Source organism: Diaphorina citri, unplaced genomic scaffold, assembly GCF_000475195.1.
Source record: "Diaphorina citri unplaced genomic scaffold, Diaci psyllid genome assembly version 1.1 scaffold174, whole genome shotgun sequence".
In the NCBI taxonomy this organism is placed as follows: domain Eukaryota; kingdom Metazoa; phylum Arthropoda; class Insecta; order Hemiptera; family Psyllidae; genus Diaphorina; species Diaphorina citri.
Window position 1 is genome coordinate 145,523 of NW_007377611.1, and position 144,179 is coordinate 289,701.

At 36.3% G+C, this 144,179-nt stretch overlaps 1 long non-coding RNA gene across 1 annotated transcript; it reads right to left on the minus strand.

Annotated features, from left to right (window-relative positions):
• Positions 1-16,402: 16,402 nt before the first annotated feature.
• On the minus strand, positions 16,403-86,616 carry LOC103505439. Its single transcript, XR_003390445.1, has 3 exons — positions 86,226-86,616; positions 54,468-54,528; positions 16,403-16,455 (listed from the first exon to the last, which is right to left on the minus strand). It is a non-coding gene; the product is annotated as an uncharacterized LOC103505439 (long non-coding RNA).
• Positions 86,617-144,179: the final 57,563 nt, after the last annotated feature.

Here is a 144,179-nt window from a genome sequence, read left to right on the forward strand (position 1 = left end):
TTATTATGAAATAAATATAATTATTTCTTGTTCGTAATTGAAGATGAGTGCACCAGATCTTTCCAGTAGTCCGTATTCTCAAAGTTGCTAAAAAAATTATTGTTCTGCTTCCTATGAACTCTTCCTCTAGGTTGTGAAATGTGAACACATAGCAGACATAGCACACTGACATGATTGGTCAATTAAATTATTTCAAACATAAGAAAATGCAAGCTCTGAGAAAGAGAGTTGTCTTTCCATGTGCAAGACCTTGCTTTTAAACATAACATAGAAAACATGGATCAAAAAAATTGTTCTGCTTCATATGAACTCTTCCTCTAGGTTGTGAAATGTGAACACATAGCAGACATAGCACGCTGACATGATTGGTCAATTAAATTATTTCAAACATCAGAAAATGCAAGCTCTGAGAAAGAGAGTTGTCTTTCCATGTGCAAGACCTTGCTTTTAAACATAACATAGAAAACATGGATCAAAAAATCAACAAGAACAAGTACAAAATTTCACCCATGTTGTGAGTTGCAATCCAGAGATAACGTTAAATAGGTAGGCATGTACTCTGATAAATCAATCACTCTTGATACGTTGTACATACTACATACATGTCGTGATTGAAAAACAGCCAACCACTGATTGAAATTCAAACGAACCAGACATTCCAGATCATGTAGATTTATTTATTAAAATTATTGTTCTGCTTCCTATGAACTCTTCCTCTAGGTTGTGAACACATAGCAGACATAGCACGCTGACATGATTGGTCAATTAAATTATTTCAAACATCAGAAAATGCAAGCTCTGAGAAAGAGAGTTGTCTTTCCATGTGCAAGACCTTGCTTTTAAACATAACATAGAAAACATGGATCAAAAAATCAACAAGAACAAGTACAAAATTTCACCCATGTTGTGAGTTGCAATCCAGAGATAACGTTAAATAGGTAGGCATGTACTCTGATAAATCAATCACTCTTGATACGTTGTACACACTACATAGGTACATGTCGTGATTGAAAAACAGCCAACCACTGATTGAAATTCAAACGAACCAGACATTCCAGATCATGTAGATTTATTTATTAAAATTCTCATGACTGAATTAGGTCACCTCAATGTGTGTCTCCAATTAGGAAGGCTTAATATTCTTTTCAATAGGATATATCGTTAGAATTTAATTAACACTGACAAAACCGACGGCAGTAGCCAACACGGTTATTGAATTTGCTAGTCTGCATAAGAATAGAAAGAGAAAAACTATTAGGAGCATTAGGACACCTACATGAAATAATACCTGCTTGCGACCATTTGGAAATAATTATCATAGTAGAAACTATCACAGATCACACAGAAGATGCGACACTTTGTGCGTCACACATCAGTGTCGTAATAACTACACGAGAAATCATAATAAGGATAAATACGATCACAGATAGGAGTAAAATCTTGCAAGGATAGAACTTCAAGTTTAAATAGATAAATGAAGAGCCAAATTTGAAACTGGGAAAATATCTCCTGAAGAAAACCATTTTGGTTTGAAATGTATACTTGGATTCTTGAAAGATCCGAAAATAGAAACCACGTTTGATCTTCTCAAAAGAAAGTTTATTATAGGAAAGATGATATTTTTTGGGGAAATCTGTCCTCAAAACTCAAAAGATGCTAAAATTTAAAAACTACTGCAAGTTTGTAAGATGATTCTGATAAATCAAATAGTAAGAGTCACACCACTGGTTTTTCGACCAAGTTTATTCAAATATCTCAATAATAATTATGATGATAGGATTTTCATAGGTCAGTCGCTCATTGTCTATTGTTAGGTCGTGATATCTGGGGCGTATAATGCTGTCGGATTTATGATGATATGAACGTTAATATAAACCACCGTCATGTTTACATCATGGGTCAGCACATCGGTTGATTATGACCAAAAGTTTTTCAAACATGACCAACTTATTCACAATGCTGTTGGAATAGAATAGAACGTTGTTTATCCTGGCAGAATGAAACTGAAAAGTCCCTTTACTCCTGCATTATAAAAAAAGTCATATCTGAACAAATAATAAACCTAATGATATCAGGGATAGACTTTGGTTGTAAAGAAATAAGAAATGGAATTCTGAAGATACCCAAGTTGGTGTTACAAAGATGCATTCCTCAGATTCATTAGCCTATGGCCAACATTACTGGCTTTGCTAACACACTTGTGTTATGTCCTCGATCCTACGACCTTTGGAGACCAAGTACAAGGATTCTTCTTTATTGTGAGATACTGAAACATTGTTTACATGCTTCTACCAGACAGATCTATGCCAATATTGTCAAGTATCATTTCATAGGGCACCATTGGTGCATGCAGAAAATATGTGCATGCTATATCGAATACGGTGCTTTAATAAATGCTTCATCATGATACGTGTTCATGGATGAAAAAAAAAGTTGATATTATAATGAAATTGCATATAATCCACGGAGACTTCTTCAGGTATGATCTTAATATATCCCGGAGAGACATAAAGGTGGTGTGTATGAATGATTGGCGGCTATATCCTAGTCATGATTGACGGTATCGTGTATCTGATGTTTTGATGGAATCAATATTCACATTCGCCGATAATATTGCTTCCGAGTTCTCAATCAATTAGAATATGTGTTTGCTGATGCCCTTTTAGGCTTGTTCGCCGAATTTAAAATTTTCCATTCGAGTTGTTATTTGGAGTTGAATTTGATTCTCTTTTTCGTGCTGCCTATATTTGATAATACTGTTGTATTTACGAAAATTTACGTCTTGGTCTGCCATGGTAGTGGAAGAATCATTGTACCTAACCATTTTTATGTTGTTTTGCATCCTAATGTGTTGGAGTATTTATGTGTACAACGAATCGAAATATCAATATTACACCATGAACTGTTGATATTATAGTTCTAAAAGTTAAAGACCCCTCTTTATATCCAAAGAAGCAATACAAAATGTCTTGTTATTGCTCGAGAAGCGTTTGATCGAAAGAAAACACCGATAAGAGAAGTTTTTAGTTGGGAAATTATTAGTACGGGGATTTACTACACCGCAATAAATTAATCTTACAGACCACTAAGAAAGCCATAAAATTTAATGGCAAACTAATGAACAAATAAAATTACCTGCTAATCTGTGTTCATTCTAAAGTTATTCGCTAGATCGATCTTGCAAGTCCAATAAAATTGTGACCTAGTTTGTCTGTAATGGAGTATAAGATTTTTAATGTTGATTATGAGAAGCTGGTCTTGTTTACTTGATAACAAATTAATGCACGCACGCTAAGTGTGAATATATCAATCATTAGTGCTCTGGGTTACTTCCTGCAATAGGAAGTAGGTACTAGAGAATATCTACAGGTGTATAGTAAACGTGCTTTGGCCAATGTTAAGGCATCTAAAATGAAATAACGGGTATGTGCACGAGAAAATGCTTCATGGGTTTCGTCACCAAAACAGTGCGATCTGGCGGCGAAGTTATTTAATTTACGATTTTAAACAAGTAGACGTGGATATTCTGAAAAATGTCGTGTCCCTTCGCCCTAACGTTTTTGTGACTTTTATCCTCAATTCGTTACCAATGAAAATGAACAACCAAAAGGATTTATGTGGCCAGTAACTTTAAGACAAAAGAGTTTTTGTTTCTAGTAAGTTTACAAGATTGCCAGACAAAGATGTAACCCACTTCCTGTGCATACCTGCAGTTTTAATCGGAACACATTTCCCTAAGAATATTATCTTACCTAGAACATCCTGAACGCCTGAGTTATTCTAACGGAGTAGTGCATCAGACTTGAACTAAAAATGTGAACAGAAAATATCCATCAATATCAAAGAAATTTTAAAAATTCTCAAACTTGGACATTTACGAGTGAAATTGTTCGAAGTTTACCGAGATTTCTCAATTTGTTCTCAAAAAAAGTCCGGCATTTTTCCGCAAAAAAAAAGAAAGTAAGAAACTGTGGTGCAATTAGACTTGGAATTTAACCAACTTAAATAACTCTAATTTCTAAGTAAATGCATCAGGTGAAATAACGGGTATGTGCACGAGAAAATGCTTCATGGGTTTCGTCACCAAAACAGTGCGATCTGGCGGCGAAGTTATTTAATTTACGATTTTAAACAAGTAGACGTGGATATTCTGAAAAATGTCGTGTCCCTTCGCCCTAACGTTTTTGTGACTTTTATCCTCATTCGTTACCAATGAAAATGAACAACCAAAAGGATTTATGTGGCCAGTAACTTTAAGACAAAAGAGTTTTTGTTTCTAGTAAGTTTACAAGATTGCCAGACAAAGATGTAACCCACTTCCTGTGCATACCTGCAGTTTTAATCGGAACACATTTCCCTAAGAATATTATCTTACCTAGAACATCCTGAACGCCTGAGTTATTCTAACGGAGTAGGGAGTAGTGCATCAGACTTGAACTAAAAATGTGAACAGAAAATATCCATCAATATCAAAGAAATTTTAAAAATTCTCAAACTTGGACATGCATCAGACTTGAACTAAAAATGTGAACAGAAAATATCCATCAATATCAAAGAAATTTTAAAAATTCTCAAACTTGGACATTTACGAGTGAAATTGTTCGAAGTTTACCGAGATTTCTCAATTTGTTCTCAAAAAAAGTCCGGCATTTTTCCGCAAAAAAAGAAAGTAAGAAACTGTGGTGCAATTAGACTTGGAATTTAACCAACTTAAATAACTCTAATTTCTAAGTAAATGCATCAGGTCCCAAAACGATTTTATCACATGGATTAAATGTTTTCTACTCTGAAAATTTCTGACGTTTCATTGCTCACAGTGGCTGCATTCTTCCTGTCAGTGGAAACAAATGATGGGTACACCTGTGCTGTCTATCATGTTGAATACATCATCTGAATAATTCGTGGTATCTTAGGGGGTTGATGATCCAATTTTTATAATCCTAGTAACCTCTTGACCTTGATCAAGTCGACTGGCTAGGTGGCTAGGGATCAAGATTTGGTCTTGGATTATGTTAGTACGTAGAAGGTAGAAATAATTTGATTACATGAGTCAGGGCAAGATACAATAGTTCTTTCTCAATGCCCACAATATTTTGACCACATAAATGGATACTTTCTGCGTTTACTCAATCCTCTATGGGAGAGAAAAACTATTGAAAACATCATGTGGAACGTTAAGTTCTCATCAAGCTAGGAATAGTGAAGGAGAAGGCAGGAAATGCGTGACCCAATGTGAGCCAGCAAATGACCTGAAACTTCGTTTTAATTACCCACTTGGTATGATTATACCTCGGTTCTCAAGTTTCAGGTCATTTGCTGGCTCACATTGGGTCACGCATTTCCTGCCTTCTCCTTCACTATTCCTAGCTTGATGAGAACTTAACGTTACACATGATGTTTTCAATAGTTTTTCTCTCCCACAGAGGATTGAGTAAACGCAGAAAGTATCCATTTATGTGGTCCAAATATTGTGGTGTCGTCGTTGTTGTAATTTCGTGATTCAACTCTTTAGAACTATGCCATTGCCAGAGTCACTGGGGTCACTCGAGATGAAAGTTCAATAGGATTTGCTTAATCTGAGAGAATTGTAAGAGCAAATCAAATGAATAGTGGTAGAATTGCAGTTTCAGGTTGTGGCAACTACATTGTCTGCAATCCCTAGTAAACTCGTAAGAATTAGTAGATATTTAATTTTATTTATTGGGGGAATTATGAGATACTACAAAATAAGAATCATTTGAATAGTGTCTTCATTTATAGCTTTAAAATCCGCTACAAAACTTCATGGTGGTAGAGTAAACCACATTATTTAATCAATAAATGATATTGGTACTCTATCAGATCTTAAAGCGTCAAGATTGCTATTCTGAGTAATTCTGACACATTATTATCAATCACGCTCTGATCTTATCTCCTCTCTAATGTTATCAATAAGCTCTAAACAGATGCACAGTGCATCTTTTCGTAGTTAAATTTTATGGTCCATGAAAACACCGGAGCTCTGGCGGTCCTAGGTCGGCGGCATTCACAATGCGGTGATAACAGGAATATAAATAACACATTGAGAGGAACGCTTTTAATTGAAATAGATTTTTAATAAAAATATGATGAACCCATGCATGAAAAGAAATGGTTCCAGAACCTATGCACTGGTTCTCGTAGTAGATCTTGGATTCAATAATGAAATTATAAATTGTGTTACGTGCTTTATATTTTCTTTACTGTCCGCTGTTCTTTGCTGGAGTAGTTCGGTGTGAGCATTGACTATGATGCTGATGTCTTTAACATGATGCATTCTGTATGTGCTCTAATCACGAATGATCCAAGATTTCTTCGTCATGTCAATCACCTCTATATTTGTACCGAGATTTTTTTTTATTATTTTATGATAATTCAGTTATGTTTTTTATTACATTTTTCATCGCCGACTTCCACTGCAATCGAATTTCAGTTTGAATATTCACGTTAGACTTGTGTTTTAGATTTTTAGGTTAATGAAAAGTGCCTTATCGATCCAAATAATGTAATGTACAGTAAACATAACAATAGTTTTGGAAGTTTGGACTTACCTATCTGATGTGCTATCTAAACTGCTTGATCTTGTAACGTTTCATATGTATCCTGAAATCAAATCAAATCATAAACAGTTTTATTAAAAATTGATAAAAACAAGAGATTGAAATGTTAAATTTTACCCTTTACAAGTGAGCTTGGAAATTCGAATATAATTTAATGGACCCTAATTAGGCCTGACAAGTAATTTTAGACTCATCTGAAATCTCTATTAAAATGAAGTTATTATGGGTTGGGTAAATTCTATGACCGGTCAAAAACCTTGATCCAAACGCGCACGTACCGGATCAGGGTTGTAATGAAGCAATCTGGTGCATTGTTCAACATCCCTTCGTTACAATCATTACACGGTTTTGTTTCAATCCCACTTCTACCTTGGGCAAATGGGTCTCGGTTTACTATCCACTACAACTTGGTTGTAGTCTACAACGTGGTATGTCTTTTATCATACGAGGATTCTGGTTCTGAATTGTGTTCTTGTTAGTTTTTTTAGGACCTTTTTCTTCTATCATTGCAGAATCCACTTCTTCTTATGTTTGAGGATCCTAACCTATCACCCTATGAGCTCTTCGATTCTTTCACCTTCCACCTAACCATCACTGATTGTCCAAGTAGAAGTCCATGATTGTTATTTAATTGTAACTAATGACTCCGTTTTGATTATTAATAATAATGTTTGAAAGCCAGCCTAGTTAGCTTAGTTGGTAGTGCGTCTGCCTTGTGAGCGCTAGGCCGCGGGTTCGATTCCCGCTCGGGGCGGATTTTATCCTGATGGGATTATGTTCTTTCTCGGAACGGCTGGCTTTCTCCTATCCTGTCTTCCTTCTCTCTTGGATTTCAGGACGATAAGACCTTGGCAGTTACAGTTCCTTCTATCAAACCTCAAAAAAAAAAAAAAAAAAAAAAAACCTATAATTTTTTTTTAATAAAATTAATTTTGTTTTGGGGGAAAAAACCCCAAAAGGTTTACTATTTGATTTATCAGAATCATCTTACAAACTTGCAGTAGTTTTTAAATTTTAGCATCTTTTGAGGACAAATTTCCCCAAAAAATATGATCTTTCCTATAATAAACTTTCTTTTGAGAAGATCAAACGTGGTTTCTATTTTCGGATCTTTCAAGAATCCACGTATACATTTCAAACCAAAATGGTTTTCTTCAGGAGATGTTTTCCCAGTTTCAAATTTGGCTCTTCATTTATCTATTTAAACTTGAAGTTCTATCCTTGCAAGATTTTACTCCTATCTGTGATCGTATTTATCCTTATTATGATTTCTCGTGTAGTTATTATACGGCACTGATGTGTGACGCACAAAGTGTCGCATCTTCTGTGTGATCTGTGATAGTTTCTACTATGATAATTTCTACTATGGTTGCAAGCAGGTATTATTTCATGTAGGTGTCCTAATGCTCCTAATAGTTTTTCTCTTTCTATTCTTATGCAGACTAGCAAATTCAATAACGAAGATAAATCTCAATCACTTGGTCAACGATTGACCCAAGTCCAATGCTAATCCCAGTTGGATAAGCAGGTGGCTGATTGTGATGTAACAGGACTTGACCAGCTGGTGGATTAAGGTCCATGTGCCAGAGATAACTGCAGATCCAGATATAACGAGCCAGGTGAATAAATTTATCACGGAGTGGATTAATGAGACGGTTGCGTTGAATATTGAATCAATCAGATTTACTGTCTTACCTGTTTTCTACACAGTATTTCTGCGTAAACATACTACGCTCGTATGGGTACGTCAAATTTAATCTGACTGTGTAGTTAGTAAGTAGGCACTGTCAAATCAAAATATTTAAAATCAAGACAGTTGGAGTGGATTCAAAGACTTTACAGTGTTGGACAGACTTGGAATTAGTAATTGATTTGAAATTTCGATGGGTGTATTTTGGTTTTTGGACGATGAAATTTACATCACATTGATTTCTTCAGGTATTCTTCATTAGCTTCTTTTAGTACTCTGATGTCTAGGAAGCCTAGTAGGCCTAGTTGTCCTAATAGTGACCGCATAGACCCATCTCCTGAAGAAAACCATTTTGGTTTGAAATGTATACGTGGATTCTTGAAAGATCCGAAAATAGAAACCACGTTTGATCTTCTCAAAAGAAAGTTTATTATAGGAAAGATCATATTTTTTGGGGAAATTTGTCCTCAAAAGATGCTAAAATTTAAAAACTACTGCAAGTTTGTAAGATGATTCTGATAAATCAAATAGTAAGAGTCACACCACTGGTTTTTCATAGTAATGATGATATCAATGTCAACATTATGGAATATGGAACCTTAGTCCATAATATATTAGAAGACGACAACAGTTCTCCTATATCTAACCTCAATAAGATAGATACTATACGAGATATCTCATGTACCAACAGGTATAATATGCTATTCATTTTCACTCGTGCAATCATTTGACACACATTTCAGCAATTTTACTTTCCTTTGAGAACATTGTATGCACAAGAGCATTATTTATACAAACTATTGGTGCTCTATAGTTTCCGCTCAAAGTCAGAAAGAACCTTCGCTCTTAAGCACGGTTATTCGAAGAGTTATTTTTTGTTGAAAAATTACCTTATTCTTGGCAGGTATCTAACAAATATTTCAATAGCCTCTCCATGTTGTCATCATTGGCAATTTGTGTTTTCCCTTCCGAGATCAGTGGAATCATTATTACTTGATTCACCGTAGATTTTACCCGGTACATGTCGTAAACTCCTGCATCCTCAAGGATCACAGAGGCTTTCTTCAATAATATCCTACGACATGTATGCCATATATTCAAGGCAATTTGTGTTTTCCCTTCCGAGATCTGTGGAATCCAGACTTCCGAGATCAGTGGAATCATTATTACTTGATTCACCGTACATTTCACCCGGTACATGTCGTAAACTCCTGCATCCTCAAGGATCACAGAGGCTTTCTTCAATAATATCCTACGACATGTATGCCATATATTCAAGTATGCACGTTTTGTAATTCAAAAATTAGTTATGAGCTCATGAATGAGAATATTAGAAAATTATAAAAAAAGAAAGCAATGGGAATTAAATTCTCGAGCTTCCTTGTTATCAGGAGATTAGCTATTGGCTGGTTGGGTTTATCTCCCAAGTTAAATCAGAGTGATCGTGATCAGCAAGTATTGTCGTCGTTGTTGTAATTTCGTGATTCAACTCTTTAGAACTATGCCATTGCCAGAGTCACTGGGGTCACTCGAGATGAAAGTTCAATAGGATTTGCTTAATCTGAGAGAATTGTAAGAGCAAATCAAATGAATAGTGGTAGAATTGCAGTTTCAGGTTGTGGCAACTACATTGTCTGCAATCCCTAGTAAACTCGTAAGAATTAGTAGACACTTCATTTTATTTATTGGGGGAATTATGAGATACTACAAAATAAGAAGCATTTGAATAGTATGGCTTCAGTTATAGCTTTAAAATCAAAACTTCACGGTGGTAGAGTAAACCACATTATTTAATCAATAAATGAAATTGGTACTCTATCTACTCTATCAGATCTTAAAGGGTCAAGATTGCTATTCTGAGTAATTCTGACACATTATTATCAATCACGCTCTGATCTTATCTCCTCTCTAATGTTATCAATAAGCTCTAAACAGATGCACAGTGCATCTTTTCGTAGTTAAATTTTATGGTCCATGAAAACACCGGAGCTCTGGCGGTCCTAGGTCGGCGGCATTCACAATGCGGTGATAACAGGAATATAAATAACACATTGAGAGGAACGCTTTTAATTGAAATAGATTTTTAATAAAAATATGATGAACCCATGCATGAAAAGAAATGGTTCCAGAACCTATGCACTGGTTCTCGTAGTAAGATCTTGGATTCAATAATGAAATTATAAATTGTGTTACGTGCTTTATATTTTCTTTACTGTCCGCTGTTCCTTGCTGGAGTAGTTCGGTGTGAGCACTGACTATGATGCTGATGTCTTTAACATGATGCATTCTGTATGTGCTCTAATCACGAATGATCCAAGATTTCTTCGTCATGTCAATCACCTCTATATTTGTACCGAGATTTTTTTTATTATTTTATGATAATTCAGTTATGTTTTTTATTACATTTTTCATCGCCGACTTCCACTGCAATCGAATTTCAGTTTGAATATTCACGTTAGACTTGTGTTTTAGATTTTTAGGTTAATGAAAAGTGCCTTATCGATCCAAATAATGTAATGTACAGTAAACATAACAATAGTTTTGGAAGTTTGGACTTACCTATCTGATGTGCTATCTAAACTGCTTGATCTTGTAACGTTTCATATGTATCCTGAAATCAAATCAAATCATAAACAGTTTTATTAAAAATTGATAAAAACAAGAGATTGAAATGTTAAATTTTACCCTTTACAAGTGAGCTTGGAAATTGTGATGTTTAGGATACTGTTGTACAAGATGTTCCATAAGGTCGGGGCAACCACTGATCCCTGACACACGCCCCCTGTCATCCACTTGTTAAATTCCTCTCCCACTATTTTTCTGTCGCTCAGATATGATTCAATGGATCTGACAAGCTGTTTGTCTAAGCCCATGTTCTTCATTTCTTCGCTTATTTCCCTCCAGTTGGCTGTGTTGAACGCATTTTTTATGTCGCATGTGATTAGTATGCACAGTTTCCTTTTCCAGTTTGTTTTAGCCATTTCATCCTTGGCAATCCTGGTGACATGTTTGACTGCATCTACTGTTGAAAGGCCCGCTCTAAACCCATACTGTCTCGAAGACAACAAGTTTTTCTCTTGTAATTCTTTCTTTAATCTTTCATTAAGTAGGGTTTCATAAGTCTTCCCTAGAGAGTTCAATAGGCATATCGGTCTATAGGTTGAAATGTCGTTTAAATTTTTTTTGGGTTTTTCTATCAGAACCACTCTCGCTTCTTTCCAGATACGTGGGAACTGTCCTTCTTGCCAAAGGTTATTTAAAATTCTTTGAAAGATCCGAGGGTTTTCCAGAATCATCTCCTTGATAATGGTTGCAGGTATACAGTCCGGACCAGGAGCCTTATTGGGTTTGATTCGCAGTGCGGCCTCAGCTGTTTAAAACGTCTCAAAGTTGATCTTCAATGTAAATATTTGCAATTGTGCGGATTTTCTTCCACAATTATCTTCAGTGGTAATAACTCATTAACCCATATTGGATGCTTAGTGTCCATAATTATTCACAACGCCAGGCTATAAAAATGTAGCACAGAGTATTGGTCCAAGGTAAATACTTGGTACATCGCAGTACCCACATAAAATAGTGACTGGATGGAGTACAGGGCCAAAGTTTCACCGAAGAGCTATCTACCTTGTTTGTTGGAATGAGGACAGAGTAATTGGAATTTTTGATTCAAATTACCTTTTTTGTAGATACAAATACTTTTCATTACACATTTTATAATTGCTTTATTTGTCCTACATAGTGAGCTTGGAAATTCGAATATAATTTAATGGACCCTAATTAGGCCTGACAAGTAATTTTAGACTCATCTGAAATCTCTATTAAAATGAAGTTATTATGGGTTGGGTAAATTCTATGACCGGTCAAAAACCTTGATCCAAACGCGCACGTACCGGATCAGGGTTGTAATGAAGCAATCTGGTGCATTGTTCAACATCCCTTCGTTACAATCATTACACGGTTTTGTTTCAATCCCACTTCTACCTTGGGCAAATGGGTCTCGGTTTACTATCCACTACAACTTGGTTGTAGTCTACAACGTGGTATGTCTTTTATCATACGAGGATTCTGGTTCTGAATTGTGTTCTTGTTAGTTTTTTTAGGACCTTTTTCTTCTATCATTGCAGAATCCACTTCTTCTTATGTTTGAGGATCCTAACCTATCACCCTATGAGCTCTTCGATTCTTTCACCTTCCACCTAACCATCACTGATTGTCCAAGTAGAAGTCCATGATTGTTATTTAATTGTAACTAATGACTCCGTTTTGATTATTAATAATAATGTTTGAAAGCCAGCCTAGTTAGCTTAGTTGGTAGTGCGTCTGCCTTGTGAGCGCTAGGCCGCGGGTTCGATTCCCGCTCGGGGCGGATTTTATCCTGATGGGATTATGTTCTTTCTCGGAACGGCTGGCTTTCTCCTATCCTGTCTTCCTTCTCTCTTCGATTTCGGGACGATAAGACCATAGCAGTTACAGTTCCCTCTGTCAAACCTCTTCAAAAAAAAAAAAAAAAGAAGAAGAAGTTGAAGAAGAAAGGGTTAGGTTAGGCCTATGTCCACGTTTATGCACTTCAACAAGCTCTTCAACATTTTTTACAAATTTGAATATTTGCATCCGGCACTTCACTTCATTTTGCTTTGCTCACTTTATTGCATCTTTACAAAACATTTGGTTTCAAAATGGCGACTCCTATTTCGCTCTCAAAATGGCGGCTTCTATTTCTCTGTTTTCCTAGAAGGATCTGAAATCCTTGGGGTTTTGCCACTTCAATAAACAAAACGGGACCCGTGAAGCAGTAAATTCTTCTTTTTCTTCTTCTTCTTCTTCTTCTTCTTCTTCTCCTCTTTCTTCTTCTTCTTCTCCTTCTTCTTCTTCTCCTTCTTCTTCTTCTCCTTCTTCTTCTTCTCCTTCTTCTTCTTCTCCTTCTTCTTCTTCTCCTTCTTCTTCTTCTCCTTCTTCTTCTTCTCCTTCTTCTTCTTCTCCTTCTTCTTCTTCTCCTTCTTCTTCTTCTCCTTCTTCTTCTTCTCCTTCTTCTTCTTCTCCTTCTTCTTCTTCTCCTTCTTCTTCTTCTCCTTCTTCTTCTAAGTTGATCTTCAATGTAAATATTTGCAATTGTGCGGATTTTCTTCCACAATTATCTTCAGTGGTAATAACTCATTAACCCATATTGGATGCTTAGTGTCCATAATTATTCACAACGCCAGGCTATAAAAATGTAGCACAGAGTATTGGTCCAAGGTAAATACTTGGTACATCGCAGTACCCACATAAAATAGTGACTGGATGGAGTACAGGGCCAAAGTTTCACCGAAGAGCTATCTGCCTTGTTTGCAGACAGGTCACTAAAGGTAATTTGTAAATTTTCATTTCTTTATTGGTTGAATTGAAAGCCATTGAATGTTTAAAAATCTGGTGGGGTATATTTACAACTGATGAAAATATGCTGCTGTAACACTTGAGAAAATCTCCAGGACATTACCTCAAAAGGTAAGAGATTCCAATATTGACTCAGAACATACTCTTGAACCCTGTAGAAAAAATGGTTCAAACGAAGAACTTTTTGCATAGACCCAGGGGGAATAACAGTTGATGAACATTGCTAGCCTTTTTATAGCACTTTCGTGATTTTATTTGTTTTGTCTGGAATATTTTCGTCGTCATTGAAGACAGGTTCTGTAATTTGGAGCATTTGTAGTATATGAAGTAGATCTAATACAAACATTGTCAAATTACCAATGAACAGCTACAGAGCAATAGACAAATATGCCATAAGAAAAGCAGCACTTCTAAACGGTCTTTAAAAACTCGAAAACCCCCCTGATAAAGTACAATTTGAAGAGAACATTTTGAAAAGAACATGGACATCCTCAATATTACAAGAAAAGTGGATGTGACAAAAATGCCCTAAGAAAAGCATCTCAAATCTTGATCGGTCTTCAAAAACACTGATATAAACGGAAAACCCCAGTAAGCTAGAATTTCATAACAGATTTGAAAAGATCATGGACATCCTCAATATTACAAGAACCTTGTTTGCAGACAGGTCACTAAAGGTATTTTGTAAATTTTCATTTCTTTATTGGTTGAATTGAAAACCATTGAATGTTTAAAAATCTGGTGGGGTAAATTTACAACTGATGAAAATATGCTGCTGTAACACTTGAGGAAATCTCCAGGACATTACCTCAAAAGGTAAGAGATTCCAATTGACTCAGAACATACTCTTGAACCCTGTAGAAAAAAATGGTTCAAACGAAGAACTTTTTGCATAGACCCAGGGGGAATAACAGTTGATGAACATTGCTAGCCTTTTTATAGCACTTTCGTGATTTTATTTGTTTTGTCTGGAATATTTTCGTCGTCATTGAAGACAGGTTCTGTAATTTGGAGCATTTGTAGTATATGAAGTAGATCTAAAAGAAAAAAAAAAAGAAAAAAAGAGGAAACAGTTCAACTATTTCTCAATTGTCTAATACAAACATTGTCAAGTTACCAATGGACAGCTACAGAGGAATAGACAAATATGCCATAAGAAAAGCAGCACTTCTAAACGGTCTTTAAAAACTCGAAAATGAACGGAAAACCCCCTGATAAAGTACAACTTGAAGACAACATTTTAAAAAGAACATGGACATCCTCAATATTACAAGAAAAATGAATGTGTCAATTATGCCTCAAATCTTAGGCAACTCAAATCTTGATCGGTCTACAAAACACTGATGTAAACGGAGACCCCTCGATAAAGTACAGACAACTTGATAACAGATTTGAAAAGATCATGGACATCCCCAATATTACAAGAAAAGTGGATGTGACAAAAATGCCCTAAGAAAAGCATCTCAAATCTTGATCGGTCTTTAAAAACACTGATATAAACGGAAAACCCCAGTAAGCTAGAATTTCATAACAGATTTGAAAAGATCATGGACATCATCAATATTACAAGACAAAATGGATGTGATGGATATGGAATCTTCTGCTTCATGAGAACAATAAAGGAAAGAATGTGCTCCTCAACGATTATTGCTCGATTAAATTGTAACTACATTGTTTAGCCGTCAGTTCATACTTCACTGGAAGAATGTCGAGAGATGTGTGCGATAGAAGCAAACCGCCAGGTTAAAGCATCAAGTGAAAATGAAACAATATTTCCCATTTCGAAGATGGTTGATCTTTCAGAGAGTAGATTACTTGACTGCTTTGGACCTGGAAATTTCGGAAAAATCTGTCTCAGGAAATTGGAAGCCTGTCTCAGAAAAGGGTCAAGTATTGGAAGGATTGTGGGTTTATATCCCCAATCCTTCCATCACACTGGGACCATTATGTCACTGACACGGAATCAAAATGAAACAAAAGCAAATTATCAGTCTGTTCTTTCCTTGGTTGGAATCCCAGAATTCCAACACTGAATATAGTTTGGCATCCTCCCGCTTCAAACCTCAGACAGTCCTCAGTCAGAGAATTCAGAGATCTTCCTAGGCAGATCTTGGATTCAATAATGAAATTATAAATTGTGTTACGTGCTTTATATTTTCTTTACTGTCCGCTGTTCCTTGCTGGAGTAGTTCGGTGTGAGCACTGACTATGATGCTGATGTCTTTAACATGATGCATTCTGTATGTGCTCTAATCACGAATGATCCAAGATTTCTTCGTCATGTCAATCACCTCTATATTTGTACCGAGATTTTTTTTATTATTTTATGATAATTCAGTTATGTTTTTTATTACATTTTTCATCGCCGACTTCCACTGCAATCGAATTTCAGTTTGAATATTCACGTTAGACTTGTGTTTTAGATTTTTAGGTTAATGAAAAGTGCCTTATCGATCCAAATAATGTAATGTACAGTAAACATAACAATAGTTTTGGAAGTTTGGACTTACCTATCTGATGTGCTATCTAAACTGCTTGATCTTGTAACGTTTCATATGTATCCTGAAATCAAATCAAATCATAAACAGTTTTATTAAAAATTGATAAAAACAAGAGATTGAAATGTTAAATTTTACCCTTTACAAGTGAGCTTGATTAGACGTGTGTTTTAGATTTTTAGGTTAATGAAAAGTGCCTTATCGATCCAAATAATGTAATGTACAGTAAACAGAACAATAGTTTTGGAAGTTTGGACTTACCTATCTGATGTGCTATCTAAACTGCTTGATCTTGTAACGTTTCATATGTATCCTGAAATCAAATCAAATCATAAACAGTTTTATTAAAAATTGATAAAAACAAGAGATTGAAATGTTAAATTTTACCCTTTACACGTGAGCTTGGAAATTCGAATATAATTTATTGGACCCTAATTAGGCCTGACAAGTAATTTTAGACTCATCTGAAATCTCTATTAAAATGAAGTTATTATGGGTCGGGTAAATTCTATGACCGGTCAAAAACCTTGATCCAAACGCGCACGTACCCAATCAGGGTTGTAATGAAGCAATTTGGTGCATTGTTCAACATCCCTTCGTTACAATCATTACGTTTTGTTTCAATCCCACTTCTACCTTGGGCAAATGGGTCTCGATTTACTATCCACTACAACTTGGTTGTAGTCTACAACGTGGTATGTCTTTTATCATACGAGGATTCTGGTTCTGAATCTTCTAAATTGTGTTCTTGTTAGTTTTTTTAGGACCTTTTTCTTCTATCATTGCAGAATCCACTTCTTCTTATGTTTGAGGATTCTAGCCTATTACCCTATGAGCTCTTCGATTCTTTCACCTTCCACCTAACCATCACTGACTGTCCTAGTAGAAGTCCATGATTGTTATTTAATTGTAACTAATGACTCCGTTTTGATTATTAATAATAATGTTTGAAAGCCAGCCTAGTTAGCTTTCTTTTCTAATCTGCGTTGTGTCCAATGTGGATTGTGGAGTAAAAACTCACTCGATTCTTCCACGCAAGCAATTAAAGGAAGAAGAAACAACTCTAGCTATACAGATACAAATATAGGTAAGGTAAAGGTAAGTAATAGAACTGTCCGATGCAATATCGTCCTGATCCTCCTGCATGGTGATTGCGATGAATGTGTAAGTTTTTAATAATCGCATTGAATGAATCTACGCGCAGATTTTGCTTTGATGTTACGCCGCTCACAAGACTTGTGATATAATATTAGCTTTATAATGATAGCTGAAACACACGAGATCCAAGTCAAGTCTTATGTAAAGATCTCTCTACAGTGCACATCCAGTTTTTCTCCTAGGAAACAAGTATTGGCGAATGCTTGCAGGCTTCGGATCCTGTGATTATTTCACGATTAAATTCAATAGAAAGGGGTGTTACCCCACTTTGCAGCATTACACTTGGGCGATAATGTGTTTTCTCGTTCTGGCTTTCTTTTTGGAAGCCTTGCCTATACACTGTAAGCTGCCTACAAAGACGGAATTCCACCTGTATCCACATATTTACGTAGAATTTAGATCATTGTCTAACAAGAAATTTGATTTTCGTGTGTAGTTTTCTTCCTAACACATGTGTGTTGAACAGTAGGTTAGGTATTGGTTACACATGATGACTACCTATATTAAGTGATGTTGCAGATCTACATTTACAAGATCCTTGGATATTGACTCAAAGAATATGTGTCCACCAGCCCACCATTTTGTCAACAAAGTATGTCAACAATACTTCGCGTTCAACGCCCCCCAGGAATCCTGTACCTTACACAACCAGACAACCAATGTATCTGGTGACAGTTCGAGATAAGTGAAAACAAATAATCTCAACAAGTATCCCGAAATAAGTAACCATCCTTTCTTTTTTATCGCTTAAGAATTAAGAACGCACCAGTATTGAAGTTCAATCGTGTTCATCTTGTTATGTGTCACATTCCTGATATTCTCCAAGTCAATGCTGATTCCGTCGTTTTGTAATTTTGTGAAAGAAGTCAAGAGGGCGAAAACTTAAGACGTACCTGAGATATCACTTTATCAGTCTGATCTTTCCTTGGTTGGAATCCTAGAATTCCAACACTGAATATAGTTTGGCATCCTCCCGCTTCAAACCTCAGACAGTCCTCAGTCAGAGAATTCAGAGATCTTCCTAGGCCAAGAAGATATTTGTTTTCCTCTCTAAATATTGACATAGACAATACTCTCGGCACGCCACACAAAGCTAGTCAATAAATTATTTATTGCATTTACACGCCTATACAGGGTGGCCGTCAAGGTGGCCAAATGGAACCTCCCACAAGCTCATCTTTATTATTGTTTACCCCTACGAATAATTATTTATGCAATCTCAATGTAAGGACACTGATGAATGTAAGAACACTCAGAAATGTCATGTTTTAATCAAGTCATGTTCAGTCAATCGAGCTAAGTTTTAATAACTTTTGATTGCTTCTACTGTACTAACTTTTGATTGCTGAAATGGTGAGTTGGTTGTTCCGAAACATTATTGTCAGATCACCCTGTATAAATCACCATAATATTCTCGATCTATTACATCGGAGAGATCATAAAGTTTGTTCAACTCACATAAGTCCCCAGTCAGATCTTAAGGAGAACTCACAACTGTCATAATGTATTTAATTTTAAACCATCCTGAGTTATTTATTGTTCTCGTTGAGAAATGTTTAGAGTTCTCTAGGATTTCAAATCTCTTTTCGTTTCTGATGTGGTTGAAAGGGGTGTCTTAAATCATCCTATAACTAGCTGTTCTTATTCTCCATAAAGAAGTACCTGCAGTCCTGTATCTCCCTTGGATTTTAATATGAGTTTCGAGTTTGATGACTTCAAGAATGGCATTATTCAACGTGCTTTTCTCGTTTATTTCCAGTAATAGCCTTTCAGCTCGAGTAGCAAACACCGACTCAAATGCCTCTTTTCTAATCTGTGTTGTGTCCAATGTGGATTGTGGAGTAAAAACTCACTCGATTCTTCCACGCAAGCAATTAAAGGAAAATCAAGAGAAGTCACATTTTTCAACTTTCATCGCCTAAGTTGTTGACTGCTCATTTTACCCTGCTACCCTGTACCATACCTGGTCTGAAACCATAAAATAATACCAATACAGCTCTCCTAACAACCACCCATAATTCCAACCCCTTAACTAGTTGGTCCCCTAAGAAGTTCAACAACCTTTTCAAAACCAACTATTGACTATAGATCAAGAGAAGTTCAATTTTTCAACTTCCTTCGCCTAAGTTGTTGACTGCTCGTTTTACCCTGCACCATACCTGGTCTGAAACCATAAAATAATACCTATACAGCTCTCCTAACATCCTAACAACCACCCATAATTCCAACCCCTTAACTAGTTGGTCCCCTAAGAAGTTCAACAACCTTTTCAAAACCAACTATTGACTATATGGGTGAATCAAGAGAAGTTCAATTTTTCAACTTTCATCGCCTAAGTTGTTGACTGCCCATTTTACCCTGCTATCCTGTACCATACCTGGTCTGAAACCATAAAATAATACCAATACAGCTCTCCTAACAACCACCCATAATTCTAAACCCCTTAACTAGTTGGTCCCCTAAGAAGTTCAACAACCTTTTCAAAACCAACTATTGACTATAATTACACCCCTGTCAAAATTTATCTTGGTATCTTTATTAAGACAATTCCCGCGGTTCATGGCTTGAAAGACCTAGTGGTCTATTTTCTTTAGTTCTGAGTCTCGGGTCTTTTTTCTTCAACGAAGATTCTCTGCAAGAGAGTATCTTGGCTCTATATCAAGATTTTTATATTTGGTCTCTTTATCCCCCGGTGTTTTATGTTCTCAGCATACTCGTATATCTTTGAATATTATGTAAGACCATTTTACTTTTTACCTCAAGGAATGGGGGGTCCAGAAAATGAAATTTCCATTTATGTAAGATAGTGGCGTTGATAATGTTGATATTCGTCGGGCTAAGTAAATACTTTTCAGTGCTCTCCTAGGAAACAAGTATTGGCGAATGCTTGCAGGCTTCGGATGCTGTGATTATTTCACGATTAAATTCAATAGAAAGGGGTGTTACCCCACTTTGCAGCATAACACTTGGGCGATAATGTGTTTTCTCCCCCGGGCTTTCTTTTTGGAAGCCTTGCCAGTACACTGTAAGCTGCCTACAAAGACGGAATTTCACCTGTATCCACATATTTACGTAGAATTTAGATCATTGTCTAACAAGAAATTTGATTTTCCTGTGTAGTTTTCCTCCCAACACATGTGTATTGAACAGTAGGTTAGGTACACATGATGACTATATTAAGTGATGTTGCAGATCTACATCTACAAGATTCTTGGATATTGACTCCACGAATATGTGTCCACCAGCCCACCATTTTGTCAACAAAGTATGTCAACAATACTTCGCGTTCAACGCCCCCTAGGAATCCTGCACCTTACACAACCAGACAACCGTGTATCTGGTGACAGTTCGAGATAATTGAAAACAAATAATCTCAACAAGTATCCCGAAATAAGTGACCATCCTTTCTTTTTTATCGCTTAAGAACGCACACCGGTATTGAAGTTCAATCGTGTTCATCTTGTTATGTGTCACATTCCTGATGTTCTCCAAGTCAATGCTGATTCCGTCGTTTTGTAATTTTGTGAAAGAAGTCAAGAGGGCGAAAACTTAAGACGTACCTGAGATATCACCCTAGATGTTTGTACCGGTACGGAACAAATAGCATTACAACTATTGCGATACAGAAAAAAGCTCCCAATTTCCAAGAAATATACGGACATAAATATTATGTTTCTTCTTCGCAATACAATAAAAAAAACTCTTCAATTTGCTATAATCTCTCTGAAAATATGTTGAGATTCTACATGATCAAAGGAAAGATATATAAATTAACACTAATGTTCATCATTTCTTAGTTATGTTCATTTTATTACAAGCGCCAAACCGGTCAAACATTTAACCAACAATATCGGACTACAAAAATATGAAATATTGTGTGGAAAATGACGCTATTCCATTGATGTATGCAGCAGTCTGGTTCTGGTAGATTACATTCTGGTATTCCGTTCATCCGTTCATAGGACAGTCTGTGTTCTGTGCCATTTCAATGTGCACAGTGCATAGTTTGTAACGTAGAATCCAGTGGTACCGTTTGGTGGAGCATGCTTGAAGCCTAGCGAGGTGAAAAACATATGCAAATCGATTTGCCGATGATTTCCAACTGAACTGCTACATCTACTATGATATTCAACATGCATTCTAGTACAAAGTAGGTATATTTATGTGTATCTCTGATGAAGTGACTATCAGACCGATTGCTTCTATTTGATCGCTGATTGTGCTCACATTTACAACTTAACATCAGACATTGTACCTTGTTATTAAGGACCATAAAAGGTTAGCAAGGAAATTTGCATCTTCCAATATATATAATTTACGTGTCTAAGTGTAGAGTGTCAGTGGACGACAAACTTTACTAAGGTGCTGTGTTAAATTGGTATTACAAGTGTTACTAAAATATGATTGTAGGTTGTAGGAGTATTGAAGAGCTCATGACTTTGTACGTTTTTTCCCAAGTGGTACAATTTGGTATTCAAGGTTCAGTAAGTAATTGACGGTATCAGATTGAGTTAGTACATTGTTGCCTCTTGAAAAATAGAAATTGTTTTTCTTAATCTCTCTTTGTAAGTCCAGACGAAAATCTCTATCAATATTACTACTATGTATGTAGTGTATTATTTTACAATGGTAGACCTAATTATCATTCAAATCTTTTAATTCATCTTATTCGATATGCTTCGTTTTCAATAACGAAAACATTCAGGCTGATTTGTGGGGTATTGATACACATAATAGTATGCATATTCAATTACTCCTAATATTTGTTTAGTCTGCTATATTTTAATTTTACTTTCTATTTTTGTAGGCAATGGAAATCTGTATTGAAAAGAGATTTCGCTTTTGATTGGATAGGATTGGTTTGACGTTTTTTTACACCTTTCAAATTCAAGCTCAGTTATCTAACGTTGTAGATGTTATTTCTCTTGATATCCTTTGAACAACTGTGATTTTCCTTTTGTACCTAACACTTCTAGTCTTTGGATGTTTCGTATTTTCTTGCCTTATAATCCTTTATACAGACAAATTTTTTTTTCAGTGATCTATCCGCTGATCCGCTCCCAATAATGATCGCTGTCCAAGATCCCATCATATTGTATTCGATACCTCATTAAATTCGAGAACAAAAGCTCTTTTGACGTTGCAGTCAAGTTCAGTAGCTGCCTGCGATGTCTGACGAATGAAAATCTAATTAGAAATCAAATTGAACCATTACGCCCAGTCAGATCTGAACCTGTACAGCAGAAGGCTAAGGCTCTCATACGAGAAACACTGACAGATATCTCATTAATCATATCCAGGGCGATCTGGTTTAACGATCCTAATTCTGCACACACTTCTGTTCTTCTTCTGCTCATAAATCACTTTTCTTTCCTCTGGCTTTCTTTTTGGAAGCCTTGCCTATACACTGTAAGCTGCCTACAAAGACGGAATTTCACCTGTACCCACATATTTACGTAGAATTTAGATCATTGTCTAACAAGAAATTTGATTTTCCTGTGTAGTTTTCTTCCTAACACATGTGTGTTGAACAGTAGGTTAGGTATTGGTTACACATGATGCCTATATCAAGTGATGTTGCAGATCTACATTTACAAGATTCTTGGATATTGACTCAACCAATATGTGTCCACCAGCCCACCATTTTGTCAACAATGTATGTCAACAATACTTCGCGTTCAACGCCCCCTAGGAATCCTGTACCTTACACAACCAGACAACCGTGTATCTGGTGACAGTTCGAGATAAGTGAAAACAAATAATCTCAACAAGTATCCCGAAATAAGTGACCATCCTTTCTTTTTTATCGCTTAAGAACGCACCAGTATTGAAGTTCAATCGTGTTCATCTTGTTATGTGTCACATTCCTGGTATTCTCCAAGTCAATGCTGATTCCGTCGTTTTGTAATTTTGTGAAAGAAGTCAAGAGGGCGAAAACTTAAGACGTACTTGAGATATCACTTGAAAAATATATTAAATATACCGATATAAGGTGTAAGAATCAACAGACAAGGAAATATCATGATAACGCCAAACCGGTCAAACATTTAACCAACAATATCGGACTACAAAAATATGAAATATTGTGTGGAAAATGACGCTATTCCATTGATGTATGCAGCAGTCTGGTTCTGGTAGATTACATTCTGGTATTCCGTTCATAGGACAGTCTGTGTTCTGTGCCATTCCAATGTGCACAGTGCATAGTTTGTAACGTAGAATCCAGTGGTACCGTTTGGTGGAGCATGCTTGAAGCCTAGCGAGGTGAAAAACATATGCAAATCGATTTGCCGATGATTTCCAACTGAACTGCTACATCTACTATGATATTCAACATGCATTCTAGTACAAAGTAGGTATATTTATGTGTATCTCTGATGAAGTGACTATCAGACCGATTGCTTCTATTTGATCGCTGATTGTGCTCACATTTACAACTTAACATCAGACATTGTACCTTGTTATTAAGGACCATAAAAGGTTAGCAAGGAAATTTGCATCTTCCAATATATATAATTTACGTGTCTAAGTGTAGAGTGTCAGTGGACGACAAACTTTACTAAGGTGCTGTGTTAAATTGGTATTACAAGTGTTACTAAAATATGATTGTAGGTTGTAGGAGTATTGAAGAGCTCATGACTTTGTACGTTTTTTCCCAAGTGGTACAATTTGGTATTCAAGGTTCAGTAAGTAATTGACGGTATCAGATTGAGTTAGTACATTGTTGCCTCTTGAAAAATAGAAATTGTTTTTCTTAATCTCTCTTTGTAAGTCCAGACGAAAATCTCTATCAATAATACTACCTATGTATGTAGTGTATCATTTTACAATGGTAGACCTAATTATCATTCAAATCTTTTAATTCATCTTATTCGATATGCTTCGTTTTCAATAAGGAAAACATTCAGGCTGATTTGTGGGCTATTGATACACATAATAGTATGCATATTCAATTACTCCTAATATTTGTTTAGTCTGCTATGTTTTAATTTTACTTTCTATTTTCGTAGGCAATGGAAATCTGTATTGAAAAGAGATTTCGCTTTTGATTGGATAGGATTGTTTTGACGTTTTTTTTTTTTTTTTTTTTTTTTTTTTTTTTTTTTTTTTTTTTTATGTTTGTGTTTTTTTACAGATTGATAAATATCTTTGTATCACTCTTTCACGGTGTTCTTCATAGTATATGTCTTATGTAAACTTTGAATGTCCTAAATATGCCGGAAAAAAATGTCGCAAATGTTGATTCTTGTCTCCAAAATTACCACCAAGTAAGAAATGCATTTTTTAGTCTGAGCTATTTCAACCCAGACTATGTAGATACCCGTGCGATTTACAGTTTGACACCCATGTCCCGTTTCATGCATTACATCATTCGCCTGTTCACATGTGTTTACGTGTATCCGAGATCCTTAGCATGTTCACGTCCTAATAAGTAGAACAAATTCGAACCTCTAACCGTCTGTCTAACAAAATCGAAGCGTAAAATTCGATTGGGTCATCTCCATATGTTAGGTTTATACGGAAGTTTCTAAATATACACCAAGTTCATTACAAGCTTAATGTTGGGTTTGGATCAAGACTCTAGGAGTATCATCATCGGCTAATGTGAGTCATTGATTTAAAGCGTAAAATTCGATTGGGTCATCTCCATATGTTAGGTTTATACGGAAGTTTCTAAATACATATACACCAAGTTCATTACAAGCTTAATGTTGGGTTTGGATCAAGACTCTAGGAGTATCATCATCGGCTAATGTGAGTCATTGATTTATTTAGAAAAATCAAACGGGTTTTGCACCAAGATGAATCTTTCTAATCCGAATTGTTGCTAAGTTCAAGATGAAGCCGAACTTATAATTCACACATGACTCCAGGGAAATGAAGCGCCAACTCATTTCTTACAAGATGATGTGAGCATCCTATAACTACCAGAGTAATAAATTATATCTGTTACATTAATATGGGTACGCACATTCACAACAGTTATGCTGGAGAATTATTAATAGAAATATTTCATCTTATCATTACCGGTTTAATGAATATACAGCACCAAGTTTTGAACCGGTCCTGAGCAGCAAGTGTATGTTGCTCTTGAACCATTCCGGTTGTTGACATATTCGGTGCTCCGGTTATTTATCAAAAGCGGTGACATTGATTTAACAGTTAGAAAAGCAGGAGCTAGAAGTCCTTTGTTCCTACGTATTTTCGTCCTCCCGTTTTCAGTGAGAGCATCTGAGGCAATCGTACCTAGTCTTTATCTTTTATACTTGTAGCTAAACCCAGTAGGAATTCTGTCAATTGAGTGACCTAATCAGAGAGCCCATCGGTTCCACTGTTTACATTTGACTTTATTTTCAAAGTCCCCGAGTCCTATTCTACTCGGTTGTTGATTTATTTGCTGTGATTAATCAACAGCCGGAGTACTTGGTCTGATTAACTTTGAATCGTTTTCTTTATTGCTGAGTCATTCGGGTTACTTGGTCCCATCTCTCGGTAGTTCTGACGCGCAGCAGGATTTGTTTGCTTGTTTTATTAACCCCTTTTGAGCGGTCTCATGAATAACTTCAATTGTTCGCTTTAGCCCTTTCATGAAACAGTTCTTGAGACTAATGAGAAGAATCCCGTATACAGGGTGGTTCGTGATTTACGAACCACGCTTATATCTCAGAAACGGCTGGGAATTAAGGAATGAAATAAACGGCATCATGTAGATGAAATTTTGATGATTAGAATGGCTTTTTTTAAATTTGCAATTTTTTTGCAAAACAGCCCATTTTTTGCCAAATATAGGTCACTTTTATGGGAACCCCCATTTTTTATTTAATTTTTGGAATCAGCATAAAATTTTAATTGAAAAAATGTATTCACTCGAAAAAATTTGCTCTACAAAAATTCTGTACACTGTGAGAAAGAAAAACAATTTCTTAATTATTTCTTTAGTTTTTGTATTATTCACTTAACTATTTCAACAACAATCAACAACAACAAACAAATTTATAAAAGCTGTTCAAAATGAGATCCATTTCTTTGTACACAGTAACGCATTGTTCGCTCTAACTCAGGACCAACTGCGTTGTTCATCAAATCTGGGGTCACTGACGCACACAAAATCGCGATTTGTGCAAATTTTTGTAGAGCAAATTTTTTCGAGTGAAAAATTTTTCAATTAAAATTTTATGCTGATTCCAAAAATTAAATAAAAAATAGGGGTTCCCATAAGAGTGACCTATATTTGGCAAAAAATGGGCCATTTTGCAAAAAAAATTGCAAATTTAAAAAAAGCCATTTTAATCATCAAAATTTCATCTACACGATGCCTTTTATTTCATTCCTTAATTCCCAGCCGTTTCTGAGATATAAGCGTGGTTCGCAAATCACGAACCACCCTGTACATATATATAGAAATGTGTCACTGCACTGAAGCCCTTCTCAAACAGGTATGTTGTTGGAAAGGCAAGTAATAACCACTTGGCCTTATTCCATAGGTCTCGACAAGTTTCTTTTCCTTGAGGCCAGAACTTTTCATACTCATACGAATTGAACAGAGCTTCTTTTCAACATCATACTTGATGTCCATCAATGATTTTTGAATAGATTCAGGGACCAAGGATTGTCCGCTGTGGATGGATTCAAAACCCACTTCTAATGTTGTTCGGTCTTGACCAGTTCTCTTTTCGCCCCCAGAAATCGGAAATCGCCCCCGTTCAGAATCGCTACTCTAAATGGTTACTAAAGGATACATGATGTGTGTTTCATTCTGTCTAATTGAGCTTCAATGAATTCCAGAGCGCTCAAATATGACTCCAATCTTGTTTGTGTAACCTCTTCGCCACATTTTCTGCACTTTATAATATCCAATTGAACTAGAACATAAAATAGATACATTTATCTTGCTATTACACTAGTCTTTTAGTCTTTTCAAGATAGCTGAATCCGAATATAATGACCGTTTTTCTGGGTCAATTCGAAATTGACGTTTTTCAAAACGTTTTTGCGTTTTTTGAAAATAGCTTTACACTTCAATTTATTTTATAATATTACCATCTACTATATGGCTCGAAAATTAACTATATCTATGGAAAATGTTGTGTCTTAGATTTCAACTAAACGTAACCAAACGTGCACAATATTTGAAAATCCGTTAAAAGAATAATCAAAAACGAGTTTTTTTTTCTTCTTCTTTAGGGTGAATTGATCGAAGAAATGTCTTAACGGATGTCCTACATTCTTTTGCCAAAAGTCAGATCCGAATTTTGCAAGTTGCTTCTGATTGTTTCCTCAAAATACAATACATGGTAACTTTCAAATTTATTATTTGAGTTGTCAGACGGAATTCCAAAATAATAAATATCATAACAAAATAAATAATCTTTGTTGAAACTGATACGTTCAGAATAAAACAAGTTGAAATTCATGGAATTTATTATAAGATCTTGTTTATTAATCAAAAATAATATTAGTCGAAAAAGAATTCCCACAAAGTCTATCAATCAACAAGAATGACAATACATATTACATATACTTTTTGGACAAAGTATGAAACAAGTTCATCAGATAGAAGATGGGTAAGCAATATGATGACACGAGTTATAAGATGATTCGTTGACTTTCTTGAAGAAACCATTCGGATGATACTTGTCCATTGAGTTTATTTTACACCGACATCGACATGTAGGCAAGGGTAATCAAATAAATGCAAGTTAAATGAAAAGTGACACACTAGCAAAACATGTAAACAACAATCTAGATGTGTGTATCGGTACTGAACAAATAGCATTACAACTATTGCGATACAGAAAAAAGCTCCCAATTTCCAAGAAATATACGGACATAAATATTATGTTTCTTCTTCCACTAGGGTTTTGAACTGCCTCCACGGTTCCTTGTTTTTATCAAAACTGGTTACCCGTTCTATGACATAACTTGGTATAATTATCTCAACAACCATTGGGTCTATTGGGATGATTAAAGATTTTGAAGAATGCATTAGTAAAACTTGGGTACCAGGCTTCTATTGACTGATACCCAGGATTCCTGTATTGACTGAAGATCTGTTCCCATGGAGGAGGTCTTTGCCCTCTCGAATTTTTCGTTGGGCTTCGGTGATCCTGATATTTTTTCAAGAGCTGAAATTTTGAACGGTATCAGTTGTTAGTGTCACGAGTGTTTGACCTTGTTCATTTTGTTTTTATATTTTTTTAGTCAATTTTAGACGAAGGGAGAAGGCATTGGACAACTTTGAAGGGTTCCTTCCTCTTTATGCCGATTTTGAGGGAAGTACAAAAAATTCCGAGCGAGTCAAGCATAGGAGAAAAACCGTTTTACCACAGCTTTATGATTTATTTTGTTCCTTTAAATATGCTTTTGGGCATTAGGATATTTTGATTAATAACCTGCAAACATGTAATTTGCCTTTTTCCTCTATGATGAGAACCTAAAGTACCAGAATCTTATTCTGATATCAGCAAAATCAATATCGTATGAAATTCACAAGAAACATTTTGCTGGGTTGTAATCTATCAATTTTGTCTACAAGCCGATCTTGAAACCGCTAAGAGCACAAGTTCAAAATTTGAACCTGAAACCTCAACATATTATTTTCAGTTGATCTTTTCATGTGCCTAAAATGTATTCTCAGTGGATTTCAATTTCAAACAAAATCGATGAAACCATTTGTATTTCGATTTATTGTCATCAAATCTCTTTCTCTGACAGTTCATTGAGTGAGACCAGAGTACCAGAAGAGTTGGGAATAAGGAATGATGTTGGTATGTGTGTGGTTGAATAGTAACGGGAGCAATTGAACCAAGTTCATGTCTAATACAGCCTTGATCCTCATCAGATTTTCAAGTGATTTTGTTAATTTGTTCCAGCGACTGTCCTATATTGTACCCAATGCTTTCTTCTTTTACTTTTTCGCTCGATTTCAAGACTTGTTCCTTGTAGTTGAAAAAAAGAACACGCAATGGTAAACATACTTTTGTAGATAAACAAGCTGGGTCCGTCCCTCCGGGAATTTTTTAGCCCGTAGTTTATTCGATCGTGATTAGAGAAAATCAGTACCTATGTACCTATGTTGGGCTTCGGTGATCCTGATATTTTTTCAAGAGCTGAAATTTTGAACGGTATCGGTTGATAGTGTCATGAGTGTTTGACCTTGGTCATTTTATTTTTATATTTTTTTAGTCAATTTTAGACGAAGGGAGAAGGCATTGGACAGCTTTGAAGGGGTCCTTCCTCTTTATGCCGATTTTGAGGGAAGTACAAATAATTCCGAGCGAGTCAAGTATAGGAGAAAAACCGTTTTACCACAGCTTTATGATTTATTTTGTTCCTTTAAAGATGCTTTTGGGCATTAGGATATTTTGATTAATAACCTGCAAACATGTTATTTCCCTTTTTCCTCTATGATGAGAACCTAAAGTACCAGAATCTTATTCTGATATCAGCAAAATCAATATCGTATGAAATTCACAAGAAACAGAGATATCACTTGAAAAATATATTAAATATACCGATATAAGGTGTAAGAATCAACAGACAAGGAAATATCATGATAACGCCAAACCGGTCAAACATTTAACCAACAATATCGAACTACAAAAATATGAAATATTGTGTGGAAAATGACGCTATTCCATTGATGTATGCAGCAGTCTGGTTCTGGTAGATTACATTCTGGTATTCCGTTCATAGGACAGTCTGTGTTCTGTGCCATTCCAATGTGCACAGTGCATAGTTTGTAACGTAGAATCCAGTGGTACCGTTTGGTGGAGCATGCTTGAAGCCTAGCGAGGTGAAAAACATAGAAACTGATACGTTCAGAATAAAACAAGTTGAAATTCATGGAATTTATTATAAGATCTTGTTTATTAATCAAAAATAATATTAGTCGAAAAAGAATTCCCACAAAGTCTATCAATCAACAAGAATGACAATACATATTACATATACTTTTTGGACAAAGTATGAAACAAGTTCATCAGATAGAAGATGGGTAAGCAATATGATGACACGAGTTATAAGATGATTCGTTGACTTTCTTGAAGAAACCATTCGGATGATACTTGTCCATTGAGTTTATTTTACACCGACATCGACATGTAGGCAAGGGTAATCAAATAAATGCAAGTTAAATGAAAAGTGACACACTAGCAAAACATGTAAACAACAATCTAGATGTGTGTATCGGTACTGAACAAATAGCATTACAACTATTGCGATACAGAAAAAAGCTCCCAATTTCCAAGAAATATACGGACATAAATATTATGTTTCTTCTTCGCAATACAATAAAAAAACTCTTCAATTTGCTATAATCTCTCTGAAACTATGTTGAGATTCTACATGATCAAAGGAAAGATATATAAATTAACACTAATGTTCATCATTTCTTAGTTATGTTCATTTTATTACAAGTGTACTTTAGATTTATATGCTGTGAATACTAATGACATTTCCATTTTCATAGCATCATCAACATCACCATTATGTTTGTTTTATTTTACAGATTGATAAATATCTTTGTATCACTCTTTCACGGTGTTCTTCATAGTATATGTCTTATGTAAGCTTTGAATGTCCTAACAAGATTCTCTGCAAGAGAGTATCTTGGTTCGAGATCAAGATTTTTATATTTGGTCTCTTAATCCCCCGGTGTTTTATGTTCTCAGCATACTCGTATATCTTTGAATATTATGTAAGACCATTTCACTTTTTACCTCAAGGAATGTGGGGTCCAGAAAATGAAATTTCCATTTATGTAAGATAGTGGCGTTGATAATGTTGATATTCGTCGGGCTAAGTAAATACTTTTCAGTGAGACACGTGGTTTTTTTTTTTTGTAAATTCCATAAAATCCTTCGGTCATATTTACAGCAATGTTAGTGGTTCTTTCCTGTATGCCACAAAACCACTTTTTCATTTAATTATCCAATAAAAGCTAATGGCATCCAGAAGTACATATCCAATTATCCATGAATACTCCAGTGTATAATTATTTCACCAGTAATATGTACTGATGCATACACATTTGCAGAAATCACTATATCGTCTTCTTTTCCCCGGGAGTTTTTCGTTCTGCTTGCCTGACCAGGAATCGTTTAGATAAAAGCTAATGGCATCCAGAAGTACATGTCCATGAATACTTCAGTGTATAATTATTTCACCAGTAATATGTAATGATGCATACACATTTGCAGAAATCACTATATCGTCTTCTTTTCCCCGGGAGTTTTTCGTTCTGCTTGCCTGACCAGGAATCGTTTAGAACTCCTTAAAATCTTCTAAGCCGTCTGGCGCCGGGCCTGTACGCGTATATTACCCTTGGGGGCAGCTACAAAATCTAGTCTTAACTGCCGCATTACAAGAAGGTCTGAATTCTTGCTCGTTGCAAGATTTAAAACGTCTCAAAGTTGACCTCCAATGTAAATATTTGCAATTGTGCGGATTTTCTTCCACAATTATCTTCAGTGGTAATAACTCATTAACCCATATTGGATGCTTAGTGTAGATGTTTCGTATTTTCTTGCTTTATAATCCTTTATACAGACAAATTTTGTTTCAGTGATCTATCCGCTGATCCGCTCCCAATAATGATCGCTGTCTAAGATCCCATCATATTATATTGTATTCGATACCTCATTAAATTCTAGAACAAAAGCTCTTTTGACGTTGCAGTCAAGTCAAGTAGCTGCCTGCGATGTCTGACGAATGAAAATCTAATTAGAAATCAAATTGAACCATTACGCCCAGTCAGAGAGCTCTGAACCTGGCTAAGGCTCTCATAAGAGAAACACTGACAGATATCGCATTAATCATATCCAGGGCGATCTGGTTTAACGATCCTAATTCTGCACACACTTCTGTTCTTCTTCTGCTCATAAATCACTTTTCTTTTCAAGTTCACAACATGTTTTGGGAGGAAGTGTTTAGCAAAGTGAAAAGTCATTTTGAGGAGCCCCATTGTATGGGAGTATTTTGTAGCAACAGAGACGTTTTGTATATTGGTGTTATGAAACAAGGTGCTATTTAGCTATTATGTTGTAACTCGAGCACATTAGACATTGGTAGGTACATGGTACATGAGGAGTGTTAATTGAAAAATATATCTTTGCTCACTCCATGTCCAAAGTTTGATTGAAAACATTGCTAATTGCATCTTGGTGCCCTTTGTACGTAAAACACTGCTTGGGCGAATTTGCTGTAAGCAGCAGATACCTTCGTAGGAATAGGTACAATATACATAAGTAAAGTTCCTTCTTAACTCACTGAACAATTATAATTGAATTTGTAGTTTGTAACTTTGTAGCCTACTTGAAGCATTGCCCGTGGGCTTTGCTAAGAAATAGAGAGGATATTATTTCTAATAGTCGTTCTTTTGAAAAAATAAGAAGCACATAATGTGGACGTAAAATATTTCTGCTATATCGTTGAAGTTTTAAAAATTAACTGTACATTGTTGAGCCATACACACTCATAACTCATTTTTTGCTAACAGTTCCACTTTTCATTAAATTTATCACCTTGTCGAGTACTCCATCTTGATACACTCTTGATAACCTCTGGCAAGATGGGAATTGCTTTTGGAATGCGTGTGAGCAATTTATGAATCATCTTCTATAAAAGGGGCTCCTGATTGATTCATCAAATTGGTAGAGTAGGCCGGTGGTCTAGGTTAGAATGCTCATTATAACGGAGCCCGCCAATATGTATACCTCATACTTTCCTAACAGGGCATTTTTTACTTCTATTTTGTCTGGAAATGAACTGCACGAAGGAGACATCTCATAGCTGTCAACGATGTGGGTGAACTATCAACCAGAAGCCTGGTAACAACTGGACTTGCTAGTCCATAATCTATGTCGTCTTGGCTTAACTAGATTCAGTAGCTCTGTCTGCAGAACAAGTTGCCTTGTTTGATTCCTCGTTCCTCGCTAATTAAATAAAAGTGTATACCTCATACTTTCCTAACAGGGCATTTTACTTCTATTTTGTCTGGAAATGAACTGCACGAAGGAGACATCTCATAGCTGTCAACGATGTGGGTGAACTATCAACCAGAAGCCTCGTAACAACTGGACTTGCTAGTCCATAATCTGTGTCGTCTTGGCTTAACTAGATTCAGTAGCTCTGTCTGCAGAACAAGTTGCCTTGTTTGATTCCTCGTTCCTCGCTAATTAAATAAAAATAATACTCGGATGCTATTTCTCATTTTCCAGCTTCCTAATGTTCTGTCTTGTGTTAACAAGAAGATAAGACCTTAGCAGTAGCAGTCGCGTACACGTCCATAATTAAACCTCTTCGGGTTCAATTAGAATTTCTCAGGTGAAATGATGCATAGATCGACCCACTCTCTCACTTTCCATATCCTGATATATCGAAGATTCAGAAAAAATACGAACGAGAACTGGGTGCAAAATACCGTCAAGGTCGCTCAGGATACCAGAATATCTTATCCATCTTGTGACGGTTGAGATATATTTTCAGTTGATCTTTTCATGTGCCTAAAATGTATTCTCAGTGGATTTCAATTTCAAACAAAATCGATGAAACTATTTGTATTTCGATTTATTGTCATCAAATCTCTTTCTGTGACAGTTCATTGAGTGAGACCAGAGTACCAGAAGAGTTGGGAATAAGGAATGATGTTGGTATGTGTGTGGTTGAATAATAACGGGAGCAATTGAACCAAGTTCATGTCTAATACAGCCTTGATCCTCATCAGATTTTCAAGTGATTTTGTTAATTTGTTCCAGCGAGGTTCTTGAGACTAATGAGAAGAATCCCGTATATGCTTTTCCTGACGTTAAGAAGGTTCTTCTTTGTTTCCTATTGTTATTTTTTTTACTTATTTTTTCTTCCTGATTATTATTATTATTTTTATACTAAATCGGTTAATTTTAGGTTCCTAGCCTTCCGTGATATGTACCACATTGATGTCATCATTATTATGCATAGAAAAAAGACCTTCAAATCTTTAACTTTGTTGACAACTTTGGGTAACTCATTAGAGGTCGGGTTAACCAGGCAGTGCCTGTGCACAAGCTACCTACCCAATAGCAGCACACTGGATGACAATGGAGGAATGTGTGAGATGCGTCGTCCTAGACACGAAATTAATTGTTTCCATCATGTTGAATGTGTATTCTAGAACACAATGGCCTCTCGGAAGCCGTTATTACACATCATTCTTCACTTCTGCCTTCTCTAATCAACATCAAACCAAACAGACTAGACTCTTCGCGACTCCGATATAGCATGGGGTTCCCTGACGGTTTGAGGAATCAGTAGATCAGTGCTACACTGCTGTCCATGTCCATGAGATAGAGGAGCCCCATTGTATGGGAGTGTTTTGTAGCAACAGAGACGTTTTGTATATTGGTGTTATGAAACAAGCTGGTATTATGCTGTAACTCGAGCACATTAGACATTGGTACATGAGAAGTGTTAATTGAAAAATGTATCTTTGCTCACTACATGTGAGAGACATTTGAGATCATCAGTTTTGATTGAAAACATTGCTAATTGCTAGGATGACTGTGGTGAAGTGTAGTTTTACTTCTTCCTGGGGGGTGCAGCGGGAGTTTTCGCTCTTCAGAATTACTCGCATTTGTTTAGATTTTTTCTTTGAAAATTTTCTTGGCGCCCTTTGTACGTAAAACATTTTTGGGCGATTTTGCTGTAAGCAGCAGATAACTTCGCAGTTGCAATAGGTACAATATACATAAGTAAAGTTCCTTCTTAACTCACTGAACAATTATAATTGAATTTGTAGTTTGTAACTTTGTAGCCTACTCCATGAGATATGCCATAAGGGCATGATGCCATATCTATCTCACGGTGTTGGAAGCATTGGGGTTTAAAACCTTTTGGACCCCCAGAAATATCTGGGCTTCTTCCATGGTCCTTCACGATTACAGAAGACGTACCTACAAGAGTCCTTGGATTGTTCACCATTCAGCGAATTCAAAGCATAGTAAGGTATGGAGAGCAGTGTCTTCATTACCAAGGCATCCTTTGATGTCTGGCGATATTTTGATGAACAGAAATCAATGTCGATCCGAACTATTATTCAGTGCCCAGAAATCGCTTAGAAATGTTTCACCTTCGCCATGAAAGCAATTCCTTATTTTGTTAATTTGTTCAAATGACGCCTTCAAGACAAGTATCATCCATTTTCCAATCTTCTCCGGCTCTCTTTCCACCTTTTCTCTTCCTTCTCCTTTATTATTTTTTTTTTATTTTTTTTTTTTCTCGGACAATATTTTCTTCTTCAAGATGGAGGAACGGAAGAGTGTATTCTTTTTCATCATACTTCACTTTCTATTTATATTCAGTGCCCAGAAATCGCTTCGAAATGTTTCACCTTCGCCATGAAAGCAATTCCTTATTTTGTTAATTTGTTCAAATGACGCCTTCAAGTATCATCCATTTTCCAATCTTCTCCGGGTCTCTTTCCACTTTTTCTCTCCTTCTCCTTTATTTTTTTTTTTCTCGGACAATATTTTCTTCTTCAAGATGGAGGAACGGAAGAGTGTATTCTTTTTCATCATACTTCACTTTCTATTTATTTTTCCGAACCAAAATAACGAAGGAAATAGCCACAGTGTAGTACAGTCAGTAGTGCCAATCGATATATCGAGTGCTCTACTTAGATTTCTCAATGCCTCCATAAGTCAATACTGTCAATAGTCCATACATCATCCTAGTAACTCATCTATTTGGGTTTATAAAGATGGGTACTGTAGTACAGTCAGTAGTGCCAATCGATATATCGAGTGCTCTACTTGGATTTCTCAATGCCTCCATAAGTCAATACTGTCAATAGTCCATACATCATCCTAGTAACTCATCTATTTGGGTTTATAAAGATGGGTACTTAATGATTGCCAACACAATTAGGACATTATTATCTGGTAAGTTTCTGATCTCGTATCTGGTAAGGTAACTGTTAACTTTAGGCCTATGTCTCAAAATGATCAAAATTCAATCAGCATTCTGACCTTATGTGAAAGAATCAAGGGGGATTCCAACTTGAAAGTCAAGCATATATGTACTATACAAAAAACGAAATCATCATTAAATTATGGCCAAGCTATAAATAGTGCTTAACTACCTACTCATATACGAAATCCAAGTCATTATGCAGTCTAATATTATGTATGGAGAGAATGTTTAATTCATCTATGTATGATGGCTAAGGTTAAGTTCACTAGGGTTTTGAACTGCCTCCACGGTTCCTTGTTTTTATCAAAACTGGTTACCCGTTCTATGACATAACTTGGTATAATTATCTCAACAACCATTGGGTCTATTGGGATGATTAAAGATTTTGAAGAATGCATTAGTAAAACTTGGGTACCAGGCTTCTATTGACTGATACCCAGGATTCCTGTATTGACTGAAGATCTGTTCCCATGGAGGAGGTCTTTGCCCTCTCGAATTTTTCGTTGGGCTTCGGTGATCCTGATATTTTTTCAAGAGCTGAAATTTTGAAACCTCAACATAACCTAGAAGACGTATAGGAAGAATTTTTTTACCTGTCTCGCATTTTAACAAAACCTTATGCCTAAACATATATGACCTCAACATAACCTAGAAGACGTATAGGAAGAATTTTTTTACCTGTCTCGCATTTTAACAAAACCTTATGCCTAAACATATATGAAGGGAAAAAAGCACACATAAACAATAGCAAAACGGAGAACACATTTCGAGAGAATGACTGGGAGGCAAAATGTGTTTAAGAAGTTATTTTTACGAGGTATAATCTGACATAAATATGGCCTCTACAGCACTCCTACATCTACAGCGTCTCCTACATACAAAGTTTAATGGGATTCTCAATTTCCCGTTCAAAGAGCTGCAAACCTTGACCCAAAGACTTGATCTTGGTGTCCGAGTTATAGCCAACACTATTCAACAGGTTAGATGACCCCGGGTCCTGGGTATCCAAGCATCTTGCTATTGTTGTGCACTTTTTATTTCCTTGTGTCGTTTTGTCTTTTAGTATTCTTCTACACGGGCTAGGCTGTGTTGTACGCGTGTTTTTGTCACGGCCGAGTTGATATTGTTTTTGATAGCAGGTGATTGCGAGTTCTTACTTGGTCAGGATATGCTAGCGGGCAAGGAATATTTCTGGATTTTGTGTCGTTGCTGACATCTGACAACAACATGTTAAGAATATAACAACTGTCTTGTCCATTTTTGTACTACAAGTTACAATGCCTTTGAAAGCCATGCACTATATCCCTTTTCTTTATAAATACATAGATCACTAACAATGTAGGTTGCATAAAGCGCAATATCGAAAACTCTTAGTTCAAGGTCCACAGTCAGTTGAAGAAATAAGAATGTCGACCGACAACGCCTGCTCTACTCCCAGACACGAGTAGTAGCAACCCAAACATTATTTTGACCTCACAGAGAGGTAATTTCGCTTTATCTGTCATCTAAACACACACACACCTAAGTGGTTGTTACACATTTTACAGTTTATGATGATTGGGACTCGGATTATAAAATGGCGAGGCTTTTAAATACAGTGCATGAACCATTCCAGCAGCCTTAGTCTAGGAAAGTGTGATAGCATTTTAGTTCAAAGTGTACATAGGATTTTTTTATTTATGTCAAGAGATCACCAGATCAGCCACACACTTCCCCAGGTTTGTTTCTCACAATAGAAATCCGATATGAATCGCATGAATAAAATACACCAGTAAGTAGACTGACGGTACAACAAGCAATGCTGGAATGGCCTCAGGTGTCTGAATCACACAGGTAGGTACTGTTAGACTTGAGGAACTTCACATTCAAGTTTACATTAGGAATTAGGATCCTTTTTTGGAATGCAAAATGTATTTAACATTCTTCTGTAATACTCCAAAAATTACTTTCTTGCCTTACCGAGTTACTAGTGCCTAATAGTAGTCCATAAAAGTTTCTAGCTATGTATACCTTCATATTATATTGCCACATTGTGGATGGTCTAATAATACAGCTCGTCGTAATGTTTTTCTTTAAATTGTATACCTTCATATTATATTGCCACATTGTGGATGGTCTAATAATACAGCTCGTCGTAATGTTTTTCTTTAATCTGGTACGTTAAGACCTTGCGGTCTCTTGCACTTAGGCAAATCATGAAGACTTTTATTGCCGACCTTAAGTAATTATGGGGTAATATGGGAGCAAGTATAAACCAAGACCATCCTAGTTTTCAACAATGTAAAAGTGAGTTGAACTGTTTATTATACGAATACTAAAGTACTCGAATGCAAATAGATGATCACAGATGTATATAGGCAAATCATGAAGACTTTTATTGCCGACCTTAAGTAATTATGGGGTAATATGGGAGCAAGTATAAACGAAGACCATTCTAGTTTTCAACAATGTAAAAGTGAGTTGAACTGTTTATTATACGAATACTAAAGTACTCGAATGCAAATAGATGATCACAGATGTATGAAAAGTGACACACGACTGAAATTCTCGGATGTCATAATAACTGTCTGATAATGCAATATACACTGACCGGCAAAATTACCCGGCCGCTCGTATTTTTGGTTTTTCTCAAACTGCTGTTCAGTGTTCAATTTTTTTTCGGGAAAACCATCATTAATGTTATTTGTTGTAAGGTTTAAAACTTATTCCACAAGACCGCATTCCTACATAATCTGCGAGTAAAAAAAGAAAAATCAAAAACAAGGATCAGTGTTTTGCTGAAAATGCATGTTTCTGGAGATAAATGTTAACGTAACTTTTTTTCTCCTCAATATTTTTACACCATTTTTGAACCAGGTGCTTTAGAAAAGAACACAGAACAATGATTTACTACTGGTAAAAATTAGAAAAACTCTCTAGGCCCCAACCGGAACTTTTTAAAGATCGTTCCTTTTTTACCATACCATAGGGCAAACAAGGACTTCTTTGAAAAAGTTCCGGTTGGGGCTCAGGGAATTTTTCTAATTTTTACCAGTAATAAATTAATGTTCTGTGTTCTTTTCTAAAGCACCTGGTTCAAAAATGGTGTAAAAATATTGAGGAGAAAAAAAGTTACGTTAACATTTATCTCCAGAAACATGCATTTTCAGCAAAAAAACTGATCCTTGTTTTTGATTTTTCTTTTTTTACTCGCAGATTATGTAGGTATGCGGTCTTGCAGAATAAGTTTTAAACCTTACAACAAATAACATTAATGATGGTTTTCCCAAAAAAAATTGAACACTGAACAGCAGTTTGAGAAAAACCAAAAAATACGAGCGGCCGGGTAATTTTGCCGGTCAGTGTATTATGACCGGACTTTATGTTATCCCGTCGAGATGGACTTACTGGGAAGACGCGTCGGTTTACAATGTGCGTAAATATCATTTAATATCATAAATTATGACTAACTTGCTCGTAAAATATGGAACCTGTTTAAAAAGTTTATGACCGGACTTTATGTCATCCCGTCGAGATGGACTTACTGGGAAGTCGCGTCGGTTTACAATGTGCGTAAATATCATTTAATATCATAAATTATGACTAACTTGCTCGTAAAATATGGAACCTGTTTAAAAAGTTTGAATTTTTTGCGAAGGTGGTCAAGAGAATTTCAGGATTAACGGTACCTCAAATTCATTACTTGACTTTTTACTTGAACTTTTCCAGTGTTTGATTTGATTTTGGACATGATTAGGCGGATCATTTCTTTACTCGATGGCTTAAGTAATTTATTTTCAAAGGTTTTCTGGTCTATAACTTCACAGGCATGAAATTCAATGTTTAACGACCAAAATGGTCTGTGAAAAAGGTCAGCAAGAATTTAATAAGAACTTCAGTTTCTCACGAATGCTTTTGATAATGTGAGATGTGGGACCAATTATTTTTGGTTTACTTTTTCCACCTGAAGTGATCATTTCTTTACTCGATGGCTTGAGCAATTTATTTTCAAAGGCTTTTCTGGTCTATAACTTCACACGTATGAAATTCAATGTTTAACGACCAAAATGGTCTGTGAAAAAGGTCAGCAAGACTTTAATAAGAACTTCAGTTTCTCACGAATGCTTTTGATAATGTGAGATGTGGGACCAATTATTTTTGGTTTACTTTTTCCACCTGAAGCATCTTTGAAGTGCACAAAGTTATTTACATATACCTACGGATAAGCCAATTGAAATGTTGTTTATTGACGATCTCCACTTGTAACTTTAGAAAGAAAATCAGTTATCTCTTCTCTACTTTGTTCCATAAATTTGAGCCTATGGGTGTTAAGTGTTTCTTCAAAGTTGTGATAGTTTATCTCTATCTAGGAGCTGATATGAGACACGTTTTCCATGTTTTTTGCTATAGTTCCCAGTCCATAAAGTGCTCTCTATATTTTGTTCCAGATTTTCACTTTAATGTGTCAATATTTTACTATTTTACTTTCCTTATCCATTTTAGCACCTCTAGAAAGTTGGGCTTGCTATAGTTCCTAGTCCATAAAGTGCTTATATTTTGTTCCAGATTTTCACTTTAATGTGTCAATATTTTACTATTTTACTTTCCTTATCCATTTTAGCACCTCTAGAAAGGTGGGAATGCTTTTATATCAATATTTACTAGTTCAATTTGATATGGGGATACATGAGTATTTTGAAAAACATCCTTAGTGTTTTTTCAAAATATTTTCCTATCAGGTCATTTTCTGAGGTTTATGAGCGCGAATCTTAGGCACATTACAGTCACCCTGTATACTACATTTGGTTGCGCGGTTTGTCTGTTTCCAAAAATGTGAATATCTTTTTTATGGTATCAAACTTGAAGCATTTATTTTAATATTAATGATCTAACTGTGCTCAGATTTGTCTGGTTAGTTGGCTTCTTATTTTGAACCAGTGATGTAGGTACTCGTGTAGAGTTTTAAAATTGATTCGTTTTTAATTGGTCGTTTATCATCAATTTCATGTATTTATACACTGACTAATCGGTGCATCTCATCAAAAACTTCTCAAAAACAACTTATTTTTGAGTTTATTCAATTTGATATTTTTATTTTATTCCCCGAATTGTTTATAGCAAGTTCAATTGTTAAAGTGAGCCGAAAGTAGTTTAATTAGAAATTGTTTTGCAAAAGATCTTGCTGAATTTGATGGTATTAACATCGGAGCTTGTTTAATGAGTAGCTTTCTGAACAAATTTGATTCCAGATTTCGTCCACAAAAACTTGCCACACACATCTCCTGAAAACTTCAACGGTTCTTGAAGAAAATTTTAGGGTTCATTTTCATTCAGTTTGATTCTATGATAGAGGGGATGATCAAAGGCTTTGATGTACGAAGTACCTATTTTGTTCGTCATTCTACTGATTTTTTCAAGGATTCATTTAGCGTTTGTTTAGTAATATTGTTCGAAAAAACTTCTGTTTTGACGCTATGTTCTCTCTATTGCGAAGAGTTATTCTCTTTAATAAACACCAACAAGACTGCATGTTTTTTTTGTTCTCGATAGTGCCTACCTATATTTCGTTATCATCTTTCTTTCAAATCATAGACGACCAGTAATTGCAGTTGATGTTAATGGGTTTCCACTCTCCTATTTCACATGCATATGTATCTGCCGAGATGGCAGACTGATACGCTATAGATAGTTAAATGATAGGATGCCTTGTGTACAGTTAAAATCACTTGTGTGTATAAAAAACCCAATGAGAACTCATAAATCGCAGATTAATTAGACCCCAAGAGCACTTTAAAAAGAGGAGAAAAAACCATCTCGTTACACATCTCCATGTTAAGGAACAAATCTCATTTTAAGCGCATTGAGAAAATTGTAAAAAAAGACAACAGAAAAAAATAATCATTCTGAAAAACCAAAGAGTTATGATTGCTGAGAACAGTAATAGACCGAGGCCATGACTCTGCTATTGATCTGTAATTACTATCCGTTGTTTATTGTTGAACAAGGAGGAATTAATACAACATAACCGATAACTAACGTTGATCAGTAGGACAACGACATCAGTAGAAATGATGCCATAAGCTAAATACGTTTTTTTTTACAAGAGTTTCCATTAGAGTATTTAAGATGACCAAGGAGACTTTCCTATGTAACTTTTCACGAGAAATCAATCGGTGTACATGTAAGGGTTCTAGGAATGATGGTTCACGAAATAGGCGCTTATAACAAGCCAATATCAAAAAATTTCGAATGTTATATCTACTTTTTTTTACACCAATAATTTGCGAGATACAGCCTGATTTCCTCGAATTTGCCATCAAAAATTTTGTAAAAGAAAACAGAAAAAAAGACAAGATAAAAGGATACGTCAGCCGATGTATTTAATGAGGAATCTGGAAATAATTTCAATTGTATTGAACCAACTAATGACCTGATTATGACAGTTGCAAAGGAGGTCAACACAAATGCCCATAACAAACATACGACTAAAGTACAAATATAAATATAGCCAAAGATGTTCATTGTTTACTTGAAAGTTAGGTAGAAACTTTCTTTCCTCAAAAATTCAAGTGACTGATATGATTGTAGATGCTTGTAAAAATTCAATATTGTATTTAATGCGTTTCTACTTCCTACAAATAATGCTGCTAATGCATCATGAGTAATTCAGTAGGTATTTAAGCTATGACCGATTTTAAGGATAGAAACCGATAAACTAAGTCTTATTCTCCGTCAAAGACGTCTTTGACAGTCTCATCTTTGTATGAGACTCAAGCCTATTGACTATGTAATTCACATGTAAAAATCTCTACATGTTAGTCAACCTAACCCATTATAAAATATTACTTTTATTTACATAAAGTAATTATGCACATTAAGTTGTTCCTGTAATTATGTTGCTTTTATTTTATTTACATGTGCAATAAATTTTATACTCCGTCCCATGAGATGAAAGTTAGGTAGAAACTTTCTTTCCTCAAAAATTCAAGTGACTGATATGATTGTAGATGCTCATAAAAATTCAATGGTATTTAATGCGTTCCTACTTCTTACAAATAATGCTGCTAATGAATGCATCATGAGTAATTCAGTAGGTATCTAAGCTATGACCGATTTTAAGGATACAGACCGATAAACTAAGTCTTATTCTCCGTCAAAGACGTCTTTGACAGTCCCATCTTTGTATGAGACTCAAGCCTATCGTCTATGTAATTCACATGTAAAAATCTCTACATGTAGTTAACCTAACCCATAATAAAATATTACTTTTATTTACATAGAGTAATTATGCACATTAAGTTGTTCCTGTAATTATGTTGCTTTTATTTTATTTACATGTGCAATAAATTTTATACTCCGTCCCATGAGAGGAAGATTTTCAGAGATAACATTTTGCAGGAATTGCAACAGGTCTATCGTCTCAATGAAGTAGGGCAGCATTTCTCAACCATTATTTATTTTGATTGTCAATGTCCAGTATCATCATCTGGCAGAGCACGCCTTCCAATGTGGCATTGGCATACTTTGGACTAACACTTGACGTTCTAGAACGCAAAATAACTTGAAGGGACTATGCTGGAAACTTTCTGTTAGCTATGGGCATTTTAGGTAAGGACCGATTGATTTCGCACCTGCAAATTTCAGTCCAGTTTAACTGTCAAAACGGAAACGTCTTTACTGCAACCCTCCCAACGTCCCCTGCTTGGGAACCACTCCATCTCGAGACAAACAGTTACAATGTGCAGACACTCCGGGGGTTCGAGCCCAGGACCTTGTTTCTATCGGATCATAGACATTGACCACAGGTCGGTCACACTTTTAGACCTCGGCTCGGTTTCCTGGTCATTAGATCAGAAATTTTATCAATTACTCTGATATGATTCTGTTGATTGAGATCTGATCATGATCACGATTACAGGTTTATCGTCTCAATGAAGTAGGGCAGCATTTCTCAACCATTATTATTTATTTTGATTGTCAATGTCCAGTATTATCATCTGGCAGATCACGCCTTCCAATGTGGCATTGGCATACTTTGGACTAACACTTGACGTTCTAGAACGCATAATAACTTCAAGGGACTATGCTGGAAACTTTCTGTTAGCTATGGGCTTTTTAGGTAAGGACCGATTGATTTCGCACCTGCAAATTTCAGTCCAGTTTAACTGTCAAAACGGAAACGTCTTTATTGCAACCCTCCCAACGTCCCCTGCTTGGGAACCACTCCATCTCGAGACAAACAGTTACAATGTGCAGACACTCCGGGGGTTCGAGCCCGGGACCTTGTTTCTATCGGATCATAGACATTGACCACAGGTCGGTCACACTTTTATACCTCGGCTCGGTTTCCTGGTCATTAGATCAGAAATTTTATCAATTACTCTGATATGATTCTGTTGATTGAGATCTGATCATGATCACATTGAAGGAACTCGTGGAATGGCGATTGGGGACTCACTTTTATCGAGTAATTTGTCTGGTATGCCTGGAAACAAAGTATCTTCTTGATCCAGAGTAGAAGAAAGATGCTTAGTCCAATGATGATAGAGCTCTAAGAGGAATCAGTGGTAGAAAATGCGTCTACCGTCCCTTTTGTTACTGTCCGTCCCTTTGTCACCCAAATGGCGAAGGTTGCGGTTATAAGTTACAACTATAAAGCAGTTCCTCCAGAGATTATCAAAAATATAGTTGACAACCAAGAGGTAAAGGTGTTTATCATTTTTCAAATACCTCTACAAAACACAATAGAATGAACATGGCCTACTGGGTCTACGCCATTTTCTATTATTACTGTCCGTCCCTTTGTCACCGAAATGGCGAAGGTTGCGGTTATAAGTTACAACTATTCCTCCAGAGACAGTTCCTCCAGAGATTATCAAAAATATAGTTGACAACCAAGAGGTAAAGGTGTTTATCATTTTTCAAATAACTCTACAAAACACAATAGAAATTAGGACACAGTTTGCGTGTCGACAAAATTTGAGCCCAACAAAGTTTAACAGTGTTGCGTGCAACATTGTTTATTTCCACCTGTAGTGTTTCCGTAAACTTTAAACCGGGCGAGATTTACATTTCCTGCCTTGCAGTTAAAGTGTAGTTTCCCACTGAAAATCAACCTGTTAGCAGAGTACTTTGGCACATCTATAACTATTGAGACCTATTGATGGAGGTTCAAAATAGCCTGATCATAATTGGCAGAAATAAGTAGAATGTTTCCCACTGTAAAGTCTAATTTGTTTCTATTTTGCAGATTTTTTGGCAACATCCACTGACAAATTGTTGGAATTTATCATGATAGATGGTCCAGAACTTATCATCCATTCATCATGGAAATATTTAACACATCAAGATCATATAAAATATCTATATAGTGTCCATGTACGCCATCTATGTATAGTTCATCGATACCATCTACTTTCTATTCCAGGAGAAAAAATCTTAACCCTTTGATAGGAAGTGAACTTGACATACTGATGGTTGAAACACATGTCAAGCGTTTGAAAGCGTTTCTCTGAGGAGGACGTGTGTTAAGCTGATCTACAACTTGGATGGTACCGAATACAAATAAATTTCTGTGGAAAAGATACTTTTTGATGAACAAATCAGTTAAGAGCATGTACCATTCTTCCCATACCACTTTGTGAATTTGCCTGCCAGATTTTCCTCATTTTTTCCATGAAATACAAAAGAATTTCTGGTTTCTTTCTATCTGGAACACAAAAAGTCCATCTGCTCAGTTCAAACACTTCCCAGCTTCCCACTAGTTTAAAGAAATTGGTTGTAACACAGCATCACCCAAGGACCATCTTAAAGGGTTAGCCTCAGCATAGAACATTATGTCACTCATATATTCATTCTGCTTCAGTCTATTTCGTGTGTTTATTCTACGCCAGTAAGGTCCTCGTAAGCCTCACTACTTGTCTGCTTTCATGTGACATGGAAATTTCACTCTCAACGCAAGAATGTGACTCGTAAGTGTGAAGTATATTGGAGAGTAACAAATATTTGTACTAAACCATCAGAGGCAGTGACACTGCGTAGGAAATTGGGAAATCCGTACATGCTTCATCTAGTGGAGTACCAGGTATTTGTGTTAAACCATTTAACACTGTTTGATGCTGCCTATAGGGAATTGGAAAATCCGTAACCGAGCTAACTGAAAACCAGCTCTTTATTTAGTTGACGGAGATCTTTTAAGATCCTGTTCTTACAGAACTTGATAAACATAGCTTTAACCTTCGTCCGGTACCCATGAACTAATGATTATTTTATATAAATCATCCACAAAATTAGTGGATGTGTTTCATTTACCACTCAAAACACATTTTCCTTGACTCGCTTTCAATTTAAGTCTGCAAAACCTGTGTTCGCAATATTGACCGTTTTGATCGCCTATTTTCCAACTTTTTGAAGAATTTTGAAGAAATTATTTTAGCACATATTCAGTATTAAGACATATCTTCTTCCTTACTAAACTAAATGTAATGTCAAAGTTTTTAGATAAATGAGGAGGAGTACCCAATTCCTTGCCAATACAACATGTTTATTACTTCACTAAATTCCTTATTTTTCTCTGATCGAAGAAGTCAGAAATGTCTTTCAATAAAGGAGACAGGCGTTTATTAGTGGAAACATAAGAGAATAGCCAATAGCCGGACACCAAATCGGCAAACTAGAAAGGGGCGTTGTGGAATCTATTTTGCTCATTCAAGTGTGCTGTCTGGTATTCACATGAACGATAATGTTTGTCAACAATATGTGGCTTTTATTGATTTCCAAAGATGGTCAAAAATATAATCCGTTTTATATGTAACATAATTATTCGAAAACAGTCCAGTTATTCTAATATCCTCAATAAACTCCAAATCCATTTGCAACCTCACATTATTTTTGGGAGTTGAGACCACAATTAGTATTATCTCTATCTGGTGCGTTTTTCTCATTAGAGTTCCAAATATTTCTTGGTCCGAACTATTAAAATGAGTTTTAAATCGTTTTCAAACACATTCGTTGGTGGTACGTGTTCCAATAGATAACCCGTTTGATTCTGTTCGAATGAATGAAAAATCTACGTAAAGCAAAAACATTGTTCTGTTATGAAAGAGCAATAATAGTTTTTGGTTGCTCATTGTATCTTCTTCATATCTGACTGACTTGGTTTGGGAATCGGTCAATCAGTTTGCTAGAGGCCAAGAAGCACATATCTAGAATCTACTAATTCTAAATTTTAGAGGTTCAGATGATCTAACATGTATCCTATATTGGTGGTTAGTAATGGATACCACCTAGATTCACCTATATGCACTTTGTAGCCTTTAAATTTAACATTTTCATCTTGGAGAATTTATTACAAACAGAATAATGACCACAAAATCATTAATTATTTTATAGGACAAATCCAATCCTGACCAACTTTATGTTTGCTGATCTCAGACTTGTTTAGTCTTCTAATAACCAGATCTACATAATTATTTAATGTTAATGTAAAATACTCAAAAGTAAATTTCATAAAACATCCTTTTTCTTTTACAAACATTTTCAGATTCTCAAGTCTGAAACATTTCCTGTTGCTCTGAAGAAGACACTGCATCGTCTACCTACCAGGTACCAGGAGTACACATAACAATGACAGACAACCAGAAATATTACTGTAATCTTGCTTGGTTTGGGAATCGGTCAATCAGTTTGCTAGAGGCCAAGAAGCACATATCTAGAATCTACTAATTGTAAATTTAGAGGTTCAGATGATCTAACATGTATCCTATATTGGTGGTTAGTAATGTATACCACCTAGATTTACTTATATGCACTTCGTAGCCTTTCAATTTAACATTTTCATCTTGGAGATTACAAACATCTTCAGATTCTCAAGTCTGAAACATTTCCTGTTCCTCTGAAGAAGACACTGCATCGTCTACCTACCAGGTACCAGGAGTACACATAACAATGACAGACAACCAGAAATATTACTGTAATCTTTTTCCCATGGAAATGGAAATTTCAAATTCAGTATGATGAAGAATTGAATTGGAATCCTCTTGGATATCAATTACGGTCCTGATCCCACTAGGAATAATAGATTAATATGAGTTATGCTATTGCTATCGTGTGGATTGCTTTATTTCGGCCATTGTCGTGATGAATATGTAGCTGGTAGCTGTGGATGTATTGGAAATTATTTTGAATGTGGATGGAATTACCATTGCGGTAGCTCCTGTGTTGCGTACTGTGATGGATGGGGAAGCTCTTATAATTGAATCTGAACTTGCCTAATATAGCTACGTATGTATAACTTTTTTTATAATTTTGGTAGGAAGTATACATACCTAACTTTCTTGAAGATTATAATATATGCTTGAATCATTTGTCTAAATCCTGAAACTTAACGAACAGGTAGGTATATGTATGATGAAAATCGCAATCATGCAATTTAATTCTTAAAAATTCAATGCAACATGCAATAAAGGCAATGTTAGGATGGATGACTAATATCGTGTTAAATTGTAAAAAGATTTCGATTCAACATACCAAATAATCAGGAAAACGAGGGATCCGCTGGTAAAATTTGTATTCTTCTAAAAGCTTTCACCTGAAATAAAACAGACAAAAGCAAGATCAGCAAACAATCACACAAGTTCTATTCAAGTTCACATCAATCCCCGTAAAATTCCAATACAATTTATACTTTGCAGTCGTACACATAGCCGCCGGATTGGAATGCAAATTTTAGCACATCTACTAATTTAGTAATTTCTTCTACAAAGCATTACTGAGTTAACCTAAAACCTACATAGTTCAAATCTATTCTATGATTAAATCTAACAGTTCCTTAGCTTATTTACCGGAACAGTGTTGTTTAGCAATAGATGGTATCATAGCATTACCCATATCCCATATGCAGCTATAATATTCATTAGTAGGTGTAGGATAATGGGCAAGTTATCTGCATTATTCCGATCGTGAACTCGGTGTAAACCACAAAATCCGTAAATATTGATTTGAAAATAACAGGGTGTCTACCAGACTGGAAAACCGGGAATTGTCAGGGAATTTCACGGAGAATGGAAAAGTCAGGGAATTGTCAGGGAATTTCTCAAAAAATTGACAAAATCCAAAAAAGTCAGGGTGTAAAAAAAGTGGATATAACTTTCGAAATTTTTTGATATTGGCTTGTTACAAGCGCATATTTCGTGAACCATCATTCCTAGAACCCTTACATGTACACCGATTGATTTCTCGTGAAAAGTTACATAGGAAAGACTCCTTGGTCATCTTAAATACTCTAATGGAAACTCTTGTAAAAAAAAAAAAAAATCATGTTGAAATATTTGGAGATATCACAGAGAGGAGAGAGGGAGCAGAGAGAACCTTCCAGTCTGAAAGCAGAAAAGAGAATGAGCTCTGACAAAAATCTAGGTCTGAAGAAACCTCCCCTTGACCCCCTACTACCAAAAACCATGTAAGGGGTCAGGGGAAATGTAGGGGGTTGAGGGGAAGATTCTCCTACATTTTGACCATAGGTTTGAAGTTCGGAATTAATTTACTCATTTCCCCTTCATTTTCATAAGTAGAAGGTCCTCATCGATTCTTCTGTGATAAGTCACCTATTCGCGGTTTGCTCGCGGTATCCGCGGTTTGTTCGCGGTATCCGCGGTTTGTTCGCGGTATTCGCGGTTTGTTCGCGGTATTCGCGGTTTGTTCGCGGTATTCGCGAGAGAACGAACAAATTCAAGGATTTTTTTGTCCGATTATTGTTCCATACATAATTTCAGAATATTTACTTCTCAAATCATGTGAGAATCTATTCTTTGTCATGAAAATTCAAAAATGGGGGCATAAAAAAGAAGGGAAACTGTTAAACTCTCTCAAAAAATCTAAATGTGCAAATGGAGGACTTAAGCCCTTACCCTAGTGGGATGAAAAAAGATTGGAGAATTAATGTTGAACAGGCTTGGGAAAATTACTTGAAGAAAAAAAAATCTGTTGCGACGCAGTGGGAATAGGGTGGGAAATCTTGAAAAAGTAGACTGGAAATTTGGAAAAAAAATGGACTGGAAAACCGAGAAAAGTCAGGGAATTTTATTTTTCCATTTTGGTAGACACCCTGAATAATGAAAATGGACTTTACTTCTCGTCTATGTCTGAACTTGTATTTTATGTCTATTGCCGACACATTACCGTCTGTACTATGCTTCTATACTGGTATAAAATATACACTGGATGTAGGTTCGTTCATTTTACTATCCACGAACGCATACTTCTTTTTAATTTCCTGATCCTATATCAAGGAAAGTAATGTATTTCCATATCGTGATATGCGTACCTCTTTGGACATTATCTGAATAGTTCAATCACAAAACCTTAATCTCAACAAACTTTCAATACAATGTTGTCATTTTTATCGATCAGACAGAAAGGTTGGGAGTCTAATTATTTAAAATCAAATTAAAATCGAATCCTTCACGAATCAGCTGTGCCCAAAGCGAAAGTTTCATCAGCTTTTATAAAAACTGCCAATGATGAGGGAATTTGAAGTGGAATAGATTGTGTGCTTTTGAACTAGACTGTATAGTTAAGTACTGCAGTCTTTGTACTGTGCAATACTGTACTAAAAATGTACTCCATAAGTAATGTTAATCATAAATATGTTTAAATTTGAATCCGTGTACCTCTTTGGACATTATCTGAATAGTTCAATCACAAAACCTTAATCTCAACAATCTTTCAATACAATGTTGTCATTTTTATCGATCAGACAGAAAGGTTGGGAGTCTAATTATTTAAAATCAAATTAAATTCGAATCCTTCACGAATGAGCTGTGCCCAAATCGAAAGTTTCATCAGCTTTTATAAAAACTACCAATGATGAGGGAATTTGAAGTGGAATAGATTGTGTGCTTTTGAACTAGACTGTATAGTTGTGTACTGCAGTCTTTGTACTGTGCAATACTGTACTAAAAATGTACTCCATAAGTAATGTTAATCATAAATATGTTTAAATTTGAATCCGATAAACTTTCTACGTATTCTATGGTGTGGGAAAAAAAGAGGTAGCGAATGACAAGTAGGAGGGCTAATTTAAATTCAATCAATGCATGCGCGTGTCATGCACTTTGGAATTCAAACACACGTGACTACTGACAAGTGGGTCTAATGCTATTCTTCGATTTGGGATTTAGCCCACTTCTATCAAAACTATGATGATTTGTAGATAGAATCTTCGTTTTTTTATTGCTTTCTGGGTTGCTTTTGCTTTCTGTCCATTTTGGGACTTACAACACGTGCAAAGAAGTTTATTTTATGTGTTCAGAATTGGGACTAAACGTGCACAATGATGAATTAAAATGGACATTAAAATGGACACTGAATACAAGCTCTTTATTTAGTTGACGGAGAGCTTTTAAGATCCTGCTCTTACAGAACTTTATAAACATAGCTTTAACCTTCGTCCGGTACCCATGAACTAATGATTATTTTATAAATCATCCACAAAATTAGTGGATGTGTTTCATTTACCACACAGCAAAATTTCCCTTGACTCGCTTTCAATATAAGTGTGCAACCTGCAACACTTGTGCTCGCAATATTGACCGTTTTGATCGCCTCATTTCCAACTTTTTGAAGAATTTAAAACGAGCTCCTATAGCAATTATGCAGTATTAAGACATATCTTCTGTCTCAATACATGTTTATTACTTCACTAAATTCCTTATTTTTCTCTGATCGAAGAATGAAATGTTCAGAAACGTCTTTCAATAAAGGAGACAGCCGTTTATTAGTGGAAAAGAGAATATCGAAGAGCCGGACACCAAATCGGCAAACTAGAAAGGGGCGTTGTGGAATCTATTTTGCTCATTCAAGTGTGCTGTCTGGTATTCACATGAACGACCGAGCTAAGCTGAGCTGTGGATATTTGTTGGTTTGGACAATGGGACGATAAAATCTAGGTTATTTGTTAACAGTACTTTGGAGCTTCTGTAAAATGGAGACCAAGCCAACATGTTGTCCGTTGCGTTATTATCAAAATATTAATCTTTGTCAACAATATGTGGCTTTTATTGATTTCCAAAGATGGTGAAAAATATAATCCGTTTTATATGTAACATAATTATTCGAAAACAGTCCAGTTATTCTAATATCCTCAATAAACTCCAAATCCATTTGCAACCTCGCATTATTTTTGGCAGTTGAGACCACAATTAGTATTATCTCTATCTGGTGCGCTTTTCTCATTAGAGTTCCAAATATTTCTTGGTCCGAACTATTAAAATGAGTTTTAAATCGTTTTCAAACACATTCGTTGGTGGTACGTCACATGAACGCGAGCACCTCGTGCAAAGGTGTTCATTATTTCAAGATGCTGCACATTGAATTATTACCCAATGAAGAAGAAGAAAAAGAAGACCAAGTGAGGAAAAAAATCTGCCGTGAACAAGTGAACATCACACGACTTTCCTTGTTCAAAATCGATTTCTTCGATTTTTGCTTGAAACTTCTCTGCTTATAAAAATTTACTAAGATTTGAGCTATGGAAGATAGCTTTAAATTTGGGATTTAGAAGCCCAGTTAGCTGGTGACACAAAAATAAGCTGAAGATGGACACATCTTCCGCGCAGTCGATTTTTCGAGACTTGTCCAAAAAAACACTTGGCAAGTTCACAATTAATTTTATAACTTCCACACGATCCATCAAAAACTCAAAATTGAAAAATGAATATGAAAATATTTTGAAAATGTCTTAGGTAGGTACCCGCTTATGAGGGTAAGGAAAGTAAAAAAACCTGGAAGTTTTCGCAGCCAAAGTTGTTGTGGCCAGTGCTGAATATTAATGATCTAACTGTGCTCAGATTTGTCTGGTTAGTTGGCTTCTTATTTTGAACCTGTGATGTAGGTACTCGTGTAAAGTTTTAAAATTGATTCCTTTTTAATTGGTCGTTTATCATCAATTTCATGTATTTATACGCTGACTAATCGGTGCATCTCATCAAAAACTTCTCAAAAACAACTTATTTTTGAGTTTATTCAATTTGATATTTTTATTTTATTCCCCAAATCGTTTATAGGAAGTTCAATTGTTAAAGTGAGCCGAAAGTAGTTTAATTAGAAATTGTTTTGCGAAAGATCTTGCTGAACTTAATGGTATTAACATCGGAGCTTGTTTAATAAGTAGTTTTCTGAACAAATTTGATTCCAGATTTCGTCCACAAAAACTTGCCACGCGCATCTCCTGAAAAGTTCAACGGTTCTTGAAGAAAATTTTAGGGTTCATTTTCATTCAGTTTGATTCTATGATAGAGGGGATGATCAAAGGCTTTGATGTAAGAAGTACCTATTTTGTTCGTCATTCTACTGATTTTTTCAAGGATTCATTTAGCGTTTGTTTAGTAATGTTCGTTTTTATAATGTTGTTATAAGAAAACACTTCTGTTTTGACGCTATGTTCTCTCTATTGCGAAGAGTTATTCTCTTTAATAAACACCAACAAGAGTGCATGTTTTTTTTTTTTGTTCCCGATAGTGCCTACCTATATTTCGTTATCATCTTTCTTTCAAATCATAGACGACCAGTAATTGCAGTTGATGTTAATGGGTTTCCACTCTCCTATTTCACATGCATGTGTTTCTGCCGAGATGGCAGACTGATACGCTATAGATAGTTAAATGATAGGATGCCTTGTGTACAGTTAAAATCACTTGTTGTGTGTATAAAAAACCCAATGAGAACTCATAAATCGCAGATTAATTAGACCCCAAGAGCACTTTAAAAAGAGGAGAAAAAACCATCTCGTTACACATCTCCATGTTAAGGAACAACTCTCATTTTAAGCGCATTGAGAAAATTGTAAAAAAAAAGACAACAGAAAAAAAATAATCATTCTGAAAAACCAAAGAGTTATGATTGCTGAGAACAGTAATAGACCGAGGCCATGACTCTGCTATTGATCTGTAATTACTATCCGTTGTTTATTGTTGAACAAGGAGGAATTAATACAACATAACCGATAACTAACGTTGATCAGTAGGACAACGACATCAGTAGAAATGATGCCATAAGCTAAATACTTCCCTGTATGGAAAAAGAGATATAATTTGCTCTCATCAAGAAAAAAAGACAAGATAAAAGGATACGTCAGCCGATGTATTTAATGAGGAATCTGGAAATAATTTCAATTGTATTGAACCAACTAGATGGACGACTAATATCGTGTTAAATTGTAAAAAAGATTTCGATTCAACTTACCAAATAATCAGGAAAACGAGGGATCCGCTGGTAAAATTTGAATTCTTCTAAATGCTTTCACCTGAAATAAAACAGACAAAATCAAGATCAGCAAACAATCACACAAGTTCTATTCAAGTTCACATCAACCCTCGTAAAATTCCAATACAATTTATATACTTTGCAGTCGTACACATAGCCGCAGGATTGGAATGCAAATTTAGCACATCCACTAATTTAGTAATTTCTTCTACAAAGCATTACTGAGTTAACCTAAAACCTACATAGTTCAAATCTATTCTATGATTAAATCTAACAGAACTCAAAATTGAAAAATGAATTGAAAATATTTTGAAAATGTTTTAGGTAGGTCTTAGGTGTCTTGTCTTGCTCTTAGGTAGGTCTTAGATGTCTTAGGTAGGTACCCGCTTATGAGGGTAAGGAAAGTAAAAAAACCTGGAAGTTTTCGCAGCCAAAGTTGTTGTGGCCAGTGCTGTCTGGCTGTGTGGATGTTAATTAAGTCAAGTCTGGTGTGATGCTATAGGACCCATAGGTGGTAATAACAATAATCGAGACTCACATGTACGGATGAGGTGAAATTGAACCGTCATAATGCCCAGGTATATTACCACATCAGTTCAAAACTTTGATAGCATACGTTACCAGTGCCGTTCCTTCTGTAAGTGGAACCTCTAGCATAAAAACCATCGATTAGATTTATTAGAATGTATCGCTAGAAGACCTTTATCTTAGTCCCTTCGTTATGTAGTCCTTTGCTTATGCATACTGATCGAATAGGACTAAGGAGTCTGTCCCTTTACACCAGCAGTAGGCTACTTCTTGTTGTCAAATAATATTGAGGACAAAATTCCATATCTCGGCTGGGATTGAACACACGCCCTCTTGGTTACCAGCAGAGCGTCTTGACCAATACACCACCAAGGCAGGTTGCATTCACCAATGGAAGGCAATCCATTGAGGATATTACTTCCATAAACATATAAGTGTGTTTGGGAGTCGAAATCTCCATAATTGTGGTTAAATTCCACAAATAAGAGGACTTTTTCCGCCGGATAGGAGTCATTGACCTTAAGATTACCTTGGGGATTCACTTGCAGCAATAGACAAACTAGACCACTCGATAATAGACCAATAGCTAATCGTTTGAATAGAGGTGTACGCTCCACGTCTGGGATATGAATAATTGCATTGACATGGACTCCTAGCACATCTGCATGAGGGCACTATCACCTCACGAGCTACTATAAACACCTGTTGAACTTGCTATATCTTCTCATTGCTTGATCGAATTATCCCAGGCGATTCGTGAAATGAAGTAAACACAAAAGATCAAAGGCGAGAAAAAGAGGAATATTCAGTGCATCTTCATTTCAGACACTTTCAATATTCTCCAATTCGAAATTCCTTCATTTAATATTCTTCTTTTAATAACACCCGTGTAGAGATGTATGGGCAATATGGTGGAGAACTTGTCTTGTATGTCTAGCGTAATCATTTACTGTAGACTGAAATAGAATTCCTGCATGTCTGAATTGCCTAGTAATAGAATTTTATGTTTGGAAGGTTAAAGGTCTTCCTGTTTTGCCCTTTTAGAAGCTATTAGGACATTAGGTAATGTGTTGCCAAATCATCTTTGAAATGAAATTGAAACTCATGCGCACGACTATGCATTCGACCAAAAAAATAAAAATAATAATAATAAAAAAATAATAAAGAAATGGGTACTAAAGATTCTCCAAGACCTCAAGAAATGGAAACTCATGCGAACGACTATATGCATTCGACCAAAAAAATAAAAATAATAATAATAAAAAAATAATAAAGAAATGGGTACTAAAGATTCTCCAAGACCTCAAGAAATCCTTGGAAGTAAATTTCCTGGAGTGAGGCGCTAAAAATGAACGAAAAGCCTTAAAGAAATACAAATACAAATCATTCTTCATAGAAACAAACACAAACATTAATGGCGGTTTGTCTCAGACAGTCAACTGGACAGACCTCTCAATATTCTCAATAGAGACGTGGGATTCTAATGGCTTTTACAATTTTAAAGTCACTTGTATCGGCTGACGCATAGCGGTACAATGCATGACTTATACCTGGAGATGCTCATGCGATTATACCCAGTGACTAGCTATTACAAAGAAACACTCATAACTAGGCGCTAAAAATGAACGAAAAGCCTTAAAGAAATACAAATCATTCTTCAAAGAAACAAACACAAACATTCATGGAGGGTTGTCTCAGACAGTCAACTGGACAGACCTCTCAATATTCTCAATAGAGACGTGGGATTCTAATGGCTTTTACAATTTCAAAGTCACTTGTATCGGCTGGCGCATAGCGGTACAATGCATGACTTATACCTGGAGATGCTCATGCGATTATACCCAGTGACTAGCTATTACAAAGAAACACTCATAACTTGAGTATTAATTACTGGTTGGTAATGTCAACCCACTATCAATGGTCCGCATAGTCGCTCCGTCTGAAGACTCTGAGGGCCTGGCTGCATTTTCATACCAAGCGGATAATGCAGCATATTAATCATTACGTTTGATGTGAGATTTCAGATAGCGAAGGAGATTCAAGACAGCACACCCAACTTAAACATACAATGGCAAGGTGGGAACTTTATCAAATACGTGCTGGTAGAATGAGCACAGGGGACGCGACTGACATTGTAAGCTAATTTTGGAGAACTTGTGTCACATGTACGAAGAAATTTGAGTATTTTTAAACTCACATATTATCATCTTTTGATATATCTTGGTGTCTGAACCGTATTTATCATTTCTTGAAATTTTGGTCTTGAACAAATAATGTCCTCATGTGTTTTGAAGACTTTTTTGAGTTCTGACCTAGTTTTTTTCGAAATATCTTGGAATTGACCAAAAAAAAAAAAAAAAAAACAATTTGACCAATACTTTGAAAAGAGAGAAAAAAAAAAAGACTATGAGTAGAGATAAGTTGATGGTTATCAACAGAAATTAATAATGGTGTTTCGAATTTAAATTCCAAATTAATGCTTTCGAAGAAGGGGAAAAGTGATTTTAAAAAAAAAAAAAAACAATGTGACCAATACTTTGAAAAGAGAGAAAAAAAAAAAGACTATGAGTAGAGATAAGTTGATGGTTATCAACAGAAATTAATAATGGTGTTTCGAATTTAAATTCCAAATGCTTTCGAAGAAGGGGAAAAGTGATTTTAAATCTTGTCCTCAAACAGAATGTTGAACTTATTCTAATCGAATTTCAACATGCAGTTCATGCACTTTGTGGAATTTAGATCTGACAAACAATCAAATTTATTCCGTCTAACATATCCAATCATTTGGATATTCTGGATTTCTTTTTCAACAAATTGTAAAAATGCCAGATAAATCGACATTCTTTGCTGGCTGCTGATGACAGATGATGAACAAAACCAAAAGTAACCGAGAAGAAACAGAAGTATGTCATGGCGGACGGAATGATTAATGACATTGCTGTGGTCATCTCAGAGGTATCTCCTGATTTAGCTGAAGTACAGGGTTTAGCAAAAGTCTGTGTCGCCGAGCTTCATAATAGAATGCCTTCCACGGGATGCACGAGTATTTTGTCTTGGGAAGACATCTGTGTCGTGAATAGCAAGAGGTTCTTACGATTTATGTGCCATCACTTGTTGATTTATTTGCGGATCTTGTGAGATTATATTTGCATATTCATGCGGTTGGTCATCTGTTATAAACGCAAGTTATTGTTTGATTTCTTGACAAAGAACAATTCTCAAAGTTGTACCGGAGAAAGAATGGAATACTGCAATATTTCCAAAATTTATAAAATGTCGGTTCAAAACGTTGACGAAAAATCAACAAAGTTGGCAACAATTTGTCAGCAAACTAGTTTTCGGAGATTGTTTTTTCTTCAACACAGTTGATAGATTCGGTTGTCAGTACACATGCATGTTTCAAAATCAACTCAATCCCTACAATTTTACTCTGTAATCCTACAGATTTTCGAAAACATTGAATTTGCATTTCAAAATGGATAATAAATTTTAAATTGACAAAATGTAGTTGGTGTAAATTTACATTTCCATTGATTAATTTTTTTCTTCAATGATAACATATGTAAATTATTAACACTTCGTTCCTGTACATTGAACTAGGTACGGCAAAGATTTATCTTCGACCAAAGGCGGTAACTCCAAGATCTGAGAAATCTAGAACGCTATAGTCTTTTTTTTCTAACAATGACACTTTTTCATCACCCTGTTTGTAAGATATCAGTGAGGTGTATCTGCCAGTCTTCCGCTATCATAGGATTAGGTCAGTGTGACTATAATGGTTTCATTATCTGATTATTTTATTTATATGGACAGTCTCATTCTATTGAAAGTTATAACCTTAACTCTCAAATCATGTTTATTTTATTCTCTGGTGTAGATTTGTTTTATTGGTTTGATTGTGCTGATAGGTACTCCAGAATAGCTGTGGGTTTTTGTACTAATTTCATCTTGATCTGGAATGGTCTTAGCTTTTTTTGCTCTTCATTTTTAGTCAAGCAAAGACAATTTGCACTACAAATCGTCAGTGATTATCACAAAAGATTCCCTAAAGCAAAAAAAGCTTACTTGATGGAAAAATATTAAATTTATTGTTCCCAATAAAACTATAAATTATGTTCTAATAGTCTGGCTGGGGGACGTTAACATGCTTCATCTAGTGGAGTACCAGGTATTTGTGTTAAACCATTTAACACTGTTTGATGCTGCCTATAGGGAATTGGAAAATCCGTAACCGAGCGTCCTGGTCTTGTGGCAGCATTGCACTTGCAAGTGTTGTAATGAAATCACTAGAGCAAAGCAAACAATGAATTTGCTCTCGCCTTACAGAAGGCAAAAGCAAAAGTGTTTCATGGACGTAGGGACTCAAGGAAGATCTTTCAGTAGGTCCGAGTTGGCAAGGATATACTTTTTACTTTCCTTATTTCTTCTGCTCACCAGATGTTTAGCAGGATAAATATTATCTCGTGCATGGAAACCTCAATGTATCTAACATTCTAACAGTACCTACAGCCCGGTTATACCTTTGATATGCGGGTCTACTGCACACATGTGAAATTCCTATGAAACTGGGTACCTCCGAGGAGTGATTTTCCTTAAAGATCTCTGAAGGGATCATTCTTGCTTAGGGGTCATCACTTTAAGAAATCAGAAGTTTTCTTTGGGTTCTTGAGTCTGACTAGGGCTAGGGCACACTAGCTTTAACTTGGAAGAAGGTTTGCATAGATGTCCAATCAATCCAATAGAGTCACACATTCAGGACTTATAACCAATGTCTCAACGTCTTTGGAAACTTCCACAGATTTACTTGTGCCTTCAAGAGGAACAGTATCCCGAACAAAAGTTTTATTCAAGCTACAATTTTTTTCTACAACAGGCCCAGGAATAATTACTACCTCTTATCAACTACATAAGTTGTAGTTCTAACTGTTTCTGAATCTTTTGATAAACCTATAGCACTGTTAGATCATAGTGACAAAGTTATATCACAAGTAGCGGCAAAGACCATTTAGACATGAAGGTTAATGTCACCACGGTGCAGACAATTATGACAAGAGAATAGGAGACAACGCATGTCTCCTGAAGATCTCAGATTGTAAACTTCGCAAACTATCGCTTTTATCTTTTGATTAATTCGCAGGAAGATTTACAGACATCCTTTCCATATACCATAGAAGTTGCTTTAATATCACAATTAATTCGTACTTTACTGGGTTCAAAGTGTGCTTTGGTTGAAAACTCACATTCATGGTGGATTTCACCAATGACTTAATGAGAGATTTTACTAATGGCAGAATTTTTATCATCCAAAGAGGAAGTTTTAATAATCCAAAAAGGATTTTTTAATGATCAAAAAAGGATTTTTTTAGTGACCCAAAAAGGAGGAGTACTTAAAAACTCCTGATCCACCAGGAGACACAAATTTTGTTATATTTCCTACACTATTATCGCCAAGGTTTTCTTTCTCTCAAAACGCTAGCGAGTAGAAATGTCTGCACTAAGTTCAGTGTGTGGTCTGGCAGATTTCCTGTGAGATCCTCTCATACCAGACCGTGATTGTTCAAGTAACTTGTTTTTGAAATGAAATGTGAGACCTTATTCAGGGATTTAAAAAGATTTAAATGTAAGAAAATAAGTGAGACCGACACTAAAAAGAACAATAGGAATAACTAGGTAACTACACTAAAATTCTACCAAAACTAGGAATTGAATCCAACGAGCCCTCTACTTTGAAATTGAAACAATTCAAACGAAGAAGGTGTACTTTGAAACAATTCCAACTTGGTGGAACAATTTAGCAGAAAAATATCCAGCAAAAGTTGAACTTAACAAGATTTAATTACGTGAGACCACATGTAGTAATTTACTGGATATAAAGCATGTTGGAGGAAAGATTTTTCTGAGCTTCTGTTTCCAAGATTACCAGATGTGAGAGTCGATGGTGGTAGAAAGTTTAGATATTCCCCTGTACGATGGACAAGTCTTTCTGGGATCGCAGCTCCCTCAATGTCTTACGTGAGAAGTCTTGCAGCATGCAAATTCCTGGAGGATGTTCAGTGATAAATGTGCATGAATGTGGGTATAGGTCTAATATACGTAGTCCTGGTCTTGTGGCAGCATTGCACTTGCAAGTGTTGTAATGAAATCACTAGAGCAAAGCAAACAATGAATTTGCTCTCGCCTTAGGAAATATCTCATTTTCATGCTGAAATTTCTCAGCAATGTGCATTTTAAACGTCTCAATGATATAAACAGTGGAAGTGGAGGCTTGTGTTTTAAACCAGTATGTAAAATCTTTACTGCAAAGTGGTATTCACCAAAACCAGTGAGACATTTTCCATGTTTTTTTTTTATAGAAATGTAGAGGTTTTGAGGATATCATCGAAGTAGGTCAAAAAACTTGAACAATTCACGCGGAAATAGGTCCATATAAAGAAGCTGTAGCATAAATTGAATGGAAGTGGAGGCTTGTGTTTTAAACCAGTATGTAAAATCTTTACTGCAAAGTGGTATTCACTAAAACCAGTGAGACATTTTCCATGTTTTTTTTTTTTTCTTCATAGAAATGTAGATGTTTTGAGGATATCATCGAAGTAGGTCAAAAAACTTGAACAATTCACGCGGAAATAGGTCCATATAAAGAAGCTGTAGCATAAATTGATTCAACCTCCCTCCCTTTCCCTCTTTAATGAAAATTAAGAATTTAGAACATGTATAGGGTGTTTTTTTTTAGAGGTTTGTTTTTTAAACTGATAGAAAAGACATACTACTTAAGGTATGGTCATGATGTTTTGTTTATTGTAAAGCTAAAAGTATGCCATTTAGTGTTTGAATACTAAGTTCGGGCATACAGGCCCCTCGGACAGCTCGAACGAAGCGAAACATTTGGTTTAATTTTTTCTTGTTTTGTTAGCACATAATTTCGCTCAATTTCCCTCCACGTGCGATTTGACACCTTTGGATGATTTTCTTTCGGGATATGTGTAAAATCATTAGTTTATGGTGATAAAAAATAAACAACCAGACATCGAAGAAAAAAATCCCAAGTAGGTACCAATATACTAAATTACTCTAAAAAAAGTGAAGTGAACAAAGTTTTTTTCACCTCAATTTCATATCCTGCTATCGTCCACCATCTCAAAAATGTTAACAGTTCATTACTAAACCAGATTTCCAATTTGCATCAATTTCAACTGATAACACGCTCAGAAATACAACAAATAATAAAAATCAAAAATTTAAGAAAAATATGAGGACAGCTCATTTGGGACAAGACAGAAAAAACTTTAATCAATAACAATTTCGAAAAAAAAAAGAAAAAAAAAAATCTGACCTACATCTAGCCTGATCTTTGTCAAAGTTAAAACCAAAGTTGACCTTTCTCATATACCAGGTCCGAGGTTAGTATAAGTGCCCATTTAAAATGAAAGACCAGTTTAGTCTTACTCATCCTAGGCACCCCACTGATTTCATGGCGAAATGTTTTTTTTTTTTTTTTTTTTTTTTTTTTTTTTTTTTTTGTCTCGTGTCGCTTTTGACCGAAGGCCCATTAGGATTATTACTTATAGTTGCTGGCATCTTTTGAACGATGGTATAGTTGCTGGCATCTTCAGGCTCACGACATTTCACCATTCCGGAAAACAGTTAGGATACTCAGACCTCCATTGACTAAAAATAGCGATTCTACTTGAATTTCGTAGAAAACAACTGGATATTGTCCTTTTACGTTAAAACATCCTAATACTCCTAAGTGTATGTTACAAGCACAATATTAGATTCCTGCCTACAGAGCTTTTATGAAGTTTTGCTGGAACAGGTTGTGAGACTTGCTAACAATCATGATAATTTGCTAACTACTCCTCAAGTTTCAAACCTAGAAGTCCAGTTAGATCCACCAAAGTTTGACATAGTTTATTGTCCCTCTCCCCATCAGCACAAGATGTATCAAATATTTTCCTGTACACTTTGTTATCTCCATAATTAAGGCATCAAGAAACTTAATAGACACACACAGTCTTTGCTAATTCTGTATCTCGATGACTCTGTATATTTGGCAGAATTTATGGACTCCTTTTAACCTGTCAACAATTATCTGGCCGATTTAATTTTGTACAACAATAAAAATATTTTGATATCACAATTACATGTCCACTTGATTTAGGAAATAAACGAGTAGTGCCATGGAAACCTCAATGTATCTAACAGTACAGCCCGGTTATACCTTTGATATGCGGGTCTACTGCACACATGTGAAATTCCTATGAAACTACCTCCGAGGAGTGATTTTCCTTAAAGATCTCTGAAGGGATCATTCTTGCTTAGGGGTCATCACTTTAAGAAATCAGAAGTTTTCTTTGGGTTCTTGAGTCTGACTAGGGCTAGGGCACACTAGCTTTAACTTGGAAGAAGGTTTGCATAGATGTCCAATCAATCCAATAGATCCAATCAACATTCAGGACTTATAACCAATGTCTCAACGTCTTTGGAAACATCCACAGATTTACTTGTGCCTTCAAGAGGAACAGTATCCCGAACAAAAGTTTTATTCAAGCTACAATTTTTTCTACAACAGGCCCAGGAATAATTACTACCTCTTATCAACTACATAAGTTGTAGTTCTAACTGTTTCTGAATCTTTTGATAAAGTCGATGTTTCGCTTTTATCTTTTGATTAATTCGCAAGAAGATTTACAGATATCCTTTCCATATACCATAGAAGTTGCTTTAATATCAATTAATTCATACTTTACTGGGTTCAAAGTGTGCTTCGGTTGAAAACTCACATTCATGGTGGATTTCACCAATGACTTAATGAGAGATTTTACTAATGGCAGAATTTTCATCATCCAAAGAGGAAGTTTTAATAATCCAAAAAGGATTTTTTAATGATCAAAAAAGGATTTTTTTTAGTGACCCAAAAAGGAGGAGTATTTAAAAACTCCTGATCCACCAGGAGACACAAATTTTGTTATATTTCCTACACTATTATCGCCAAGGTTTTCTTTCTTTCAAAACGCTAGCGAGTAGAAATGTCTGCACTAAGTTCAGTGTGTGGTCTGGCAGATTTCCTGTGAGATCCTCTCATACCATTCTGCCACCTATTCCCATGTACAGACGGGGTCGGCGTTTTTCATCAGCCTCTCAATCAGCCCTAAGGTGATCGCTTTGGGCTGACATTTGGTTTTGGCTACAAATTTTACGAGTGGATGCCCTTCGCACTCAACCTTGGCTATTTCTTTAGCAAGGGAAATTTAGGGTGTTCCGTGTAGCCGTACAACAATACGTGATACAATTCAGCTCACTGTTCATTTTCCCATGTTTATTGTTGATAATAAACGCTCGAAAATCTATATATTTCCATCAGCACGGTTTAAGAGCTGTTTTATCCACATGTTATCCGCGGGTAGAAATTGTAGAAATACTGCTCTGGGAAAGTAAACCTTGGCAGGATCACCTGAGGAAAAGTTCAGCGGAAATTCAGTGGTTGGGTGGAAGAGCTTTTATCAGCGAGCAAAATATCCATGTAGTAATTTACTGGATATAAAGCATGTTGGAGGAAAGATTTTTCTGGGCTTCTGTTTCCAAGATTGCCGGATGTGAGAGTCGATGGTGGTAGAAAGTTTAGATATTCCCCTGTACGATGGACAAGTCTTTCTGGGATCGCAGCTCCCTCAATGTCCAAATTTGAGTGCTGTGGAATTTTGTGCCAAGATAATCCAGTGAAACCGAAAATTTTGTACATATTCTATGAAGCAATTGAAAGCACCCAAGTTCAAATCGGGCCTGATACAATTACAAATTTTCTTACTGTTAAAGCAGTAAAGCCCGATCTCACTTTTTATTGTTTGAATTTTTCGCAGCAACAATTAAAGTCCTATAAAGTTTTTCAAGACCGCTCGATATAAAATAGAAGGTGGTGTTATTGTGTGAGCATCAAGTGTCGGTGCGACCAGTGAAATGGTATTGTTCAACTGGTGTGACCAGTGAGAAAACTTCGAGTTAAATCCATTGTTTAACAATGCAACGATATATCCAAACTTTGTTTCCGAATGGTACAGAGCTAGAAATGCTAGAATGCACCAACAGTGTCCGACAGTCTGTAAGCGCTTCGCTTGCCAGAGTTATTTTCAAGATTTCAAGTGAAAGAATCAAGAATTGTTTTCAGTCTAGGGCTAGGCTTTAGCACTATAATCATTCTATCCAAATGATATCCAGAAAACCCTATAATCCCTATTTTAATCTCCAAAACTATATCATCAATTTGGCATGAATGCAGGGCTAGGCTTTAGCACTATAATCATTCTATCCAAATGATATCCAGAAAACCCTATAATGCCTATTTTAATCTCCAAAACTATATCATCAATTTGGCATGAATGAAACAAAACTATTTGTGTTACATACACGTCACCTAAAAGTTACATGGTCAATAGTCATCTTGTATTTTATCAAAATTCACATAAAATTCATCAGGTGTTACTAGAAACAAACAAATGTTATCACCAACCCTTTCGTCAACGTTCATTCATGCTTATAGATTTCAGTTACGGCGAATAACTGAGTCATTAGGGAGCTAATATAGAAATTGCTCATGATTTTTTATCAGCAAATCTGAACCTTGCAAAATTCCTTGTGCATCTAAATGCATATCTATTAAATGTTTCTTTGTTGAAAGTCTTTCTCGTGTTTGTACTTGAACCTGACAGAGAGCACGCAAAACTCGTATAAGTTTACTAGGAACACACACGTACAGACCATGGGCTAAAAACCACTTTTTTGGAATCAGGGGATCCCAAAAGGGATATTTCCAACCATTTCCCGATTTTGAAAATTTGGACCGATTGCAATACTTTCATTACTAGTATAGCTCCGCTATACTGTAGTAATAGAAAGTAAAAAAAAAAATCAACAAAGACGGGCAAATTAAGTTACTGGCCAATTGTATTGATTGAACTTTGAAAAGATGTACCCAATCACCAAGAGGGAAAAAACATTTAATTAATTAGACTGTCAAAGTAGGACATGCAGTCCCTACAATGAAGGAAAAATTGGAACTTATGAAATAAAACCCGTTTGAGGACAGGTGAAGAATTTAGCACAAATGTACAGCATCAATTCATCACTTACGTTAGAAAATTAGAAAAGCTTTTTGAATCATAGAATCGTATACAGAAAAGATTAGTAGGTATATCACTGTATAAACAGTAAAACTCTTAATACTCTTAGTTCCAATTCCAAGTACTAATCTGAGAGTGGAAACAGCTAACTGTGTTTGAAACATGGTCGATTCTTAACCGTTCTCTTAACGTTTTAAGTGCAACTTCCTTCATAACTTGGACAACATTGTGAGGAAAAATAAAGCGTTCTAAGAAAAAAGAGGAAAAAACCGACTAACAAGAAAAATATAAAAAAAATATCTGCAGTGATAAGTTTATAGAACTAATCCTGAGAACGCTGAAACTGAAAATGCATTATGAGAATCCTGTGTATATCTTGCGATGAACATTAATGTACGTACGACTATTATAAAACCAGGAAATTACAGCATTAAAAACGAGATTAGGAAATATATTCAGTAAATCAGAATAAAATAATTCCGCGATTCCCGAAGAGAACGATTTATCACATGGTAAAGAAAGCACATCTGCTGAGAAATCTATGTATTAAATGTGGTAAAATGAATTTGTTTTCAAAACGACTTGGATTCTACCGACCAACCACGCGACGCTAAAACAAAGTCGAGAAAAACACCTGTTGGGCAGTCCCTACAATGAAGGAAAAAATTGAATTTATGAAATAAAACCCGTTTGAGGACAGGTGAAGAATTTAGCACAAATGTACATCATCAATTCATCACTTACGTTAGAAAATTAGAAAAGCTTTTTGAATCATAGAATCGTATACAGAAAAGATTAGTATATCACTGTATAAACAGTAAAACTCTTACTAAGTACTAATCTGAGAGTGGAAACAGCTAACTGTGTTTGAAACAACAAGCACCATGGTCGATTCTGAACCGTTCTCTTAACGTTTTAAGTGCAACTTCCTTCATAACTTGGACAACATTGTGAGGAAAAATAAAGCGTTCTAAGAAAAAAGAGGAGAAAACCGACTAACAAGAAAAATATAAAAAAATATCTGCAGTGATAAGTTTATAGAACTAATCCTGAGAACGCTGAAGCTGAAAATAATGCATTATGAGAATCCGGTGTATATCTTGCGATGAACATTAATGTACGTACGACTATTATAAAACCAGGAAATTACAGCATTAAAAACGAGATCAGGAAATATATTCAGTAAATCAGAACAAAATAATCCCGCGATTCCCGAAGAGAACGATTTATCACATGGTAAAGAAAGCACATCTGCTGAGAAATCTATGTATTAAAAGTGGTAAAATGAATTTGTTTTCAAAACGACTTGGATTCTACCGACCAACCACGCGACGCTAAAACAAAGTCGAGAAAAACACCTGTTGATACTCGACGCACATACCAAGTACAAAGAAGAAAAGAATGCTCAGTTTAAATCTAGATTTCTCGATCCAAGCAAATATGGCAAATTCACAAACATGCCTAATAAAAGAATTCAGTACTGAAAATCTCGGACACATCAGGGATGCATATAGCTATAGATCTTTAAAATTGCTGAATATATGCACCAGACATTTAAAATTTGATAAAGATATAAAGTTCGCAAAACATGCACTATTTCATCATGAGAAATGTATAAGTGCACATCACCATACATACGTAATAATGGTGGTACACCCTCACAGCATTACAAGAAAGGAACAGCACATAAACAAATGAATATGTTCCACCATGTGACACATCTGAGAGATATGAACTTGTCACGTCTAGAGGTTATCAAAGTGCCTGGAGATCATGATAATGAAGACGTTTTACACGCAAACATGCACTGTTTCATCATGAGAAATGTATAAGTGCACATCACCATACGTACGTGATAATGGTGGTACACCCTCACAGCATTACAAGAAAGGAACAGCACATAAACAAATGAATATGTTTCACCATGTGACACATCTGAGAGATATGAACTTGTCACGTCTAGAGGTTATCAAAGTGCCTGGAGATCATGATAATGAAGACGTTTTACGCATCTGAAGTTCTTCATCTCCACAGGTCTTTTAAAAACAACCGTCTTTAATTCCACTAACAAACTACCACATATGCAAGGCCAGTGACATAGGACATTGTATTCTAGGAAACATCAAAGTTCTCTATGGTGGAAGTGTTTCCCTCAAAATAAATGTCCTGTTAACAAGCCTTAATTAATTTTACGCACGACATCACTCGTCGTTTGTTTGTGTTGAATTTTCCGACATCTGAGATCGCATCATAAAGTTTCTGATTCTCAGAACCATTACGAAGTTCGTGATGAGCTTGTACTTTCCGTCAGATAATTAGTGGAGAACCATTGCAGAATGGTTTATCCACGGTAACGATGGCGCAGACACCTATGAGCACAACAAGAGTTGTGGAACCACATTGTGATGAAGTTGAGAACCAACAAACCAAACTCTTGAATTTTGAGAACCAACTACCAAAATCTTGAACATAAATGTAATATTTTGGGATATACTTATTAATGAAAAGTTCAAAATCAGGGCACAAGGTCAACAGAAACAACACTCAAAAGTTGAAAAAAGTTGAAAAAAAAAAAAAAAAACTTGTTTATAATTTCACTTAATTAACAATCAAGTGCAACTACCGTATTGATAAGGAAACAGAGTTCCTTTTCCCCCTTCCTTATTTGTCTAATTTATTTCTCACATTCATGCTACGCTAGTGTATCTCCTGAGAAACCGGTACCCCACTGTTGATAAAGACTAATAAAACGTCATGGTGCCATTTTAAATCAATAAATTGGTCATTACAGAAATCTGTGTGCAATTGTAGCGTTCACCTGATACTTAATACCTGATTCAATGATTCACATTTCTATCTCCAGGGCAAAACCATTGATTAGTTGATTTAATACACTGGGTGACTGGGTTAAGCATGGAAACCTCAATGTATCTAACATTCTAACAGTACCTACAGCCCGGTTATACCTTTGATATGCGGGTCTACTGCACACATGTGAAATTCCTATGAAACTGGGTACCTCCGAGGAGTGATTTTCCTTAAAGATCTCTGAAGGGATCATTCTTGCTTAGGGGTCATCACTTTAAGAAATCAGAAGTTTTCTTTGGGTTCTTGAGTCTGACTAGGGCTAGGGCACACTAGCTTTAACTTGGAAGAAGGTTTGCATAGATGTCCAATCAATCCAATAGAGTCACACATTCAGGACTTATAACCAATGTCTCAACGTCTTTGGAAACATCCACAGATTTACTTGTGCCTTCAAGAGGAACAGTATCCCGAACAAAAGTTTTATTCAAGCTACAATTTTTTCTACAACAGGCCCAGGAATAATTACTACCTCTTATCAACTACATAAGTTGTAGTTCTAACTGTTTCTGAATCTTTTGATAAAGTCGATGTATCGCTTTTATCTTTTGATTAATTCGCAGGAAGATTTACAGACATCCTTTCCATATACCATAGAAGTTGCTTTAATATCAATTAATTCATACTTTACTGGGTTCAAAGTGTGCTTCGGTTGAAAACTCACATTCATGGTGGATTTCACCAATGACTTAATGAGAGATTTTACTAATGGCAGAATTTTCATCATCCAAAGAGGAAGTTTTAATAATCCAAAAAGGATTTTTTAATGATCAAAAAAGGATTTTTTTTAGTGACCCAAAAAGGAGGAGTATTTAAAAACTCCTGATCCACCAGGAGACACAAATTTTGTTATATTTCCTACACTATTATCGCCAAGGTTTTCTTTCTCTCAAAACGCTAGCGAGTAGAAATGTCTGCACTAAGTTCAGTGTGTGGTCTGGCAGATTTCCTGTGAGATCCTCTCATACCAGACCGTGTATGTCCACAATATGTTCTCTAATATTATGTGTTCCGTGTAGCCGTACAACAATACGTGATACAATTCAGCTCACTGTTCATTTTCCCATGTTCATTGTTGATAATAAACGCTCGAAAATCTATGTATTTCCATCAGCAGGGTTTAAGAGCTGTTTTATCCACGTGTTATCCGCGGGTAGAAATTGTAGAAATACTGCTCTGGGAAAGTAAACCTTGGCAGGATCACCTGAGGAAAAGTTCAGCGGAAATTCACTGGTTGGGTGGAAGAGCTTTTATCAGCGAGCAAAATATCCCCACATGTAGTAATTTACTGGTTATAAAGCATGTTGGAGGAAAGATTTTTCTGGGCTTCTGTTTCCAAGATTACCATCAGATGTGAGAGTCGATGGTGGTAGAAAGTTTAGATATTCCCCTGTACGATGGACAAGTCTTTCTGGGATCGCAGCTCCCTCAATGTCTTGGACGCGTGGGTCACAAAGTTGGTGTGGAAGCAAAATCCCCCTGAGGTTGAATTTTCGTACACATGAGTAACGAGTGCCGAGTTGCTGTTGTTGACGTGATTTTGACCTCCATTTCACACATTTTAACGTCCTACTACTAAGTACATAATTCGATGGTTCAATTTAGGGAAAAGCTGATGTGGGCTAGTTCAGACAGGGTACGAGTGTAAAGGGACTCAATTTTGTGGGTTGGAATTAGGATTTGTCCATAGGTACTACATACTGGAATTTGAAAACATTACCAGACCTTATTTATATAGTCTTGTCGGATGTTTATTGTGTTTCTCAGAACAATACCAAGTTCCGCATGTCTCCTAACTGTAGACAAGTCTAGGAATTGAAGAGGGGCGGTATGTCTCAAACCACATTCACTAATTATCTAATATTCTGCTAGGCCATGCATAACTACCATCATAATACCATCCGAGCTGAAACCCGAAAAAGTTTATTCACCTTTCTGGGCCAGAGAGGAAATGGGAAAAAAGCAGACCGGAGATGTAATGTAGTAATTTACTGGATATAAAGCATGTTGGAGGAAAGATTTTTCTGGGCTTCTGTTTCCAAGATTGCCGGATGTGAGAGTCGATGGTGGTAGAAAGTTTAGATAGTCCCCTGTACGATGGACAAGTCTTTCTGGGATCGCAGCTCCCTCAATGTCCAAATTTGAGTGCTGTGGAATTTTGTGCCAAGATAATCCAGTGAAACCGAAAATTTTGTACATATTCTATGAAGCAATTGAAAGCACCCAAGTTCAAATCGGGCCTGATACAATTACAAATTTTCTTACTGTTAAAGCAGTAAAGCCCGATCTCACTTTTTATTGTTTGAATTTTTCGCAGCAACAATTAAAGTCCTATAAAGTTTTTCAAGACCGCTCGATATAAAATAGAAGGTGGTGTTATTGTGTGAGCATCAAGTGTCGGTGCGACCAGTGAAATGGTATTGTTCAACTGGTGTGACCAGTGAGAAAACTTCGAGTTAAATCCATTGTTTAACAATGCAACGATATATCCAAACTTTGTTTCCGAATGGTACAGAGCTAGAAATGCTAGAATGCACCAACAGTGTCCGACAGTCTGTAAGCGCTTCGCTTGCCAGAGTTATTTTCAAGATTTCAAGTGAAAGAATCAAGAATTGTTTTCAGTCTAGGGCTAGGCTTTAGCACTATAATCATTCTATCCAAATGATATCCAGAAAACCCTATAATCCCTATTTTAATCTCCAAAACTATATCATCAATTTGGCATGAATGAAACATAACTATTTGTGTTATATACACGTCACCTCAAAGTTACATGGTTAATGGTCATCTTGTATTTTATCAAAATTCACATAAAATTCATCAGGTGTTACTAGAAACAAACAAATATTATCACCAACCCTTTAGTCAACGTTCATTCATGCTTATATGTAGATTTCAGTTACGGCGAATAACTGAGTCATTAGGGAGCTAATATAGAAATTGCTCATGATTATGCCTTCCACGGGATGGACGAGTATTTTGTCTTGGGAAGACATCTGTGTCGTGAATAGCAAGAGGTTCTTACGATTTATGTGCCATCACTTGTTGATTTATTTGCTAATAGAATGCCTTCCACGGGATGCACGAGTATTTTGTCTTGGGAAGACATCTGTGTCGTGAATAGCAAGAGGTTCTTACGATTTATGTGCCATCACTTGTTGATTTATTTGCGGATCTTGTGAGATTATATTTGCATATTCATGCGGTTGGTCATCTGTTATAAACGCAAGTTATTGTTTGATTTCTTGACAAAGAACAATTCTCGAAGTTGTACCGGAGAAAGAATGGAATGCTGCAATATTTTCAAAATTTATAAAATGTCGGTTCAAAACGTTGACGAAAAATCAACAAAGTTGGCAACAATTTTTCAGCAAACTAGTTTTCGGAGATTTCTGTTTTTTCTTCAACACAGCTGATGGATTCTGTTGTCAGTACACATGCATGTTTCAAAATCAACTCAATCCCTACAATTTACTCTGTAATCCTACAGATTTTCGAAAACATTGAATTTGCATTTCAAAATGGATAATAAAATTTAAAATGACAAAATGTACCTAGTTGGTGTAAATTTACATTTCCATTGATTAAATTTTTTCTTCAATGATAACATATGTAGATTATTAACACTTCGTTCCTGTACATTGAACTAGGTATGCCAAAGATTTATCTCCGACCAAAGGCGGTAATTCCAAGATCTGAGAAATCTAGAACGCTATAGTTTTTTTTTTTTTTTTTTTTTTTTTTTTTTTAAAACTATGTCTAGGTTTCGTTTGAGGTTTCAAACGTGGAAATTTCATCTCCAATGTATATTTCACATAATATTTTCATAATAATGTTATTAGATGTTCCTAGTAAACTTATACGAGTTTTGCGTGCTCTCTGTCAGGTTCAAGTACAAACACGAGAAAGACTTTCAACAAAGAAACATTTATTAGATATGCATTTAGATGCACAAGGAATTTTGCAAGGTTCAGATTTGCTGATAAAAAAATCATGAGCAATTTCTATATTAGCTCCCTAATGACTCAGTTATTCGCCGTAACTGAAATCTACATATAAGCATGAATGAACGTTGACTAAAGGGTTGGTGATAATATTTGTTTGTTTCTAGTAACACCTGATGAATTTTATGTGAATTTTGATAAAATACAAGATGACCATTAACCATGTAACTTTGAGGTGACGTGTATATAACACAAATAGTTATGTTTCATTCATGCCAAATTGATGATATAGTTTTGGAGATTAAAATAGGGATTATAGGGTTTTCTGGATATCATTTGGATAGAATGATTATAGCGCTAAAGCCTAGCCCTGGACTGAAAACAATGATTCTTTCACTTGAAATCTTGAAAATAACTCTGGCAAGCGAAGCGCTTACAGTCTGTCGGACACTGTTGGTGCATTCTAGCATTTCTAGCTTTATGCTATTCGGAAACAAAGTTTGGATATATCGTTGCATTGTTAAACAATGGATTTAACTGGAAGTTTTCTCACTGGTCACACCAGTTGAACAATACCATTTCACTGGTCGCACCGACACTTGATGCTCACACAATAACACCACCTTCTTACCTTCTAATTTATATCGAGCGGTCTTGAAAAACTTTTTAGGACTTTTAATTGTTGCTGCGAAAAATTCAAACAATAAAAAAAGTGAGATCGGGCTTTACTCAGTAAGAAAATTTGTAATTGTATCAGGCGCGATTTGAACTTGGGTGCTTTCAATTGCTTCATAGAATATGTACAAAATTTTCGGTTTCACTGGATTATCTTGGCACAAAATTCCACAGAATGGTCTTGTTTTTCGTCTCTCGTGATCTACTTAAACTTGAGTGTGGGTGTTCGTAGGAACTTATTTTACACAAGACATTTTTTGTATACTAACCATATTGATGGTTATGTGGGCTAATTTCTGAGATCGTGCTACTTGATTATAAATTTTCAATTTTGACGTTAAATTACTAAACCGAACGGTATTTTTCTTGCTCTCGCAACACATGAAACCGGACTCCCAAAAGTTCAATCGGACAAGATGGAGGTTCAAAACAAAAGAACAGACTATTTCGCAATTTCAATATTTCAAGTAGCAATAAGTTCACCAGACAATAATTTGCATACGCCTATCTGAAATATTGATTTCAAACCAATACTAATAATTACCAAAACTAGTTTTCGAGGAGCAATAAGTTCACCAGACAATAATTTGCATACGCCTATCTGAAATATTGATTTCAAACCAATACTAATAATTACCAAAACTAGTTTTAAATGGTCTTGTTTTTCGTCTCTCGTGATCTACTTAAACTTGAGTGTGGGTGTTCGTAGGAACTTAATTTACACAAGACATTTTTTGTATACTAACCATATTGATGGTTATGTGGGCTAATTTCTGAGATCGTGCTACTTGATTGTAAATTTTCAATTTTGACGTCAAATTACTAAACCGAACGGTATTTTTCTTGCTCTCGCAACACATGAAACCGGACTCCCAAAAGTTCAATCGGACAAGATGGAGGTTCAAAACAAAAGAACAGACTATTTCGCAATTTCAATATTTCAAGTAGCAATAAGTTCACCAGACAATAATTTGCATACGCCTATCTGAAATATTGATTTCAAACCAATACTAATAATTACCAAAACTAGTTTTCAATAGACCCGGGTACATCTCCGGTCTGCTTTTTTCCCATTTCCTCTCTGGCCCAGAAAGGTGAATAAACTTTTTCGGGTTTCAGCTCGGATGGTATTATGATGGTAGTTATGCATGGCCTAGCAGAATATTAGACAATTAGTGTATGTGGTTTGAGACATACCGCCCCTCTTCAATTCCTAGACTTGTCTACAGTTACAGGAGACATACGGAACTTAGTATTGTTCTGAGAAACACAATAAACATCCGACAAGACGATATAAATAAGGTCTGGTAATGTTTTCAAATTCCAGTATGTAGTACCTATGGATAAATCCTAATTCCAACCCACAAAATTGAGTCCCTTTACACTCGTACCCTGTCTGAAATAGCCCACATCAGCTTTTTATAGGGCTGTACGTGTAATGCGAAAAATGAATAGCTCATCCCTAAAATGAACCATCGAAATATGTAGTAGTAGGACGTTGAAATGTATGAAATGGAGGTCAAAATCACGTCAACAACAGCAACTCGGCACTCGATGCATGTGTACGAAAATTCAACCTCAGGGGGATTTTGCTTCTACACCAACTTTGTGACCCACGTCCTGGTATTTAAAATTCAAATATTTCTGTAATACGGTTTAAAGATAGTGTGAATAAATTGTGTATAGAGGGCATTGGGAGCGGTCCAAATCAAGGTAGGCGCGATATGGTGGTTCTAGAAATAGAAAATCTTGGGTTTAATGACATGCTGAATGGTATGATGGTCTGATTCACCAAATTACATCAGACATCGATGAAATATTGGTGGAATTTCCTCTTGTGCCAGATTTGCAAATATGACTAAAAGTTTGGTCTAAAGTTTCCACAGTTAACGAAAATAATACCCGCATGTTCTTAGAAATAACGTTTTCTAGTGAATAATGAGGTCAGGTGGATTTTTCGACTCATTTGGCCCTCCCCAAAATAAAATTGTTGTTACCATCGGATAGGTCCCATTTCCTAGATTGGTAAGTATATAATAAAAAGTAATTTACTATAACATTTTGGTAATTTACTTTACTATAACATTTTCGTATTCCTAATGGAACATTTTGTTTTCTTTTGTTACAGGTGAGTGTAGATTTCCATGTAGCCTTTTGAAAATACTCCCAGACATGTAAGTATTATCTTGTATTTTTCTACCGCTCATTTGAGCCATGTTTTGCGTCCTTTATCTTCAAAGTTCTAAAGCCTTGTGGTGTTTCCCAAGATAATTTTAACAAGTAACTCAAGTAAGGTGTACCCGTCCGTTCGGGTGAGTTTCATATCCAAAGTTTGCGAAGTTTACAATCTGAGATCTTCAGGAGACATGCGTTGTCTCCTATTCTCTTGTCATAATTGTCTGCACCGTGGTGACATTCACCTTCATGTCTAAATGGTCTTTGCCGCTACTTGTGATATAACTTTGTCACTATGATCTAACAGTGCTATACATATTATATGCTACACATAATACTTGTATTTAGTGATGGAACGAAGGTGTCTTATCTGCCTACAATTCTATGTCAATGTCATGTAGATTTTGAACTTTTCATTAATAAGTATATCCCAAAATATTATAACATTTATGTTCAAGATTTTGGTAGTTGGTTCTCAAAATTCAAGAGTTTGGTTTGTTGGTTCTCAACTACATCACAATGTGGTTCCACAACTCTTGTTGTGCTCATAGGTGTCTGCGCCATCGTTACCGTGGATAAACCATTCTACAATGGTTCTCCACTAATTAACTGACGGAAAGTACAAGCTCATCACGAACTTCGTAATGGTTCTGAGAATCGGAAACTTTATGATGCGATCTCAGATGTCGGAAAATTCAACACAAACAAACGTCGAGTGATGTCGTGCGTAAAATTAATTAAGGCTTGTTAACAGGACATTTATTTTGAGGGAAACACTTCCACCATAGAGAACTTTGATGGAAAATGTTATAGTAAATTGCTTTTTATTATCTACTTACCAATCTAGGAAATGGGACCTATCCGATGGTAAAAACAATTTTATTTTGGGGAGGGCCAAATGAGTCGAAAAATCCACCTGACCTCATTATTCACCAGAAAACGTTATTTCTAAGAACATGCGGGTATTATTTTCGTTAACTGGAAACTTTAGACCAAACTTTTAGTCATATTTGCAAATCTGGCACAAGAAGAAATTCCACCAATATTTCATCGATGTCTGATGTAATTTGGTGAATCAGACCATCATACCATTCAGCATGTCATTAAACCCATGATTTTCTATTTCTAGAACCACCATATTGCGCCCACCTTGATTTGGACCGCTCCCAATGCCCTCTATACACAATTTATTCACACTATCTTTAAACCGTATTACAGAAATATTTGAATTTTAATCTGAAAAAAATCTACGTTTGCCTGAGATCGAACCCATAACTGCGAATATCGCGAACAAACCGCGGATACCGCGAACAAACCATAACGGAATGGTTAATTGTTATCGTCTGTCATTTTGAGTTCACATTGTCAAGGTCATAAAGCTGTGCTGTTTAACTTTTTTGCTGAATTCCGTCTGTCACGTTTGTTTTTTGGCATATTCTCTATAAGTCGACATTCATAAATGGTAAAGGGTTCAACAATTGTTTGAGGCCAGAATGTGAATACCTACTGTGTAAAGTATTAACAATGAAATTGGCAATAAAATTGGTATTATAAGTTAATTGTTATTGTCTGTCATTTTGAGTTCACATTGTCAAGGTCATAAAGCTGTGCTGTTTAACTTTTTTGCTGAATCCCGTCTGTCACGTTTGTTTTTTGGCATATTCTCCATAAGTCGACATTCATAAATGGTTAAGGGTTCAACAATTGTTTGAGGCCAGAATGTGAATACCTACTGTGTAAAGTATTAACAATGAAATTGGCAATAAAATTGGTATTATACATACAGACAATAATCGATACAGACAATAATGTCACACAATAATAAATGTCAATGTCAATAAAATTCACATTGATTGTACCTATTCGTTTCGGTCTATGGCTTTTAAACTCAGATTTAAATACAAGTTCCACCCAATACCGAATGTAGTTTGTGAAATACCTTTTAGGAAGCTCATGTTCTTCTAATAGTTCCAATAAGTGACCTTTGAACATGGCGTTGTGTATAATTTCCACATTCGTTTCTGTCTATGGCTTTTAAACTCAGATCTAAATACCACCCTATACCGAATGTGGTTTGTGAAATACCTTTTAGGAAGCTCATGTTCTTCTAATAGTTCCAATAAGTGACCTTTGAACATGGCGTTGTGTATAATTTCCACATTCACGAGGTGAGAACACGTTTCATATGAGCATAATAACATGATTGATAACATACCCAGTTCTATTAAGTAATTACCTACCTATTATAAATCCATCTAATCTACAATTCTACACATGTTCATTTAAATTTACACGGGTCACGCGCTGAAAGAAGAAAATCATGTGTTCGAATGCGAGTTCGAATTTGGGCTTTTAATAATTGGGAATCAATTTTGGTTTTGTGAGCAAGAGTTCCAAGCCATACACATCAACGTGTGGTTATAAATCCATCTAATCTACAATTCTACACATGTTCATGTAAATTTACACGGGTCACGTGCTGAAAGAAGAAAATCATGTGTATGCGAGTTCGAATTTGGGCTTTTAATAATTGGGAATCAATTTTGGTTTTGTGAGCAAGAGTTCCAAGCCATACACATCAACGTGTGGAGATATTTCACTTTTCTCTCGTGGTGTGTACAGATTAGTAATTTGTTCAAATATGAAATTCTTTTTCTCATTTTTGGCTAATGTGGTTATTGGAATCAGGTGCTTGCTATGTCTAGATTTCGTTTGAGGTTTCAAACGTGGAAATTTCATCTCCAATGTATATTTCACATCCTATTTTCATAATAATGTTATTAGATGTTCCTAGAAGTGGAATTAAAGACGGTTGTTTTTAAAAAGACCTGTGGACATGAAGAACTTCAAATGCCTCATGACTCTCATGAGTCATGACTAAATTTTTATATCCTTAATGTTATGGCTCTACCAAAATCAAAGATACACTCTCAGCAATACATAGATACATACAGTTACAGAGGTGGATAGATCTTCAATAATTCATAGATAAACTTCGCTACAAACGAGGTACCTAGAATTTCTAGTCAGAGTGCATGAACCTTAGTCATATGAAAAAGCATCCTGAACCGCAAATGATTCTTTAAAGATGTGTTCCGTTGCGGGTTGTGCCGCTTATGTAATTAATTTTGTCAAAATAATTGTACGAGGTTTGATTTATTATCTCCAACCCATATGTTAATATAGGCTTGAGAATTACAACCTGCCGTTTTGCATCCTATGTAATTAAAATGTTACTTTATCTGCGCCTTGGTCTACTTAGATAGGAGAAAACGTACGAGGTTTTATTTATTATCTCCAACCCATATGTTAATATGGGCTTGAGAATTACAACCTGTCGTTTTGCATCCTATGTAATTAAAATGTTACTTTATCTGCGCCTTGGTCTACTTAGATAGGAGAAAAAGGAAGAAATACATTTCAATTTCAACACCTTTTTTACGCTTTTTTGTAGTCTATTAACATACTTTTTTAACTGAACTACGTATGTAGCCACCTATTTCTTCATAGCTCCAGAATCGATACCACTGTGTTGGTATTAACACCTTTTTTACGCTTTTTTTTTAGTCTATTAACATACTTTTTTAACTGAACTACGTATGTAGCCACCTATTTCTTCATAGCTCCAGAATCGATACCACTGTGTTGGTATTCACACAAAACACAAATGTGTACCTACAATACGTACTACCTAATAACTGAATCTTGGAGTGCAAACTAATAAAAATATTATACACTGCACAGCAATAAGAATGATGAATACCTATATGTACCTATAAACTTTTCAGAGTAGATATTATTTCTAATGAAGAAGTAATTCTGTTTTTAGAAAAAGTGCTGATGGCGTGTACCTACACTACCTACTACCTAATAACTGAATCTTGGAGTGCAAACTAATAAAAATATTATACACTGCACAGCAATAAGAAGAATGAATACCTATATGTACCTATAAACTTTTCAGAGTAGATATTATTTCTAATGAAGAAGTAATTCTGTTTTTAGAAAAAGTGCTGATGAGGACAAAATCCCATTTAGACAATAACTATACCATAGAAAACCTGACATGGGTAAAAGATCTCGTGTCTGAAGATCATTGCAGCAAATTCCGAGAATCCTACCAAGTTCACTGCAAGCCATGTTCCATGTGCAAGCCATTACAATACATTAGAATCCATGAAAATTGTTACAGATACATCAGGACGAGATAATATTTATCCTGCTAAACATCTGGTGAGCAGAAGAAATAAGGAAAGTAAAAAGTATATCCTTGCCAACTCCCAATAACTATACCATAGAAAACCTGACATGGGTAAAAGATCTCGTGTCTGAAGATCATTGCAGCTAATTCCGAGAATCCTACCAAGTTCACTGCAAGCCATGTTCCATGTGCATGCCATTACAATACATTAGAATCCATGAAAATTGTTACAAATACATCAGGACGAGATAATATTTATCCTGCTAAACATCTGGTGAGCAGAAGAAATAAGGAAAGTAAAAAGTATATCCTTGCCAACTCGGACCTACTGGAAGATCTTCCTTGAGTCCCTACGTCCATGAAACACTTTTGCTTTTGCCTTCTAAAAGAAGAAGAAAAAAATGTATTCTATTTCCTCAAGTCTTTTGAAACAAAAATAATCAAAACTGACAGAATTTATTGATTTGGATCAAGTACATGATCTGAGGAGAATTAAAGGAGGAACAAATCAATATAACAAAGGTTTCATAAACACAAACAAACGAAGACGAAGAAGACCAACACAGTACTTGGTACATCAATGACAATGGATGTAGGTATTTGCAATTTGCAGGGCTAATTAATCTCGACCAAGCTATTTATTGAACACTGCACGGTGCACACAAGACTGCACTATCTTTAAAATAGACTTGTGCAATCGATGTTAGGATTGTTAGGCATTCTCTCTTACAAATTTCAATTCAAAAACGGCTGCAACTTGGTTACTTGAGTAAACACTAGGTGTAATTTTCTCTGCTTTAATGTTCCAAAGCATTACGTAATAATTGGATATTCCAATAGAAGCATCCTTAGTATCTTAGCATCATGCTCTTCACTATCATTATCATCCATATTAATAAAGTGCTGTAGAAACTTCAGGTAGTCCATTGACATTTCTGCTACTACTAGTGTCTTCAACATTAATTACATGCTCCATGATTTCTTCTTCTTATTTTAGAGACTATAATTTTAAATCAAATTGTTTTAGCAAACTTGTCTAAAGCAAATAGTAAGTAATTGTTATTATTCTTCAACATGCACTGTTGCCAAGTGAGATGGATTTATGTAGTTTGCAGCAAAGTTGAGGATCTTTTACACAAGGATATTCCACATATTGATTATGTTATCGTTCGTTCAGGTAGTATGAAAAAAAAAAGTTCTGTTATTTTGTCTGGAGTACAGTTTATAACGATAACCATAATTCCATGCTGCGATGTGTCCGAATTTTTTTGTCTAAAACCCGAAAGAATGTTCGACCGCAAATCTCATTCGAATTGATCCAAAACCCAAGTCTGATACGATATCCGTATGTACGTGATGTCTGCCATAACCGGTACATCAACCACGATTCCTATCAAAATTGAAAATATAATATACATAATTATTTATTAATTGATATTTGATATGATAATACGGTAAAGTTTTCCGCCCACAACAGGTCTAGCAGACTTAAATTTGGTGGAATCCAGATCCCCAAAATTATAGGTTGAGGAAGATACGTTATCCTTTCACACTATTGTTTATGGCATACCTATATAGAGGTCAGCTAATTCAGTTATTAGTAATAGCAGTCGTTTGTTGGGTTGAGATCAGGTTTTCGGTAACATAATAAACACAGTGGCTGAAGTGGCTCACAAATCACCAACTCGTAAAGCCCATGTTTATGGCCGAGATTTATTTTCATTCATTTGGTGTTTTGTTTCAAACCCATCATCAATTTATGCTACAGCTTCTTTATATGGACCTATTTCCGCGTGAATTGTTCAAGTTTTTTGACCTACTTCGATGATATCCTCAAAACCTCTACATTTCTATAAAAAAAAAACATGGAAAATGTCTCACTGGTTTTGGTGAATACCACTTTGCAGTAAAGATTTTACATACTGGTTTAAAACACAAGCCTCCACTTCCACTGTTTATATCATTGAGACGTTTAAAATGCACATTGCTGAGAAATTTCAGCATGAAAATGAGATATTTCCTAAGGCGAGAGCAAATTCATTGTTTGCTTTGCTCTAGTGATTTCATTACAACACTTGCAAGTGCAATGCTGCCACAAGACCAGGACTACGTATATTAGACCTATACCCACATTCATGCACATTTATCACTGAACATCCTCCAGGAATTTGCATGCTGCAAGACTTCTCACGTAATTAAATCTTGTTAAGTTCAACTTTTGCTGGATATTTTTCTGCTAAATTGTTCCACCAAGTTGGAATTGTTTCAAAGTAGAGGGCTCGTTGGATTCAATTCCTAGTTTTAGTAGAATTTTAGTGTAGTTATCTAGTTATTCCTATTGTTCTTCTTAGTGTCGGTCTCACTTATTTTCTTACATTTAAATCTTTTAAAATCCCTGAATAAGGTCTCACATTTCATTTCAAAAACAAGTTACTTGAACAACCTCACTACTCGTTTATTTCCTAAATCAAGTGGACATGTAATTGTGATATCAAAATATTTTTATTGTTGTACAAAATTAAATCGGCCAGATCATTGTTGACAGGTTAAAAGGAGTCCATAAATTCTGCCAAATATACAGAGTCATCAAGATACAGAATTAGCAAAGACTGTGTGTGTCTATTAAGTTTCTTGATGCTTTAATTATGGAGATAACAAAATGTACAGAAAATATTTGATACATCTTGTGCTGATGGGGACAGGGACAATAAATTATGTCAAACTTTGGTGGATCTAACTGGACTTCTAGGTTTGAAACTTGAAGATTAGTTAGCAAATTATCATGATTGTTAGCAAGCCTCACAACCTGTTCCAGCAAAACTTCATAAAAGCTCTGTAGGCAGGAATCTAATATTGTGCGTGTAACATACACTTAGGAGTATTTGGATGTTTTAACGTAAAAGGACAATATCCAGTTGTTTTCTACGAAATTCAAGTAGAATCGCTATTTTTAGTCACTGGAGGTCTGAGTATCCTAACTGTTTTCCGAAATGATGAAATGTCAAAAAAAAAAAAACATTTCGCTATGAAATCAGTGGGGTGCCTAGGATGAGTAAGACTAAACTGGTCTTTCATTTTAAATGGGCACTTTTTATACTGACCTCGGACCTGGTATATGAAAAAGGTCAACTTTGGTTTTAACTTTGACAAAGATCAGGCTAGATGTAGGTCAGATTTTTTTCTTTTTTTTTTTTTCGAAATTGTTATTGATTAAAGTTTTTTCTGTCTTGTCCCAAATGAGCTGTCCTCATATTTTTCTTAAATTTTTGATTTTTATTATTTATTTTGTTGTATTCTGAGCGTGTTATCAGTTGAAATTGATGGAAATTGGAAATCTGGTTTAGTAATGAACTGTTAACATTTTTGAGATGGTGGACGATAGCAGGATATGAAATTGAGGTGAAAAAAACTTTGTTCACTTTACTTTTTTTTAGAGTAATTTAGTATATTGGTACCTACTTGGGATTTTTTTCTTCAATGTCTGGTTTTTGAAAGCATTCTTGAAATTTAATTGGTACCATTTGTTGCAAATTGGTATCGATTCTCTATAACGGTCAAATTGAAAATGGTCCAATTTTGGATCCCGAATTCCAACTGGACCAGGCACAGGCACCAATTCAACCTTGATTTTTTTTTTTAACTTGGGAGTGGGTTTACTATACCTACTCAGTGGAACATTAATGCATTCGAACCACCAATCTCCAGAACCGAAGTCCACCGCGCTAACCACTACATCACTACACGATTGAGGTTGATTCTACTCGAGATTATTAGATTACAAAAATATATTGACCTATCTCGGACTTTACCCGCAATAAGCGAAGAGCAAAAAATATCTGATAGTTATCCGAGTACATGCCTACATGGTAAAAAAGTGCAAAAAGTTCACCTTCTGGGCTGCAAGGTGAGAAGGCTGGAGCAAAATCAATTCAATTACCAATATAGCTTGATCTTTACTGATTTATTACTTGCTCCATTTTATGCTTGATCCCATAATAAGTTCCGAGACGTAGGAAAACTGCAGTAATTTTTGCACTTTTTCCACGTTTTTTTCACCACAGAAAACAATTTCGCACAGTTTGGTTCGTCGATATTAAATCAATTTTTGTTGCATTGGCTTCCATTACTCGTAATACTGCATAATGCACTGATGTTGCAAGAGAAAATAATTTATTACACAATACATGAGAAAATCCCTGGTTTCTGTTAGTCGCATCGGTTGCCATTAGCCTCAAATTATGAACATTGTAGGAGATTTGGACTTCTCGTAACATCCATATTGAAGGATTCAAAAAACGGATGTTCAGACGACACCTAAAATAGACTGGCTAATCCTCTCTGAACTGGTGGCATATTGGAACTTTTCAGTCCAGACGTTGACAATATGCATATAGTTGTAGACATTGCACGAGGTGAAAATAGACATTGGCATGAAGCCCAATGAAAGGGTTTCTGTTAGTCGCATCGGCTGCCATTAGCCTCAAATTATGAACATTGTAGGAGATTTGGACTACTCGTAACATCCATATTGAAGGATTCAAAAAACGGATGTTCAGACGACACCTAAAATAGACTGTCTAATCCTCTCTGAACTGGTGGCATATTGGGACTTTTCAGTCCAGACGTTGACAATATGCATATAGTTGTAGACATTGCACGAGGTGAAAATAGACATTGGCATGAAGCCCAATGAAAGGAAAATCTAATGAAAGTCGTTAGTGAACTTTTAATAAATTGAAATTTGTGTCCAAATTGGCTTTATTGCTTAAGCAGTCCAAGAGATTTATATCTCAACCACTCCGATTCACCACATGAAATTGGCACTGAACTTGGAATCAAGATGATCGAGACTGAACCATACCCTGGCCGTGTACATACGAGTTATAACTTATAACGTTAAGATAGGTCATCAACTTCATCAGATAATTAATTACCAGTGTGTCTAACAGTCGTTAGTGAACTTTTAATTAATTGAAATTTGTGTCCAAATTGACTTTATTGGTTAAGCAGTCCAAGAGATTTATATCTCAAACACTCCGATTCACCAGATGAAATTGACACTGAACTTAGAATCAAGATGATCCAGACTGAACCATACCCTGCCGTGTACAACTGTACATACGAGTTATAACTTATAACGTTAAGATAGGTCATCAACTTCATCAGATAATTAATTACCAGTGTGTCTAACACAGTTGGAACTTTTCCAAGCCGATTACCTCAATCATCATCGATCGATGTGGGCAAAATTTGTTACTACTCACATTATGACTCACGTTTTCAATGAGAGAAAGGTGAGCTTGCCACTTTGGTCTACTGTGGATCAGGTTGAGAAAATGTGGGTCAGAAAAAACGGCTGCCTTGCATATGTAGGAAATATTTGGCATGTCAGAACTACCTAACGGTCTTTTTTTTTTATCCCTTGTTTTGCACACTCTGGGTTACCCAGTCGAGCACCTAAGAGTACAAAAATATTTTTAAAAGTAGGAGTTAAAAAAAAAAAAAAATGTTTTTGATAAAAACTTCCTGGTACATAGGAAGTCTGTGTAATCCTATCTTAATGTTTGTTATAAATTGCCTACTTCAGCAGTGTTCACATTGCTGTCTTTCGGTTTTCCTTATAACCTTCATCCATTGCTAACGAAATATTTTTTTAGACCTTTCTAGGTTGAAATTTAGAGAAAAAAATATCTCTTAGTACCTACATATTTTCATGTTTAATATTGATTCATTATGGGGAAAACAACTTAATTTGAACGTGTTTAGAAAAACATGCCAAACACATGTGGAAAAGAAATGGAAAAATTATCAGAAAGAAAAAAATATTTGACAGACAAAATACTAATTGAAGAAATATGTCGAAAACTTCAAACCTATCAGTCAAACATGACATAGTAAGTGCAAGAAAATAAAAACAACAAACCAGAAACTTTCCGTAAAATAAAATGAAAAAATCCTTGGCTTAAAAGTTAATCACCGAAAAAAAACATGAAAAACTAATTTGCTTGATTCAAAGTTAAAAGAACTGTTAATATTGACTCAATACTAACTAAATATGAGAAAAGAGTAAAGTTGAAAAAACTCGACTCTTAATTTGGTTAATTCAAAGTTAAAAGAACTGTCAATACAAAACTTATCAGAAAACAAATAAACAAAGTTGAAAAAACTTTGCTCAATGTCGAAGAAATGGATCGAGAGAAAGAAAAGATCTCGCTTCCTTAAGTCAATGACTTACCTTCACACAGACCTCGATATAACAGACACACTCGTCACAGAAACTACTACAAGAACAACCTTGAACCGTTCGCTACTCACACTGAATCACTAGTGGCCACTTGGAGAGGAGGTTGCTTCCTGACTGCTCCGGTTCCCCCACTCTTCAGCAAGTCTTCAGACGTCTTCCTGGTACCAGATTACCGGTCCGTTGGATTTACCAGAGGGCCCTTACCCCTAGTCCCGATATTGCATCATGACCGTATGGATGATGCGTTTTGAAAAATTCATTATCATTAACATAATTATTATATCTTACACATAACTCACATAAGTGTACAAAAACCGTAGATATTAACTAAATTATTCAATGTCATAGGAATGTGTCTGATGTTGTCATTGAGATAACGGAATTGGAAATATCAGTGAAAACAGTAAAACATCCACTGAAAATGCATGTAATGCTCCATCGGAAGATTTGGTATTTTTGGCACATCCACTAAAAATTTCATGTTCTCTGTCCCTCTTTCCCGATTATCTTATTGAGACGTAGGAAAACTGCAGTAATTTTTGCACTTTTTCCACGTTTTTTTCACCACAGAAAACAATTTCGCACAGTTTGATTCGTCGATATTAAATCAATTTTTGTTGCATTGGCTTCCATTACTCGTAATACTGCAAAATGCACTGATGTTGCAAGAGAAAATAATTTATTACACAATACATGAGAAAATCCCTAGTTTGTGTTAGGGGCATCGGCTGGCATTAGCCTCAAATTATGAACATTGTAGGAGATTTGGACTACTCGTAGCATCCATATTGAAGGATTCAAAAAACGGATGTTCAGACGACACCTAAAATAGACTGTCTAATCCTCTCTGAACTGGTGGCATATAGGGACTTTTCAGTACAGACGTTGACAATATGCATATAGTTGTAGACATTGCACAAGGTGAAAATAGACATTGGCATGAAGCCCAATGAAAGGAAAATCTAATGAAAGTCGTTAGTGTCGTTATTAATTGAAATTTGTGTCCAATTTATATCTCAAACACTCCGGTTCACCAGATGAAATTGACACTGAACTTGGAATCAAGATGATCCAGACTGAACCATACCCTGCCTTGTACATACGAGTTATAACGTATAACGTTAAGATAGGTCATCAACTTCATCAGATAATTAATTACCAGTGTGTCTAACACAGTTGGGACTTTTCCAAGCCGATTACCTCAATCATCATCGATCGATGTGGGCAAAATTTGTTACTACTCACATTATGACTCATGTTTTCAATGAGAGAAAGGTGAGCTTGCCACTTTGGTCTACTGTGGATCAGGTTGAGGAAATGTGGGTCAGAAAAAAACGGCTGCCTTGCATATGTAGGAAATATTTGGCATGTCAGAACTACCTAACGGTCAACTGTTTTTTTTAATCCCTTGTTTTGCACACTCTGGGAATTTATTCAGAAATTTTACCCAGTCGAGCACCTAAGAGTACAAAAATATTTTTAAAGGTAGGAGTTAAAAAAATGTTTTTGATAAAAACTTCCTGGTACATAGGAAGTCTGTTCACATTGCTGTCTTTCGGTTTTCCTCATAACATTCATCCATTGCTAACGAAATATTTTCTTAGACCTTTCTAGGTTGAAATTTAGAGAAAAAAATATCTCTTAGTACATATTTTCATGTTTAATATCCATTCATTATGGGGGAAAACAACTTAATTTGAACGTGTTTAGAAAAACATGTCAAACACATGTGGAAAAGAAATGAAAAAAAAAAAAAAAAAAAAATCAGAAAAAAAAAAAATTTTACAGACCAAAAAATAATTTAAAAAAAAAGGTGCAAAAGAAATGGAAAAATTATCAGAAAGAAAAAAATATTTGACAGACAAAATACTAATTGAAGAAATATGTCGAAAACTTCAAACCTATCAGTCAAACATGACATAGTAAGTGCAAGAAAATAAAAACAACAAACCGGAAACTTTCCGTAAAATAAAATGAAAAAATCCTTGCCTTAAAAGTTCATCACCAAAAAAAAAGCATGAAAAACTTTGCTCTTAATTTGCTTGATTCGAAGTTAAAAGAACTGTCAATATTGACTCAATACTAACTAAATACTATGAGAAAAAAATAAAGTTGAAAAAACTTGACTCTTAATTTGGTTAATTCAAAGTTAAAAGAACTGTCAATACAAAACTTATCAGAAAACAAATAAATAAAGTTGAAAAAACTTTGCTCAATGTCGAAGAAATGGATCGAGAGAAAGAAAAGATCTCGCTTCCTTAAGTCAATGACTTACCTTCACTTCTTATTTTAGAGACTATAATTTTAAATCAAATTGTTTTAGCAAACTTGTCTAAAGCAAATAGTAAGTAATTGTTATTATTCTTCAACATGCACTGTTGCCAAGTGAGATGGATTTATGTAGTTTGCAGCAAAGTTGAGGATCTTTTACACAAGGATATTCCACATATTGATTATGTTATCGTTCGTTCAGGTAGTATGAAAAAAAAAAAAACCTATATTCGTAAATTACCTACGATTACGAAAAGAAATGAGGTATGTATTTCATTTTAAAATTGTTAAATGAAGAGTACCTATTATTTCTAGTTGGTATTCTATTACAAGATCATCTCAATTTTCTACTTACATCCAGCATTTGTTAAACACGAAGTTCTGTTATTTTGTCTGGAGTACAGTTTATAACGATAACCATAATTCCATGCTGCGATGTGTCCGAATTTTTTTGTCTAAAACCCGAAAGAATGTTCGACCGCAAATCTCATTCGAATTGATCCAAAACCCAAGTCTGATACGATATCCGTATGTTTCTTCACTATCATTATCATCCATATTAATAAAGTGCTGCAGAAACTTCAGGTAGTCCATTGACATTTCTGCTACTACTAGTGTCTTCAACATTAATTACATGCTCCATGATTTCTTCTTCTTATTTTAGAGACTATAATTTTAAATCAAATTGTTTTAGCAAACTTGTCTAAAGCAAATAGTAAGTAATTGTTATTATTCTTCAACATGCACTGTTGCCAAGTGAGATGGATTTATGTAGTTTGCAGCAAAGTTGAGGATCTTTTACACAAGGATATTCCATATATTGATTATGTTATCGTTCGTTCAGGTAGTATGAAAAAAAAAACCTATATTCGTAAATTACCTACGATTACGAAAAGAAATGAAGTATGTATTTCATTTTAAAATTGTTAAATGAAAAGAGTATTATTTCTACTTGGTATTCTATTACAAGATCATCTCAATTTTCTACTTACATCCAGCATTTGTTAAACACAAAGTTCTGTTATTTTGTCTGGAGTACAGTTTATAACGATAACCATAATTCCATGCTGCGATGTGTCCGAATTTTTTTTGTCTAAAACCCGAAAGAATGTTCGACCGCAAATCTCATTCGAATTGATCCAAAACCCAAGTCTGATACGATATCCGTATGTACGTGATGTCTGCCATAACCGGTACATCAACCACGATTCCTATCAAAATTGAAAATATAATATACATAATTATTTATTAATTGATATTTGATATGATAATACGGTAAAGTTTTCCGCCCACAACAGGTCTAGCAGACTTAAATTTGGTGGAATCCAGATCCCCAAAATTATAGGTTGAGGAAGATACGTTATCCTTTCACACTATTGTTTATGGCATACCTATATAGAGGTCAGCTAATTCAGTTATTAGTAATAGCAGTCGTTTGTTGGGTTGAGATCAGGTTTTCGGTAACATAATAAACACAGTGGCTGAAGTGGCTCACAAATCACCAACTCGTAAAGCCCATGTTTATGGCCGAGATTTATTTTCATTCATTTGGTGTTTTGTTTCAAACCCATCATCAATTTATGCTACAGCTTCTTTATATGGACCTATTTCCGCGTGAATTGTTCAAGTTTTTTGACCTACTTCGATGATATCCTCAAAACTCGTTTATCCCATTATAATTGCGTTTTAATTGTTTCTCTCTCCACTTCCAATGAAAATCCAAGCATTCCTTCTCTTCCTTAATTTATCGGAAAAATTGTATTTTTGGCACATTCACTAAAACCATTTAAGTTATCAGTCTCTCTTTCTCTTACTACAGTATATCATCACTCATCAGTGTCTCGTCAACCTGAAAATAAACGTTGTTTATGTGACATTAAATGATTTAATTAATATCTACCGTTTTTTCTACACCCTATAGATTTGTAGAATATTAATTTAGTGAACCTCTATGTATTAAATTGGTCAAATAAGGCCTATTATAACTGCGTTTTAATTGTTTCTCTCTCCACTTCCAATGAAAATCCAAGCCTTCCTTCTCTTCCTTTCTTTATCGCAAAAATTGTATTTTTGGCACATCCACTAAAACCATAAAAGTTATCAGTCTCTCTCTCTCTCTTTCTCTTAATACAGTATGTCATCAGTGTCTCGTCAACCTGAAAATAAACGTTGTTTATGTGACATTGAATGATTTACTTAATATCTACCGTTTTTTCTACACCCTATAGATTTGTAGAATATTAATTTAGTGAACCTCTATGTATTAAATTGGTCAAATAAGGCCTAATATTAATCTATGATCACACGTGCTGAAATACTGCTGGATTTCCATACCTTCAGGAAAACCAGGATTTTGTTGGTATAGGATTTCTCCTTGAGACTTACAGATACTGATAGCTAGGCAAAACCTACTAGGTAGGTACTTGTACTTGAATATTCCTTATTGATGAATCAGCACATTTCTAGATTAAGGTAGGACGTGATTTTCCATCATGGCACTGCTTTCTAGTCATGAATAATTTTTCTTCCCTTCGAGCTCTTTTCCTCTTTCTAGTTTGGGCTTGTAAGGGACAAGATCAGCACAAGTTGTACCTCACTGCTCGTTAGCAATGTTAGCATATTTCACATATTTAGCCTGCCTCGGTGGTGTAGTGGTCGCCTGCCTCGGTGGTGTAGTGGTCAAGGCGCTCGCCTGGTAAACAGGAGGGCGTGGGTTCAATCCCAGCCGAGGTATGGAATACCTATGTAAGGGACAAGATCAGCACAAGTTGTACCTCACTGCTCGTTAACAATGTTAGCATATTTCACATATTTGTGTAAAAACATCAGTTTGCAATCATGAATATTGGTACTACAGATCCACCAAGGTAAGATGTAAAAGGAAATCCCCTCTTTGTCAAGAAACTAAAATCATTATCGATTTTTAGGGCTCAGAATTTTTCTCTAGAATTTTAACGGCTGAATGCACCCCCGAAATGAAATGACCAACAGCACGTGCTGCCCAATAGATCAGTTGCGCTTACTTGGGTGGTGTTTCAAAGTCATAGAGCAGGAAAAATGAGGACCAACGGAATTTTCCTTTTTCTTCTACGACTTCTAGATCCCGAGATAAATCGATTTAAAAAATACCGGCAAATCGTAAACTTTGACGTCACGGCATACGCTCCCGTAGGCGATGACGTCACATCAAATGTCCCGAGAAAAGCTCCCTTGCAGGCAACGCATTAATGTGTTTGTGCGCATACGTTTCTGCGCAGTTCTGCTCCGCCGCTAGCGTGCTGCGTTAAGTCTGACGTCACAAATCTTTGAACTCTTTCATTATAAAAATTGAATTTTCGACCTTTTACAGTTGTTTTTTCGGAGTTTTGACCTCAGATTTGGATTTTTCCCAACTTTTTACATAGGAATCGACCATTTATTTATAATTTTTACCCACTTGCAACTCCTCCATTATTACGTACAATGTATGAGGTATTAATGGTAACAGGTGCTATACGGCTTTAATCTGATGGTTACCACAGACATTGTTCTTGTACATTAAACAATTTAATAAATTAAAATTCTTCATGATGTACGTATATGTACCAAGAATTACATGAAAAATTATCGCCCAATAGTGTTATAATATTATGATCAGAGTAATTTACAACACGGCTAAAGATCTTTTCTTTCTAGTCCGCGGATTCTTTTGCTTCATTAGACCGAATTTACCTGCCAGGAATGTCGAATTCCTTTAGGCAACGATGTAACAATCAACATTAATATCATAACTTAATAACCCAACAGAAGCTACTTTTGTGAGCGCTGATTCTCTAGTTAAATTTATTGCTCAATTTTCTTCTCTTTCTCTGCATTGCTCATTTCTTTTATTTTGTTTAGATAATTTCGCATTGTGAGTAATAGAGATTAGTTATCGCTTGTTGCAGTAGGAAACCAACATTACAGACCTCTTGATTTAAGATTTCAGTCATCATGAGGTTCGGGGAATTCAAGTCCAGATAGACATGGTCTTGGGTTGAAAGGTTCCTACGTTGGGTCTACTTCTCCAATTATATTCCATGCTGTCGACAGGGACTTTGAAGTTACGAGTATTTCATTATGGCATCAAAGAAAGATAAATAACAAAAAGAACAAAGTTCGCAAAACTTTCTGCACAGGATTTGTAACTTGTAAACGTAGAGTGAACCATGCTCAAAATGCAAAGTGCATAATGCACGGGTAACATTACACCGGGTCCTTATACTGCCCATCATGGCGAGTGTTTTATACACATCATTATGCCATAATACGTGTTATGTTACCCTCTAATTGCAGAAATGTTCATATATCACCAAAGGAGAATCGTAAAATTTAAAACCTGAGGCCTTAAGTGTGTTCACCTGGCCTATGAGAGCAGAATAATGCTCAAGTTATGTGTGGTTTCATGTTAAGTCTGTAATGAGCTAATGAGGATCTATAGATTATTGTCTGGAGATCAATCCAACTTCAAAGTCCCTGTCGACAGCATGGAATATAATTGGAGAAGTAGACCCAACGTAGGAACCTTTCAACCCAAGACCATGTCTATCTGTACTTGAATTCCCCGAACCTCATGATGCCTGAAATCTTAAATCAAGAGGTCTGTAATGTTGGTTTCCTACTGCAACAAGCGATAACTAATCTCTATTACTCACAATGCGAAATTATCTAAACAAAATAAAAGAAATGAGCAATGCAGAGAAAGAGAAGAAAATTGAGCAATAAATTTAACTAGAGAATCAGCGCTCACAAAAGTAGCTTCTGTTGGGTTATTAAGTTATGATATTAATGTTGATTGTTACATCGTTGCCTAAAGGAATTCGACATTCCTGGTAGATAAATTCGGTCTAATGAAGCAAAAGAATCCGCGGACTAGAAAGAAAAGATCTTTAGCCGTGTTGTAAATTACTCTGATCATAATATTATAACACTATTGGGCGATAATTTTTCATGTAATTCTTGGTACATATACGTACATCATGAAGAATTTTAATTTATTAAATTGTTTAATGTACAAGAACAATGTCTGTGGTAACCATCAGATTAAAGCCGTATAGCACCTGTTACCATTAATACCTCATACATTGTACGTATTCAGGAATAAGTTTCGTGTTCGTTACATCAGAGGTTTCAAGTTGATCCAGACTTCTCGAGATCAGATCAGGACATTATTATTCAACCATTCGTAAATTGAAAATTATCACACGCGTATTGTCTTCTATAAATCCTTTGTAATCAGTTTACAGTCATGTCTTAATCTGGAGTTGGGATGATTGGGATATATGGAACAGTCAGTACAGACGCACTAAATTCGAAAGGAATCTATCAAATAATTATGATCTATGATGCTATTCAAAAGGAACATGAATGTCATAGTTGTTCTGACAACGCAGCTCATATTGGCCTTTTTTCTTCCTCAGAATTTGAACTACCTCTTCGTCACCCATTTAATTGGCCGAGTACTACTGCTAAGCCTTAGTAAAGAACATTCCAATGTCTTAAAACCGTTGGCTTTTGATTGGAACACAAATTTCAATGCTAATTAATTTATTTTAATGAAATGACACACCGAGTTAGTGTAGGTTGCGCAAATTCTTGGTTCAAGATAATATCTACTTTCTTCCAGTCTCTTTTCAGTCCAAGTATCTGGGTGAGCTTTTTTACTTTTTCCTTCTTGTCTAACTGTGCATTCCCCATTTATCAACCCACACCACTAGTCCTACATGTTACATATAACATAGCATACATGGATGATGGGTACTTAATGTATCATTATTGAAGCTATTAAGAATAAATCTAAAAAAGACGCTGGGCAACGGGACCCGTAGGGATCCTATTGAATTCTCTCGTCTTAAACAATGGTGCAGTATTAAGATTGTTTAAGTACATCAATCAAATTACACTTTAAGTACAATTGCTAGAACACTTCTTGTTCACAAGTACCCTAGATTGTGAAGACTTTGTACTCTCTTGATCCTCGCGAGCTCAGTGGAACACATTAGCACTGGAAACAAGTTTAGCCAACGCAACAGTGCCAACAGAAAATGATGCCAATGAGAAATGTGGTTAGTTTTATTGTTACAAATAATCTGGCAGTTGAGGAAGATTGGTACTAAGATATGTGTCATTGGTTCTGGGAGGTTCAAGAGCTTCAAAAAAGTCATCATCAGTCGAGAAAAACCATAGAAAGAACCTATTGATTGAACCTTTAAAAATTCTCTCTTCTTTACTTCTCCATTTATTGGTCTAGGACTCTAGGTTCACCGAGGTGTGTCACCTTGTTATACTAAAGTCTTATCTCTCTTTCCCTTTCTTGAAATATGACCTTTTGCGACACGGAAATTTGTTCAGTAAAATTTACACAAATATCGTGTGTACATTTATGACTAATCTAACTCGAACCAAGCCAATGAAAATGGATAGTTCATTGTTTTCTATGAAGTCAAAGATGACCAGAACTTACCTCGGTCCAGTTGTCCAGTGTTGTCCGTGTTTGAGATTGTTCTAAGCTCGGGTCATCAATCATGTTAGCATTTGTGCATTATGGTCAGTGATCGGCACACACTCTTCAAGTTCATCTAGTGAACATGATTAAGTTATTTGTCTCAACCTCTCAACATTCCCAGCACCAACGTCTTCATCTTGTGCTAATATGCATTTCGCTCCGATCTTCTCTCTACTGACCTTCTTATGTGCATACATAATTAGACACGTTGTATACCTCTACCGATAGGTTTATCAGTGTGATTGATCCGACCAATTTGTTTTCTCCCATGGCTTTGGTTTCCCACATGTGTGCAAGATGACCGATATTGCTTGTGATACCGCTGGGTCTCGACATGGCGTTTCATCGTGAGGGGAAACACCCAGCCTGATCCGATCCTAGGATTCTCAGATGAGTCCTACGTTAAGCAGGGTCCACACTTGTGTTGGAAATGTCGGACGATAATGGTGTACATTTCCAACAAGTGTGGAATGTAGACCTGCTTTAGAGGAACTTTTGTAACACCTTTGGATTGCTCCAGGAGAAACAATTTTATGCATACCACGATGATAACTGTTACTGATTTCTTGGGAGAGGAAAACACTCTTTGCGTCTTAGCCCATATTTGTAAAGCCTTTTTCTAAATTATTCTTCTTACTCAGGATCACCTTATACCCTTATATCTTTTAAGTGCTTCTCTTGAGTTCTTCAATTTAACAGAAGGTTCATCAGATGTTCAGGTCTTGGGGATGAAGTTGACATCAGTATCTTATCTATCTGCTGCAACTAGGTCCCTTTCACTCAGCAATATCTATCCTTTCAACTTTCAATACTATTTCCTGCAGAATAAATATTACTTTTGGATAGTAATTATTCTTCCCAATTGATGTGCCCATTTTATTGGTGTACTAACTTTGTTACTCAAAGAAGGTATTTATTCGTGTTTGATTGTTTCTCACTCGTATGTTATTCGCCTAGCATGATAAATTTTATAGCAATCCCCCGTACTCTATGCATCTCCACTTTGCCAAGCTTTAAGCCCCTCTGTCTTCTACTAGTGCAGTGCTATTGTTTTTTTCTTATACTTGGATCAGATAAGACGAAAAAAAAAGCTGTAAATCATAAAATATCATTTCATGTAATAATGCACGCCTCAGCGATCCCAAGTAGCAAGTAGTCATTTTCTCTTGGTCTTCTTCAATAAATTATTCAACTCAAGTGTAATATGCTGTTTTTCAATGGGGCAATCACTTGGCACTTTACTGTTGAGATGCTCCTAGGCTGCATTTTTTTTTTTCTAATTTTTCAACGACATTTCTTTGATATTCTTGAGGAATGCACGGACATCACGATCCATGAGAGAAAGGTTAGGTGGATCCAAAGGATTCGTGGCTCCTAACTATAGGTTCACACAGACAAGAGATCCATCTCATAACTGTACATCTCGAGATTTTCATGTGATTTTTATCTAATTTTTCAACGACATTTCTTTGATATTCTTGAGGAATGCACGGACATCACGATCCATGAGAGAAAGATTTGGCTCCTAACTATAGGTTCACACAGACAAGAGATCCATCTCATAACTGTACATCTCGAGATTTTCATGTGATTTTTATGAGTTTTCAACTTTTCACCTACAAATTCAAATTCCTCAGTCACTTCACCTTTAATCTTACAAGCGTACATTGCTCTTTTGAATGTCTTTTGGGCATCCACAGTTTTTTTTCAAAATTTAATGCTCCGTTTTGAATAGGCGATTTACTGTGGCTTTAGAAACAGTAGTTAACAAATTTATGGTTTGCCCACACGCTCTTGGGTCTTGTTGAGTATTTCAAATGAGCATTCCATGGTCATGTCTAATCTGACTAAACACTGGCAAGTTTATAGCTCGCACTTCATGTATTGTATTTCATATCTCGCCAAGATATTCGCCGCTAACACACTTGTCCGCCATGTTTCAAATACTATAAACATATTGGCATAAAAAAATAAACATAATAAAGCATTATATGGCTCGAAGTATGCGGTACTATGAGGTGTTATTTACGGTATGTTAATTTAGGTGCATTACACTCCTCCGAAATTTAATGCCCAAGGTTTGGATGACCTTTTCGTCCCAGCAAGTCCTGGTGTAAAAACATCAGTTTGCAATCTTGAATATTGGTACTACAGATCCACCAAGGTAAGATGTAAAAGGAAAACCCCTCTTTGTCAAGAAACTAAAGTCATTATCGAGTTTTAGGGCTCTGAATTTTTCTCTAGAATTTTAACGGCTGAATGCACGCCGAAATGAAATGACCAACAGCACGTGCTGCCCAATTGGCCACCCGTTCAGACACCATACATAACGGGTGTCCGTATATCCACCGTAAAAAAAGTCGTGTTTGACGGTAGATGAGCCTGAGCTGCTCAGAGTAAAGACCATCGTTCAAAAGATGCCAGCAACTATACCATCGTTCAAAAGATGCCAGCAACTATAAGTAATAATCCTAATGGGCCTTCGGTCAAAAGTGACACGAGAACCCGTTCAGACACCATACATAACGGGTGTCCGTCCGTATATCCACCGTAAAAAAAAGTCGTGTTTGACGGTAGGTGAGCCTGAGCTGCTCAGAGTAAAGACCATCGTTCCAAAGATGCCAGCAACTATAAGTAATAATCCTAATGGGCCTTCGGTCAAAAGTGACACGAGACCTACAAAATTCAGCCTAAGGTCAAGTCATTTGTCTTTTTATTGCACCGTGCAGCAAATAAATAAACAACCTTACTGATGGCGGTCAGGAATGACAGCATAGGATACCTGCAAAGATCTGATGCTTCTGATCGAGTCAGAGCAATCAAGTATACGATGGTGATTAGTTGATTACCTTCTGGAGAAGGATCAAAGAGCAACGCTCAAAATCCCTCTTTTGGAGCTCCCTGTTTGATCATTTTGTTTTGTGAATGTGTGCCATCACCAATTAAGGTCAAGTCATTTGTCTTTTTATTGCACGGTGCAGCAAATAAATAAACAACCTTACTGATGGCGGTCAGGAATGACAGCATAGGATACCTGCAAAGATCTGATGCTTCTGATCGAGTCAGAGCAATCGAGTATACGATGGTGATTAGTTGATTACCTTCTGAAGAAGGATCAAAGAGCAACGCTCAAAATCCCTCTTTTGGAGCTCCCTGTTTGATCATTTTGTTTTGTGAATGTGTGCCATCACCAATTTATTTTCCAAAATTTTACCTTTCCGATTTAAAAATGTTGTAATCGAATTTCCAAATGGTCCAAATATACGAGTACATAGAAAGGAGCGGAAAATCCAAAAGGCATACACCCACTGTATGTCCCCTTTTAGAAAATTCGGTGCTTTGACTCATCCACTAATTTAGTGATGCAAATTCCTTTCTTATGATGGAAAATTCGATTTATTTCATTATGGCATCAAAGAAAGATAAATAACAAGAAGAACAAAGTTCGCAAAACTTTCTGCACAGGATTTGTAACTTGTAAACGTAGAGTGAACCATGCTCAAGATGGAAAGTGCATAATGCACAGGTAACATTACACCGGGTCCTTATACTACCCATCATGGCGAGTGTTTTATACACATCATTATGCCATAATACGTGTTATGTTACCCTCTAATTGCAGAAATGTTCATATATCACCAAAGGAGAATCGTAAAATTTAAAACCTGAGGCCTTAAGTGTGTTCACCTGGCCTATGAGAGCAGAATAATGCTCAAGTTATGTGTGGTTTCATGTTAAGTCTGTAATGAGCTAATGAGGATCTATAGAATATTGTCTGGAGATCAATCCAACTTCAAAGTCCCTGTCGACAGCATGGAATATAATTGGAGAAGTAGACCCAACGTAGGAACCTTTCAACCCAAGACCATGTCTATCTGGACTTGAATTCCCCGAACCTCATGATGACTGAAATCTTAAATCAAGAGGTCTGTAATGTTGGTTTCCTACTGCAACAAGCGATAACTAATCTCTATTACTCACAATGCGAAATTATCTAAACAAAATAAAAGAAATGAGCAATGCAGAGAAAGAGAAGAAAATTGAGCAATAAATTTAACTAGAGAATCAGCGCTCACAAAAGTAGCTTCTGTTGGGTTATTAAGTTATGATATTAATGTTGATTGTTACATCGTTGCCTAAAGGAATTCGACATTCCTGGTAGATAAATTCGGTCTAATGAAGCAAAAGAATCCGCGGACTAGAAAGAAAAGATCTTTAGCCGTGTTGTAAATTACTCTGATCATAATATTATAACACTATTGGGCGATAATTTTTCATGTAATTCTTGGTACATATACGTACATCATGAAGAATTTTAATTTATTAAATTGTTTAATGTACAAGAACAATGTCTGTGGTAACCATCAGATTAAAGCCGTATAGCACCTGTTACCATTAATACCTCATACATTGTACGTATTCAGGAATAAGTTTCGTGTTCGTTACATCAGAGGTTTCAAGTTGATCCAGACTTCTCGAGATCAGATCAGGACATTATTATTCAACCATTCGTAAATTGAAAATTATCACACGCGTATTGTCTTCTATAAATCCTTTGTAATCAGTTTACAGTCATGTCTTAATCTGGAGTTGGGATGATTGGGATATATGGAACAGTCAGTACAGACGCACTAAATTCGAAAGGAATCTATCAAATAATTATGATCTATGATGCTATTCAAAAGGAACATGAATGTCATAGTTGTTCTGACAACGCAGCTCATATTGGCCTTTTTTCTTCCTCAGAATTTGAACTACCTCTTCGTCACCCATTTAATTGGCCGAGTACTACTGCTAAGCCTTAGTAAAAAACATTCCAATGTCTTAAACCGTTGGCTTTTGATTGGAACACAAATTTCAATGCTAATTAATTTATTTTAATGAAATGACACACCGAGTTAGTGTAGGTTGTGCAAATTCTTGGTTCAAGATAATATCTACTTTCTTCCAGTCTCTTTTCAATCCATGTATCTGGGTGAGCTTTTTTACTTTTTCCTTCTTGTCTAACTGTGCATTCCCCATTTATCAACCCACACCACTAGTCCTACATGTTACCGCAAATTCTTGGTTCAAGATAATATCTACTTTCTTCCAGTCTCTTTTCAGTCCAAGTATCTGGGTGAGCTTTTTTACTTTTTCCTTCTTGTCTAACTGTGCATTCCCCATTTATCAACCCACACCACTAGTCCTACATGTTACATATAACATAGCATACATGGATGATGGGTACTTAATGTATCATTATTGAAGCTATTAAGAATAAATCTAAAAAAGACGCTGGGCAACGGGACCCGTAGGGATCCTATTGAATTCTCTCGTCTTAAACAATGGTGCAGTATTAAGATTGTTTAAGTACATCAATCAAATTACACTTTAAGTACAATTGCTAGAACACTTCTTGTTCACAAGTACCCTAGATTGTGAAGACTTTGTACTCTCTTGATCCTCGCGAGCTCAGTGGAACACATTAGCACTGGAAACAAGTTTAGCCAACGCAACAGTGCCAACAGAAAATGATGCCAATGAGAAATGTGCTGTTAGTTTTATTGTTACAAATAATCTGGCAGTTGAGCAAGATTGGTACTAAGATATGGGTCATTGGTTCTGGGAGGTTCAAGAGCTTCAAAAAAGTCATCATCAGTCAAGAAAAACCATAGAAAGAACCTATTTATTGAACCTTTAAAAATTCACTCTTCTTTACTTCCTTCTCCATTTATTGGTCCAGGACTTTAGGTACACCGAGGTGTGTCACCTTGTTATACTAAAGTCTTATCTCTCTTTCCCTTTCTTGAAATATGACCTTTTGCGACACGAAAATTTGTTCAGTAAAATTTACACAAATATCGTGGGTACATTTGTGACTAATCTAACTCGAACCAAGCCAATGAAAATGGATAGTTCAGTGTTTTCTATGAAGTCAAAGATGACCAGAACTTACCTCGGTCCAGTTGTCCAGTGTTGTCCGTGTTTGAGATTGTTCTAAGCTCGGGTCATCAATCATGTTAGCGTTAGTTTTATTGTTACAAATAATCTGGCAGTTGAGGAAGATTGGTACTAAGATATGTGTCATTGGTTCTGGGAGGTTCAAGAGCTTCAAAAAAGTCATCATCAGTCAAGAAAAACCATAGAAAGAACCTATTGATTGAACCTTTAAAAATTCTCTCTTCTTTACTTCTCCATTTATTGGTCTAGGACTCTAGGTTCACCGAGGTGTGTCACCTTGTTATACTAAAGTCTTATCTCTCTTTCCCTTTCTTGAAATATGACCTTTTGCGAAACAGAAATTTGTTCAGTAAAATTTACACAAATATCGTGTGTACATTTGTGACTAATCTAACTCGAACCAAGCCAATGAAAATGGATAGTTCATTGTTTTCTATGAAGTTAAAGATGACCAGAACTTACCTCGGTCCAGTTGTCCAGTGTTGTCCGTGTTTGAGATTGTTCTAAGCTCGGGTCATCAATCATGTTAGCATTTGTGCATTATGGTCAGTGATCGGCACACACTCTTCAAGTTCATCTAGTGAACATGATTAAGTTATTTGTCTCAACCTCTCAACATTCCCAGCACCAACGTCTTCATCTTGTGCTAATATGCATTTCGCTCCGATCTTCTCTCTACTGACCTTCTTATGTGCATACATAATTAGACACGTTGTATACCTCTACCGATAGGTTTATCAGTGTGATTGATCCGACCAATTTGTTTTCTCCCATGGCTTTGGTTTCCCACATGTGTGCAAGATGACCGATATTGCTTGTGATACCGCTGGGTCTCGACATGGAGTTTCATCGTGAGGGGAAACACCCAGTCTGATCTGATCCTAGGATTCTCAGATGAGTCCTACGTTAAGCAGGGTCCACACTTGTGTTGGAAATGTCGGACGATAATGGTGTACATTTCCAACAAGTGTGGAATGTAGACCTGCTTTAGAGGAACTTTTGTAACACCTTTGGATTGCTCCAGGAGAAACTATTTTATGCATACCACGATGATAACTGTTACTGATTTCTTGGGAGAGGAAAACACTCTTTGCGTCATAGCCCATATTTGTAAAACCTTTTTCTAAATTATTCTTCTTACTCAGGATCACCTTATACCCTTATAGCTTTTAAGTGCATCTCTTGAGTTCTTCAATTTAACAGAAGGTTCATCAGATGTTCAGATCTTGGGGATGAAGTTGACATCAGTATCTATCTGCTGCAACTAGGTCCCTTTCACTCAGCAATATCCATCCTTTCAACTTTCACTACTATTTCCTGCAAAATAAATAGGTCTCGAAGTATGCGGTACTATGAGGTGTTGTTTACGGTATGTTAATTTAGGTGCATTACACTCCTCCGAAATTTAATGCCCAAGGTTTGGATGACCTTTTCGTCCCAGCAAGTCCTGGGGATTTTTATGAGTTTTCAACTTTTCACCTACAAATTCAAATTGCTCAGTCACTTCACCTTTAATCTTACAAGCGTACATTGCTCTTTTGAATGTCTTTTGGGCATCCACAGTTTTTTCAAAATTTAATGCTCCGTTTTGAATAGGCGATTTACTGTGGCTTCAGAAACAGTAGTTAACAAATTTATGGTTTGCCCACACGCTCTTGGGTCTTGTTGAGTATTTCAAATGAGCATTCCATGGTCATGTCTAATTTAGAGCCCATTCGACCCAAGATTTGCTATGGACAGTCGATAGTGTAGTGTATTTTAGGCGTTTGATATGGAACAAAGTGATATTTGATCTTATCTTGTACATTTGTCTAGAATTGTGGCATGACTTTCTTTTTGAAGCTCGGAAGTCTAGAGATTTCGTTGAATTCGTAAGCTTCAAAACTAGTATCCTATATCAACTCCTGAGTCCTATATCAAGCTTAAGACTAGATACTAATTTTAACTTGTGATTGATGGTTGAATTAACTATTGATGAACCTGTTTTCCATCAGAGAAATTTGCTCCAACTCAAAGACATCCTTCTAATCTTGCATGTGAAGAGTGTTTTATGCTCTCTCTATTTCTGGTTTAACACAGAATTCAATGGAATCTCTCAGATCAAGTCCTGGATAACCACAAGGAATGCATGATAGCAGGAGTGGAACCACCCACATCTCTAGCCAGTGAGTATTGCCCGCAGATCTCAGATGATCATTATCTCGGCTAATTGACTTACGAGTGACACACTGTGTGGACTTTATGTACCATCAGGAAGGAGATTCTCAACCTTTAGGTTTTGGTGCGACCGATGAACAAGTTTGGTGCAACCGATGAACTGGTGAACCCTCTCTGTTCTATAGCAGTAACTATGAGTACTACCAATAATGTGTTGGTTATCATTATCATACAAGAGTAAAAGATTTAGCTTTTTTCACCCCCGGATCTACAATCACATAATTTTCAGCCAGTGAGTATTGCCCGCAGATCTCAGATGATCATTATCTCGGCTAATTGACTTACGAGTGACACTTAGTGTGGACTTTATGCATCAGAAAGGAGATTCTCAACCTTTAGGTTTTGGTGCGACCGAAGAACAAGTTTGGTGCAACCGATGAACTGCTGAACCCTCTCTGTTCTATAGCAGTTACTACGAGTACCTACTACCAATAATGTGTTGGTTATCATTATCATACAAGAGTAAAAGATTTAGCTTTTTTCACCCCCGGATCTACAATCACATCATAATTATTACCTTGTCGAGATTTAGAAGTTTCTACCATATGCGCGATCAGCATTTGATTGTACGGTTGTATCCAAGGCCCAAATTTTCTACAAACCAATTGAATCGGCTCTTACTTTTGTGGAGCAGAGGCATTAGCTTCGGCTTTTCTGTATATTAATTTGATAATAAAATTGATGATTAACTTTATTTACAAACCTTGTACGGTTGGCAAAGCAAGATGGTAACGCAAAGGTACGGAGGACCGCTGCTGTTGAAGCTGGGTGGTATGTCAACACTGGCCAAGCGTATCGCACTTTGGACATCTCGGTATTATCCAGTTGTACAATATGAGGAAATTGAATCACATATCACACTATCTCTTATCGGAATTATCAACAGCCCCGCGCTCTGAAATACCAGATAGTACTTTCATTGTGTACTAGACGTTGTGAATGTTGTGATTGAGCTTATTGTTCAGAAAATTAGACCTCTATGCAGTATGCATAGCATATACAGGGTGGTTCGTGATTTGCGAACCACGCTTATATCTCAGAAACGGCTAGGAATTAAGGAATAAAATAAACGGCATCATGTAGATGAAATTTTGATGATTAAAATGGCTTTTATTAAATTTGCAATTTCTTTTGCAAAACGGCCCATTTTTGGCCAAATATAGGTCACTTTTATGGGAACCCCCATTTTTTATTTAATTTTTGGAATCAGCATAAAATTTTAATTGAAAAAATGTATTCACTCGAAAAAATTTGCTCTACAAAAATTCTGTACACTGTGAGAAAGAAAAACAATTTCTTAATTCTTTCTTTAGTTTTTGTATTATTCACTTTAACAATTTCAACAACAATCAACAACAACAAACAAATTTATAAAAGCTGTTCAAATGAGATCCATAAGATCCATTTGTTTGTACACGGTAACGCATCCTTCGCTCTAACTCAGGACCAACTGCGTTGTTTATCATATCTGGGGTCACTGACGCACACAAAATCGCGATTTGTGCAAATTTTTGTAGAGCAAATTTTTTCGAGTGAACACATTTTTTCAATTAAAATTTTATGCTGATTACAAAAATTAAATAAAAAAGGGGGTTCCCATAATAGGGGCCTATATTTGGCAAAAAATGGGCCGTTTTGCAAAAAAAATTGCAAATTTAAAAAATGCCATTTTAATCATCAAAATTTCATCTACATGATGCCGTTTATTTCATTCCTTAATCCCCAGCCGTTTCTGAGATATAAGCGTGGTTCGCAAATCACGAACCACCCTGTACATATATATAGAAATGTGTCACTGCACTGAAGCCCTTCTCAAACAGGTATGTTGTTGGAAAGGCAAGTAATAACCACTTGGCCTTATTCCATAGGTCTCGACAAGTTTCTTTTCCTTGAGGCCAGAACTTTTCATACTCATACGAATTGAACAGAGCTTCTTTTCAACATCATACTTGATGTCCATCAATGATTTTTGAATAGATTCAGGGACCAAGGATTGTCCGCTGTGGATGGATTCAAAACCCACTTCTAATGTTGTTCGGAAAATATCATCTGTAGGATTTTATAGTGTGACCAAACATCTGCATTCTTTATGATTATTTCTCCTAAAATCAAGGTAAAACAAAAAACCAAATTCAATAATGTAGATCTTGTCGATAAAGTCTCCTGATCAAAGTGTATTGACCTTGCACCAGTGCTGAAATTGCCATTGTATTGTAAACATAAACAGGTTGCTGGAAGCTGCTGCTGTGGCTCCTGCTGAAATATTTGATTGTCACTTCACATGAGTGAACCACGTTGTTTCAAATCCCAGAGAAAGGAACCAGTTCTTAACATTGGTTTCTTTCGACTACCGTTTTAACCATCAAATGAGAGATGTTTGATCATCCGGTTCAACTGTCGCGAAATCCTCGAAAGCACTCGTTTGAGAGGGGTCGCTCGTCACTGGATAACTGCTAAAGTACCTGCCTTTTCACATAAAACTCACCCAGATATAAACGGACTCACGCGCGAAATCCTCGAAAGCACTCGTTTGAGAGGGATCGCTCGTCACTGGATAACTGCTAAAGTACCTGCCTTTTCACATAAAACTCACCCAGATATAAACGGACTCATCAACTGATAAGGCCAGTTGTTGGCTTGTTGGTTGTCGGAGAAAAATGCACCAAATGTTGTAAAGTGTGCTTAGTTAGTTAAACTTGTATGTGTATGTGTGTAATGTTTCTTTGTGTTAAGCTCATTTGAGCCTGTCACAACATTAGTGCCCATACCCATAGCAGCACCACCACAGGATTTTCCAAACTTAACTATTTATTTATCCCATACTAATTTTACCTGCAATGCTGGCACTGTTTTCGCTAATGGCACTTTTAGACCATTAGCTACTCATTTTCCTCACGAGGCTGAGTTGGCCCCGCACACCCAGTCACGAAAATCGACAATTTGAATAATTAAAATTTTCGTCCCCGTCCGGGAATCAAACCCGAGACATTTAGACCATTAGCTTACTCATTTTCCTCGCGAAGCTGAGTTGGCCCCGCACACCCAGTCACGAAAATCGACAATTTGAATAATTAAAATTTTCGTCCCCGTCCGGGAATCAAACCCGAGACTCCCGCGTGCAAGGCGAGTGCTATGACCACTGCGCCATGGGAGCTGGCTTAGTTAAACTTTTTAATAGTAGTAGTTAAACTAAATAATAAAACATATTACATTCCTCATTATTCATATGGAAATGAACCATATGGTAAAGAACCGTTCTTTTTCAAACTCAAGAGGAACTGCGCCATGGGAGCTGGCTTAGTTAAACTTTTTAATAGTAGTAGTTAAACTAAATAATATAACATATTACATTCCTCATTATTCATATGGAAATGAACCATATGGTAAAGAACCGTTCTTTTTCAAACTCAAGAGGCCCCAGATCGTCTTAAATTTCAAATTAGAGGTTCACTTCGGTGGCGCAACGCATCGTAAGCTCATAATATGCACGGCGTAGGCCATTGCCTCGTTAAACTCATGTAATGACATCATAAAATCAAATTCTCCAGTGTTGTAATCCTCTTCTAAATAGCATCAGGTTGCCAATTCTATGTTGTTACTTATTAAAGGATTTTATGAAGATGTAAGAAGATTATGGCTGGATTACACGTGGCAAGTGGTGGTAACACAGTGCCAGTAACTAGAGTGCCTATTGGCCTGACCGGTTGTGACTCAGCCATTAGGTAACTACCGAATTAGCTGGTGCCAAAACTTTCCTGTAAATTCCTCAACGAAGTCGGTGGTACTCTGGTTTTCTCCAATTCAATAATCCTACTTCTAACCTCCCAAGTTCCTTGTTATAATGTATCATTGTTTAGTCATTCTGATGAGTTTAATTTATGTTAAGTATAATTTCCAACTTCTTTCCGTAGGTGCCAGTAACTGGAGTGCCTATTGGCCTAACTGGTTGTGACTCAGCCATTACTTACGAATTAGCTGGTGCCAAAACTTTCTTGTAAATTCCTCAACAAAGTCGGTGGTACTCTGGTTTTCTCGAATTCAATAATCCTACTTCTAACTTCCCAAGTTCCTTGTTATAATGTATCATTGTTTAGTCATTCTGATGAGTTTAATTTATGTTAAGTATAATTTCCAACTTCTTTCCATAAATAGTGTTTTCAGGCATATTTTTTCCCTCTTGTTAGCTGTTTGATTAACAGTTACAGAAGAGTTACACTTGCTCTGAACTTCTAATAATAGGTCTAGCTAATGTACGCGCATACTTACGTCTAATGAGAAAATACACTAACTCGATCTAATTTGTTCTATCCCAGTGTAAAATGGACATAGTAACGAGAAGTTACACGCAACTCCCAAGCTTCAAGCTATATCAACGCCTTGGCCTGATTCAATTAGATCTTGGACTGAACTTCACACACGTTAAACTTTTAGATATTTTACAAGTTTTGAAATCACAGAAGTCATAACATATTCACACCGTCTCAGATTGAGCGTGATTTTATCTTAAACTTGATAACTCAGGTGTATTGTTCCCAAGTTCATGTAGTCAGTGTTTGTGTGCCAATGTTCGGCAATGAATATCCCTGTTTGAAAACTTGTTGTGTTTAGGTCAGTAGGTTCCTTTTTCCTTAAAATTTGCATGTTTGCAAGAGACTTTTCACATCAATGTATACTAAAGGTGAAAGGGCTGTAAACAAATTATTTATTTGAAGTGTCCAGAGAAATATCAAGAAATTTGAGTGAACTCTGTAGGCCAAATGGTTCAACTCTGGCCTAGCACACAGATTTCCAATTCAATACCCAGTGGGGTTAAAAATTTACCCGAAAAGTTGGCCTTTGTAGCTTGTCCTCCTTATCATAATTTGACCATTTAGTCATCTAGTCCTTGCAGTATCTAGCTGCACAGCCTTGAGAGGACAAATGAGGTCAGTGTTTGTGTGCCAATGTTCGGCAATGAATATCCCTGTTTGAAAACTTGTTGTGCTTAGGTCAGTAGGTTCCTTTTTCCTTGCAAGAGACTTTTCACATCAATGTGTACTAAAGGTGAAAGGGCTCTAAACAAATTATTTATTTGAAGTGTCTAGAGAAATTTCAAGAAATTTGAGTGAACTCTGTAGGCCAAATGGTTCAACTCTGGCCTAGCACACAGATTTCGGATTCAATACCTAGTCGGGTTAAAAAATTACCCGAAAAATTGGCCGTTGTAGCTTGTCCTCCTTATCATAATTTGACCATTTAGTCATCTAGTCCTTGCAGTATCTAGCTGCACAGCCTTGAGAGGACAAATGACTAACAGTTTTTCTTAGAACGTAACCATGCAGGTCTGAGTTATCAGGACAGGCCAATAATCTTCTATCAAAGAGTTAACTAGGAAAATAAAGCAATTAAAACTGACCACTTATAAAAAATGAAAAAAAAAAAAAGATCAACACAAACTATGTATCAATATTAAGTACGGCAATTTATATGCTCTTACGGTTGTAATTTTATCTTTACCATCTACATACAAAGAGTGGCATTCAAGGATCAAAGAGTTAACTAGGAAAATAAAGCAATTAAAACTGACCACTTATAAAAAATAATAAAAAAAAGATCAACACAAACTATGTAGTATGTATCAATATTAAGTACGGCAATTTATATGCTCTTACGGTTGTAATTTTATCTTTACCATCTACATACAAAGAGTGGCATTCAAGTTTGACACAAAACGAGGACCAAATATGAAAAACTTGCTCCTGTGTTGTGTAATTGTTCGAACTCGTTTATCTCAACCGTTCCCAAGCTGAAGATGGAGTTTCGATTAGGAAAATTCCAATTGAGATTTGATATATGAACCTAGGATAAAATCTAGAGATAATTTGACCAAAAAACAGAAGGACTTCAGGTTTTCAAATTGAATTATTAGTATTATAATCAACATGTTTCAGCCATGATGTCTTCCGGAAAAACTTGCTCCTGTGTTGTAATTGTTCGAACTCGTTTATCTAGCCAACCGTTCCCAAGCTGAAGATGGAGTTTCGATTATGAAATTCCAATTGAGATTTGAGATATGAACCTAGGATAAAACTTAGAGATAATTTGACCAAAAAAACAGAAGGACTTCAGTTTTCAAATTGAATTATTAGTATTATAATCAACATGTTTCAGCCATGATGTCTTCCTCAGGACATGAAATCCCATGCCAAGAACAAAATCGGAAAAGTAAACATAATATTTTACAAATCAGTTAAAAAGACTTAAAAACATCCTTTTTTGTATGAATGCGGCGGAATTGGGAACCGTCAAGATTTCATTTTGTACTTCCTTGTTTATTTGATTGAACTAAATTGAATTAATGAACTGATTAATATGCCTAAAAGTGTCTTAATTAAAAACGCACCTTTAATTGTTCCCTACAAGTTTCTCATTTCTAAACGGGATTCGGTATCTCGACTGCCGTTTTTCGATACTCAAACACGTTTAAGAATCGCTTTCCTGGTCAAGATACGGACGGTAGATAAAAAGTTGTTCCCGTTTGTCTCTTACTTAAAAACATCCCTTTTTGTATGAATGCGGCGGAATTGGGAACCGTCAAGATTTCATTTTGTAATTTGTACTTCCTTGTTTCTTTGATTGAACTAAATTGAATTAATGAACTGATTAATATGTCTAAAATTGTCTTAATTAAAAACGCACCTTTAATTGTTCCCTACAAGTTGGGGTTTATCACTAACTTTCTCATTTCTAAACGGGATTCGGTATCTCGACTACCGTTTTTCGATACTCAAACACGTTTAAGAATCGCTTTCCTGGTCAAGATACGGACGGTAGATAAAAAGTTGTTCCCGTTTGTCTCTTTAGTACGATATTAAAAACTAGCTCCATAAAATTAGTTTGGTCATTGGTCGCTAATTACTTCGAGATGTCAGCGGTCATGCCGGTTTGTCGGGTTCAATGTGAAGACAATCAATAGATTTGAGATTATAGATTTTCTTATATTATTGTATTCACGTTTGTTCAGACTTTTTATGAGATTTGGATCCGAATCTTAGTGCCCTAAAAAATATCTTTCCTGTTTTAAATTATTTTAGAGCCCATTCGACCCAAGATTTGCTATGGACAGTCGATAGTGTAGTGTATTCTAGGCGTTTGATATGGAACAAAGTGATATTTGATCTTATCTTGTATATTTGTCTAGAATTCTGGAATGACTTTCTTGTTGAGGCTCGGAACTCTAGAGATTTCTTTAAATTCGTAAGCTTCAAAACTTGTGGTAGAATATCCTGTGTCCTATATCAAGCTTAAGACTAGATACTAATTTTAACTTGTGATTGATGGTTGAATTAACTATTGATGAACTTGTTTTCCATCAGAGAAATTTACTCCAACTCCAAGACATCCTTCTAATCTTGCATGTGAAGAGTGTTTTATGCTCTCTCTATTTCTGGTTTAACACAGAATTCAATGGAATCTCTCAGATTTCCTGCTATCACCTACTCACAAACTTTATGGCTCTCGATAGAATTGCAGGTAATGGAAAAGCAATTAACCCTATAATTAATTTATTTCACTTCGAGTTCCCACTTAAGATACTTTGTATACAGGGAGGTTTCAATCGATATGGACTTGGTTATTGGGTGTAACATTAGAAAAGTTTTCTAGATTTTCATGCAGGATTTTATACATAGTTGTGTCTTATCAACAGGAACCTTGAAATCTTGCTTCCCATTTCTTCTACTATTGATACCTGTTTTCCATCAGAGAAATTTACTCCAACTCCAAGATATCCTTCTAAACTTGCATGTGAAGAGTGTTTTATATCTCTATTTCTGGTTTAACACAGAATTCAATGGAATCTCTCAGATTTCCTGCTATCACCTACTCACAAACTTTATGGCTCTCGATAGAATTGCAGGTAATGGAAAAGCAATTAACCCTATAATTAATTTATTTCACTTCGAGTTCCCACTTAAGATACTTTGTATACAGGGAGGTTTCAATCGATATGGACTTGGTTATTGGGTGTAACATTAGAAAAGTTTTCTAGATTTTCATGCAGGATTTTATACATAGTTGTGTCTTATCAACATTACCCTTGAAATCTTGCTTCCCATTTCTTCAACTAAGAGTTCTCTTATCATAATTATGTTCCTGTTCCAGATCAAATTGTATTTCACTTGGCTCCACACAATTTGATCTGGCTGGGAGATGTTGAACTACTTTCTTCACTCCCAACAATTTCGATATGGACTTGGTTATTGTGTGTAACATCAGAAAAGTTTTCTAGATTTTCATGCAGGATTTTATATCTTGTTGTGTCTTATCAACAGGAACCTTGAAATCTTGCTTCCCATTTCTTCAACTAAGAGTTCTGTTAAAGAACCAATCATATGTTTGAGTTCCAGATCAAATTGTCTTTCACTTGGCTCCACACAATTTGATCTGGCTGGGAGATGTTGAACTACTTCCTTCACTCCGAACAATTTAAGTGTACACCCTGTAACTCTTTTCAATTTTAGTGGAAGTGATGGTCTAGAAAGGTGTGTGTAATTCAAATAAAAAACCACTATCTCTCCAACAGTCTTCTGAATAAAAAATCAGAGTGTAAAAGTATCTTAAATATTCTTCAAACCCAGGTGAAAACTTCCAGGTAGGTTAACAATGTATGCTTAACTGTCCACGATCAGTAGTCAATGTGCCCAGAGCTTCATATAGTCCTAGTAACTTACTGACTGATTTATCTGCACAATAGACCTGGAAAGCTTGGTTATTAAATCAAATGCCTCGTCAAGCATATCACAAGGATGGCAAGGCAGGCAAGTAATAAACATAAAGAACGGTTGTTTAAATCAACGTTTATAATCCATGTCAAAAGATGAACATTGTAAGAAAAAGTTGTGCATAGAATATACCTTGGTACTTGCAAAAGGCAAGTAATAAACATAAAGAACTGTTGTTTAAATCAACGTTTATAATCCATGTCAAAAGATGAACATTGTAAGAAAAAGTTGTGCATAGAATATACCTTGGTACTTGCAAAGAACTAAAAATATTGGGTAGGTATGTACCACCATTGAATGCCCAAAGCAGATTTCAAAGGAGACAATTTAAGTAATATTTAAAATACTTGGAAAGTGTTGAGTTCTGAAATTCAATTTCAGAAAGAAGGACAATTTGAATTCAATTTTCACCTAACAAATGTACTAGATAATGAAAGGAGTCATATGTATTATGGAGAAGGTATACCATCCGGGTAGGTATTTACCACCATTGAATGCCCAAAGCAGATTTCAAAGGAGACAATTTAAGTAATATTTAAAATACTTGGAAAGTGCTGAGTTCTGAAATTCAATTTCAGAAGGACAATTTGAATTCAATTTTCACCTAACAAATGTACTAGATAATGAAAGGAGTCATATGTATTATGGAGAAGGTATACCATCCATGGGTAGGTATGTACCACCATTGAATGCCCAAAGCAGATTTCAAAGGAGACAATTTAGGGAATATTTAAAATACTTGGAAAGTGCTGAGTTCTGAAGTTCAATTTCAGAAGGACAATTTGAATTCAATTTTCACCTAACAGAGATAATGAAAGGAGTCATATATATTATGAAGAAGGTATACCATCCCAAGGAAAGTACAAAAGATGCACTTTCAAATACGAAGAAAAAAGAAACCTAGAAATCATACTCCATACTTCTTTATTGAAAGAGTTGTAACAATGAAAGTTCCTCTGGGCCTTAAGTAGATCAAAATGTTCTACTTTTTTCTCAATCGAGCTGTGGAAAAAAGTGAAGTCATAAAAATGTCTTCTTATAGACCTTATAGTTCTTAACAGATTCAATAAAACTGAAATTACCGCAAGTTTCAACACCTACAAGACCTTTCTTCCACTGTTGTATGAATTAATAATGGTATCATTTTCGCGCTAGATAAACACGAAAGTCGCTGTCGTGAAGGAGCGATATGCTTTTGTTTATAAAATTGAAAAAAAAAAAAAAAAAATCCTCTTAATAAAACTGGAACTACCGCAAGTTTCAACACCTACAAGACCTTTCTTCCACTGTTGTATGAATTAATAATGGTATCATTTTCGCGCTTGATAAACACGAAAGTCGTTGTCGTAAAGGAGCGATAGATATGCTTTTGTTAATAAAATTGAAAAAAATCCTCTTAAAAACTACTCAATAGAGAGGAATAGATGATGATGCACATGAAAGAATCTTTCATTTTATCTTGAGAACAACGCGAATAAAGTTCCCAAGTGGATCACCATAATATCGCCTTTCTAGTAGGTGTAAACAGGTTAGTGGAATCCTTTAACATGGATTGTTCACCATTGACAAATTGACGCCCTATCGCCATCAGTCTCTGGTCCGTCACCTACTACTCGTCGGCTGACAGACCGTGGGAGCCAACGGGTTGACACACATTGGGACCTGTAAGCCAGCTGACAATGACTGAATCTGCAAGTTCAGTAGGTTGCATAGTTTGTTTAATAGAGAGGAATAGATGATGATGCACATGAAAGAATCTTTCATGAAAGAAAAAGTTCCCCAGTGGATCACCCTATCACCTTGCTAGTAGGTGTAAACAGGTTAGTGGAATCCTTTAACTTGGATTGTTGGATTGTTCACCATTGACAAATTGACGCTCTATCGCCATCAGTCTCTGGTCCGTCACCTACTACTCGTCGGCTGACAGACCGGGGGAGCCAACGGGTTGACACACATTGGGACCTGTAAGCCAGCTGACAATGACTGAAGCTGCAAGTTCAGTAGGTTGCATAGTTTGTTTCCTTATTCATGAAGACTGGACTTGGAATAATTGAAAGTTTTTGACGCATTTTACTGATTCTTGGTGATGACAACATTGCATTCTACTGATGCATATTCTATTCAATATTCTTTTACTGAAAGTAACACAGTGTCCAAGGGTTTTCTTTGACGTCACCCATTTGATTTACACAGGTCAGTATTTCTTAAACTCTGGATTAACTGAAAACTCTCTGTGGTAAGATCGGACATTAGAGGTCTTGCGCTTCTTCAAAATCGTCGCAATATAAAACCAATGGGCGCAACTATCTCCCCGGTATCCGAACAGGATTTACGTTCAACCCATCATACGTTTCTTCTTATTTTCGATATAGAACAACCAATTGCAGAACTTGTACGTTTTGGAGATTAAACTCTGGATTAACTGAAAACTCTCTGAGGTAAGATTGGACATTAGAGGTCTTGCGCTTCTTCAAAATCGTCGCAATATAAAACCAATGGGCGCAACTACATATCTCCCTGGTAGCCGAATAGGATTTACGTTCAACTCATCATACGTTTCTTCTTATTTTCGATATAGAACAACCAATTGCAGAACTTGTACGTTTTGGAGAACAGAGATAACAGCAGTGGTCTATCTGTAAACTCTGTGTGGTAAGATGGGACATTAGAGGTCTTGCGCTTCTTCAAAATCGTCGCAATATAAAACCAATGGGCGCAACTATCTCCCCGGTAGCCGAACAGGATTTAAGGATAGCGCCGACCTTGTATTCCGAGGTGAAGGTAAGTTGAAGATCTATGGCCATTAAACTTATGAACATGAAGCAGGTTGAAATGGCGCTCGGTTGTAAGAAGTTCTGGATCTGTCAAACAAAGAAAATATCAGGATAAACATATAAACTCAAGCAAAAAATAGGAGGAACTGTTTAGCAATATTATACTTCGTTGAGTTTTTTACTGTGATATTTTGAAATTTTAACTCTGGACTTGGAAAAGATTTTATTTGAGCTTCTGTTGTTTTTTGAATAGAGTTCACCAAAAGAAACTCTTTTATGGGAAAACTACCAAGATCCCAAAACACAACCAGGATAAACATATAAACTCAAGCAAAAAATAGGAGGAACTGTTTAGCAATATTATACTTTGTTGAGTTTTTTACTGTGATATTTTGAAATTTTAACTCTGGACTTGGAAAAGTTTTTATTTGAGCTTCTGTTGTTTTTTGAATAGAGTTCACCAAAAGAAACTCTTTTATGGGAAAACTACCAAGATCCCAAAACACAACCTTTTTGAATATTTTGTGTCATTTAACATATATTATTTTAAAATATCTACAATACCTAAGTGTGGCATATTTTTGTTAAAATACGGTTCACCGTCTTAAAAAGAATAAGTATGTAGATAGGTAGGGACTTACTTTCCTCCTGAAGTCTAAAAGAAACTGATGGTATTGAATAATCTGCCTGAGGAAGAACACCTCATAGAATTCATTGTATTTGACATCAGGTGGTTCATTTTGGGCATTGAGGTTTAATCCATCTCTCTAACTCGATCTAATTTGTTCTATCCCAGTGTAAAATGGACATAGTAACGAGAAGTTACACGCAACTCCCAAGCTTCAAGCTATATCAGTGTGGCATATTTTTGTTAAAATACGGTTCACCGTCTTAAAAAGGATAAATATGTAGATAGGTAGGGACTTACTTTCCTCCTGAAGTCTAAAAGAAACTGATGGTATTGAATAATCTGCCTGAGGAAGAACACCTCATAAAATTCATTGTATTTGACATCAGGTGGTTCATTATGGGCATGGAGGTTTAATCCATCTCTTTTACATTCCGCGATATGTTTGTGATACATCTTGTAGAACGCTTGACGTGTATACCATTTCCTTTGTTTTGATTCCATGTGTTCAACACTCTCGTTTATTGTTCCAATAACTTCTTCTTTAACTTCGTCTAGAGCTCCTGGCTCCTTTTTGAACCTCACATCATCCCAGTTCGAACTAAAGAAAGCTATCTGGGTGCCATTCATTGTTGGGAGTCGCATGAAATAGTCCCCAGTTACGATGTTGATGTAGTATTTCCGATTCCGACCGCCTTTTCCGTGGGTTTTTATCTGTGATATGTATTTGAGCAAGATGTCATATTGCCAGTGACGATGTTGATGTAGTATTTCCGATTCCGACCGCCTTTTCCGTGGGTTTTTATCTGTGATATGTATTTGAGCAAGATGTCATATTGCCCTGGAAAAACAGTAAAAGATCCTTAGGCCAGCCACTCTCTATCAGGTAGACCTGATCGGTGTACCTGTCAGGTCTACCTGATAGTGAGTGGCTGGCCTTGTGTTATCATGTGAGCAATAAATGTATGGAGCACATGTGTGGTGTGTGGCCAAAACCATATCATTGCTTTTAGTTTCTGGTGGAATGTTTTCCGCCACGGTATCTTGTATACAGATCTCGCTATAGTTCCCTGGTTTTCCTTGGTTCTTTCTTTTTCGAATTACCTAAAAAGATAATGAAGAAAGAAAGACTAGTTGTAAAAGACTTACCTCTAATATGAATTGCGAAAGTCCACATGAGTGTAAAGATGAAGCTGGATAACAGGACACTATAAATGACCACATAGAACAGGGTAATCATGTAGAAAAAGTAGAAGGGTTGCTCACTGAGATCAATAGGCCAAGGGAGAGGGATGTGAATGTTGGCGGGGATAATACGTCGGGGATATTTGTAGCGGTACAGTTTCGCCGTCTTTGCAATGCGCTCCTCACATACGAAGAAAATTGGTTCCAATAATGAAGTGGAAACGGCTGAGGACAAAGAAAGTTGTGAAAAATTGTTCATTAAAGAGACTCTCCCACTCACCCTCCGACTGTCAGACCGTGAGTGGCCGGCCTTATGGGATTTCGTGCTGTAGGTTCTACTTTCCTTATCCTATAGGAATAGGAAGGAAAGTAATGTAATCGGCTCAAATTTTCGATGGTCAGTTTTTAGTGCCAAAACACGTTTTGAGGTCCCTGGAGCCTAAATCCAAAGTTTCAGCCATTGGTCCGTGTGTCTGTCTGTCTGTCTGTCCTTCTGTCTGTAAACAAAATATCTCGAGAACGGTAAGAGCTAGCGACTTGAAATTTGGTATGTAGCTGTCAAATGTGACAAGGATGCGACACGAAACTTTTGGTTAAGATCGGTGCATTGGTTGGCGGCATTTTACCGCTTTTTGGGGGTTTTCCGTCTAGTTTAACAATATCTCGGGAACGGTATGAGCTAGAGACTTGAAATTTTGTATATAGTTCACAAATAAGACAAAGATGCAACAGAAAACGTTTGGTTTTGAGGTAGGTGCTGCGGTTGGCGGTATTTTGACAGCTTTTTGGCGGTTTTCGACCGTTAGGTCCGTGTGTCTGTCTGTCTGTCCTTCTGTCTGTAAACAAAATATCTCGAGAACGGTAAGAGCTAGCGACTTGAAATTTGGTATGTAGCTGTCAAATGTGACAAGGATGCGACACGAAACTTTTGGTTAAGATCGGTGCATTGGTTGGCGGCATTTTACCGCTTTTTGGCGGTTTTCGGTCTAGTTTAACAATATCTCGGGAACGGTATGAGCTAGAGACTTGAAATTTTGTATATAGTTCACAAATGTGACAAAGATGCAACAGAAAACGTTTGGTTTTGAGGTAGGTGCTGCGGTTGGCGGTATTTTGACAGCTTTTTGGCGGTTTTCGACCGTTTTTTGGGGGGTTTCAGCTATACCGTCTTAACGGTTAGAGATGTTGTAAAAGTTAGGGTAGAAGAACACCCAAATAAGCATCATTCAATAGGATAAGGAAAGTCGTGTGATGTTCACACCAGAATCTGATGTATATTTTTTTTTTTTTTTTAATTCGTGATTCGGGGGCTGATGTTTAAGTCCCAGTAACGATATAAAAATTGAGTAGCGTCATTTCGAAGTCATCATAATTCGTGATTCGGGGGCTGATGTTTAAGTCCCAGTAACGATATAAAAATTGAGTAGCGTCATTTCGAAGTCATCTGATATGGACTTGGTTATTGGGTGTAACATCAGAAAAGTTTTCTAGATTTTCATGCAGGATTTTATACATAGTTGTGTCTTATCAACAGGAACCTTGAAATCTTGCTTCCCATTTCTTCAACTAAGAGTTCTCTTATCATAATTATGTTCCTGTTCCAGATCAAATTGTATTTCACTTGGCTCCACACAATTTGATCTGGCTGGGAGATGTTGAACTACTTTCTTCACTCCCAACAATTTATTTAAGTGTACACCCTGTAACTCTTTTCAATTTTAGTGGAAGTGATGGTCTAGAAAGGTGTGTGTAATTCAAATAAAAAACCACTATAAGAACTAATCATATGTTCCAGTTCCAGATCAAATTGTATTTCACTTGGCTCCACACAATTTGATCTGGCTGGGAGATGTTGAACTACTTTCTTCACTCCCAACAATTTATGTGTACACCCTGTAACTCTTTTCAATTTTAGTGGAAGTGATGGTCTAGAAAGGTATGTGTAATTCAAATAAAAAACCACTATCTCTCCAACAGTCTTCTGAGTAAAAAATCAGAGTGTAAAAGTATCTTAAATATTCTTCAAAACCAGGTGAAAACTTCCAGGTAGGTTAACAATGTGTGCTTAACTGTCCACGATCAGTAGTCAATGTGCCCAGAGCTTCATATAGTCCTAGTAACTTACTGACTGATTTATCTGCACAATAGACGAAGATTTTATTCCAAACTCGATATTTGCTGAAGTAATATGTTGTGCATGCCACACTCCATTTGTTCTATTTTGACGAGAAGATTTTATTCCAAACTCGATATTTGCTGAAGTAATATGTTGTGCATGCCACACTCCATTTGTTCTATTTTGACGATAGAAGATTTTATTCCAAACTCGATATTTGCTGAAGTAATATGTTGTGCATGCCACACTCCATTTGTTCTATTTTGACGATACCTGTGTCTAATAACTTGCTAAGTAGGTAAAGCATCAAAAATGTATTTCAGAACGCGATATGTTTTTCCAAAGTAATTAGAAACCTTAATGGTTCAGTTAAATTGTTATTGAAGGGTCATGGAAATGGATGTAGAGAGAAAATGACACCTAACCTATCCTAATAGAATAATAATAAAATTATTCTTTTACCTTCGATACTTGGAGGAAAACAAAAAGAATTATCAATTTTTCTACGTTCTTGTTTTCAATTTCGTTTGGTACGTCAAACTAACCTATCCTAATAGAATAATAATAAAATTATTCTTTTACCTTCGATACTTGGAGGAAAAAGAAAATCAATACCGATGTACCTACCTAATATGTTTAATAATTATTCAGTTTTTTTATTATTATCATTATTACGGTTAAAGAAAATCAATACCGATGTACCTACCTAATATGTTTAATAATTATTCAGTTTTTTATTATTATCATTATTACGGTTAAAGAAAATCAATACCAATGTACCTACCTAATATGTTTAATAATTATTCAGTTTTTTATTATTATCATTATTATTATTGATTTGATTTTTGATTTTACTTTTATGTAATGATTTAATATCAAGACTAGAGCCCGTTCTCCCTTTATTCCCAATATGTAATGTAATGTAATGTAAATGCAATTTCTTTGTGTTATTATGTCACAACTTTGGTGCTCACTGCAGCATTGAGGGATTTTTCCCAATAAGTATCTCAATAATCCTAACAACCAATGTTTACCTACCATGCTGGCACCGGTCGCTATGCGCATTTACATGTCCTAATTAGAAAACTGAGAACTATGATGATAGAATTGAGAGAAGAAAGTAAAAAGCACGGACTTGATATCAATATGGCAAAAACAAATATACTAACAAAAGAAGAAATAACAGAAATTGAAATCAACGGAGTAGAAATAAAGAGAACTCAAGAAACTATTTACCTTGGACAACTAAATCACACGAAAATGTAACAAACAAGGAAGTTGAAAGGAGAATAAAAATAGGCTGGAACAAATATTGGGCAATGAAGAAGATCTTTAAAAGTATGAAAGTCAAGAGAGGAACGAAAGCAAAAGCATTGAAGATGTGCATTTTCTCGGCGATATTATATGGATGTCAAACATGGGCCCTGACGAAAAAACTCTACAATAAACTTGATGTGACGCAATACCAGATGATGAGAAGTATCCTGAATATCAAGAGAATGGACAAAATCAGCAACAGAAGAATCGGTGAAATGATGAAAATGGAAGATCTCAGCAAAGAAGCCAAAGTACAGAAATGGAGATGGGCAGGACATGTAACAAGGATGCAAAACAGTAGATGGGCAAAGAAAACAACAGAGTGGATACCTAGAGCAAACAAGAGAAAAAGAGGAAGACAGAAGACGAGATGGTATGACGAATTCAAGAAACATGTTGGAGCAAACTGGCAGGCACTAGGAAGAAATAGGGAGAAATGGGAGGAAGTGGTGAAAACATTATAGGATGCAAGTAATTAGGTATAAAACGAATGGGAGATGTAAGTAGAGTGAACTGACAAGAGCCGTTAATCCAATGGGATGGTTGACGGACTACGCCAGAAGCGTGATTTGCCAGTCCTGGAAAAATAGTGAAAGAACCTTATTTTATCATGTGAGCAATAAATGTATGGACCACCTGGTATGATGTGTCGCTGTAATTCTGGTGAAGTGTTTTCCGCCAGTGTTTTTCTTGCATACAGATCTCGCTATAGTGCCCTAGTTTTCTTTGGGATTTTCTTTTTCGAAGTACCTAAGGCAGGAAAAACTAGTTGTAGAGGACTTACCTCTAATATGAATTGCGAAAGTCCACATGAGTGTAAAGATGAAGCTGGATAACAGGACACTATAAATGACCACATAGAACAGGGTAATCATGTAGAAAAAGTAGAAGGGTTGCTCACTGAGATCAATAGGCCAAGGGAGAGGGATGTGAATGTTGGCGGGGATAATACGTCGTTAAGGTTTAAATATTAGGTACCTACTTACTGTACTTACTATCGTAAAAGACAACTTTAATTTATTTATTTACATACCTACTTAGAAAATAATTGTAGAACTCAATTTAATTGTAATTTCCTTTTTGAACCTCACATCATCCCAGTTCGAACTACAGAAAGCTATCTGGGTGCCGGTCATTGTTGGGAGTCGCATGAAATAGTCCCCGGTGACGATGTTGATGTAGTATTTCCGATTGTTCCTTCCGCCTTTTCCGTGGGTTTTTATCTGTGATATGTATTTGAGCAAGATGTCATATTGCCCTGGAAAAACAGTAAAAGATCCTTAGGCCAGCCACTCTCTATCAGGTAGATCTGATCTGGTGTACCTGTCAGGTCTACCTGATAGTGAGTGGCTGGCCTTATGTTATCATGTGAGCAATAAATGTATGGAGCACATGTGTGGTGTGTGGCCAAAACCATATCATTGCTTTTAGTTTCTGGAGTAATTCTGGTGGAATGTTTTCCGCCACGGTATCTTGTATACAGATCTCGCTATAGTTCCCTGGTTTTCCTTGGTTCTTTCTTTTTCGAATTACCTAAAAAGAAGATAATGAAGAAAGAAAGACTAGTTGTAAAGGACTTACCTCTAATATGAATTGCGAAAGTCCACATGAGTGTAAAGATGAAGCTGGATAACAGGACACTATAAATGACCACATAGAACAGGATAATCATGTAGAAAAAGTAGAAGGGTTGCTCACTGAGATCAATAGGCCAAGGGAGAGGGATGTAAATGTTGGCGGGGATAATACGTCGATAGAACTTATAGAAAATAAAATAGACGAGATCCTTTTGAAATCAGATCTCGTTAAGTCCTGAGCTAGAGGTTAAGGCCTGGGATTTGTTAGCCAATTTAGTATTTAGGCTCTACCGAGCGCTCACCTGGCTTGCTATGACCATTAAATAGTTTAATTGCAATCTTTTTGTTCCTCCACATTCTATTGCTTACTAGAGCTTGGGATTTGTGGAGAGCTTCTTATGACAAGCTTATAGGCCACACACTGAGAAGAAAATTGAATTCACCGTGGAAACTTTGGATAACAAGTTGGAGAGGATTTTTTTAATGGTTCAGTTGTATAGGAGCACCCCTGAGGCTGATGCTTAATGCCTGGTCTAAGATTAATACCCCGTTGCCGTTTTACTGCTTGAAATTCAACTCATTACTTGTCCTTGGATGCGTTTTATTTGTCCTTGGAACTTACCAAGTCCATGGGAAAGAGTCAAAGTCCAAAACTCAAATTTTCGGACATTTTGGTCTTTATTAGTTGATAGGTACCACAAAACATTCTAGCCTTACTAAATTATACCCCGTGTAGACAATCCTCCAAAATTTCGAAATGTCCTTCCTCTTTGGACCCATTTGAGACGGCCATACAGTCACCTGTCCCCTCTTGACATTGCTTCACATCATTGACCCCAAAGGAGTCCTTCCCAATCTCGTGAAACCGCCATGGACTAATCAAATATGACTTTTGAAATTACCTTTGAGAGGACACTTACCATATCCATCTAATTAATATCTTTATTTTGACTTCCCTCAATTCTTCTTCTTCGCCTTTTCCCGTGTACAGACGGAGTCGCCGTTTTTCGTGAGCCTCTCAATCACCCTAGTTAACTAGGGTGATTGACATTAATTTGGTTTTAGCTACAAATTTTACGAGTGGATGCCCTCCGCGCCTAACCTTTGCTATGTCTTTAGGAAGGCAAAAAATAAATTAAATTACAACAAGCATTCTTACATTTCTCAGAAGCTCAGTGATCTACTGGCACTCCGCTGGGAGTACCTGCACTCTGGTACCAATAATGAACAGAAGTAGTCAAGTGCAAGTATAATGGTACTCTGGGAGTCTCCGATTCAAGATGCGATAACGCCCGTGATGATTAACGACTAATCAACGGTGGGAGAGCGGGGGACCGGGGGTTTAGCTACCTTCTCGGTTGAAATGATTAACTCATGGGGAGATAAATTTGAACCTCGCCTCAGCCCAGAAGCTGCACCATCGCCTTTTCACTACTTGTAAGGTAAACGTTTCCCCGAGTTCCCTCTGATTCGGAAAAGGTAGCTGTGTTTAAATTCGTTCTTCGAATTGAAGAACACAGCTAGGTTGCTAGCAAATTGAAGGAATTACGAGGGTCGTATTTAGGGTGGAAAATGTTAGTATACAGATTTGGAATGTATATCAAATGGTTCTTTCTTACTTTTTACTCTCTCAGAAAACCCTTGCGTGAAGACCTCTGTTGTCCCATAAGAAGTGTCTTTTAAGCGAGCTTAAACTCCGTCAAAAATTTCAGATCTCCAACTCAAGACGTTCCAGATTTATCGCAACTAACTCAATCTATTAAACAAGTCCCTAAAAAACGTCTTATAGCGTTTTTCTTGCAAGCTCCCGGAGTCAAAGGCCTCTTCAATGCCGCCACGGTTCACAGAACGGCTCGGCACGACCAAGGTCCCGGGTTCAATATTGTTAGCGAGGAATTTGTTTTCATATTTTGCTCTCCTCTCTGATTCTCAAAGTTCATGTCCTTATGTTTCGAGATCACAAATATCAGATCTTTCATGGAAAGTTTCTTCATGAACTCATCATCCTAGGTTTTATTCCTTCTTGACAATGAACTCCAAAAGTTCAAGTTCTGCGGATTGGAATCAATTCAGGATTCAATTCGATGTTTCCTGTCAAAATTCAAAAGATTGAACAAGGATCTCGGTGGTCTGAAAAGTGAATAACGTGAAATTCTGGACAAATTTGAGAGATCGTTAGTATCCGAATCTTGTGATCGTCATCGAAGATATGTATTTTGATTTTTGTTTGATTTTGATTTCAAGGCTAACGGCTAATAACCAATCAGCAGATTAGTAGATGGCGGGCCTAGAAGGCATGTTATTCGTTATTCATTATGTACACTTACCACTTAATACTTAGTTCTACTTTATCTAAATGACGCCAGTACAACTGACAAGTCAGCTAACTACTTCCGATACACTTCTTTTGATTCTTAGACAACCCCAGGACCTAATGATGTGAGAAAATGTAAAAAAAAAAAAAATCCCCAAAAACCAGATTTTTTGGCTTTTTGGTTCTCTGGACAAAATTTGCACCACCATTTTCGTGTTCCTGGTAGAAAGACCTTTAATTTGATATATAGGTCGACCAGGTTTTGATAAGTCCTATGGAAACAGACTGACAGACAGACACCGAAGCGAATACAATAGCCCGTCCAAAAGTATTGTAATCGGGTCAAATTTTCGATGGTCAGATTTTAGTGCCAAAACACATTTTGAGGTCTCTAGAGCCTAAATACAAAGTTTTAGCCATTGGTCCGTGTGTGTGTCTGTCTGTCTGTCTGTCTGTAAACAAAATATCTACTTCCGTTGGCGTATTTGAGTCTAGGAAAAGGAAAAACTCAAGTCCAGCAATTTCAGCATGTCTTACAAAACACAACATTGTAAACATTACACATAAGCTGGCCTGCCACATACCACTCACTAGACACATGCCATAGCATTCTTCCATTTCTACTCCATAAATAAGAACTTTTTTTATTTATATTTATTAGAGTGTGCCAACATTGAATAATAATGTTATATACACATAAATAAGAACTTTTCTCACACTAAAAAAATATAATTTCGCTTCTACTGAGAATAAGAAATGAATTATTTATTTGAATTAATGAAATGTATAATATTGTGAATTGTGGAGTTCACTGAGTGCATGGGGATTAAATTTAATCAATTCAAATATTTACCTGAACACACTCCACGAATTCCTGTGAATCCTGTGGTTTTTACTTTAGTGCTTGATAACTCAACGGTTGGTGGTATTTTACCGCTTTTTGGCGGTTTTCGGTGTAATTTAACAATATCTTGTGAACGGTATGAGCTAAAGACTTGAAATTTGGTATGTAATTTACAAATGTGACAAGGATACAACACAAAACGTTTGATTGAGATAGGTGCTGCGGTTGGCGGTATTTTTACCGCTTTAGGACAGATTTCGACCGTTTTTTGGCGGTTTTCAGCTATACCGACTAAACTGTTAGAGATATTGGAAAAGTTAGGGTAAAAGAACACTCAAATAAGCATCATTCAATAGGATAAGGAAAGTCGTGTGATGTTCGCACCAGATTTTTTTATTACTATCGTAATAATAAAGGAAGGACGGGCTAAAAATGTATTTCAGAACGCGATATGTTTTTCCAAAGTAATTAGTAACTTTAATGGGTCAGTTGCTTTAAATTGTTATTGAAGGGTCATGGAAATGGATGTAGGGGAAAATGACAACTAACCTATCCTAATAGAATAATAATTACCTATTCTTTTACCTTCGATACTTGGAGGAAAACAAAAAGAATTATCGTACCTGTACGACTTAACTGGAGCCAAAAAGTCAAAAGCTGGGACTACCAGCGCCAACGCAAAGAACCAATCCTTCGTCTTTCGTATTAATTGAAGAGACAATAAGGCCTATGTCATAAGTTCCCCAGTTGACTTAGATACTATATTATACAAAGAAGCCAATGGACCCACACTGCAAGCTCCACAACACCTTATAATTCTTCGACAACGTATTTAATTTTTCCCTGGGTGCAAGGTTGCATGTCCAAGGAAAAAAAATGTTTCATTTGGTTGTGTGAATAAAAAGAGGAAAAATCATCAATAATGAAAGTAAATCTTGTGAGAGAAGTAGAAAACACAAAACGGACAAGGAAACGGACAACGGACAAAAAATGTGCAGGATCGTATGAAATTTTGAACACTTTCTCGTAAGTACCTCCTCAGGCATTGACCAGATTCTAGATCCGAATCAATGGAAAATTCTGTGCAAACAGATTCGCAACATTCCAATATAAGGTTCAAGTCACCCATCCATTTATTGGCCTTGCTCGGCGTAGCTTAACATAGATGACGCTGAAACTTTGAGTTCATAGGTCGTCGCGACAAATTTCAAGATTAGAGTTCATTTGTGTGAGAAAGTGTGAAAAAAATTCCCCAAAAACCAGTTTTATTTTTATTTTTATTTTATTTTTGGCTTTATGGTTCTCTGGACAAAATTTGCACCACCATTTTCGTGTTCCTGGTAAAAAGACCTTTAATTTGATATTTTTGACTTTATGGTTTTCTGGACAAAATTTGCACCACCATTTTCGTGTTCCTGGTAAAAAGACCTTTAATTTGATACATAGGTCGACTAGGTTTGGATAAGTCCTTCTATGGGGACAGACAGACTGACTGACTGACAGACAGACAGACCGACACCGAAGCGAATACGTAGGTCGACCAGGTTTGGATAAGTCCTTCTATGGGCACAGACAGACAGACGACACCGAAGCGAATACAATAGTCCGTCCCAGGGTGTATCACAAAGCTATGTCAAGCCGAAAATGGCGAATAGTACACGTCAAGGGCTACAAAAAGATTGTTCACCATTGACAAATTGACGCCCTATCGCCATCAGTCTCTGGTCCGTCACCTACTACTCGTCGGCTGACAGACCGTGGGAGCCAACGGGTTGACACACATTGGGACCTGTAAGCCAGCTGACAATGACTGAAGCTGCAAGTTCAGTAGGTTGCATAGTTTGTTTCCTTATTCATGAAGACTGGACTTGGAATAATTGAAAGCTTTTAACGCATTTTACTGATTCTTGGTGATGACAATATTGCATTCTACTGATGCATATCCTATTCAATATTCTTTTACTGAAAGTAACACAGTGTCCAAGGGTTTTCTTTGACGTCACTCATTTGCTTTACACAGGCCAGTATTTCATAAAATCTGGATTAACTGAAAACTCTCTGTGGTAAGATTGGACATTAGAGGTCTTGCGCTTCTTCAAAATCGTCGCAATATAAAACCAATGGGCGCAACTATCTCCCCGGTAGCCGAACAGGATTTACGTTCAACCCATCATACGTTTCTTCTTATGTTCCACATAGAACAACCAATTGCAGAACTTGTACGTTTTGGAGAACAGAGATAACAGCAGTGGTCTATCGTACGCCATGAAGCCTGAATGGAACGAGAAATGCTCCGATCGATTACACCTCATAATGGCAACACGTATGAGTGCTTTGAATCGACTGCTTTTCTCATACCAAGCCGTTTCAAAGAAAAGCTTGTATTGGACCTTTGCATTGGCTCGTTCTATTGCGTCACTGAATTTTACTAGTGAGGCTAAAAGAATAGTCAGGGCGACCAGAGCTAGGATAGCGCCGACCTTGTATTCCGAGGTGAAGGTAAGTTGAAGATCTATGGCCATTAAACTTATGAACATGAAGCAGGTTGAAATGGCGCTCGGTTGTAAGAAGTTCTGGATCTGTCAATCAAAGAAAATATCAGGATAAACATATAAACTCAAGCAAAAAATAGGAGGAACTGTTTAGCAATATTATACTTTGTTGAGTTTTTTACTGTGATATTTGAATTTTAACTCTGGACTTGGAAAAGTTTTTATTTGAGCTTTCTGTTGTTTTTTTGAATAGAGTTCCACCAAAAGAAACTTCTTTTTATGGGAAAACTACCAAGATCCCAAAAACACAACCTTTTTGAATATTTTGTGTCATTTACTATTTAAATCATATATTATTTTTAAAATATCTCATACTAAAAGATAAGTAGTGTTTGGACCTCGCCCCCCCCACCCCTTCGACAAAATCCTGGATACGGCCCGGCCTAAGTGTGGCATATTTTGGCTAAAATACAGATCACCATCTTAAAAAGAATAAACAGATACTCACTTTCCTCCTGAAGTCCAAAAGAAACTGATGGTATTGAATAATCTGCCTGAGGAAGAACACCTCATAGAATTCATTGTATTTGACATCAGGTGGTTCATTTTGGGCATTTGTATTAAATCCGTCTCTCTTATATTCCGCCATATGTTTCTGATACATCTTGTAGAATGCTTTCCGTGTATACCATTTTACTTGTTTTGACTCCAAATGTTCAACACTCTCGTTAATCTGTCCAATAACTTCTTCTTTAACTTCGTCTAGAACGCCTCGCTCTTGTTTGAACCTCACATCATCCCAGTTCGAACTACAGAAAGCTATCTGGGTGCCATTCATTGTTGGGAGTCGCATGAAATAGTCCCCAGTATCTCTCTTATATTCCGCCATATGTTTCTGATACATCTTGTAGAATGCTTTCCGTGTATGCCATTTTACTTGTTTTGACTCCAAATGTTCAACACTCTCGTTAATCTGTCCAATAACTTCTTCTTTAACTTCGTCTAGAATGCCTCGCTCTTGTTTGAACCTCACATCATCACAGTTCGAACTACAGAAAGCTATCTGGGTGCCATTCATTGTTGGGAGTCGCATGAAATAGTCCCCAGTTACGATGTTGATGTAGTATTTCTGATTCCTACCGCCTTTTCCGTGGGTTTTTATCTGTGATATGTATTTGAGCAAGATGTCATATTGTCCTGGAAAAACAGTGAAAGAACCTCATTTTATCATGTGAGCAATAAATGTATGGAGCACCTGGTATGATGTGTCACTGTAATTCTGGTGAAGTGTTTTCCGCCAGTGTTTTCCCTGCATACAGATCTCGCTATAGTGCCCTGGTTTTCTTTGGGATTTTCTTTTTCGAAGTACCTAAGGCAGGAAAAACTAGTTGTAGAGGACTTACCTTTAATATGAATTGCAAAAGTCCACATGAGTGTAAAGCTGAAGCTGGATAAGAGAACACTATAAATGACCACATAGAACAGGATAATCATGTAGAAAAAGTAAGAAAAAACTAGTTGTAGAGGACTTACCTTTAATATGAATCGCAAAAGTCCACATGAGTGTAAAGCTGAAGCTGGATAAGAGAACACTATAAATGACCACATAGAACAGGATAATCATGTAGAAAAAGTAGAAGGGTTGCTCACTGAGATCAATAGGCCAGGACAGAGGGATGTAAATGTTAGCGGGAACATTACGTTGGGGGTATTTGTAGCGGTACAGTTTGGCCTTCCTTGCAATGCGCTCCTCACATACGAAGAAAATTGGTTCCAATAATGAAGTGGAAGCGGCTGAGGGGAAAGAAATTTGTGAAAAATTCTTCATTAAAGAGACTCTCCCTCCGACTGTCAGACCGTGAGTGGCCGACTTTATGGGACTTCGTGCTGTAGGTTCGCTTCAGTTTTTTGTTGGACTTGTGATTCGGGGGCTGACTTTTGTGTCCCAGGAACGATATAAAAATTGAGTAGTCTCATTTCGAGGTAGTCCTTTTATTGTAAAAGCTTTGCCCAAACAAAGGTCCTTTGTTTGTCACCTGGCTGCTTATGCTTCTGCAAATAAATGACCTTTGATACCTGACCAAAAAAAATATCAATAAAATATTAACTGCAATGGAGGTAAATAAATTCAAACTTACCAATGGTGACAAGGCCCGTGAACGTCCAGTAGTAAACATTTACTGACGTTTGTGTCCCAGGAACGAAATAAAAATTGAGTAGTCTCATTTCGAGGTAGTCCATTTATTGTAAAAGCTTTACCCAAACAAAGGTCCTTTGTTTGTCACCTGGCTGCTTATGCTTCTGCAAACAAATGACCTTTGATACCTGACCAAAAAAAAACATCAATAAAATATTAACTGCAATGGAGGTAAATAAATTCAAACTTACCAATGGTGACAAGGCCCGTGAACGTCCAGTAGTAAACATTTTCTTTTCGCGTACACTCCTTCACAATTTTTTCGTCGACCGTCGAGAATTTGCCTTTCATTTCGTTGACCAGCTCAATCAGATTGTAACGGTTTCGATAAATGACGTAAAACTCGAGTCCGATTTGCATGAAAAAAATTGACTGTACCGAAGCCTCCATGAATTCGGTGTAATCATGGACAGAGAATATGATCGCACTGAGGGTATAAAGGGAATAAAAACAAAGGTTGAGCGCAAAGGCTGCCTTTTCGTGAAAGCTTCGAAGTTTGTGATATTTGGAGATGGTTTGTTTGGTCGTGTATGTCACTAAACAGTTGAGGGAGCTGAGCACTTTGAATGCGTACGGAAAACACGGATATATCATTTTCCTTTGGGTTATTTAAGTGGTGAATTTGAAACTGTTTGAAAATGATTTAAAAGTGGAAATAAAAAAGAAGATTTTATTCCAAACTCGATATTTGCTGAAGTAATATGTTGTGCATGCCACACTCCATTTGTTCTATTTTGACGATACCTGTGTCTAATAACTTACTATAAGTAGGTAAAGCATCAACCAACAAGTTGGGCCCGTCCCTCCGGGAATTTTTTAGCCCGTAGTTTATTCGATCAGTACCTACATATGTACCTACCTAATTTGTTTAATATTCAGTTTATTATTATTCTTGATTTGATTTTTCGATTTTACTTTCATGTAATGATTTAAAATCAAGACTAGAGCCCGTTCTCCCTTTATTCCCAATATAAGGTTCAAGTCACCCATCCATTTATTGGCCTTGCTCGGCGTAGCTTAACATAGATAACGCTAAAAACCTTAATGGGTCAGTTGCTTTAAATTGTTATTGAAGGGTCATGGAAATGGATGTAGAGGGAAAATGACAACTAACCTATCCTAATAGAATAATAATTACCTATTCTTTTACCTTCGATACTTGGAGGAAAACAAAAAGAATTATCAATTTTTCTACGTTCTTGTTTTCAATTTCGTTTGGTACGTCAACATTTTTTTTTTTTTTTTTCTAATTAGATATCTTTTGTTTGTATTAATGTTTTAAAGCATGAAAACATTACCAGAGCATATTATCATGTAATTTTTTACAATTATTATAACTCAATATCAAGTTTGACATGAAAATGAAAGCGGAAAGTTCTCACTACAGTAATGATTGGGTTCCAATCTATTTAGAAAGCTAGCTATAGGGACTGGCTTATCGAATGTAACATTATGGTCGGGCAAGACACTAAATTAGAATTAAAACTGTTTGTAAAACCATATTTTCCTCCAGTTTTAAGCGCCCTAACTATAAGGTACGGTAAGTCGTTCATACTTCATACCGTAAAAAGTAAAAACGCTGTACCCATACGTAACTCATAAATGTCACAACTTGACAACATACTGATGCTGACATCTTATTTTACTATCTATTTTGAAAGTTCTCAATACAGTAATGATTGGGTTCCAAATGTTCCAATCTATTTAGAAAGCTAGCTATAGGGACTGGCTTATCGAATGTAACATTATGGTCGGGCAAGAGACTAAATTAGAATTAAAACTGTTTGTAAAACCATATTTTCCTCCAGTTTTAAGCGCCCTAACTATAAGGTACGGTAATTCGTTCATACTTCATACCGTAAAAAGTAAAAACGCTGTACCCATACGTAACTCATAAATGTCTCAACTTGACAACATACTGATGCTGACATCTTATTTTACTATCTATTTTGTTAATTTATTTTCTTTCCTCCTTTTTCTCTGAAAATTGTACTTATTTTACACGTTATCAACAACATTGCAACTTTGTTCTAATGCTACACTTGACCTAAGTCAAGTCATGAATTTTTTGACCTCTATAAATGAGACCTGACTTTCTTTTCGGACTCTGTTCTTTATTCGAAGACGAAAGGTGACTGTGAAATCGGACCGAATCATGGAGGTACATACCTAGGTGAAGAGTATGCTATTTTACAAAGAAAGTCGGGACCATTTTACAATGAGCTGTGGAGCTCTTAACCCAAGAAGAAACAATTCTGAAACAGATTGAAATTCTTCGACACAAGAGGTTTCAACTTTCAGTCAAGGGTATATTTACACTACTTACGTATATGTATACATAGTAGTAACACCAATTGCTCGAAAGCTGTATTATGGAGTACCTATACAATTTGCTTTCGGTTTTCCTGCTTCCCAGAGGCTGGTATAACCAATTGACCACTCTACCAATAGACAGTCTTGGGTTCAACTCCTGAAATTGGAGCAATACTGCCTGTGGGAATGTTGTCTTTTCAAAGTCATATTACCACCAAGATACTTAAATAATAGAGATTCCGAATTATGGAGGTACATACATAGGTGAAGAGTATGCTATTTTACAAAGAAAGTCGGGACCATTTTACATTGAAAGCTGTGGAGTGTGGAGCTCTTAACCCAAGAAGAAACAATTCTGAAACAGATTGAAATTTTTCGACCCAAGAGGTTTCAACTTTCAATCAAGGGTATGTTTACACTACTTACGTATATATATACAAAGTAATATCTTACGTATATGTATACATAGTAGTAATACCACTTACTCGAAAGCAGTTTGTATGATGGAGTATACAATTTGCTTTCGGTTTTCCTACTTCCCACAGAGGCTAGTATAACCAATTGACCACTCTGCCAATAGACAGTCTTGGGTCAACTCCTGAAATTGGAGCAATACTGCCTGTGGGAATGTTGTCTTTTCAAAGTCATATTACCACCAAGATACTTAAATAATAGAGATTCTAAACGATCAGTTAGAATTAGAAGTGGCGTTATTTTTAGATCCTATACTAAACTATTACTTACCATCAGATTAGTATGTTTAGCATTACGTTGGTATTGGTTTAAACGTTAGAGGTTGTGTGGTATTCGTGGAATTCGTACTGATCTGGTCTGATCTCGATATTCACACCTGATTGTGAGATATGAGCAGAGTCCAGCAGAAGCGAAGGGTGAGTGGGTAAAATGGGCAAATACTTGAATATGTAGTGGTAGTGGTATTTCCTGTTTTTTCCCCCCTTTCAAATAATTTTTACTTTCTATTATACTGAAGTAATGAGAAAGTATTGCAATCGGTCCAAGTTTTCAAAATCACGAAATGGGTGGAAATGTCCGTTTTAGGGTTCCCTGATCCCAGATTTTTAGCCCATGGTCTGTACGTATATTTTTCCATCTGGTTCAAAAAAAAAAGATCCACTATTTAAGATAGGTAATAGATTTTCAATATTTTGCTCCTAATTTACTCTAATCCCAAATTTAAATCCTTACATCATATTTCATGATTTTCCATTATTTCCGACGAACTTCCCGTTTCACATAATTATGTGGCCGCCCCGTTAATCCTTTCTGTTTAAGTGGATGTCTATTCTCCTAATACTGGATTATGTCAATCACTATGGGTGTCATCGAACGCTGAAGCTATGCATTTAAAATCCAAGTAGAAATTAGTTGTTTTTTTTTTCTGAACCGTTTTCTCATAACTTTTTTTATTCTCGGGAGATTTACGAGTGCATTTTTTTCTTCTTTGTTTTTAATTATCACAACTACTTGAGGTAGGTAGAGTATGCTGGTAATACTTGGGTGATGTGAATTGTAGACCTTATAGAAAATAGACGAGATCCTTTTGAAATCAGATCTCGTTAAGTCCTGAGCTAGAGGTTAAGGCCTGGGATTTGTTAGCCAATTTAGTATTTAGGCTCTACCGAGCGCTCACCTGGCTTGCCATGACCATTAAATAGTTTAATTGCAATCTTTTTGTTCCTCCACATTCTATTGCTTAGAGCTTGGGATTTGTGGAGAGCTTCTTATGACAAGCTTATAGGCCACACACTGAGAAGAAAATTGAATTCACCGTGGAAACTTTGGCAGGTTGGTTGTCCAGTGGAGAAAGTGCTCGCCTGGTAAACAGAAGGGCGCTGCAATGGCTTAATCCCAGCACTCTTTTTGCAGGAAACTGAAAATGAAGACCCCTTTTCGAGGCACATGATTATGTTTCTTATCTATTCATTACAGTACAGTCATAACTGTTGTGAATTGGTGATTGGTGTCATTCTCTTTAAAATTTCATTCTTCCTCTGGAATTATTTCGAAGAAAAATTTTACCCTTCTGTTTTTTGGATTTTAAGATGTTCACTGTCAGCACATAGTCGACCGGTCGTCGATCGATGTCGACTGAACTGTCCACTTTGCCTCGACAACATAGATTCACCTCGTCCATCGAGGGGTGGTTGACTATGTTTGGACACACCTTTAGAATTCTTGGATGGGCTTTATCATGTCCACACGACTACTGAATTACTGATTGCCACCACCCGTACCGAAAGGTGGCATACGAAATGGGTCGACGACGAGTCAATATGGTACAAATTCTGTGGCATGAGTTACAATAGTAAAAGTTATGACTCGCTGGGGCCCTTACCAAGATTTGGTCTGAATTTTTGTGTCGCTTATCGTGATTTATTCTGAAAACAAAAGAGAATAAACAATAATAATAAAAACTTTTTCTTTTCAATAGTAGATAGGACGAGTTAGATTAAGAGTAAAAGGAGTTCGATGCTCTTAAGTGTTTTTCGTGCTCTCAATAAGAGCAAGAAATGGCACAGTGTGATGTGCTTGAAGAGTGAATGTGTTGAGAACGTCACAAGTACTTTCCCAGTATTGAGTGGGGGTAAATGGTCACTTCCCACGTCTACGAGACTGAGTGCATTCCGAAACACCAAACCAGACAGCAGCAGCCAAAGTTAAAGTGCCTGCCTAAAAAACGGCGCACTGTTTCTAAAGCCAGCCACTCAGCGGCACTCACTATCAGGTAGACCTAATAGGTACGGCTGAAAAGGTCCGCCGATCAGGTCTACCCGATACCTGAGGAGCACAAACACTATCGGGTGGCTGGCCATATAGCTCCTGTGACTCCTATATTAGTGAACCACGATATACCCACTCAGTAGACCTCTAGTAAAACCTTAAACCATAAAAATGCACCATCAGGAACATCTAAAAAGTAGAAATACTCTGAAGACTCTTCTTGAACTCCTCTCCAGAACCAATAAAACACCAACTACCCATGTTTAACATAATAGCATCCCATTGTACAATGCGAGTACGGTATATTTTATTAAGTAATTGTGCTGTAATGGATGATAATGATTACCATTAGGAAACATGTTTAACAGTTGCCTAATACGAGTATGAACCCGCATTAACCCCATTACTCCCAGGAATGGTCTCGCGAAGACGGACATCATTAAGTACTAGAAGTTGGTAGAGCTGTTTTGACTTAAACCTAAGCCTAGTGGGCTTTTGTGTACAATTGTTGATTAGGTTGTTAACTCTCGTTGAACATTTATACTGTCCTTCTAGGTATACTGTCGAAGTTTTTGGGACAGTGGTCAATGGGTGTAAATTGATCAATGAAATAATTGACCTTTGAAAATTTCTTCTTTTGACATCCTGTATCTCGGTCAGGAAAGTATTGTTTTTGGACTTTTTGGTTCGAAATTTCAGTGTAAGTAGTGTAAGAGTTTTTGGTGGATGTTTATTGCACATATCAGTCAGATCCGTTTTGATTGAGGTCCCCGAGTTTGAGCCCATAATCGGAAATAATAATCAATCCGCGTGGATCACCTAAATAATCCGATTTTGGGCTTGAAATTTCCATATCAAAGTTATATGTGATCGCAGTGAAGTTAACCTGAACCAAATATTTCTGCACGGGATCGACTCCGCGCCTGCAGGAAATTAGCAGATGTATCGCATATTGTATCGTGATCTTTGACCTCTCAATATTTGCATTTACTACGGGGCGGTGTGATCCTTTGGCCTGGAATATTATTTCTAGTCCTAGATTTCTTTCGTTTCAGGTCGAGCAAGAGAGAAAAATCGTGCCTTTAATGGGATTTCGACTCTTTTTTTCCTCCTTAAACGACTCTCTCTCTCTCTCTCTCTTTCTTCTTTCTTTCTCTCTCTCTCTCTCTCTCTCTCTCTCTCTCTCTCTCTCTCTCTCTCTTTCTTTCTCTCTCTCTCTCTCTCTCTCTCTACCTTACCGATCGAGCAAGAGAGAAAAATCGTGCCTTTAATGGGATTTCGACTCTTTCTTTCCTCCTTAAATGACTCTCTCTCTTTCTTCTTTCTTTATCTCTCTCTTTCTTTCTTTCTCTTTTTCTCTCTTTCTCTTTCTCTTTCTCTCTCTCTCTCTCTCTCTCTCTCTCTCTCTCTCTCTCTCTCTTCCATTTTCTTCTACATTACCGCAGGAATTTCACGTAGCTCTGCAAAGTGGTTCTCAAATTCTAGCACAAGACACTGGGTCAACACGAGTTCACCAGAAAATAAACCGTTGAAATATGTTGGTATCTGAACTGGTTGGGAGGTTGGGTAACCCAACTACCCAATTTTCGTTACCATGGGCTCTGCTTTTCGGAGTGTAGCTGATGTTCAGCTTCGTGAGGGCAATTGACGAGCTGCTAGCTGGTGAAAATTTCAGCAAAAATCAAAGACATACAAGCTTGAAAGGACTGTCAACGAGCTGCTGCTGCTTCTGACATCTCACTTGGGGAAAAAAACTGACCATCGAAAATTTGACCCCATTACATTACTTTCCTTCTTATAGGATAAGTAAATTTATCATGTGTAAATTATTTGCATGTTTTCGGTGCCGAAATGATGTTTGTCTTCAAATTAAATTGATCCCAAGGGCAAGGCAATGCCTAAACCCTTGACAAATGGAGTGTGCCTGAAGGCATGTGATGTGTTCCAATCCACTCGACCCCATGTCTTCTCTTTAGAATTGTATAGATCAAGTCAATCAGCCTTAATACAACACATCCACATAATTTTCAACAACATTCACACTCAAATGATCCAAAACTACTGACAGAATTGAACAGTGAACAGTCCACACATAGTTGACCGGCTATGGATCGATGTTGACTGAACCATCCCATCCATACTGCATCGACAACATAAATTTTCCTCTTCGATCGGCATCGATCAAGATCGATAGGTGGCCGGTCGACTATGTTTGGACACACCTTAATATGTTGGGCTGAGAAGGACCTTACCGCAGGAATTTCACGTAGCTCTGCAAAGCGGTTCTCAAATTCTAGCATAAGACACTGGGTCAACACGAGTTCACCAGAAAAACCGTTGAAATATGTTGGTATCTCAACTGGTTGGGAGGTTGGGTAACCCAACTACCCAATTTTCGTTACCATGGGCTCTGCTTCGGAGTGTAGCTGATGTTCAGCTTCGTGAGGGCAATTGAGGAGCTGCTAGCTGGTGAAAATTTCAGCAAAAATCAAAGACATACAAGCTTGAAAGGACTGTCAACGAGCTGCTGCTTCTGACATCTCACTTGGGGAAAAAAACTGACCATCGAAAATTTGACCCCATTACATTACTTTCCTTCTTATAGGATAAGGAAAGTAAAAAAGTATCGTTTGGACTTTGGACGCCACTGACCGATTGTCAGAGGATCGGATGGTTCGTGTCCCGAACCAGATGGTCAAAGCTCATTACCTCCTTGGTTATTTATTTATTGGCCAATATAGTGGATCAATATTTGCACACCTTGGTTGGATTACCAGTCACCCCCGCGGGTGAATACCTGAGTGTCCATCATATTGGCACCTTAGAACAGATATCGGTGTTTTTTACTCCAGATAGGGCGTCTCTGAGAAATGCCAGGTATACACACGAAAGAACATCATGGTTTACTAAATTATTACAACCACCACTGCCAAAAAAAATGGGAAAATCTGTACAAAAATCCATTGAGACCTTTTTTGTTATAGGTCCTGCTGGATCCCTACTGGCTGCCACACATTTTAGTCATTTGTAATAACCATATTCTACTTTTAAAAGTGGTCTAAAATGGACACGTTTTCTTTTGTAGATATTGACCAATGACCATACCTACCTAATTCCATTTCCAGTATCTGTACAATTCCCTATACCTCAAGATACTGTCATGATTTGTGCTGTACCCGCGAACCATTTATCTCGAGATACTTTTGAAAGTTTTATTAGAAAATGATTGTCATAAATTAGAAGGTATCCAGAAAGAGAAGGATAAACAGTTTCGGAAGAAATAAAGCTGAAAGTAATTTGTTCGCCCTTGTGCCGGCTCAGTGGCATCCTGTTGGCTTATAGCTTGGCGGTTTTCATGATCAGAATATACCAGACGACAAAGTGCAACTGACACCGTCTCGAAAAAAAATGTTCCTTTTGGTTGTGTGAATAAAAAGAGGAAAAAATCATCAATAATAAAAGTAAATATTGTGAGAGAAGTAGAATTGTAGAAAACACAAAACGGACAAGGAAAATGTGCAGGATCGTATGAAATTTTGACACTTTCTCGTAAGTACCTCCTCAGGCATTGACCAGATTCTAGATCCGAATCAATGGAAAATTCTGTACAAACAGATTCGCAACATTGTAGTAATGTATGCCCGATTGGCAAACATCCAGTGAAAGGCAGAACAGCAATGTCAAGAGAGAATTTATGTACTCTTCAATGTCCACAATGTAATTCACGAACAAAAGGATGATGATAACAATGTTGATAATGATAATAATGCTCATGACTCATGATGATGATGATGATGATGAGTGTTCAGCGTTTCCCAATCACCGATTCCGAGAGATTAAAAAAAAAAATGTAAAGTGATTATTACTCCTTCCAGTGGAAAAGCTTAAAAGAAATAATGAAATTTTTGTTTGCCTTTCATTTATTTTCATTTGATTGTAGATAAATAATAGAGGTAATATCTATTGAAAGAAATCATTCTAGATGAAGTAATTTTAACAAAACTGGCAACATCTTGATACAAACACGGAATTCATGGAGCCAAAGTAAAAATCAACTTGCAAACAAGCCCCTAAAGTTATCTTACTGGAAACCCTACTGTAAAACCAACATACTGTAAACATAACAAGCCAAAGACCATGAAGAAAACAAACAAAACGACGCCATCGGTACAACTAGTTGCAGTAGTTGCTAGACATCTTAAAAAAAAAAAAAAAAAAAAAAAAAAAAAAAAACACTCAATCAGTTCCCTAAAGATATCTTACTGGAAACCCTACTGTAAAACCAACATACTGTAAACATAACAAGCCAAAGACCATGAAGAAAACAAACCAAACGACGCCATCGGTACAACTAGTTGCAGTAGTTGCTAGACATCTTAAAAAAAAATAATAAAAAAAAAAAAACTTTGCCAGGAAATTGAAGGATGGAAATGAGAATTTTTTATCACTCCTAGCCGACTTTATTATTTGCTTATGTTTCCTTCTGGTAATATGGTGGCTACCTAATGTTACCTAATGACTAATAAACTAATTGGACTATAATAACCATCAACCAAATCCGCTATGCCGCAAGCCGTTTGAACTTCCCAAGTCGTTCATCCGGAGTGTCTAGGAGGCAGTCGAGTCTGGCTTGCAAATTTATCGTGTGTAAATTATTTGCATGTTTTCGGTGCCGAAATTATGTTTGTCTTCAAATTAAATTGATCCCAAGGGCAAGGCAATGCCTAAACCCTTGACAAATGGAGTGTGCCTGAAGGCATGTGATGTGTGTGAAAATCTGTACAAGAATCCTTTGAGACCTTTTTTGTTATAGGTCCTGCTGGATCCCTACTGGCTGCCACACATTTTAGTCATTTGTAATAACCATATTTTACTTTAAAAGTGGTCTAAAATGGACAGATTTTCTTTTGTAGATATTGACCAATTGACCATACCTACCAGTTTCCATTTCCAGTATCTGTACAATTCCCTATCCCTCAAGATACTGTCATGATTTGTGCTGTACCCGCGAACCATTTATCTCGAGATACTTTTGAAAGTTTTATTAGAAAATGATTGTCATAAATTAGAAGGTATCCAGAAAGAGAAGGATAAACAGTTTCGGAAGAAATAAAGCTGAAAGTAATTTGTTCGCCCTTGTGCCGGCTCAGTGGCATCCTGTTGGCTTATAGCTTGGCGGTTTTCATGATCAGAATATACCAGACGACAAAGTGCAACTGACACCGTCTCGAAAAAAAATGTTCCTTTTGGTTGTGTGAATAAAAAGAGGAAAAAATCATCAATAATAAAAGTAAATATTGTGAGAGAAGTAGAATTGTAGAAAACACAAAACGGACAAGGAAAATGTGCAGGATCGTATGAAATTTTGACACTTTCTCGTAAGTACCTCCTCAGGCATTGACCAGATTCTAGATCCGAATCAATGGAAAATTCTGTACAAACAGATTCGCAACATTGTAGTAATGTATGCCCGATTGGCAAACATCCAGTGAAAGGCAGAACAGCAATGTCAAGAGAGAATTTATGTACTCTTCAATGTCCACAATGTAATTCACGAACAAAAGGATGATGATAACAATGTTGATAATGATAATAATGCTCATGACTCATGATGATGATGATGATGATGAGTGTTCAGCGTTTCCCAATCACCGATTCCGAGAGATTAAAAAAAAAAATGTAAAGTGATTATTACTCCTTCCAGTGGAAAAGCTTAAAAGAAATAATGAAATTTTTGTTTGCCTTTCATTTATTTTCATTTGATTGTAGATAAATAATAGAGGTAATATCTATTGAAAGAAATCATTCTAGATGAAGTAATTTTAACAAAACTGGCAACATCTTGATACAAACACGGAATTCATGGAAAACTGTATATTGGTTTCATTGCCACATTTGCCGGTGAGATGGCTCAAGACTATGATCCAGGACTAGGACTAGAAAATCTCTTCAGAATTCAATCTTTGAGTTCTGTTCACCTCATTCTCTTTAGAATTGTATAGATCAAGTCAATCAGCCTTAATACAACACATCCACATAATTTTCAACAACATTCACACTCAAATGATCCAAAACTACTGACAGAATTGAACAGTAAAGGTGTGTCCACACATAGTTGACCGGCTATGGATCGATGTTGACTGAACCATCCCATCCACACTGCCTCGACAACATAGATTTTCCTCTTCGATCGGCATCGATCAAGATCGATAGGTGGCCGGTCGACTATGTTTGGACACACCTTAATATGTTGGGCTGAGAAGGACTTACTCTTTCAGAAGATTTCCTTGGTGATCCAACATGGCAATGCTATTCACTCACAACTGTATATTGGTTTCATTGCCACGTTTGCCGGTGAGATGGCTCAAGACTATGATCCAGGACTAGGACTAGAAAATCTCTTCAGAATTCAATCTTTGAGTTCTGTTCACCTCATTGAAACTATTGGGGGCGGGACACACACCTCCCCTTATCAAATAATCAGACCACCCTGTATATTACGGGTGGTCCATCGTTAGATGCTGCAGATGAGGTACACCTGGTAATAACACGGTAAAGGAAGATGAACAAGAAAATTGAAATTAATTGCATATGTTTAGCCTTCTTATCTCGTTCGGCAGATCAGTGTTGCATATTCCCTGGACTATTAAGACTAATGGGACCATTCAGTACGGTGGAACACGTGGTAGGTACAAGCAATAGTGGGTGCCCAACACTGATGCAATAGAACACTGTGTCCTTACCTTGTAAGCGCTAGGTTGCATTTTCGATTCCTGCTCAGGGCTGACTTTATCCTAAACAAATAAGATTCGTTCTCGGAACGGCTAACTTTGAAGCAATAGTGGGTGCCCAACACTAATGTACATTATGCCATAGAACACAGAACACTGTGTCCTGGCTTGCCAACTTGAGATGCTGAGTTCAAATTGTCTCTAAAGCTGTTTTGTTTTCGATGATTCGATGAATCTATGAAGGGCTGAATCTGTGTCGTTCGGGTTTCAGTCGACACCGAATACATCGATATGTTGACAGAGCACCCAAAGAAGAAGAGAGAACACTAGTGCCCCGATGGTGCAACAGTGATTTTTGGTCTATTGCAATTTTTGCAATCTTGCTTCTTGGTCTTATTTCTGGTGGCATTATAGTGAAAATACAACCTTAGAATAGGGCTGTTTTAGTCTTATAGCCGAGTGTAAATAAGGTATTCGTTCTCTGGGTCACCATTTCAGTATTTAGCTCGTACATTTAGTGGGTAATAAAAACAAAATCCCCAAATCCTATACCATTCATCTCAAATATTGACCATTTGTCCTGGAAGTGAAGGTCCTTTCCTCTTTTAACTGTAAATGCAAAACGGTCATAAAAACTGTCACAATAACTTGGGAGCTACTTATCATTACTTTCATTGCGGGCGCCTTAGTAAAGTGTGCCGGGAGGCGCGCGAACGTCAAGAGTTCGGTACTCGGCCTATAATTAACAAGAATCAGTTCCAAGGTGTTTTATCAACAGGGAAAGCTATTTGGCCCTTTTATTTATGGTAAAAGGTATGGCCCTAACAAACACAAAATGTAATGAAATGACAAAATATAATGATAAAAAGAGGGATGGAGGGGTAGGATACTTACGTTCCTTGTCCTTGAGATGGATTCAATTCCCTTGGATGCCCAAAAATAATGTCTGGGCTCCTCTGCCCAAAAATAGGACAAAGAAGGGTAACGCCGACTCGAAATGAAATCGGGAAAAGGTTTAGGAAAAGAAGAAGATGAATATCAAAGACAAAAGTATTTTCCAACTTATTGTTTCATTACAAATTTTTATCAGTAAATGGTTTCTTCAAATTTAATTGATCCCAAGGGCAAGGAAAATGGAAAACCTAGACCCTTGACAAATGGAGTGTGCCTGAAGACATGTGATGTGTTCCAATCCACTCGACCTCAGATAATTGGCATTGTACTCTATCCTCTCTAGAACAATACTGCACATCAGTAGACCGCGGAAATTAATCCCGTGAATTCGGCATGTTTCCCTTATTTAGTCATCCGACCTTGCACAACTTGCGCCTTCATTTTTTTCTCATTAACTTTGATTTTTCGCTCTGATTTCGTGTAGTTGGTAGGTAGGTATATTTTTTAATATTTTTGAACTCATCTGCTCATTATACCAATAGCCTGTTGTCATTGGTTAACCTCTCAGGGCATAGGGCAAGGCATGTCTTCTCTTCACAAGCCCTTGACTCACAAGCAAGTTTCTCAAAAGTATAGAAGGATGGATCCTAGTTGTAGATCACAAGGAAATTTCATCACGCCAAATCGCTTTGATTTTTTCTCTCCTACCAACAGTCCCCTTCGGTCCATCACGAAGTAGTCTAATAGGATTAGACTCCACGTGCTGTCACTTCTGAAAATGATTCAGACGTACGCAGACACATACACACAATTGTCAAATCCTCCAACAATGAAGCGAACATCTTGTGCTGAAAACGTTACTGGTAGGTAGGTACAGTTGTTTGTAATGAACTTTCAAGAGTTTCAAGCTTTCAACACTAGAGCAGGTGAAGTGCTTGATATGTGACGGTAACTAGTACTGCAGTAGTTACATATTGTTGAGTGTGTCAGCTTCAAAACTCATTTTAACTCTTTTGTCCTCATTTTTGTGAGAACTTAGACAACAAAACTTTTTGTCTCCTACAAGTTACTTTCAACTCAAGTATTGTTTTGACTATTATAATTTAAACGGTTTTGACTCTTGTAAATGTCTATTTTGGGAAAGCAGTTAAGTCCAATTCCCAGTGTACTGTATGTCAAGCGTAGTAAAATTCTCGCCAATAAATGGGAATATTTTTATATCTTCAGTTCAAATCAGTGTATACTCCTTACGAGATCTATGTATAATAATACTGGAGCCTTGGAGCGTTGTCTGAACGGACAGCAGGAGTAGGGCAATCGGGATTTATCCTAGCAGAAAGCTAGCATCTACTACCAACTAAGCAAACAGCTGTTCCAAGTTACAAGAGCCAATAGAAAGCCATGAGACCGTTCTTTTTCAGATCCATAAAAAAAGAACCAAAACAAAACTATGACTCTCAGCAATTTTATTGTTGAGAGAAGAAAGACACGAGAACATTGTGTAAATCCTGATGATGCTCACCCCAGGATAGGCGGAAGTTCTCAATTGGAGGATCAAAAATGTTAGGGAACGCTGCGCTGATAGATGTTAATGTTATCACAACAGTCATTATCATCCTTTGAACAAGAAATCATGAAATTCTTGTAATGACATCCAAAATATATGAGGTCCAAACTTAACGAGAAACACACTACGATGGGACCGTTGTACGAGACAAATATTCGGATGCCTAAATGCCAATATTAGGTTCCACAAAAAGCCCTTTCTTTAGGGGTAATTTGACCACAAATACACCAAAATGTTCGAAGACTTAATGTGCTGAAATCTTATTTGCTTATTGAATTAATAGAAAATGATCATTTCAGAGCAAAATTTAGGACCCTATTAGGACGTTATTTTTATATTTTTTAATATTTTTGAACTCATCTGCTCATTATACCAATAGCCTGTTGTCATTGGTTAACCTCTCAGGGCATAGGGCAAGGCATGTCTTCTCTTCACAAGCCCTTGACTCACAAGCAAGTTTCTCAAAAGTATAGAAGGATGGATCCTAGTTGTAGATCACAAGGAAATTTCATCACGCCAAATCGCTTTGATTTTTTCT